This window comes from Antechinus flavipes, chromosome 3, assembly GCF_016432865.1.
Source record: "Antechinus flavipes isolate AdamAnt ecotype Samford, QLD, Australia chromosome 3, AdamAnt_v2, whole genome shotgun sequence".
In the NCBI taxonomy this organism is placed as follows: Eukaryota; Metazoa; Chordata; class Mammalia; order Dasyuromorphia; family Dasyuridae; genus Antechinus; species Antechinus flavipes.
This window is the reverse complement of record NC_067400.1, coordinates 624,570,249-624,687,066: the sequence shown is the minus strand read 5'-3', so window position 1 is coordinate 624,687,066 and position 116,818 is coordinate 624,570,249. Positions and strand designations below refer to the sequence as shown.

Genomic DNA, 116,818 nt, shown 5'->3' with positions numbered 1-116,818 from the left:
GAGCGAAGGCGCTCCGCAGCCTGCTACTGTTACTGTCATTGACGCAGCTGCGTTATTGTTACTCTACTACTATAATCTTCCTGATGCTAGCTGCTGTCATTATTAATGCTAGCTGCTATTATTACTATTATTGATGCTAGCTGCTGTCATTATTAATGCTAGCTGCTGTTATTACTATTATTGATGCTAGCTGCTGTCATTATTAATGCTAGCTGCTGTTATTACTATTATTGATGCTAGCTGCTGTCATTATTAATGCTAGCTGCTGTTATTACTATTCCTGATGCTAGCTGCTGTCATTATTAATGCTAGCTGCTGTTATTACTATTCCTGATGCTAGCTGCTGTCATTATTAATGCTAGCTGCTGTTATTACTATTCCTGATGCTAGCTGCTGTCATTATTAATGCTAGCTGCTGTTATTACTATTATTGATGCTAGCTGCTGTCATTATTAATGCTAGCTGCTATTATTATTACTACTCCTGATGCTAGCTGCTGTCATTATTAATGCTAGCTGCTATTATTACTATTATTGATGCTAGCTGCTGTCATTATTAATGCTAGCTGCTATTATTACTATTATTGATGCTAGCTGCTGTCATTATTAATGCTAGCTGCTGTTATTACTATTCCTGATGCTAGCTGCTGTCATTATTAATACTAGCTGCTATTATTACTATTACTGATGCTGCTATTATTACTATTCCTGATGCTAGCTGTTGTCATTATTAATGCTAGCTGCTATTATTACTATTCCTGATGCTAGCTGCTGTCATTATTAATGCTAGCTGCTATTATTACTATTCCTGATGCTAGCTGCTGTCATTATTAATGCTAGCTGCTATTATTACTATTATTGATGCTAGCTGCTGTCATTATTAATGCTAGCTGCTATTATTACTATTATTGATGCTAGCTGCTGTCATTATTAATGCTAGCTGCTGTTATTACTATTCCTGATGCTAGCTGCTGTCATTATTAATGCTAGCTGCTGTTATTACTATTCCTGATGCTAGCTGCTGTCATTATTAATGCTAGCTGCTATTATTACTATTATTGATGCTAGCTGCTGTCATTATTAATGCTAGCTGCTATTATTACTATTATTGATGCTAGCTGCTGTCATTATTAATGCTAGCTGCTATTATTACTATTATTGATGCTAGCTGCTGTCATTATTAATGCTAGCTGCTGTTATTACTATTCCTGATGCTAGCTGTTGTCATTATTAATGCTAGCTGCTGTTATTACTATTCCTGATGCTAGCTGCTGTCATTATTAATGCTAGCTGCTGTTATTACTATTCCTGATGCTAGCTGCTGTCATTATTAATGCTAGCTGCTGTTATTACTATTCCTGATTCTAGCTGTTGTCATTATTAATGCTAGCTGCTATTATTACTATTATTGATGTTAGCTGCTGTCATTATTAATGCTAGCTGCTGTTATTATTACTATTCCTGATGCTAGCTGTTGTCATTATTAATGCTAGCTGCTATTATTTCTATTCCTGATGCTAGCTGCTGTCATTATTAATGCTAGCTGCTATTATTATTACTATTACTGATGCTAGCTGCTGTAATTATTAATACTAGCTGCTATTATTACTATTACTGATGCTGCTATTATTACTATTCCTGATGCTAGCTGTTGTAATTATTAATGCTAGCTGCTATTATTATTACTATTCCTGATGCTAGCTGCTGTCATTATTAATACTAGCTGCTATTATTATTACTATTACTGATGCTAGCTGCTGTCATTATTAATACTAGCTGCTATTATTACTATTCCTGATGCTACCTGCTGTAATTATTAATACTAGCTGCTATTATTATTACTATTACTGATGCTAGCTGCTGTAATTATTAATACTAGCTGCTATTATTACTATTCCTGATGCTACCTGCTGTAATTATTAATGCTAGCTGCTATTATTATTACTATTACTGATGCTAGCTGCTGTAATTATTAATACTAGCTGCTATTATTACTATTACTGATGCTGCTATTATTACTATTCCTGATGCTAGCTGTTGTAATTATTAATGCTAGCTGCTATTATTACTATTCCTGATGCTAGCTGCTGTAATTATTAATACTAGCTGCTATTATTACTATTCCTGATGCTGCTATTATTACTATTCCTGATGCTAGCTGCTATTATTATTGCTATTACTGATGCTGCTATTATTACTATTCCTGATGCTAGCTGCTGTAATCAATGTTGCTTGTTGCCTGCATTCGCACCTAAACTCTCCCGCTGGCTTGCTAGCCTCAGTTTCCTCATCTGCAAACTGAGGAGCGTGAAGGCGGGGCCTCTGAGGGGCCCTCCGGCTCCCCACCCAGAGTCCCTTGGGAGGAGCAGGCCCCAGGGAGCCCAGCAGCCGCCCGATCCTGCTTTCAGGCCGTTTGGCTAGTGGGGTGGCTCCCCATGCCGGCCCTCTGGGCCTTTTCGGGTCTGGGGGCCATCTCAGTCCAGCCCCTCGTGTTCCAAGAAAGGGAAATGCAGCGTGGAGACGGACCCAGGTCCACGAGTCCTGCGCCCCGCGGCGCACTGTCCTATTCCGCCAGACCGCGGGGCTGGTCAGTCCCCCTCCGCCCCCCCCCCCCCCCGTGGGCCCCGATCCTGCGTGGCAGGTGCCAGTCTCCCCTCCCCCTCCGCACCCCGGTCCCCCGGGGACGCAGGCAGGCGCCACCTGCCAGCAGCCAGAAACCCAACACCCCTCCCCACTCCCCCTTCCCCAGCGCAGCCGGCTGGATGGGGGGAGGGGAGCCCGGGTGGGGTTGGGGACTTTTTGTTGGGGCGGAGGGGCCAGGCACAGGGAGTGAGTTGTCGGCGGCATTGCAGTCAGGTTGCATCAGCCCTAGCTCCGAAGTGGGGAGGGGAGTGGGGGGATTCTCTAGGGGCCCCGGTTCACCTGGCAACAACGGCTGATTGGCTGGGTCCTACGGCAAGCAGAGGAGCACCCTAGGGAGAATACCTGAGCACAAAGAGGGGGAGGGGCCCTAGGCTCAGCAGCCCGGTCAGTTCAGGGGCCCAGCGTCCGCCCTGCTGCTCCAGACCCCCTCCCCACTGCACCCCCTGGGCCACCCCAAGTCCGCTGTGTCCGGCTTCCGACCATCGAGTCTCGGGGCTCCGGGAGCTCAGGCCCTTTCGGACATGGGGTGGGGGTGGTTCCCGAGCCAAGGCCAAGGTCAGTGGGGGAAAGGAACGTTCGTGGGCGGGAGAGCCAGGCACGCTGCAGCCCCGTGGCCTCCCTGCCCTGGCCCCCTCCAAGCCCAGCCCCCCACTTGGCTTAAACTCGAGGGAAGGGAGCCTTGCTCCAGCCCCTGGTTTTAGAGAAGGACCTTCGGCCTCGGGCCCACCTTTCCCTACAGGGGCTGGCAACATTTGCTAACCAGGGGGCTTTCTGCAAGCCTTTGCTCCTTTTGAGCCAGCAGTGAAAGGAGGACACAGTCCCCGACAGTCTGGGAAACGGAGGCCCAGGCAGATTGGGAACAAGAGCCGGCTAGCCCCGGCCGGGCCCTGGGCTCTACTTCCAGCCACCCCCTGCCCCACACCATCCGGGATGGCTCTGGAGTCTCCCCAGGACCCTCAGCGGCCAAAGCATTCCCTCAATACCGCGAGCCTGCCCTCCGGCCTCCACATAAATGTTCCTCTCTCTGCCAGAGATGGGTCCTCTTAGCATCTCTCACTATTCTAGGTGGAAGGAAGGAAGGAAGAGAGGGAGGGAGGGAGGAAGGGAAGGAAGGAAGGAAGGGAAGGGAGGGAAGGAGGAAGGAAAGGAAGGAAGGGAAGGAAGGAAAGAAGGAAGGAAGGGAAGGAGGGAAGGAAGGAAGGAAGGAAGGAAAGAAGGAAGGAAGGAAGGAGGGAAGGAGGGAGGGAAGGAAAGAAAGAAGGAAGGAAGGAAGGAGGGAAGGAGGGAGGGAGGGAGGAGGGAAGGAAGGAAGGAAGGGAAGGAGGGAAGGAGGAAGGGAAGGAAGGAAGGAAGGAAGGAAGGGAAGGAGGGAAGGAAGGAAGGAAGGAAGGAAAGAAGGAAGGAAGGAAGGAGGGAAGGAGGGAGGGAAGGAAGGGAGGGAGGGAAGGAAAGAAAGAAGGAAGGAGGGAAGGAGGGAAGGAGGGAGGAAGGGAAGGAAGGAAGGGAAGAAAGGAAGGGAAGGAGGAAGGGAAGGGAGGATGGATGGATGGATTTCATAGGTAACATTATCAAGCACTTACAAGGCCCCTGCTCTCCAGAAGGGCGCTCTCAGTTTCCATGCCTGAGATGCCTCCTGTGTACCCTTCCTCCCACTGGCAAGTTTTTCCAGAACCCCCATTTGGGGGAAGGGGCCTCCCCCCTCCCTTGGTGGCTGTCTTCCCAGTTAGTTGAGCTCCCTGAGTACAGGGACTGTCTCTATGTGGCTCCTCAGAGCTCACACTTAGCACGGGGGAGGTGGGGAGCCGGGAACACACTTTGCAGCTGTAATGGCGGGGGTGGAGGGGCTGCTGAGGCGACACTTGGCAGTGCCCACACGTGCCCCCCCCCTCCTGCCCAGACCCGGGGAAGGCCTCCGTCAGGCGATTTCCCCTTTCACGGAGGAGCCTGGGCAAAAGGAACCAAGGCTCTCAGCCTGGAACGGCATCAGTGTGGCTGTCTGCTTCCCCCCTCTGGGCCCCCCTACAGCTCCCCCAGCGGCCCCAGGGGCCCAGATCAGGTGGCAAGCCTGGGGCCACTACCGTGGATACAGGGCAGGGGGGGAAGCAGGTCTCTGAGCGGGCCTGCCCCTGGGGAGGCTGGGGCTTGAGGCCTTCTGGGTCACAAAGGACATGGAGACAACGCCAGCTTCTGGCCAGGCGCCCTCCCTGGAGCCCCCATGCCCAGGCTGGTCCCCGGAAGGACCGAGGTCCCTCCGGCCGCAGACCCTGAGAATGGCGTTTTAAAGGACGTGCATTCCCAAGTCAGTGATAATTGGGGTCGTTAGAAGGCAGTGGACCAGGAAGTCTGGATTCAAATCTGCCCTTAGGCTCTTGTTATGTGAACCTGAATAATTCACTTCGCCCTTTTTGCCTCAGTTTCCTCGTCTGTAATGAGCTGGAGAGGGGACCTGCAAACCCCACCCGGGGTCCCAGAGCATCAGTGATTCAGCAAGTGTTCCAGCAGGCCCGGTGCTGAGAGCCCTGCCCCCCAAGGAGCTCCCCGTCTGATGGGGGAGGCGCAGGCAAACCATTAGAAGGTGGGGGGTAATCTCAGGGGGAGGCGCTAGAAGGGAGGAGAGGGTGATGGGCACAAAGGCTCTCTGTGAAACGGCTGGAAAGGGCGGGAGGGAGGGTCTTCTAGGCCGGGGGTCAGCCAGGACCCTTCTCCCACCCCCACACCCCCCACCCCCCACCCCCCACCCCCGCAGGCCCCAGCAGGTGCAAGCGCACTCGGTACCAGGGTAACTGATCTCCAAGCATCGCGTCTCCATAGCGACCGTCTCCCCAGCTCCAGCTCCACCCCTCCCGCTGGCCCCCAGAGGCTGCCTCAAAGCTTTTGTTGATTTGAGGCAGAAGCGCCCGCACTTCCCAGCCTCGACCCTGCCCCCCCCAAACGCTTTGCTCGCTCCCGGGGAGGGCCCGCCCCCCAAAGTCAGCCTTCCGCGGAGGCCCCGTCTGCCTGCTCCGGAGCAGGGCAAGATGTTGAGGTGTGCGCCTCCCCTCCATCCCCCCTCCCCCCCTGACGACGTTAGGGCCCCCAGGCCGGCATCCGGGCCGGCGGAAGAATCGCAAACTCAGTGGCCCCGGTTCCGAGCTGTGACAGCCCAGAGACCCCGCCGCAGGAGGATGCGTTTGTGGCCCGCGCTCCCGGTCCCTGACAGGCTCACTTGGGGGCTCAGCGGGGGGGGGGGGGGGGGGGGGCCTGCGCAGGGAGGCTCGGGGCCGCCTCAGGGACTTTGCGGGCGCTGACCCCACCAGCCAGATCTGGTGCCCTCCCGGAGGGGGGGGGGGACTTAGGAGAGAGTCCCTGAGCTCCCCGGAAGCTAGGGGAACAACCGGCCGCTTTTAACTGCATCTCTCCCAAGGTCAGGCGGCCTTCGGGTTAAAGCTACCTCCCCCGAGGCCCCTGCGCCAGCCTAGATCTGCCTTTACTGGGCGGGCCCAGCCCCGAGGCGTTAATGGCTCCGGAGGAGGCAGCCCCTGAATAAGCCCTGCAGAGGCGTCCATCAAAAGGGAGGGCATCCCCCCTCAAGAGGCACGAGCCGGGCAAAGGCATGGGGGATGGCCACTATCATCATCCAGTTTGGGAGCACTGAGTTAAGGGAGTAACGCAAAGGGAGCCGGACAGGTGGTGAAGGGCTTTAAATGCCGAGAAGCAGCAGGGAGCCACTGAGGACTCTTGAGAAGGGGAGTGACAACATTTTCTGGTTTTTCTCTCTCCCACGGTTTTTCCCTTTTGTTCTGATTTTTCTCTCCCAACATAATTCACAAAACAAAGTTTGTTGAAAGCTGAAAGAGAGGAGGGGAATGATAGCTTGTGCTTGGAACTCTGGGCTCCCTGCCCCTCCTCCTCCCTGCCTGCCCCTTCCTGGGAAGTATCTACCGGACCCTGGTCCTCCTGGTCACTCAGCCGGCTTCCCTTCATCCTCTCACCAGCTTGGCCCATCGGGGAGATTCCCGCACCCCCCAGCTGCTCTGCTGCTTCTAAGTTGCCGCCTGGATGTTTTCTGAGGCCGGGCAAGGCCTTCATGTATTAGAACCCTCCCAGGGCTCATGCCGGTGCCCCCTGTCCTTTCCCTTTCTCCAGGGCTCTAAGCTCCCTTTCTAGAGGGTCTGGCTTCCGTGTCCCAGGGTTCTCCGGGGCTGGTGTCCAGCCGGGCCTGAGATGGGCTGGCCACGAGAAGCCACACTCCAGGGGACGGCAGGAGAAGAGTTCGGAGCCTCCCACGGGAGGGGAAGGGTGAGAGGGGAAGGCCTCGCCTCTCCAGGGGCCCAGGTGTGACCAGCCAAGTGATCCCAGGTGAGCCCCCGACTCTTCCCCCTGATCAGGAGAAGCCCTAACAAGGGGCCAGGGGTCCATCCGTCCTCCGTGGGGAGAGAAGAGCGATCCCCAGGTGGAAGGATGGAGCAGAGCTCCTTCGATTAGGCCCCCTTACAGATACGCTGGCTTGTCTGACCTCCCAGCAGCACTATAGACTGGGCATTCTTATTCCCATTTTACAGATCAGGAAACTGAGGCTCAATGAGATCCGGTGACAGGGGACTGTGCCCTGGGTTCGAATACTGCCCCAGACATTTGCTGTGGGACACTGGGCACACTGAAAAACCTCTGAGCCTCAGGTTTGCAGCATCTGCCTCAGCCTGGAAAAATCAGATGGAATGAGCCCCTGAAAGCGCTTTGTAAACAAGCCCTGAGATGGCACGTAAATGCCGACTCTCGTTCTTACCTACTCTGTCCGAACAAGAGGTGGGGCAGAATTCGAACCCGCGTCCCTCTGCTGTGCTGATGATGGTTTTCAGGGAAGCAGAATGCCCCAAAGGGCCTGGCGATGTGCCGGGCCCCAGGGACGGGACCCCGGAGTCCCCCCCACCCAGTCAGGCTGTCATTTCCTTCCGGAGCTGTTCCCAGAAGGACCCTTCTTTCCAGCCCTCACCTCCAGCCTCCAGTGCCTCTGGCCGGGGCCTGAAACCGCCCTCTCACTTAGCCACCGCCATTTTTCTAAAGTTCCAGCGCCTCCCCCCCTCCCCTTGCCCTCCTCCGGGCGCACTAGCGGCCCCCGGGACCACTAGAGCTCCTCACCGGCTGCCCTTCCTCCATTTCCAGCCCCTGCAGGCCAATCCGGCTCCGGCTGCTCAAACACTGCTGTGCTCTGCCCACCGGGAGCTCCCGCTTCTCCCGTTGGCTCCCCTGCTGGTCCTCCCCCCCACCCCTCCATCCCCCTCCATCCCCTCTGCTTATACCTCCCGCTGCGATATTCACTCATTGTCTCCCTCCTTAGACTGTAACTCCCTGAAGCGGGGTCTGTTTTGGCCTCTCTCTGCATCCCTGAGGCTTTGTACACAGCAGGCATTTAATAAATGCCCGTCACTGACTAAGGACCACCCAGGGGCAGGGGACTCCCATTTGTAGAATCTGAAATCCACAAGGGTTGGCAGGCATGTAACCCCCCCCACGCCATCCCTGGGGGGCACAGAGCAATAGGGACACAAGGGGACTGTTACTTACTAAAAACCAAGGTGGGATCCCACCTCAGAGCTCGCCTGGAGGCTCGGGTTCAAGTCTGGCCTCTGGGGTTGCAGGAGAGTCCACAGGCTGTGGCCCAGATGGGCCCTGAGCTCATGTCAAAGGAGAAGCAGCTGAAGACATCAGGGGTGGCCGGCCTGGAGAAGAGAAGGCCGGGGGAAGGGAGGGCAGGGCCACCTGGGAGGGAGGGAACAGACCGAGGAGGGAAGGGGCCCACGGAGGCTGCCAGTGAGGAGAGGCTTCCCAAGTCCCAGCGGGGAATGGGCTGCCTTGGGGGCACCGGGCTCCTTCCCGGAGGCCTTCGGCCGCAGAGAGCAGGAAGGATTCCCCTCCGGCCGCCTCCCCCACCCTTGGGCGGGCAGCCCGGTACAATGGACAGAGAGCCGGGTCTGGCGAGGAGACGCGGCTCCTGCCCAGACGCTGCCTCCCTCCGGGACCACTTTCTTCCCTTTCTTGCCTCGGTTTCCTCCTGTGGAAAATGTGGTCAGTCAAGCCCCCGGCTCAGCCATGGGTGCTGTTAGTGAATGATCGGGCATTTGTCGGCAGAGAACTTGGCAGAAGCCGGGCCGAGGGTCGGTGTGAGCTACAGCTTTACTCTGGGCCCCACCCCCACCCCCCCTCGGCCACGGCGCCGCTCTGGGCCTCCGGCCGCTAACGCCAAGGCCTCCCAGGGCCGGGACTGGCCAGTCCTGTGGCTTTGCTGCTGGCTGTTCAGTGAAGCCGCAGTGCGTCCTCGCCCCGTGAACGATCCCGCGAGGAGTTAGGGGCAGCACCAGCGGGGGAGCGGGGCAGCACGAGGTGGGTAGGGGGGCAGCAGAGCCGGGCAGCAGCCTGGGGGCAGCGCCCCGCCCCCGCTCCAGAAGGGCCGCTGGGCCACTTCTCAGCCTTCTCGGGTTGGGTTGAGTGGACACCGTGAGGGGCCTCTTAGGGCTATTGTGGGGGTCAGCTGAGATAATGGGGGTCCCGGCAGACTTACTCTGCCACGCTTGGAGCCAGTCAGTTCCAAGCAAACCTGGCAGTCCCGAGGCTGGCTCCTTGGCAGTCTGGCTCTGGCTGGAGACCAGCAGGAAGCCAGGCTTTGGGGAGACCCCGGCCCACCTCCTTCCTGGCCACCAATCCATGGCCAGGCAGCCCCTCCCCCCACCCTCAGTCCCTTCGCTGCCCCCCCCCCCCACATACACATTAGGATCCTTGGGCCCTTGGTTAGTGTGGGTCTGGGAGCAGAAGAACAGAGCAGGAAGACTGATGGGAACTACTAGCTGGGGGACACTGGGTGATGAATTTCCTGTCCCAGCCCCAGGGTGGGGCTGAGCTCCCCGAGGCGAGCAGCCCCTTCCTTCCACCCATCCCGGGACTCGGGCTGACCAGGAGCCCAGACCCCTCTCTGTGTGGTGACACTCCCCCCCCAAAGCGGTGTTCTGGGCCGGCTTCCGGCTCTGGCCAAGGGAGGCGGCATCTCCCAGCTCCGGATGCTGTGTCCTCCTGGGCCTTCTCTCTGGCTCCGGCCTGTCCCCCCACCTTCCTCAGTCCACAGATTACTCAGCCCCCAGTCTACAGACCACACTCTTCCCAGGTAACCCGCACTTTCCCCGGGGAACCTGCACTTTCCCAGAAGCACACGTCAGCAGCCTCTCGGCCTCTCTGGCCACCAGCTGTGTCCCCTTCTCCATTAACTGTCCTCCTTTCACTTCCTCTGCCTAACCCAGAGGAGCCCTCCACGGCCTGTCAAGTAGCAGGAGCTCACAGCTCCGGGACGTGGAGATGAGTACTTTCTTTGTTTTCTTTTTTCCATAGTATTTCACCCCCCCAAAAAAAAAAATACATGAAAAGACAGTTTCCAACATTTCTTTTTGTAAAACTTGGTCTTCCAAATTTTTCTCCCTCCCTTACCTCCCCCTTCCCCCAGAAAGGAAGTAACCTGATTAAATAGTTAAATATCTGCAATTCTCCTCAATATATTTCCGCATTTGTCATGTTGTACAAGTGAAATCAGAGCGAAAGGTACAGGCCATGAGAAAGAAAGAAAAAGAAACAAAAACAGCAACGAAGAGGTGCAAAAACTATGCTTCCATCCGCACCCCCCCCCCCCCCCACGTAGTTCCCTCTCTGGTGCCGATGGCCCTCTCCATCACGTCTATTGGGACTGGCCTGGACCATCTCATTACTGAAAAGAGTCCCGTCCCCCAGAACTGATCACGTAAAATCTTGTGGCCGTGTCCGACGATCTCCGGCTCTGCTCACGTCCCTCGGCTTCGGTTCCTGTCAGTCTCTCTGAAATCCTCCCGCTGGCCATTTCTTACAGAACAATAATACTCCATCACATTCATAGACCAGAACTTATTCCGCCATTCTCCTGCTCGTGGCAGCCCCTCAGTTTCCACTTCCTTGCCCTCAGTTTCCAATTTGCTTTGTCTATATGACAGTTTGTTGTCCCCCCTGTCAGTTTGTAGGTCTTTCAAGGTCCTTTCCCTCTTTTTGTATCTCCAGGGCTTGGCACAAGCCTTGGCACACAGTAGGTGCTTAATAAATGTTTACTGAGTGAGTGACTCATTTAACCTCTAAACCATAGGAGTGAGTCCTTTGAGGTTACCCTGTGGACAGGAAGCAAGATTGGGGAACTGAGCGGGAATTCCTTCCTCGTGATGGAAACTAGAGAGCTGCTCCAGGGCGGGGACTTCCTTGCCTTTTACTTAGCAGTCTCTGGCACGAGGAAGGAACTCAGTGCTCTCTGACTGACTTCTAGAAAGCAATCTTTGGGTTCCTTTTGGATTTGGAACCTTTTGGGTTTGGATTTGGATGGAGCAGGAGCACTGTGTATGAGCCTGCCCCCCCCCCTTCCCCGGCAGGCTGGCAGGTCCCGGCGGGGACACTTTCCTTGTTGGATGGAGGGGGCAGTGAGCCCATCAGGAGAAGCTACAAATTCAGTCCTTCTCAGGCTCTAGGCTTGGCACATCGTCTTTCCTCCATGATCCCCCGTTAAACATTGCCCCTCCGCGGGCTTCACCAGCAAGTGTTGGGGAAGGGTCCCCCCCTCCATGGGCCTGAGGAGCCAGGCTGGGATGATGGAGCTCCTGAGCTTGCTGGCCAGACCCAAGCTGAGTCCCGAGCCTGACCCCAAACCACAGCCTGTCCCCATTCTCTGGGACCCACCAATCCCGACCCCCAGCCCTAGCTAGGAGCCTGACCCAAAGAGTAGTCATCAAAGGATCCTATCAAATTGGAGGGGGAGGGGAGGGCTCCAGCGAGAGCCCCGAGATCTTTCTTGGCCCTGTGCTGTTTTATAGTTTTGCCCCTCATTTGCATCAAGACATAGTTGGGAAGTTGAGCAGATTTACAAATGGCACAAAGCCGGGATCCTAGAGGTGGATCTAAAAAGATCCTGATATATTCCGATGGAAGTGGATCTCTTGCATAAAGAGAGCTAACTCAGTTTCAATTGATCAAAGATGGACAGAAGCAGCTACACCCAAAGAAAGAACACTGGGAAATGAGTGTGAAATGTTTGCATTTTTGTTTTTTTCCCCCGGTTATTTCTACCTTCTGAATCCCATTCTCCCTGTGCAACAAGAGAACTGTTCGGTTCTGCACATGTATATTGTATCTAGGATATACTGTAACCTATTTAACATATAAAGGACTGCTTGCCATCTGGGGGAGGGGGTGGAGGGAGGGAGGGGAAAAATCGGAACAGAAGTGAATGCAAGGGATAATGCTGTAAAAAATGACCCCGGCATGGGCTCTGTCAATAAAACATTATTAAAAATAATAAAAAAAAAAGATCCTGAGAAGATGGGAGGGATCCATTTTCTACTTTGGGAACTTTACAAATCAAACTGGGCGGTCATGATTACAGGCAGCCAGGAGACGGACGGCGAACCCCCAAACGGGGGGCCCCGGGCTTCACGGAAAGAACCCCCTCCTCCCCCCGCCCCCCGCCGGAGGGGACTTCAGGACCGCCGTCCCCCCAGGAATTCCCTCCCAGTCTGCTCCCCTGCCCAGCGCCGTCAGAACCTGGCCACCAGGTGGCCGCCGTTACTTTCCAGCCGTGGGGCCCGGGGGTGGTCCCGAGAGCGCAGCCACCCGTACCCTCGCGGGAGATCCCCCTCCCCTTCGGCCCCGACGGCGCCCCCTCCCCCTGCCCCGGCGCCGCGTCACGATGCCGCCGGGGCTCTGAGCTGCGCCGGGGCTCGGAAGCAAGAAAATGGAAAGTCACCGGGAGGAGGAGAATTCTGGGAATCTCCATCCCGCCGCAGGGAAGCCCCGGCTCTCCAGCCGCTTTCCCTGCGCTGTGAGCTCCCAGCCGCTGTTGGACTGGATGGTGCTGAGCACAGGCACAAGGAGACCCGGCAGCCCGGGTGGCCCCAGGGCTCAGCCGGTCTTGGGCAGACTTTCTGGGTGCGCTTTTTATTTTTTTTCCCTTTTCTCCCCGATCTCCCAGCGCTCAGGAGCCGTCTGGGGTCCCGGGGAGACGCGAGCGCCATCCTTCCCCCGACCTCTCCGCTGCTAGGCTCCGGACTCCTCCCGGAGGCAGCCGGCTCAGGGTTCTCCAAACCTAGGAGCACAAATCGCAGCCGCCTCCCACATGCCGTCCCGTGCAAATGCACCAAGGGACATTTCGCAGAGCTTATTGTTTGCTCAAAAATAAAAATTAAAAAAGCGCGGTCCCGTGTCAGAGCCATGGGGAAGGGATAGTTTTATATAAATATATATATTTGCTTTTAATAATAATATTATTATTAATTATATTAATTTTATAGTAATTAAATAATAATTAATTATTAATGATATTATGATTATTTCCACATTTGCCTCCTAATGAGTAAATGTTACACCAGTTCTTATTTTGCCTGACATTTAGCATAGATTCCATGTTGAAGAGTTAAACAATAAATGAAAAATAAAATCAAAAGCATGGTCCGACTAATGCATTGTGGGGAGAGTTGTGAAATGATCTTTTCAGAGCCGTTTGGAATCATGTCCAAAGGGCTATAAAAGTGGACATCCCCTTTGATCCAGCAGTGTCTCTACTAGGTCTGTATCCCCAAAAGATCGTAAAAGAAGGAAAAGGACTTCAAAAAACTTAATACGAACCGAAGAGACAACAGATAGAGATGGAGACAAAGCAAATGGGAAACTGAGGGAGTCCTTTTTGTAGTGGCGAGAAAGTGGAAACTGAGTGGATGCCCATGAGCTGGAGAATGGCCGAATAAGTCGTAGTATATGAATGTTATGGTGTTCGAATCCTAGTGTTAACTCAACGGAAGTGAGAGAAACAGTGCTTATGGGCTTGGGTTCCCACCTTTGGAGTTCCCACCTTTGGGAGAATTCACCCTTTAGAGCTCACACATTTCAGAGAGTTCACACATTAGAGTTCACAAGTTGGGGACGTTCACAAGTTGGGGAGATTCACAAGTCAGAAACCCACAATCCCCCTCTCTCAGAGGAGGAGTCCACCTTTGGGCTCACACCTTTAAGAGATCATATACAAGGAGCTCCTGGAGTCAGTGGAGAAGTGGAGAACCAAGATTCAGAGGGAGCTGGAGCCAACAAAAGAGCAAGAGCTCTTGGAACAAGGAGGGAGAGAGGCTTCTAAGAAAGCTAACCGGGCCTAAGGAAAGAGACAAGACGTGCAAGGAGAAAATAAATGTGTGGATTTTAACTCCTGGCTGCATTTGAGGTGATTTTTACTCTGAACTGAAACTAAGGTTGCCTCCAGAAAACCTCCCCGAGAAACCTGCTCCCAGAGAACGATAGAGAACATTACATTATGGAGTATTATTGTTCTATAAGAAGCGATCAGTGGGGGGATTTCAGAAAAGCCCGGGAAGATTTGTATGAACTGAGGCTGAGTAAAGTCCGCAAAACCAGGAGAATATTGTACGTAGTAACAAGATTATGTGACGGTTAACTGTGATGGACATAGGTCTTGTCGACAATGCAGTGATTCCCAGGCAGTTCCAACGGGAAAGTGCCAGACACATCCAGAGAGAGAGAACTATGGAGACTAGTGTGGATCAAAGCACAGTATTTTCACCTTGTTTGTTTGCTTGTTGTTGTTTTTTTTTTCCTTTCTTATATCTTTTTCATTTTGGTCTGATTTTTTTTTTGGGGGGGTGCAGCATAACACATATGAAAATATATTTAGAAGAATCACACATGTTTAGCCTAAAAAAAAAAAAAAACTGGTCCAACTTATAAAAATAGGGAGAATTTTATATTTTAAAAAATGCAATAACATAAAGCTAGCAAAAGAATGAAAAAAAAATAGAGGGAACACTGGGCTTCCACTTTCAGAGAAAGGATTTCAAAAACACAGCTGAACTCCCCAAACACGTGGCCCCCATCCTCCCTGCATGTAAAAAACCAAATTACTCTGGCCAGGAAAATTCATCCGGGTCTTTATAGTCCCTGCAGTCAGCCAAGGCACAGTGGAATTACACAACATAGCACCAAATACAGAAAAGGAGATATCATGTCATTTATTCAGAGAGAATCAATTCATTGACAGTTAAAGAGATAAAGGATTATTACTCCAAGCTCTCAGGAAAACCACATTCATCCACCACACACACATACCCTGTCTCTGTATCTCCCCTCAAAGCACAATATTAAATAAATTAAGTGACTCAGGTCTGGAATCAGGAAGACCTGAATTCAAATATGGCCTCGGATACGAGCTGTGTGATCCTAGGTAAGTCATTTAATCCAGTTTACCTCAGTTTCCTCTTCTGTAAAAATAAGCTGGAGAAAGAAGTGGCAAAGCACTTGAGTTTCTTTGCCCAGACAATGCCAAATGAGGTCACAAGAGCCAGCAGAAACACAACAAAAATAGCATTAGATCTAGAAATAACACAGGAAAGCATGACGGTGAAAAACCACCGACCCGGAAGGACTAACGAAATGAGGCAAAATTAACACGTTATCATAAAAATAGATGGCATGGAGGCGTGATGTCGATATAGAGGAAATATGCAAAACCAGAAAATCATCCTGAAACTAACTTAGAAGGCAATAATTATAACACGCGCCGCTCTACTGCACTGCAATAAATATAAAGATTGCCAGCATTTGAATGAAGCAAGATGATCTCCCAGAAGCTGCTCTGACTTATGGAGGGGGCAATAATGCGATCTGACCCAAAAGAGGAGATGAGAAAACACGAATCTTTGTCTTGTGGGGTCCCTGAGAAACAAGGCGGAGTGCCATCTTTCAGGGGGTCCCCACAGGGTCCAGGGCACTGGCTGGTGAGATGTGGCACGGCAGAAGCCACAAGCACCTTCACCAATTACCGTCCTTCATGTGTCGTGGCCACATTGGGGGAGCCCTTTTGCTAATTCAACTATTTATTAAGCACTTATGTGTGGGTTTTAAAAAAACTATTTATTAAGCACCTATCACGTGCTAATTAGACCATTTAGTAATAGTCTAGGATGGGCTCATTAAACCATTTATTTAGCACCTGCTGGTGCCAGGCAAAGTGCCCCCATGGGACTCAGCTGGCGCTTAATAAATGATTAGTGAATTTCCTTCGTGAATTCTGCTCATTAGACCTTCATATTTCCACACTGCGGAGACCAAGACAAGAGGTTCCAACATGGCCGCCCCCCTTCTCAGTGACCGCCTCAGCTTGCCATTGGGGGGCTACAGAAGCCGCTCTTGTGCATTCGGACCGGAGGCTTCTGGGGTCCTGACGCTAGGAAAGTCCTTCCCAGCCTGACCTTCCCTTCCTCCTCGCTGGCCCTGTTGAACCCACCTCCTCACTGCTCCCTGACCCCCTTCCTCTCCTGCCTTTGCATTGAGATATTAAACGACCCTTGGAAGGCCCTCCCTCCTGTCCATCCTTCAGAAGCCACGGCTTTCCTCCAGGCTCAGGGGCCCTTGCCCCTCGGCCCTCCTCCCGAGCTGCTGGGGCTGCCCTCACCGCATCAGTCCATGGAGGCCCCGGGAACTCACCCGGGAGGGAATTTCTTGCCCTATCGCCACCCCCTGCGGCTCGTACCCTAGCGAGGTAAAGAACGGGGCTCGGTCACGCAGCCGGGAAGGCTCAGAGTCCAGGTCTTCTCGTCCCCACCAGCGCCAGAACATCTGCCTCCAGGGTGTCAGCTTGGTCAAGTCCCTTAACCCCGGAGTCGAGTCTGGTCTTGGCTTCTCCAGGGTGGTGGCGAGCTCCACAGGGAAGCGGCCAAGCTGCATTTTTGTCTTTCCAGCCCCCGGGGCCTCCCCAGTCCCCTCAGTCACCTCGCAGGCTTGTCATGGAGAGCAGAGGAGATGTCTGCAGAGCGTTCCCCGGACCTGGCACGGAGTGGGCGCTTAGTAAACAGCTTCCTTCCCCGGCCAGCCTTGCGCCCAGCAGGCAGTTTAACAGACATCAGCTGAGTACAATGTGTTTGCTTCCCTCGAGTTTTATTGTTCACCAGATTTAGGAAAAGTGAAATGGGTGAAACGGGCAGAGTGTGTCTGGAAGTGAGGAAGCTTTCTGGGCCTGGACGCTGCGGGGAGGAGGGCCGCGGTGGGGGGACCCCGGAAAGGACGGCCCTCCCGGAACCCTTCCACCCCCGGGCTCGGATCCTGACGGGCTGGGCGCAGCTTTGTTGGTTAGATTTCTTCCGAACCCAAGTCACTGACTCTCCTCAACTGGCCACCAATGAGCCAAGTCCCAGTGGGCCGTTCTCGGGTCAACGGCCGTCCTCGCTTTCTCCCCCAGATTGATTGACTTTTGACCTATGAAGGAGGCCGTTTTCTGTCCCGGTAGCCACCTGGACTTAATACGGCCGGACTGAGAGTCCTCCCAGTCAAAGGCAGACCTACGAGAGACCTGGGCTTACAGCGGCCGAGGTCTCGCACCGCCTCCGGTGACCTTCCAGAACCCCGCGCGCTTCCAGCCCCGAGACTGCCCCTCCGGAAGCCGCAGCTCAGCTGTTGCGTGTCCCTCGGGAAGGGCTCCAACGTCACCGGACTTTTGGGGCCTCCCCAGGAGTCACTTCCTCTATCTCGCTCCCATTCCCCAGCACGCGCTCCCCTCCCCCGCGGGGAAGTCTCCCGGACAGAGCTTACTTGTGGCTTGGACCTGGGAGGCCCCGGATGTGGGGAACAGGCTCCCAGGTGAGCCCGGGGGCTCGGCACAGACACCCGGTTAGTGGGATGGGGCAGCCCGCGCTTCCCCCATCCCGGAAAAGGAATGCGCCGCAGACGCCCTCCCAGAGCCCGCCACAAAAGCAGACGTCGGCCAGCGTTAGGGAAAACTCACCGCCTTCCTCCGAGGTAAAGCCTTTGGGGGGGCGGGGCCTTCCGCCTGGCGAGGCGGCCCCCCACACCGGGAGGGCTGCTGCCGACTGGCAACGGGCCGGTTGCCCAAGAGATCCCTTAGGGACTCTAGTTTCTCAGGTTTGCACACAAAAAGAACCCGGAAGGCGGAGGTGGGTGGGAAAACAAAGAAAACTGCCTGAAATTCAAAAGGATGCGAGTTCTAATCCGACCTCTGACCCTCTCCGTGTCATTGTGGGCACTTCCCGCTTCAGAGCAGTTCCTGTGACTTCCGCGGTCCTTCTGCCGAGGTGAGGGGGGCTATCCCTGTACAGCGACACCAGAATCGGGGGCTGATGCTCCATCCTGTCAAAAGTCCCAACGTCAGAGGTTTTATTAAGCTGCCGAGAGTGAGATCCATCTGTAACAGTCTTTCCCGAGAAGAAGGGAGGTTAGCGATGAACAAAAAGGGGGAGACAAGTTCCCCAGTGGAACTCCCGATCCGCCAGGGGGAAGATGCCAGACTCCATGAGGTGGATTTCTTATAGGGGAAATAGCACCTGGGGGAGTTGGCGGCTAATTTGGTTTTCTGAGGAGATGCAGTAAGGTGCAGTTACTAGAGACCCCCACCTGGGGTGGGACTGGAATCAAAAGGCCTGCTTGGGGCCTTCCCTCTGCAAGAAATACTGGATCATCCTAGAGGGCGGTTCCAGGGAGGCCACTGTGGGGAGGGGCCACAGGTCGGACTGTGTGCGTCCCCATGAACATCCCCGGGGTCACACAGCCGGGAAGTGTTAAGGGGCTGAGGCCAGATTTGAACTCGGGTCCTGCTGACTTCAGGGCCGGGGCTCCGCCCCCTGCGCCACCGGGCTGCCCGCGGCTCCTGCTTCTCCTGAGCTGACTTAATTCTGCTCCGCTCCCAGAGCCCAGAACCTTCTCTGAGGAGGGAGGGCCCGGCAGCCTGGCAGCCAATTCTAAAGTTCTTCAGAGACCTCGGGAGTGTCCTGGTAGCTTCTCTGATCCCCTGGGGAGGCGGCCCCGGCTCAGCTCTCCGGAACCGCAAGCGCACGTCTGGCATCGCCCCCCGCGCCCGAGGGGGGCGCTCTCCGCAGTGGGGCCGGCGAATGATCTGATCCTGCAGAACGCGGGGGAAACCGCGAGTCTCAGGCGCAACTGGCCATTTCATCCAAGAGCGCGGACGAGGGGCCGGTCCCGGGGCCCCCGGGGCTACGCTCTCGGGGCCGCGAGGGAACTTCCCCGTCGTGGAAGGACCGCGAGCCAAACCCGGGGTGAGGGGGAGGGAGGGGGACGTGAGGGCGGGAACGCCCGGACCAGCTCGGAAGGGGCCCGGGCGGGGCTGCTCCCTGCGCGGCTTCCAGACTGCGGAGATCCGGGGCTTCTCTGCCGAAGCCGGGCTGCCCGGGAGCCCCCCACCCCCCCTTGCATCTCAGGCCCCCCCTGGGCTCTGCTTCTGGCCTGGGGCCTTTTCGGTTGGGGGGCAGGCGTCCTCCAGCCTCGGGAGCCGCCGCACAGTCCGGGGGGAGAAGCAGGCTGAGCCGCGGCCCGGCAGGGGCCTCCCCAAGAGGGCCGCGCTGCCCCCCATCTCCCCAGCTCAGCACCGCCCCCAGAGGCCTCCCCCCTAACAACCTCCCCGGCAACCCTTGAGAGCAAGAGGAAGCCTCCCCGGGCTCTGGAGGCCAGACCCTTCACCAGGCTGATTGCCCTCCTCTGGACCGACACTGCCCTCTTCCGCTTCCTTCCTCTTTCCCGCCTGTCTCTTCTATGTCTCTTTTCTCCTTTCTGCCTCTCTCCCTCCCTAATTTCCCCTCCCCCTCCCTGTCTCTTTCTTTCTGTGTCTCTCAGTCTCTGTCTCTCCTGTGTGTGTGTGCCCCCATCTGTCTCTGTTTCTCTCCCTGTCTGTCTTCTCAGTCTCTGTCTCTGTCTCTGTCTCTGTCTCTGTCTCTCTCCCTGTCTCTCTCCCTGTCTCTCTCTTCTCAGTCTCTGTCTCTCTTTCTGTGTGTCTCTGTCTCTCTGCATCTCTGTCTCTGGGTCTCTCATCTCTCTCAGTCTCTGTATCTCTTGGTCTGTCTCTGTGTACGTGTGTCTGTCTCTCTACAGTCTCTCATCTCTCTCAGTCTCTGTCAGTCTCTGTCTCTGTGGGTCTTTCTCTGACTTCACTTCCATCTGCACATCTGCGTGGGCGCCCTCCCCTCCCCCATCTCTTTGACGACCCCTCTGGGGGCTCGCCCCCCCTTCTGCCCCAGCTCTGTTCCCACAATCCCTTTGTTGTGTGGTCTCTCAGGCTCTCCCGGCCGCTGCTCCAGCAGCTTCTCCGCATCCCCCTCTCTCCGTTTGGGGGGCGGCTCCCTCTGCATCATAAGGAGAGTATGACATGGGATCATGGTTTCTGGGGAGGGGGGAGCGCCTGGACCAGTCTGTGTTCTCAGCCCCGCCCTTGTTCTCCCAGACAAAGATGCCTCGGGTTGGAGGGGCCCGAGCCCAAGCTGCAAGGCTGGCCCTGAGTCCCCGAGAGCCCGGGCTGTGCTGATGAGGCGCTGGGGGGGGGGGGAGCTTAAGGCCCAGCACCAGGTCAGCAGCTTCTCCCGGACTCCTCCCTGGAACCGAGGTGCCCTCGGGCTTCTGAGTCACCCCCTGAACCTGGGGGGCATTTTCAGGACTTTCCCGGCCTCCCCTGATCCTTGGAAGGAACCACGAAGGGCTTCCCTGCCCAGCCCTCCATCCATTTGTCCAATATCACTGTAAGACAGAGGCTCAGAAAGTCTGGAAAAACAGAGAGAAGGGGGGCACAGAGAGAAGGGGGGCACACAGAGAGAAAGGGGGCACAAAGAGAAGGGGGGCACAGAGAGAAAGGGGCACACAGAGAGGGGGGCGCACAGAGAAGGGGGCACACAGAAAGGGGCACACAAAGGGGCACAAAGAGAGAAAGAGGCACACAGAGAGAAGGGGCACACAGAGAGAAGGGGCACACAGAAGGGGGCACAAAGAGAAGGGGGGCACAGAGAGAAGGGGGGTGCACAGAGAAGGGGGTCACACAGAAAGGGGCACACAGAGAGAAGGGGCACAGAGAAGGGGGGCACACAGAGAGAAGGGGGACACAGAGAAGGGGGGCAGAGAGAAAGGGGCACACAGAGAGAAAGGGGGCACAGAGAAGGGGGGCACACAGAGAAAAGAAATTGGCGCTTGTCAATTTCAGAGTGTAAGTGATCACATAGGAAATTGAACAACCGGCTCTGGTGTGAGATGCCCCTCACCTCGTAACCCCCCCCCCTCCACCCAAGCTGCCTTTAGTCGCCCTTAAATAAGCACCACAGGCCGGGATCCTCCTTTCCCCACCGGTCTCCACACACTCCACGCCTTGTTCTTCCACCTCCATGGCTTTGCATTAGCTTCAGGTGCACTCAATTCTTTTTCACTTTAGAATCTCTAGTCTTTTTTTCGAACTCGGCTCCTGCCTTACATGAGACTTCTCCACATGACTTTCCTCAGAGAAATCAGCTGAATAAATCACCCCCATCAATCACAAGAGGCCCAGACAGCTTTTTCTTCTTTTTTTTCCCCTGAGGCAATTGGGGTTAAGTGACTTGTCCAAGGTCACACAGCTATGCTGTGTTAAATGTCTGAGGCCAGACTTGCACTCGGGTCCTCCTGACGTAAGGGCTGGTGCTCTATGCACCACACCAACTAACTGCCCCCCCTTTTATTTTCAAAACATGCATGGGTAATTTTCTTTTTTTTTTTTAATTATAGCTTTTTATTTACAAGATATACACATGGTAATTTTTCAACACTGACCCTTGCAAAAACTTCTGTTGCAACTTTTCCCCTCCTTCCCCCCACCCCCTCCCCCAGATGGCAGGTAGTCCCATACAGGTTAAATATGTTAAAGTATATCTTAAATACAACATATGTATACAGATTTATACAGTTGTCTTGTTGCACAAGAAAAATCGGATCAAGAAGGAAAAAAAAACCTGAGAAGGAAAACAAAACTGCAAACAAACAGAAAGAGTGGAAATGCTATGGTGTGATCCACACTCAGTTCCCACAATCCTCTCTCTGGGTGTAGCTGGTTCTCTCCGTCACAAGTGGAACTGATTTGGTTCATCTCATTGTTGAGGAGATTCACTTCCATCAGAAAACATCCTCAAACAATATCGTTGTTGAGGTATATAATGATCTCCTGGTTCTGCTCATTTCACTCAGCATCAGTTCCTGTCAGTCTCTCCAAGCCTCTCTGTATTCATCCTGCTGGTCGTTCCTTACAGAACAATAATATTCCATAACGTTCCTATACCACAATTTACCCAGCCATTCTCCAACTGATGGGCATCCATTCATTTTCTACTTTCTGGCCAGTACAAACAGGGCTGCCACAAATATTTCGGCACATACAGGCCCCTTTCCCTTCTTTAGTATCTCTTTGGGGTATAAGCCCAGTAGAAACACTGCTGGATCAAAGGGGATGCACAGTTGGATAACTTTTGGGGCATAATTCCAGATCGCTCTCCAGAATGGTTGGATCAGGTCACAATCCACCAACAATACATCAGTGCTTCAGTTTTCCCACATCCCCCAACATTCATCATTATTGTTTCCTGTCATCTTAGCCAATCTGACAGGTGTGTAGGGGTATCGGTTTGTCTTAATTTGCATTTCTCTGATCAATAGTGATTTGGAGCACCTTTGCAGATGACTAGAAATGGTTTCAATTTCTTCGTCTGAGAATTGTTGCACAGATAATTTTCAACATTCCCCTTTGCAAAACCCTGTGTTCCAAAGATTTTCCCTCCCCCACCCCCACTTTCCTGATATATGCACAAATATCATCCTGCACAAGAAAAATCAGATCAAAAAGGGGGAAAAATGAGAAAAAAAAACAGAATGCAAGCAAATAAAAAAAGGTGCAAATACTATGCTGCGATCCACACTCAGTTCCCACAATCCTCTCTGGCTGCAGATGGCTCTCTCCATCACACGAGGACCATCGGAACTGAAGGCCCAGACGTCTTGACTGAATCGGTCAGTAGGCGTGAATGAACCTTTTCTCAATCGGAAAGGATGATGGGGGCTTTGGGTCCCTGGATAGAGACGTGTTGTATTATGGCGGGCCAGTGAGCCTCCAGCCACTCCTCTTGGGCTAGCTGGTCCCGGGGGACAATCAGGGAGAGAGGGCCGAGGCTTCCACGCCACTGAGAAGGAATGGCACCTGCGGGGAGGAAAGCGAGGCAAGGTCTCCCGCTGCCGCCTTCACTGGCCACGCAAACGGCCCGGGAGAGTCAAAGGCAGGACTCGAGGCCCGCCGAGGGCGAGCACGGCTGAAGAAATGGCGGCAGCGCTGGGGGGAGGGGGCCCCAAATCGTGAGCCCACAGAGGTCAGAAGGCCCGGGGTCTGGCCGGCCCGGAAGCAGAGTCCTTGGGGCGGCCGCCGCCGAAGCGTGGGGCACCAGGGCAGAGTCAGGAGCCACCCGGACCTCCCGGGCAAAGGCGCCCGCGGGACCCGCCGAGGGGATCCCTGGTCCAGAAAGCCGGCCGAAGCCGTTGGCTCTGGTGGATTCTGGGGGAAGGATGGTCTTACCTAATAATAGAATTGCTTTCCTCATTCGACTTCTCTAGAACCGAGCCTGCTTACATGATTAACCACAAGGGCCCCGCTCTGGTCTCAGGAAAGTCCCCATCAGGCCCTGCTTCTCAGACAGCGGCAGCCAGGGCGGGGGTCCTCACACTTGTGGCCGTGGGCGTCAGCGGCCCCAGAAAGAAGCCAGGCTGGAGAACCGTCTCCTCTGGGCTCCTGGAGCCGCTTCAGTGGCCTGAACGTTGCCCCAAATGAACAAGGGATATTTTTAGTTCCTAGTCCGCCGTCCTTAGGTAGCTCAGGACTTTGAATCGGAAAGCTCCGAGTTCAAATCCAGCCTGAGATACTTAGTAGCTGTGTGACCACAGCAACTCACGGCACCTCAGACTGCCTCAGTTTCCCCATCAGTAAAATAGGGATCACAATAGCTGCCTCCCGGGATTGTTGTGAGGATCAAATGAGGCGATATTTGTAAACTGTGTAGCACGCAGTGCCAGGCCCCTGCCGGTGCTCAATAAATGCTCGCTCCTTCCTTCAACACTTCCGACCCACTGACCCTGGATAAATCTCCTCCCCTCGGTTTCCTAAAATGTAAAATGGAGATAACAGCCCCTCCTCTCAGGATTATTGCCAGGATTCAGTGAGATAAGATCTGTGTAGTGCTTCCTAAACCTTTGGGAAGAAGTGATGTAACTATATAAAATATAAACACTATCATCACTCTTCCCACAGTTCAAGTCAACAGGCATTAAGTGCCTACTATGTGCCAGGGATGCCACGTAATGCTGAGGGTGCAAAGAAAGGTCAAACTCCACCGATGGGTGGAAAGCGCATTAGTAGGCAAGGCTGGAGCTGGCGGGGAGACCTCCTGGCCGAGAGACCCACTAACAAAGCTTCGGGCTCCCCGACGCCTCGTCCAAACGAAGCTTCATCTCCTTCCCAGGCTGAGCAACGGTCCCGAGGTCCTGCCGAGGTCCTGGCCCTGGCTGCCCTTGCCTGACTCCCGAGGGGCTGGGAGGGCCTCCCTCTGGCAGGGGCGGCGGAGATGGGCGCCCGTCTGGGCCCGGGAGGGAGAAGCTTCGGCCGGAGCCTCTGGCTCCCCTCGTCCCTCCCCTCGTGGCTGAATTTCGAGGCCCTTCGGCATTCTGACCGACCCCGGGAACTCCCCCTGCCTCGGTTGCCAGACCCGGAGCCCAGAGAGCGCTCTCACCCGCCAGAGGTCAGCGGCGAGGGCGGAGAGCGGTGGGAGCCCCCGGGCCGAGGCGGCCGGAGAGCTGAGATTCGGGAAGCTCCTCGGGCCGGGTCACGCTGACCGCTGGGATGCGGCCCCCTCCGAGCCCGGGGCTCCGCCCCGTCTTGTGCCTCCACGGCGGCCTCCGTCCCCGGCAGACCCTCGGGAGGCCGGCCCGGGGCTTCAGAGCCAGCTCTGGGGATCCGGTCCGGCTGCGGGTCACGTGCCCACCGGAGGTGCCTCCCGTACCCACAATGCCGCTCTCCGGGGCGCTCCAGGCCGGCCCCCGCCATTCGCCGTTAGCCGAGGTCGCTCCCTGTTCCAAACCCACCTCTCGGCCACAAGGAAGGCTCCAAATGCTTCGCCCAAAGAGAAATACGCAGTTCTGGGCGAACCGCGGCCACGAGCACGTCAAGCCCGTGGCTCTGCCTGCTCGCTCCCGCCCTCGGCTCGGCCACGTCCTCCTCCGGCCCTCCTCCCCCACCTGCCCACGCCATGGTCGTCACACGTTCTGGTCAGGAGAGAACCTGAGCCCCGACCGGCCCCGGCCGTTCTTTCTGCGCCTGCGTCGGAGGGATCCTCCCTCCCTTTTCCACTAAGCAACGTCAAGCCCATCAGACCATGGCTTGCAGCCTCCGTTCCCCTTCCTCTTTTAAAAGCTCAAGGTAGGGGCAGCGAGGTAGCCCAGCGGGTAGAGCGCCAGCCCTGAAGTCAGAAGGACCCGAGTTCAAATCCAGCCTCGGACACGACACACTTCCTGGCTGTGTGACCCTGGACAAGTCACTTAACCCCCCCTGCCTCAGCAATAAATAAAGATAGGAGGTGTTTGCCCTTCCCTGGAACCGTGCTACAACCTCCGTTTTCCAAGCTTCAGAGATCACTGACAGGGTCGGTCAGTTCTTTCAGGACTCAGAGTCGGAGAGGATTTGATCCCAGCGACTTAAAGTCACCGACGTCAGCAAGACAGTCCCTCCCCTCGCCGTCCCGACTCTCCGCTCCCTGCCCCTCATCCCCATGGTATTTTCCCGAAGACCAAGGAACGGAGGCCCCGAGTTGAGCCTGGTGGCCTTCTCTCCTTCGCATCATTATCCCATCCGCCCTGGGCAGAAGCTCTTTTCCCCTTTCCTTTTTTCCCCTGGAGGCAATTGGGGTTAAGTGACTTGCCCAGGGTCACACAGCCAGGAAGTGTTAAGTGAGTTATTGCTCATCAGTGAAGGCGGACTGGGAAAGGTGTGGAGGAGGCCCGAGGGAACTGGGGGGAGGGGAGGGGAATGGACAAATCAAGAACCCGGAGGGTGTAAGGGATGGAGGCCGACCGAGGGATGGGGGGGGGGGGTAAGGGGTGAAGACGCTGAGAAATCCATGGAGAGACAACGATGGGATCGGAGAAAGGGCAGAGATGGAGACAGAGAACCCGGGAGAGACAGAGGGAACCCCGGAGAGACAGAGAACCCCGGGGAGACAGAGGGAACCCCGGGGAGACAGAGAGAACCCCAGAGAGACAGAGAGAACGAGATGGAGAAAGGAAGCAATGAAGAGAATAAAAATATAGGGAGGAGGGAGGGAGGGAGGAAGAGGAATAGAGGAGAGGGGAGGGAGGATAGAAGAGCGGGGAAGGAGAGGGGAGAGAAGGAAAGAGGGAAGGAGGGAAGGGGAGGGAGAGGGGGGGCAGACAGGAGAAAGGGGGGGACACGAGACACGGGCAGACAGGAGCCGATTCCGAGCGCGAGGGGCTGCTCTCGGCCCGGTTTCCAGGCGAGGGATGGGATCCCAGACCCCGTGTTGCGCCCTGACCGACAGCCCAGCGCTGGGCCAGGAGCTGGGGCCGCGGCTGCTGCTGTTATCCCCGGGCAGCCCCCCTCCCCCTCCCCCGCTAATCCAGCTCCCCAGAAAAGTTAGGAACCAGAACTGCTCCTGCGCTCCCTCCGGTCCGGGACAAATGGGGGAGGCGGGGACGGAGCGGGGACGGACGGGGGCCCTGGAGGCGAGGCGGGGGAGCCCCGGACGCGCCCCAGCCCCCGCGTCTGCAGACCCCGGGAAGCCACCGGGGGCCGCTGAGCAGCCCCTCCTCTCCCGCCCCGCCCCCCGCCCATCCTCAGCCCCGCGGCCCGCCCCGGCCGGCAGTCCCCGAACTGGGGGAGAAGTTTCGCTTTCCTGCCCAGGGGACCGGACTTCCCAAAGAGCGTCAGGGCTGGGGAGGGGCCAGCGCCCGCCCCGCGGGGACAAAAGCAAAGGGGGACAGGAGGCTCAGCAGTAGGGAGGCTGGTGGCGGCAGGTGCGAGAGCAGGGGCCGGGGGAGGGACCCCAAGCCATGGCAGGGGCGGGGATGCAGAGCTGGGAAAGGAGATGGGCAGGGGGCCGGAGAGTGGCCGGGGCTGGGCTTCGGGGGGCCGGAGAGTGGCCGGGGCTGGGCTTCGGGGGGCCGGAGAGTGGCCGGGGCTGGGCTTCGGGGGGCCGGAGAGTGGCCGGGGCTGCGCTTCGGGGGGCCGGAGAGTGGCCGGGGCTGGGCTTCGGGGGGCCGGAGAGTGGCCGGGGCTGGGCTTCGGGGGGCCGGAGAGTGGCCGGGGCTGCGCTTCGGGGGGCCGGAGAGTGGCCGGGGCTGGGCTTCGGGGGGCCGGAGAGTGGCCGGGACTGGGCTTCGGGGGGCAGGAGAGTGGCCGGGGCTGGGCTTCGGGGGGCAGGGGCAGGGGGCCAGAAGGATGGACAAGGAAAGCACTTGGAGACTGGGACTGGGGCAGGTGTCCAGTAGGATTAACATGAACTCTGGACGTGGAGGCGCAGGCAGCGCTGGGGGCGGCCCCCGCTGGGCTCACGGCGGCTTCTCTCCTCAGCCCCCAGGTCGTCCCTTCCCGCTCGGAGTCATGCGCTGGTGGGGTAAGTATGGGGGCGGGGCCGGGAGGCAGGGCTGTCCCTGCCAGGGCGGGGGGCTTCAGGAGGCTCCTGGCTCCTCCCCGCCCAGGTCTGCTCCTCCTCCTGCACGGGGCCGGGGCCGGCGAGGCCGATCCCGGGGACGACCCCTTCCTGAGGTGCTTCCAGGACCCGGACCGCGAGGAGCTGCTGGCCATCGTCAGCCGGGGGCTCAACCGGACGGCGCGGCCCCAGCGGGTGGCGGTGGTGGGGGCCGGCGTGGCCGGGCTGGTGGCCGCCAGGGTGCTGGAGGACGCCGGACACCAGGTGGGGCTCCCGGCGTCCTGGGCTGCCCAGGGATGGAGCCCCTCGAGGGAAACCCCGAGGCCCTTTGGGCTCCAAACTCCCCCTTCACTTGCGGGGGGGAGGGGGAGCGTGCAGACGTCTGGAGCCCGGCCCAAGGCATTCCCCGAAGCTGTGGGAAATTCCCGCTCTGACCCCAACTGGCCGCCAACATCTGTCCCAAAACCAGCCCCCCCTCCCAGCCGGGGGTGTCCATTCACCCTGTCTCTGACAGGGGGTGCTCCCCGGGGTCCGGCTGCCCTCTCCCAGAAGGGGGTGCTCCCTGGGGTCTGGTCACCTCGCGCCCCACCCCCCAGCTGGGAGGGAAGGCTGGGGCGGAGGCAACTCCTCCCTGGGCCCAATCCCCGAGTGCACCTTCCGCTGGACCACGGTCCCGAATACTGCCCCCCCAAGTATCAGGGCCCGGACAGGGCTGGGGGGCGTGGCACTGACAGCGTCCTCTCCCAGGTGACTCTGCTGGAGGCCAGCGACAGGATCGGGGGCCGGATCCTGACGTACAGGGATGAGCGGACGGGCTGGCTGGGAGAGCTGGGGGCCATGAGGATACCATCCAGCCACACGTACGGGGCAGCTCGGGCTCCCACCCGCCTTCGGGCCTGGGCGGGGCCCCTCACACCTCCTTGGGCTGGGCGGGCGCCCCTCCCCCCCCCGGCTGTCTGAGCGCCCCTCACCCCCCCTTCCCCCCTCCACCGGGCTGTCTGAGCGCCCCTCACCCCCCCTTCCCCCCTCCACCGGGCTGTCTGAGCGCCCCTCACACCCCCCTGGGCTGGAGGGCGCCCCTCCCCCCAGCTGTCTGAGCGCCCCTCACCCCTCGCTGTCCGTGCGCCCCTTTCTCCCTGCTGTCAGGACACCCCGCCCCCCTCACGGCGCAGTGCTCCCTCCCGCAGGCTCCTCCTGAAGCTCTGCGCCCTCCTGGGCCTCCCCCTGGTCCCCTTCGTTCAGTACGACATGAACGCCTGGACGGAGGCCAACGGGGTAAAGCTGCGGAACTTCGTGGTGGAGGCTGCGCCGGAGCAGCTGGGCTACCGCCTGCGGGCCTCCGAGCGAGGCCGCTCCCCGGAGGCCATTTACCAGCTGGCCCTGGACAAGGTGCGCCAGCCCCTCCCCCGTCTGACGGAAGCTCGGATCACCGCCCCTACAGGCCCGGGCAGCCGCGCGCTCGGGGCAGGGGGCTGGGCAAAAGAGGGTCCCGAGCTCCCCAAGGGCAGGCCAGGACTGGGGGCTCCCAGGGGAGGGGCGCTGGGCGCTTGGATGGCCTTGAGCGAACCCCTCTCCTCGGAGGACCTGGGGACCCCTGGATCCGATTTCGGCTCCGGGCCGTCGGGGAGGGATGGGGAGGGATGGGGGACCCGGGGGCTGCCGGCTGGGGCCCCATCCCGGGTTGTCGCTCCCCGTAGGCCCTGGATGATCTCAAGCGCCTGGGCTGCGCAGGGGCGCTAAAGAAATTCGAGAACATCACCCTCCTGGTGAGAGAGGGGCCGCATCTCCCTCCGTCCTGGGGGGGACACAGAAGGTCGGGGAAAGGGGACCCCAGAGGCAGAGGGGAGGATTCCGAGCCCCAGGATCTGGGGGGGAGGGGGAAATGCCAGGCCAGCCCTGCCCCTCACTTGTCCAAAGTGATTATGACAGAGGGGCACAACCCCCACCTGAACTGCAGAGACAAGGGGGAGGAGGAGGAGGGGCAAAGGCAGCCACAGAAAGCCCAGAAGGAGCTGGGGGAGGGCATTTTAAGGAGATGGTGGAAGCCCACCCAAGCTCCACAAAGCCAAGTACCCTTAGCAGAGAAAGGTCAGCGAGGGGACGCTCCGACCACTGGACAGCCCTGAGGTCAAAGCCTGACCGTGAGGATCCCTCCCCCACCCCCCCCCAGTTCCCTGGGCTGGGCTGGACCGGCTTGAGGGCGGGGGCCCAATGGCCGAGCCCCCAGACCCTGCCCTACAAAGGGAGGCCCTGGAAACAGCGTGGGGGCCGAGGGGGCGTGCAGGCCTGAGGCCCCACTCTGCCCCCAGAACTACCTCCTGGGAGAAGGGAACCTGAGCACGGAGGCCGCCCAGCTCCTGGGAGACGTGATGGCCGAGGACGGCTTCTTCTCCCTCAGCTTCGCCGAGGCCTTACGGGCCCACAGCTACCTCAACGACGGGCTCAGGTGCGAATCGGGAAGGAGGGGGACTGGGGGGGGGGACGCTCGAGCCCCGGGCCCACCGGCCTCCGCGTGTGCCCCCCAGGTACTGGCGCCTCCGCGACGGCTGGGACCAGCTGCCCCGTGCCCTGCTGCTCTCCCTGAGCGGCCCCGTCCTGCTCCAGGCGCCCGTGGTCCGAGTGACCCAGAACCGGAAAGGAGCCACCGTCCACTACCGTGACCCCCAGCAGCCCTCGCGCCTGCTGTCCCTGACTGCTGACCGCGTGCTGCTGGCCACCACTAGCACGGCCCTGAGCCACGTCGATTTCCAGCCGCCCTTGCGGCCCCCCCTTCGCCGGGCACTGCGTAACGTCCACTACGTCCCGGCTACCAAGGTCTTCCTCAGCTTCCGGAGACCCTTCTGGGAGGACGAGGGCATCCTGGGGGGGCACTCGAACACTGACCGCCCGGTCCGCGCCCTCTACTACCCACAGGGCCCCGGGGGAGAGGCCGGCGGCCTCCTCCTCGCATCCTACACGTGGTCGGACGCCACGGCCGCCTTTGCGGGCCTGGGGGAGGAGGAGATCCTGCGCCTGGCGCTGGAGGACGTCGTGGGCCTCCACGGCGAGAAGGTGCGGGAGCTCTGGGACGGCCGCGGGGCCGTGAAGCGCTGGGGGGAGGATCGCTACAGCCAGGGTGGCTTCGTGATGCAGCCCCCGCAGCCCAGAGACGCCGCGCAGGGGACGCCCTGGCACTGGGACTGGACCCAGCCCGAGGGCCGCGTGCACTTTGCGGGGGAGTACACGGCCCTCCCCCACGGCTGGGTGGAGACAGCCATCAAGTCAGGGCTGCGGGCAGCCCTGAGGATACACAAGGGGGCCTAGGAACCCAGGGAGGCCCCACTGCATCTAGAGGGAGGCCCAGGAACCTCTGCCAGGCCCACGGCCGGGAGCCCCTGCTTCCGTTCCGGCCTGGGTCGTGCAGTCCGGCCTCCGCTCTGGCCAGGACCACGCAGTCCGGCCTCTTCTCCGGCCAGGGCCACGCAGTCCGGCCTCCGCTCTGGCCAGGACCACGCAGTCCGGCCTCCGCTCCGGCCAGGACCACGCAGTCCGGCCTCTGTTCCGGCCGGGACCACGCAGTCCGGCCTCTGTTCTGGCCAGGACCACGCAGTCCGGCCTCTTCTCCGGCCAGGGCCACGCAGTCCGGCCTCTGTTCTGGCCAGGACCACGCAGTCCGGCCTCTTCTCCGGCCAGGGCCACGCAGTCCGGCCTCTGTTCTGGCCAGGACCACGCAGTCCGGCCTCCGCTCCGGGCGGGGCCACGGGCCGGGAGTCCCTGCCCTCCTCGTGCCCCTGCTTTGCCAGGACCTAGGAAGGTCCCGGGCTCAGCTGCCCACGGGCCTGAGGCAGGAGGGACCCAAAGTCAATAAAGCCTCTGTGGAAAGTCTCCTGCTGCCGTTCCTTGTGTCCCCTCGGCCCCTCCCGCAGACTCTCCTCAGCCCCAGCGCCCCCAAACAGCCAGGCAGACAACGGGCATCAAAGTGACCCTGTTTAATGGGCAGAGAGGAGGCGCGCTCCCAGCCGCACCGGGTCGCCCCAGGGTGGGGGTCTGAGAAGAAGGGGCAGAGCTTTGGTGGTGGGCATGAGGGGGGGAGGGGTAAAGTGCGTGTGCTGGTGTGTGAGGGGGAGGGGGTGGGACCCTCAGGGCTCCGGCCCCGAGTCCTCAGGCAGGATCTCCAGGCTGCTGTCGGGCTGGGGAGTGGGCGAGGGCCCCCCGGAGACGGAGGACGGGGCCTCGGGGGCCGGCGAGGGTGACAGGGGCAGCGGGGAGCCTGAGGGGGAGGGGCTGCCGGGGCCGGAAGCTGGGGCCCGGCTCAGGCCCAGGATCTCCTGCACGTTGGGGGGCAGCTCCTGCGGGGAGAGGCCAGAGTGAGGGCGGGGGTGGTGGTGAGGGGGGAGCGCGGTCTCGGGGCGGGGGCGGGGCGGGGTCTCACCGGACAGGCCGTCAGCTGCAGGTACAAGGCCTGGGCGCGGGTCAGGACGTCCTCCACGCTCAGCTTCATGGTCAGCTCGTTAATGTGCTGCGGGGAGAGCGTGTGGCGCGGCCTCAGCGGGGCGGACGCCCCCGAGGCTGCGAGGGGGGAGGGGGCTGGGAGAACTCACCTTGAGGATCTCGTTGGAGCCAAAGCCGGAGAGCATGAGGGCGTCCCTCTCCATGTCGAGGATGGCGCAGGCCACCAGCAAGTGCAGGTTGGGGCCCGGGAGCCCGGTCCAGAGCACCTGCTCGGGGACAGGGCGGCTCAGCGGGGCCCCGACTCCCCGGGCCCTTCCCTCCCCCGCGCCGGCCCCCGCTCACCTCCCACAGACGGAGGACGTCGGGGAAGGGGAATTCGCGCTTGAACCAGATGAGCAGCCAGCGGAAACAGAAGCAGAGGGAGCCCGAGTCCTGGGAGTCTGTTGGGGGAGGGGACGAGGGCGCTTGAGCTTGGGGTCCGGCTCCCCCCGGAGCGTTTCTCTCGGGGCGGCCCGGGAGGGTCCCCCGACCACCCAGGGCGGCGGCCGACAGCTGTGGCCGAGGGAAGGGCCGCGGGAGCGCGCGGGAACGGCAAGGGGGCAAAGCGGGGGCGCCGGGGGATAGTGCTCCATCCGGGGAGCCCGGCCGGCCGCGCTCCAGCCCAGGACCCGGGCCCCGAACAAACTGTTACCCAGGAAGTCGCAGAGGGGGGGGTCCAGCACCCGCAGCAGCAGCAGGAGCTGCCCGAGCTGGCGCTTCATTGTCTCCTGGCTCTCCTCGAAGTTCCCGTGCTGGAGGCGAGGAGGAGCGTGTGAGGGCCCCGAGGCCGCGACATGGGCCGCCATGCCCCCCCCCCCAGGGCCCGGGAAGCCCCCCCCTCACCACGAGCTCCATGAAGCCGCAGAAGCACCAGAAGGCGTCCACCTCGTTCTGCGTGACGTAGAGGATGGGGGACAGGAGATCGCTCATGCCCTGCACGTAACCTGGGGCGGACGGGAGGCCGGAGGTCAGCCCCGCCAGCGCCGTGGCCGAAGCCCGGCGGCCGCCTGCCCGGCCCACGCCTACCCAGATCGAAGTGGTACATGCAGTAGGTGAGGAGGATGTCGTTGAGCAGACCCAGGCCCGGGTTCCCCGGCCCCTCGTAGAACTTGTTGCTGCGGTCGGTGCGGCTCACGTCGCGCTCTGCGGGAAGGGGGAGGGTCAGGCCCTGGCCCCGGTCCCCCCCCAATCCCAGCCTCAACTTCCCTCCCCCCGAATCCTGGTCCCGGGTCCCAACCCCCCAATCCCAGCCCGGCCCCCAGCCCGGCCCCGGCCCGCACTGACCGATGAGGCTGCGGTAGCCATGGAGGAGCGAGTTCCTTCTCTCCTGCTCGGGGCTCACCGACTTCCACTGCAGCTTCATCCGGAAATACTCGTCCCTGAATCCGGGGGGGAGGGAAGGGGGTCAGCCTCAGACCCGCAGCAGGACCGGCCCGACCCCTCGCCGGCAGCCCCACCAGGCCCAGGCCCGGAGCAGCGTGGGGGGGATGGGGGGGACGACCCTCACTCACGTTTTCCTCCGCACGTGGATCTTGTGCTCCTCGGCCGAGCCCTCCCAGCTCAGGTAACCCAGGAGAAACTTCCAGGCCTCTCTCCTCAAGGAGGGGCACAGGCCCTGAGGAGACAGAGCGGTCACCCCCAGGCCCCTCCCCACCCCCCCTCCCCCGGGTTACCCCGCCCCACTCACCCCAGAGAAGATCTGAGCCTTCAGCTCCCCGACGTCTCGAAGGCGCCCGTCTGGGCCCACGTGTCTGGCCCACGTTTCCTCCGTCACGGGCTGACCCCGGGACACCACGGGCCGGGGCCCCAGCTCCACCTGCGCCGACCCCACGGGGGGGAGAGAGGGGGATTAGCAGCCGTGCCCCCCCAGCTCCCCTCCAAGACCACGGTCCGTGCTGCGACCTTCGCCCTCCGAGCACTCACGCAGGAGATGACCTCGAAGCCGGGCTCCGGCTCCTCGTCCTCAGAGACCTCGGGACGGCTCGGGGGGGGCCCGTCGGGGGGAGGCTGAAGGGCTCCCCGGAAAAAATTGGTCACTCGTGAGAAACCTCCAAAGGTGGCTGCGTAAGGGTCCTGGAGGAAACGCTGAGGGGAGGACGAAAGCACGAGGTTCCGGGGTGGCTCCCGCAACAGCCCCCCTTCCTGGGCTCTCCCCACCCCCACTCCCACACCCCTCCCCCAGCCCACTCACAGACACCACATTGGAACTGTCATCATCAAAGAGCTGCAGGTGATGGAAGGAGTTGGAGAGCGCGGAGGAGTCGTGGGGGAAGACGAGGTAGAGGCGGGAGTCCTGGGGGGAGCTGGGAGGCAGAGGGAGAGCAGAGAGGGTGAGGGGAGGGGCAGCAGGGAGGGGAGGGGGCAGAGAGGGGGAGGGAAGGGAGGGGGAGGGGGCAGAGAGGGGGAGGGAAGGGAGGGGGAGGGGGCAGAGAGGGGGAGGGAGAGCAGAGAGGGGGAGGGGGAGGGGAGGGGCAGGGAGACGGGGGAGGGGCAGCCAACCACACTGACCTGGCCAGCAGCAGGTAGCGGCTGAGGACGCGCAGCAGGGCCCGGGTGCCCCCGCGGTGGAAGTGCAGGGCCGGCAAGGAGCCGCCCGCCTGGGTCACCAGCACCAGGTAGGCCCAGCCCAGGCCCGGCTTGGAACGCCGGATGGACTTCAGCTCGCCCAGGCTCACCGAGAAGGCCCAGGGACCCCGGGTGCTGCTGGATCCTGTGGCTGGAGGGGGAGCAAGAGGCTGCAGGACTCGGGGCACACAGAGGGGTGTCCCCAGGCTCCCCGGGCACAGGTGGCTCTCACCCCGGTCTCCTCCGTACCTATGCTTGGCCAGCTTCCGCTCACACGGTGGCCCCTTTCTTCACTGCCCAGACTGAGGCTACCCCCTCCCCCCACCTTCCTCTCCTCCGCTCCCAGCCTGAAGCACCTCTCCTAGGGTCCCCACCCCACCTGGGGGTCTCTCCAGCTTCCTTTCCACCCCCTCCCCTCGGCCCCATCCACCTGGAGTTTGGGCCTCTGGCCCTCATCCTGGCTGTCCCGCTCTCTGGGTCTTGCTGAGTGGGACCCACGGCCGTACCTGAGGCAGACTCGGGGGGCCGGGGCCGCGAGCGCACGGTGCTGATCACAGCCCAGTCGGGCTCATAGCCAGGGTCAAAGGTCGGCTCTTCCTCTGAGGGGCAGGGGTCCCCGCCACCAGGCTCCTGGGGTAAAAACGAAACAGTGGGACCCGGGCTCCTGCGCCTGCCCCGGCGTTTCTGGGCCGAGGGGGTCTGACCCTACAATGTTTGACAGGTGGGGGGGGGGGGGAACCTGGAAGCCAAAGCATGCACTGGTCACCGAGCGCCCCTCCTGAGGCCGGATCTGCCCAGGCCGAGCCCCCCAAGGGCGACTGCCTGGCCTGAGTTGGCACATGGCAAGGGCGTGGGGTCCTAAACATGAGACCCAAATGTGCCGTGAAACACAAGGGACCTAAGTCCACAGAGAAACCCCAAAACGGGCCCTGGGGAAACGGGAGATCTGAATGCAGGGGACTATGTGGATTCTGGGCATGAGAACCCCCAATTTCTGTCCCGAGACAGAAAGAGCTAAGTCTACAAGGGAGCCCTAACCGCCGGGAAAGTGGAGATCGCGTCCGTCCCGGGCTGGGGGACCCCAACGCGTGCTCTGGAGTGGGAAGGACTCAGGCTCGGGGATGACCTTAAAGGCACCTCAGAGACGGGAGGAGCTGAGAGCGGAAGCCCTGGGACTCGGCCTGGGATGACAGGACCTAAGCCCGCCCCAGGAAACGTGGGGGCAATACACATCGTGGGCAAGGGGGAGGGGCCCACCTTCCTGGAGAAGACCACGTGGGAGGAGTCTCCGGCCTCTTCCACGGGGGCCCAGTGCAGGATGACGTCGTTGTCCTGGAGCGGTGGAAGGACAAGAAGAGACCAAGGATCGGGTCGCCCCCGTCCCGCCCAGAGCCCACCCCCATGACCGAAGCCACGCCCACCTCCTGGGACTCACTTTCTCGAGCAGGCGCAGCACGCCGGCGATGAGGGAGCCCGGGTCCTGGTGCCGCCCCCTGGCGCTCGTGTGCAGGAACACCCCGCCCTTCTCGAACACTACCTACGGGCGGAGGTGGAGCTCAGGACTCTAGCGTCGGGGCACAGAAACCGGGATGGGTGGGGCGGAGGGAGGGAGGGGGAAAGGCGAGCACCCGGGGACCAGAGGCCCGCATGCGCACAGCCAGGGGCGAGGAAGCGGTTCCGCCAGAAAGTGGTACCTGAGTGGAAGCGCATGCGCCCAAAAAAACAGAGAAGTGGACGCACTTTACCCAGGTTTCGGGCCCGAGGGAATCGCATGAGCTAAGAGATCGGGAGCCAGGAAAGTAGTGAGAAAGGGTCAGAGAAGGGCAGGATCCAGATTCCGAAAGGAGGAAGGGAAGGGTTAGGCCGAAGGCCGCTTAGGTTCTCCGTCAACACTTACCCGGTAGCCAGCCTCCTCCATAGTTGCAGCTGGGGCCGAGGCCACTCCCCGAGCTCGCGCCACCTCCGAAGATAAACTCTAACGTCACATCCGGCGAGGAGGACCTCCCCTCCAGCGGAGTAAAATGGCCCGCTTCTTTCCCTCATCCACCAGTGGATCAAACCAATAATCGAGGAGGAAGAGGAGGAGAGGGACCCAGACGCTCTGCGCAGACGCTATGGAGGGCGGGGCCGGGAGTGGGCTGGGCGCTGGCGCGTCACGTGGGCTCCCAGAAAGAAGTAAACAAAGTGGAGTTGCCAAGCTTTTTCTCTGTGCGTGCCCCGCCTTTTCCACCCCGATTTTTAGGGCTGTCGTAGCCGTGCTGCCGTCGTTCTAGGAAGCGAGCTGAGCTGCGCTGCGCTGCGCTGTGAGGGCCATGTTAGTGCGGGGCACACCACTTCCATGCCAGGAAGCGGGGGGAGAAAGGGAAACAGCGGTAGTCACCCAGAGAAAGGCAGCGGCCGCGGCGTTGCGGGTCCCCAGAGCGAGAACGTGATTGTACCCGACCGTGCTCGCGGGCCTAGGGCGGAGCGGTCGTCCTCAGCGAGAATGTCTGTGACGGAAACGCCATGGATATCGGGCAGGGGCGGGGCGTGAAGCCGGGGGCCGCCATGATGGTTGAGGGCAAGCCGGGTGGGAACCTCCTTGCAGAACGAGGGTAGAATGCAGAGCGTCATCGGAGAGGCTGGCGCCGGGCGGAAGTGACGCCGAAGCCGCCATGCCTTGTGAGGGCGTCAGGCCCGCCATGCTGGCCGCAGGCACGTGAGCAGCGGCGGCGCGGACTCCTGGGGAGGAACGAAGGCTGGAGGGGAGGGAGGCAGGGAGACGGGAGCCCGGCCGAGGTAAGCGAGCGGAGGGTGCAGACAGCCTCGCGAGGGGGGGTGGGGCCTAGATCCCGCGCTCGCCCCAGAACCTCCCCAGAGCCAAGCCTGTACTCTGTACCAGGATAATAGTGGGGGGGTTGGGGGTCCGGCTAATGGGGTTCCCCCCTCCCACGCAAGGGCGGAACTTCCGGCTTAGCCTTTTCTCCTCCCAAAGGCTGCGGTCGACATTAGCCTTTCTCCGCCCCGGGAGGCGGGACATCCCTTTTGCTTCTTTAGGAGTCGGGGGGAGAATGATTGGCTCTTTCCTCTCCAGACCTGGTTGGGCTGCCCGTGTTACCTCGGGACTCCCTGCTCCGCCTACAAAAGGGCTGGACTTCCTGTTTTCCCACGTGTAGGGCGGAGCTGAACAACTGCTCCATGGCCAAACTGGGGGAGCTTGTGGCAGGTGCGCAGGGGGTCCTCTCTTAGGGGAACCCCGGATGCAGTTGCAGAGTCTATCGCTTTTCCCCTCTTCCCGGATTACCTCTCTGCCCCCAAAGTGCTGCCCTCAGGCATGCGATGACAACGGCCCTAGAGCTTCTAGCCTCGTACCGCTGCCCCCGTGGCTGCCTCGCCCGGGGACTTGTCGGCGCCTCGCTAGTGACAGGGTAACAGCCCCGCCAGGGGCCCCTCTGGGCCTTCGGAGCCTTTTCTGTTAGAGCTCATTGGACCCAACGGCCCCTCCGGGCTTTAACAGTCCCCTTGCTTCTTTGTTAAGGTGTTTGTATGTCGAGGGAGGTTCCCAAGTGCCAGACCGGCCCCCACGGGTTCTATTCTGGTCACCCCTTATCTTCCCCCAGGGCGTGGATGGCATCCGGGCGCCCCGAGGAGCTATGGGAAGCCGTGGTGGGGGCAGCCGAGCGGTTTCGGGCACACACGGGTACGGAGCTGGTACTGCTGACAGCTGCACCCCCGCCCCCACCGCGGCCCGGCCCCTGTGCCTACGCCGCCCATGGCCGGGGTGCCTTGGCCGAAGCTGCCCGACGCTGCTTACACGACATAGCTCAAGCTCATCGGGCGGCCGCGGCCAGGCCCCCGGCGCCACCACCGCCTGCCCCAGAGCCCCGGCCCCCTAGCCCAAGGAGCTCGCCCCATCCTCGGAAGCCCGAAGACAAGAAGGATGAGGACAGGGAAGACGGCAACGAGGAGGAGGAGACGGAGACTGAGACGTCGGGGAGCAGGCTGGGCCTGGGAGATAATGGAGGTGAGGGAAATTCCCCCCTCTCCCTCCCCCCCCCAGGCTGGCGGCTTGCCTTCAGCCCCAGGGGACAGACGGGACTTGGACTTAGAGGCCCGGGGAGCAATGGGGAAGGGGAGCCAGGGGCAGCCCACTCAATCCTATTCCTCCCCACCCCCAGGCCTGTTCGTCATGGATGAAGACACTGCCCACGAAGACCTGCCCCCCTTCTGTGAGTCCGACCCCGAGAGCACCGACGACGGCAGCCTGAGCGAGGAGGCGCCCGCCGGGCCCCTGCCCTGCGTCAGCCAGGCCCCCCAGCAGTATGCCAAGTCCCTGCCCGTGTCTGTGCCCGTCTGGGGCTTCAAAGATAAGAGAAACGAGACCAGGTCCTCGGACGAGGAAAACGGGCCGGTGAGCGGGGGCAGGGCCGGCGGGGGAGGGGCCCAGGCTGCCGGCGGGGAGGCGGGGGCTGGGATGAGGAATGAGGCTGCTGGCCTTGTATTGTGGGGGGGGAGGGGGAAGTGGGGAATGAACTGATGGTTCAGGGTGGGGGGAAGGGAGGGAAATTAGGCTGCCGGCCGGGGGTGGGGGTGGGAGTGGGAGTGGCGGTCCGCGGGGATAGGCCGGGCGCCGAGCTGACCAGCTGCCCCTTGCCCGCAGCCTTCTTCCCCGGACTTGGAGCGCATCGCGGCCAGCATGCAGGCGCTGGTCCTGCGCGAGGCCGAAGGCTCCCAGGTGTTCGGAGACCTGCCCCGGCCCCGCCTCAACACCAGCGACTTTCAGAAGCTGAAGCGGAAATACTGAGGGGAGGGGGGCTGCCAGCGCCGCCCCTCCCCCTCTACCCTTCTTTCCTCCCTCTTCCCCACACCTCGACCTTGCGCCGGGCGGGCTCTGCCCTTTGGCACCGCCCCCGGTACGCCCAGGTCTGGCCAATCCTGGATCCGTTCGCTGCCCCTCCCTCCCGGAATCCGTTTTTTTCTGGCTCTTCTCCCTGTGTTGGGGAGGCTAATGGAAGCATCCAATCAGCTCCCGGAATTTCCTCAATTCCGCTCCTCGACAGGCCCTGGCCAATCCCAGGCTCCCTTCTTGGAGCATTCTTTTAGGAGAGAGGGTGTGGGGGCATCCAATCAGCTCCTCGCTTGGCCTAGGTGTTTTCCTGGGCCAATCGCAGCCTTAGATCTTTCGGTCCTTCCTCTTCCTTTTGGGAGGATCCAATCAACGCCTGAACTGCCGGTGGCTCCTCTTTACGGGGGAAAAAAGACCGTACTACGGGGAAGCCCCTACTTAACACTACAGCCTCCCTGTCCCGGTCCCGCCACCTCAGGGATGGCCCGATTGCATATCCGATGACGCTACCCACTCCCCCATTGGCCTGTTCCTGGGAAGGGTTTAGCTGTTCAGCCACCCCCTCGCTCGGGGGCTTGCTAAGCCTTCATTCCTACACGTGCCTTAAAGGGCACCGCCCGCCCGTATGAGGGTGGGAACGGGCAGGGGGAACGCCTGCGAATAAAGAGTTTGACGTTAACAGTAGCCTTGACTCTTGGGGAAAGGGCTGGTTGGGGGGAAGGGACCAGGAGTGGGTGCGGCCTCACTCGCCAAAGGAAAGGGGGGGCGGGTCGAATTGAAACGAGCCTCTTCCGGGCCGCTCTGGCTGGGCAGGCGGGACTTCCGGCAGTGGTTCCGGCGCCGGTATAACTCGGGGGAAGTGGGTATGGCTACGCCGGAGCCCACCCTGTGGCTGCACAGCCCGCCTGGAGGGCCGCCCCCCATCCCTTTGCCCCCCGCGGGCCGCAGTCTCGTGTTGGGTCGGGGTCCACTGACTCGTGTCACCGATCGGAAGTGCTCGCGCAACCAAGGTGGGAAGGGCGGGGATGGGGGTGGGGCGTGGCCCAGGCACCACGCGGGCGGGACCTTATCTTCCCCTCCCCACCACAGTGGAAGTGTGCGTGGACCCCACGTCTGAAGTCGTGATGGTGACGCAGGTAACGGCGTCGGAGGGTAGAGGGACGGATCACTGGGTCTCCCCCTGGCAGGTTGGCAGCAGTGGGGGGCGGGTCCTGCCTTCGGAATCCTCAGCCCCCCCCAGCAAAATGGGGGTGGGGCCTGACCATCGGGAGCCCCTCCCATCAGTGGAGGGCGGGCCTGACTTTAAGGGACCCCCTCTGCACCCAGCGGGGCACGAACCCCTCCACTGCGGGGAGCACCAGGCTGAGCCCCGGCTCCCAGGCCCAGCTGGCTGTCGGGGAGACGCTGCTGCTGGTGAATGGTCAGCACCCGCTGACCCTGCTCAGGACCTCGGAGCCCCCCCAGCCCAGCCCGCCCCAGGAAACCCCATCAGAGCCCCGCAAGAAGCGGCCCCGAGGCCCCGAAGGCTGGCAGAAGCTCGGACCCTTGCTAGTGTTCACGGCCCCAGGGGTCCGGGCCCGAGAGAAGGTGAGCCCCTGCCCCACGGGTCTCGGGGACCCTCTGTCCGCGCCCCAGCACGTCTGACCCGAGGTGCCCGTGCCCTCCAGGTGGCCGCCTTCGATCTGGACGGGACCCTCATCACCACCCGCTCGGGCAAGGTCTTCCCCACCAGCCCCGAGGACTGGAGGTAGGACAGCTGGGTCTGGGGGGCCCGGGCAGGGGGGAGCCTCCCCGGGGCATTTCCTCCCTTTTCTTTCCACCAGGATCCTGTTCCCGGGGATCCCAAAGCGGCTTCAGGAGCTGGAGGCTGATGGTTACAAGGTACCCGGTGGGAGGCGTGGGGGGGCCTGGGGGCCGGGCCGGGGCCCTGGCGACGACCCCCGCTCGCCTTCCTCTGCAGCTTGTCGTCTTCACCAACCAAATGGGCATCGGGCGAGGGCGGCTCCAGCCCCAGGTGTTCCAGAGCAAGATGGAGACCGTCCTGGAGGCCCTGGGGGCCCCTTTCCAGGTGGGTGTCAGGCAGAGGGGCCGGGGGCGGCCGGGGCCTCCACACCAGCCCACGCGCCTCTCTTCCCCCCCAGGTGCTGGTGGCCACGGGCTCGGGCGTTTACCGGAAGCCGGCGACGGGCATGTGGGAGCACATGTGCCAGCAGGTGCCCGGGGCTGCCTGTGGGGCCGGAGGGTGGAGCGGGCCGGCCCCATCACGGGGGTCCTGGCCCCTTGCCACCGCCCCCAGCCTCTTCCTGCTCTCTCTCTCTCAGGCCAACGAGGGGGTCCCCGTCTCCGTGGCTGACAGCTTCTACGTGGGAGGTAAGGTCGGGAGCCCTGGGGGGCACGCCGGGCGCGAGGCAGGGCCGGGCACTGACGCCGCTTCCTTTTCAGACGCCGCCGGCCGGCCGGCCAACTGGGCTCCGGGCCGCAAGAAGGACTTCTCTTGTGGGGACCGGCTGGTAAGGCTTGCTGCCCCTGCCCCCGCCTCCGGCTGGGGGGGCCTGCGCACTGACCTCCCTGTCCCCCTCAGTTTGCTCTGAACCTCGGCCTGCGGTTCTTGACTCCGGAAGAGTTTTTCTTGGACTGGACCCCGTCCCGCTTCACCCTCCCAGACTTTGACCCGGTGAGGTTTGGGGGGGCTCTGGGTGGGAGATGGCCCGCCTCTTGGGGGCCCGGCCTCATCCCTCCCCCCGATTTCCCGCAGAGAAGTCTGAGCCCCACGGGGCCGCTGTGCCTGCCCCCCGCTGGGCCTCTCGTGGGCCCCGGCCCCGAGATCGTCGTCGCCGTCGGTTTCCCCGCAGGTGAGGCGGCCTTTGACTCCTGTCCCCCCCGCCCCCTTCCCCAGACGCGCCCCCCTGACTTCTCCGCCCATCCCCCCCACAGCCGGGAAGTCCACGTTTCTCCAGGAACACCTGGTGGCGGCAGGCTACGTCTACGCAAACCGGGTACGTGGGGGGCCGGGCGCGCGCCAGCCGCCAAGTGGGCGTGGCCCCGGCTCAGGCCTCTCCCTGCTTCCCTAGGACACGCTGGGCTCTTGGCAGAAATGCGTGGCCGTGTGCACCGAGGCCCTCAAGGCCGGGGGCCGCGCCGTGGTGGACAACACCAACCCCGACCCCGCCAGCCGGGCCAGGTAGCGAGGGGGGGTAAGGAGTTGGGGGGCAGAAGGGGGGGCGCAGGAGCCCTCACCCCCCACCGTCCTGCCAGGTATATCTCGTGTGCCAAGGAGGCCGGGGTCCCCTGCAGATGCTTCCACTTCTCGGCTTCGCTGGACCTGGCCCGACACAACAACCGGGTGAGGAGGGGCGGGGACCTGCGGGCGGGACCCCGGCCTCCCCCCCGACCTGACCTCGTGACCCTGTGACTTCTCCCCCCAGTTCCGAGAGATGACGGGGTCCCCGCACCCGGCAGTGTCGGACATGGTCATGTTCAGCTACAGGTGAGTGGGGGCCGAGGGGGCCGCGGGGAAGCCTCGGCGCCCCCTGACCCCAAACCTCCCCTGCAGGAAGCAGTTCGTGGCGCCCTCCCTGGCCGAGGGCTTCTCGCAGATTCTGGAGATCCCCTTCCGCCCCCGCTTCTCCGACCCCCAGCACGAGGCCCTCTACCGCCAGTTCTCCGAGGGCTGAGGCCCCGCCCCCGCCCCCTCCCCAATAAAAGCTATTTTCACGGCACCTCCCGACTGCTGCCCCTCCCCCCGCGGGACGTCTCCCAGAGAGCAGGCCGACACGCGGTCCGAGTGCGCCCGGCCCGAGGCCGGGGGAAGGAAGCTTTATTGGGGCGGGGGGCAACGTCAGATGAGATCCATCAGGATGTCCTCCTCCATGACGCTGGGGGGCTGCAGCCCGGGCTGAGGCACCGGACCCCTGGGGCCTCCGCTCAGGAGCATCTGACCTGAACAGAGGAGGACGGGCACGTCAGCCTCCAGCTCCCCTGGGCCGGCTTCTCCCGCCCCAGACCCGACTCCCAGCAAGCTCGGCTTCCCACCTGGCAGAGGGGCCCGTGGGGGCAGCTGTCCGGGCCAAGGCTGAGCAGGGGGGGCGTGCAACAAGGGAGGGCCCAAGGGGGGCTGGCCCAAGCCCTGGTGTGGGGGCGGCAGCAGGGTCGGAGCTCCTGGAGGCTGCAGGTGGTGGAGGGAGGCCTGCGGCGGCCCCCCGGCCTGGGGAGACAGAGGAGGCCCTGAGTGCTCCCCGGGACCACTGCCCTGCGCTCGGGGCCTCCCCCTGCCCCACTGGGCCCTCCCTGCCCCTCTAGCGTCCCTCACTGGTGGCGGGGGAGGAGACGGGAGGCCCCGAGAGCTTCCCCGGACCACTGCCCTGGGCCCAGACCCCCCCAATCCCCCCCTTTCCCCTCTAGTGCCCCCTCACTGGTGGCGGGGGCGGCGGGTTCAGCAGGAGGCTCCGCAGCTGGGGGTTGGCACCAGGGTTCTGGGGCCGCAGGAGAGACCCGGGAGGGGGGGCCCCGGGAGGGGGTGCTCCGGGCGGGGGCCCCCCTGGGGGGGGCTGGGCAGGGCCTGGGGGCGGCTGAGGCTGTCCACCTGTCCCGGTCACCCCGACTCCTACCCCGCCGGGGGGTTGCGGCTGCGGCTGGCGGAGCTGGAGCTGCAGGGGGATGGAAGAAAGGTGAGGGGGGGCAAGTGGAGCCCCATTCCACACTGGAAAGGGGGACCCAGAGTCACCCCCACCCTGACTTCAGCCTCACCAGGCTTTGGGGGGGCCGCTGCTGCTCCTCCAGAAGGGGGCCCAGTCCAGGGGGGGCTTGGGGTCCCCCCATCTGTGGGGAGAAGAAAAAGCATCAGTAGCCCGGCCTCCCAGCGAGCCCCCCCCACAGGCCGAGCCCCGACGCGCCCCCGGCCCCCCACGCTCACCCCCCGCGGCTGCGGCGGCGGCTGCTGCTGCTGCAACTGCTCCAGCTTCTGCTGCTGCACCTGCTTGTGGTTGGTGATGACCTGGCGGATGCCGTTGACGAAGCCGCTCTGGTCGTTGGGGATCAGCCCCATGAAGATCTTCTTCTTGGACGAGTACAGGAGCATGAGGACGCGCACCTCGCAGGGCGCCGTGTGGTGGAAGTGCACGCAGCCGGCCTGGGGGGGCGGGGGGCTCAGTGACCCTGCCCCCACTGGGTCCGGGGAGGGGTCACAGGCACCCCCACTGCGCCCGGGGGGGTCACAGGTACCCCCCCTGCACCCAAGGGGTCACAGGCACCCCCACTGCGCCTGGGGGGGGTCACAGGCACCCCCACTGCGCCTGGGGGGGGGTCACAGGCACCCCCACTTCGCCCGGGGAGGGGTCACAGGCACCCCCACTGCGCCTGGGGGGGGGTCACAGGCACCCCCACTGCACCCAAGGGGGGTCACAGGTACCCCCCCTGCACCCAAGGGGTCACAGGTACCCCCACTGTGCCGGGGGAGGGTCACAGGCACCCCCACTGCGTCCAGGGGGGTCACAGGCACCCCAACTGTGCCGGGGGAGGGTCACAGGCACCCCCACTGCGCCCTGGGAGTCCCACCCCAGCCGGCCTACTCACAAAGCCGTTGCCCATGATCCGGTAAAGGCCTTTGAGAGACTCCAGGTCCTTGTTGGTGAAATGGAACTGCACCATCCTCGAGTTCCGGAAGAGGGGGCCCAGTGTGGTCTGTGGGGAAAGGACAGGGCCAGGCCCGATGGGGGCTGGTGGGGATGGGGGGGGGGGGGGGGCACCAAGGGGGCGGGGCCGGCCCGAGACTCACCAGCAGCTGCTGCGGGATCAGCTGCATGATCAGCTTCTGCGGCCACTGCTCGGTCTTCCTGCAAGAGCAGCACACGGAGAACCTCGGCGCCCCCATCTGGGAGCCAGCGTCTCCGGGCTCGGGGCCAGGCTCTCCTTAAACAAACCCGGACACAGGCTCGGCCGAGGCCCCCCCGACCCCCCCCCCCCCCACTCACAGGTTCTCTCCCTGGTTAACGTAGACCTGGCACGGCAGGGACCGAGTCAGCTTCGTGTTGGCGTCCACCGAGGCCGGTTTGGGCTTCTGGGAGGGGGAGGGGGCGTCACCGGGGCCCCCTCGCCCGCCGCGCCCCCACCGCTCCCCCGCCCTCGCCCGCGCCCCCTACCTCCTGCCACTCGAGCACGCCGCTCCAGGCCAGCACCTTGTTGGTGACCGACTGCTGCCCCGCCCCCAGGGGCGGCCCCCCCAGCTGCGCGGGGTTGGGGCCGCTCACCCCCGGGGCAGCCACGCCGCCGGCCTGTGCGCAGGAGAGAGAGAGACTGAGGGGGGAGGGGAGGCCCCCGCGGGGAGAGGTCGAGGAGGGGGCCCAACAGGACGCCACGCGGTGCTGGGGGGGGGTCCCACTTACCATGGAGGGCCCTCCCGGCTGGGCAGGAGGGGCCAACCCGGGCCCAGGGGCAACCGCTGCCCCCAGGCTGGACTGCGAGGCCGGAGGCAGCTTGGGAGCCCCAGGGGGCCCGGGAGGGAGCGCGGCGGCCGGGGCCTGGCTGAAGGGGGGCCCCACTCCGGGCGCTGCCGCCTGCAGAGGGTTGATGGGGGAGACTGCCGGGAGAGGAGACGAGCTGCAGAAGCTGGGGCCGAAGGTCCCCCGGCCCCCGCCCCTGCCCACGGAGCCCCCCGCGACACTCACAGCGGGGGCCCAGCCCGGCCTTCTGGTTCTTGGCGGCCTCCACGGCGTTTTGAGCAGCCACCTGGGCAGCGCTGAGGTTGCTGGGCACCTGGAAGGGGGATCAAACAGCCCTGGGGGCGGCCGCCAGCCCCGGGCTCCCCCTTCCTCCAGACCCCCGTTTCCCAGGGGACCAGAGGCCAGCGCGAGGCAGGATGAGACGAGAAGACCGTACCTGGTAAGGCTGGGACACGGGAGGCAGTGGCTGGGGGGGGGCTGCAGAGAGGGAGGCCCCGGGGGGTGGCGCCGGAGGCAGCGGGGTGGGCTGCTTGGGCTGCAGCGGGCCTGGGCCAGAGCCTCCGCCGACTGGGAGGGGCCCGGCGGCCACGGGAGAAAGCGGAGAAAGACAGAGGCCAGAAGGGCCAAGACGCGGGTCAGGGCCGCGGGCGGGAAGCCGGGTGAGGGGCCCAGCACTGGGTGCTCCGTCCGGCCCCGAGCCAGCCATCGTCCTGGCCCCGAACTCCCCCCTGAGCCCAAGCTGAGCCACCACTGAGCCCTGCCCCGCCCCCCCAAGCCCCCAGCCCCTCATCCTGCGTCCCTGGTCAGCAAGGCCCCCCCCCCCCCCCCCCCCGGGCCTCGGCCCTCACCGGGCAGCACGAGGCCTCGCACCAGCACCATGTGCCGCGGGTCCTGGCTCACGTCGGCCGGCTGCGTCTCCAGCATCGCGGGGGGCGCGGCCTTCTCAAACAGGAGCCGCAGGGCCGGCAGCTTCCGGGGGGACACGATGGAGAAGTGGATGCCGCGCTGTGGGGCGGAGGAGGCCTTCAGCCGGGGTCCGGGAGCCCCGGGGTCGCCCCCGCCCCCGGTGGGCCCGAGGCTGACCTCCCCGATCTTCTGCACGAGGCTCTCGGTGGTGTAGCCCGAGTAGGTGGTGCTCTCCACGGCCGGCAGCAGGTACGGGGGCGAGTTGCAGATGAGGAGGCAGACCCGGTGGGTCTGGCCGCTGAGGGGGGGAAGCGGTTCAGCCGGGGACCGCTGGGAGCCAGGCCCCCCTCAGCCCCCGCAGCCCAACTCACATCTGCTCCCGCATCTTCTTGAAGTCATCGAAGAGCTGCAGGGCCGTGCTCAGCCCCTCCGCGATGAGGCTGCAGCTCTCGCCGCCCCCTCCCATGAATCTGCGGCCGAAGAGGAGCCAGAATGGGCGGCCCAGCCTCCAACACCCCCCCCCCCCCCCGCCCCCGGGCCCGGCCTGGCACTCACTGGATGCCGTCCAGCCACGTGACAAACTCGTAGGCGCTGCTGGTGGGCGCGTGGCACTGGACGTAGGACTCGGGGGCGCAATCCACGGTGTTAAAAACCACCAGGCTGTACTGGGTGCCCCCGTACTGTGGAGAGGCAGGCAGGCAGCAGGTGCCCCGCTAGCCTCCCCGGGGCAGGCTCCCCAAGCCCTGCCCCCCCCCCCAGGGAGGCTGCCCCAAGCCCTGCTCCCCCCTCCCCCCCCAGGGAGGCTGCCCCAAGCCCTGCTCCTCCCCCTCCCCCCCCAGGCTGCCCCAAGCCCTGCCCCCCCCCCAGGGAGGCTGCCCCAAGCCCTGCTCCCCCCTCCCCCCCCAGGCTACCTCACTCCCACCTTGGCCCCACCAAGAAAAGGGGGATGGAGGATGGGGAGAGAGGGGAGTGAGGACAAGAACTCTTGTCCTGTCGGGCCTCCAATCCCAACAAACCCTTCCCGGGCCCCACCCCGAGTTCTCCCTCCCCTCCCCCGCTAGGGTCCCTTTCTCACGTCTCCTCCAAAATCGGTCTCTGCCGGGGGGCCCCCATTGAAGTACCTGGGGAGCAAAAAGAGAAATAAGCAGAGCCGGGGCTGCAGGAGGGAGGGATCGGGGTCAAGGGTCAGGGGTCCCTGGCACGCGGGGAGGAGGGGGCCAGGTGCCCGGGCGGGGTCGCGCACGCACGCGCGCACGCACTCGATGGCCGGCAGCAAGTAGTGCTTCCGCAGCCCCTCGAAGTAGGGTCCCAGGTTGGCCGTGCCCTCGATGACGAAGACCACGTCGGCCACAAGGCCTCCGGCGCGGGCCGGACCCTCGGCCCCGGGCACCATCCCGAGCCCCGCTCGGCTGCCTCCGCCGCCGCCGCCTCGTTCCCCGCCTCCGGTAGCCGCGGCCGCCCTCACCGCACCCTCGACGAGGCGGCGCCGCTCATGGCGCGCCGCTGATGACGCAGGCGTGGCGGCCATGTTGGTGCGGGGCGGGCTAAGCGGAGGCTGGGCCCAAGGAGCCAATGGCTGGGAGGTACGGCCGCTCACGCAGGCGGTTGCTGGGTGACAGCATAACTCTCCGGTCGCCATGTTTGAGCGGGGCGGGTACTCGCTAAAGAAGACCGCCCCGGTGGCGGTCGCTTAGCAATGCCTCGTCTCGCGATGCTTCCAAAACTAGCGACAGTCTCTCCGAGGAAGATGGTCGGTTGCTTGGCTACGCCCCCTCCCCCCCCCCCCGACGGGGGCGGGCGGGGAAACGTTCTCCGAAGCGAGCAAGACTTGGCGGTTGCTAAGCAACAGCCCGCCTCAGGTTCTCCTGGCCGAGAAGAGTTGCTAGGCAACCCCATCCTCAACCTCCCGGGGCTGAAGACAACGGCTTGGAAATTTCCTCCTCTACTGAGCGCCAGGGGGCTCCCTCCTCCGCGGGCGTCCGCATGGTCTCGCCCCTCCTCCATCCAGGCTGCCCCCCTTCGCCCAGTGGGCCGAGAATGGCGGTGTCAGCCCGAAGCTCCTGACCCCACCCAGATGGAGAGAAAATGACAACGGGGGCGAGGAAGGTCGGGGAGGGGGTCAAGGATTTTGCCGGCGTGGGAACCCAGCAGGATGATAGCCCCTTCACTATGGTTTTTGTGATGGTTTGTCCTCCGTTCTCCAAGGGGGCCGTGGCATTTGAGTGAGTTGGGTTTGGGGTGGGGGAGCTATGCGAGGTCCCCTGCCTCCCTTCCCGCTCCGGAGCCATTTGTATCCAATGGGCGAGTCCACCTCTCACTCTGCCTTTCTTTACATGACTTATTCTTGCATCATCACCTCCATCCCTTGACCCTGCTAGGCCATCTTGCCTCCTCTAGCCACTCCCATTTTCTCCCCTTGATGAACCAGTTCAAGTCTACACTGTCCTCTCCAATGCTTTGCCTTTCATATCACCAATTATACCCAGACAAGTTTCAGCCTTGGCTCTCCCACCCTTGGTGATAATTTGCCTGCCCCAGGAAGGTCATTCACCATGAGCTCCCTCTTCTCCCTTCTCACCTCCTCTCACGCAGGAGCCTTCTTCCACTCTCTCTTCCCCCGCCATAGTCTCAAATGATGATGTGGCCTTTTCCATAGCAAGGCTAACCCTTCTTCTTTTCCAACTAACCTCATTCCAACCCATTTCCTCCAACATATTGTCCTTTCTGTTTCTATTTTCCGTGATTTTTCATCTCCGTTGGCTCGTTTCCTACTGCCTATAAACATTGTCATGTCTCTCCTCTCCCGATCACTTGTTTCATCCCTGCTGATTCTCATCCATCATTTTTTTCTGCCCTTTGTAGCTCACCTTCCTGACAAGGCTGTCTACACTGGGCGCCTCCACTTCCTCTCCTCTCTTCTTAACCCCTTGTGGTTAGACTTATTCCCCTGGGCTGCTCTCTTCAAAGTTACTAGTGATCTCTTAGCTACCAAATCCAATGGCCTTTCTCCTCCCCCATTCTCTTTAACTTCTGCAGTTTTTGACACTGGGTCGACTCTCCAGGTTTTCAAGACTCCGTTCCATTTTGGTTCCCTTACCCTTTGACCCCTCCTTCTCTGTCCCTTTTGTTGGCTCCTCCTCCTGATCACACCCTCTATCCATAGATGTTCCTTGGGATTCTGTCTTTTCCTCTTCCTCTATGTTACTGCCCTTACTGATTATCATCAGTTCCCATTCTCAAATCTGACTTTTCTGCCCCAATATCTGCCTCTAATCTCCCATCTCCAGTTGCTCTTCAGATATATAGAACTGGGAGATGTGGTAGATATTTGAAATTCAATATGTCCAAAGTTCCCTTTAAACCCTGCCCCCTCCTCGTGGAATTAGGGCAGCCCAGTGTGAGCCACTCATTCCATTGAGTGACAGTTCTGGAGCTAGCTCGATTTTTTATTCAAATATAGATCTAGTTCATTGTCTGCCTTGTGAGAAAACTTGATTCAACTGTGGGAATTGGGAGAAAAGCTTCTTATATTGTTTAAACCTAGCTCTTCATGGCCTAAAAATTGGATCACCGCTCCCTATCGCTTCGAGACTCTTAACCGAGGACCTAGGTTATGCTGACCAGAAACCCAGTGATCCAAAGCTGGATCTCTAGCACCCCGTGGGTGGCCCCATAATTGTAATATTCTTCTCTGAAATGTTGGGGTTTTCTTGGGGTTTCTGGAGGCAGCCTCGGTTTCAGTTCAGTAATCACCCCAAATGCAGCCAGGTGTTAAAGTCCAAATCTTTTATTGTCTCTTTCCAAGTCTTGTCTCCTGCCTGCGGCCTGGTTAGCTTTCTTAGAGGCCTTCTGTCGTCTTGGTTCTGAGAGCTTGAGCTCCCTCCTGCCTTCTCTGGCTTCTGAATCTCCCCGACTCCCAAGGGTTTGTGCTTTAGCCTCCAGCCACAACAAAGGTAGAAGATGGAATGAATCTGCCTCAGCTTCTGAGAGCTTCTAGTGCAATTGTCCTTCTGGCCCTGAGAGCTTATGTGCCCCACACTGAGTACACACCAATCATTACATCACCAGAAACCATTATTTGTTGTAGGATTAAATCGATGCTAAACTAGATTTAACCATTGTCTCCTCAAATCCACTTAGTGCCTTGTTTCAAATTCTGGCCCATGACATCTCCTTGGAGGATTAAATCAATCATACTGAACCAGGCTAAATTACATAACTATGGCTATCAACTCCACTGATTTAGCTCCTCAAGCCTAACACTCGATCTGTCAGTTACTGTTCCCATGTTCTCTCGAGTGTGTGCAGACATTTGGGGGAGGGGGGACCCCGTTTTCTGATGGGAAGGAATTTCACCTGTTCGATCTCCCCCTCCCAAGGTTTTCTCTTCAGGGGCCACTGGGATTAAATGACTGGCACGGGGTTGCACGGCTAGTAAGGGTGAAGTGTGTGAGGTCAGGTTTGAAATCAGGTTCTCCTGACTCTAAGTCCGGTGCTTTACTCACTGCCACATGGAGGGGTCTTTCCTCCAATTAGAAATCAGATTATTTAATTGTGGCCTAGTCAATGGCGTCATTGTAATTGCTTGGTCCGATTTGATGAATTGTTTCCAATGCTAAACCTCTGTCTCCCCGTTTGAGGGCCCAGGGCCAAAGCCGAGCAGGTGGGGTCCAGACTGGTGGGAAATCGCGAATAAATAAACGGGAAGGGAACCTCGAACCTTTGTTCCTCAAGTCATTCTACCGTTCCACCTGTACCACTTGCTAATTACTGTAGAGGGCGCACAAGTCCCGGGCTCTCTGGCTCCCACTCCCAGGCTCTGGCCAAGGCTTGTGGATTTCTCTCTTGGCAGCTTCTCAGATCACTCGGCCCCAGCTCCCATCACTGCCCCTGCCCCTTCCCCAGCTCCCATCACTGCCCCTGCCCCTTCCCCAGCTCCCATCACTGCCCCTGCCCCTTCCCCAGCTCCCATCACTGCCCCTGCCCCTTCCCCAGCTCCCATCACTGCCCCTGCCCCTTCCCCAGTTCCCATCACTGCCCCTGCCCCTCCCCAGCTCCCATCACTCTGCCCCTGCCCCTTCCCCAGCTCCCATCACTCTGCCCCAGGCCCATCCCATCACTCTGCCCCTGCCCCTTCCCCAGTTCCCATCACTGCCCCTGCCCCTTCCCCAGCTCCCATCACTGCCCCTGCCCCTCCCCAGCTCCCATCACTCTGCCCCTGCCCCTACCCCAGCTCCCATCACTCTGCCCCAGGCCCATCCCATCACTCTGCCCCTGCCCCTTCCCCAGCTCCCATCACTGCCCCTGCCCCTTCCCCAGCTCCCATCACTGCCCCTGCCCCTTCCCCAGCTCCCATCACTGCCCCTGCCCCTCCCCAGCTCCCATCACTGCCCCTGCCCCTTCCCCAGCTCCCATCACTCTGCCCCAGGCTCGTCCCATCACTCTGCCCCTGCCCCTTCCCCAGCTCCCATCACTGCCCCTGCCCCTTCCCCAGCTCCCATCACTGCCCCTGCCCCTTCCCCAGCTCCCATCACTCTGCCCCTGCCCCTCCCCAGCTCCCATCACTGCCCCTGCCCCTTCCCCAGCTCCCATCACTGCCCCTGTCCAGCTCCCCTTCACCTCACCCCTTCTCTAGGGCAGCAGCTGCTGAGGGGTCACAGCTGCCCCCAGTGTCTCCCTTGCCAATCCGTTCTCCATTCAGCCAGAAAAGTGGCTCCCCCAGAGCTCACCCCCCCAACTGACACCGGCGACTTCCTGTTGTCTCTCTTCGTAGACCCTTGGTAGCCCAGCCTCTCCCCCCCTTACCCAGCTTCTTACCTTTCACCGCCCAACACACCCTCTTCAATAAAGTGCCCCAGCCTCCTGGCTGTTCCATCCCCGGCCCGGGGTCCTCTCCGACTGGCCCCGTTCCTCCTTCCTCTGCTCTGACCGCTGAGCTCCCTGGCTCCCAACAACATCTCTCCTTTTCCTGGACACCCTCCCCAGCTCCTCTGAAGTTCAGGGCCTTCCCTCTGTTGGTCCCTTCCCATTTAGCCAGGATGTAGCTTGCTTTGAACACATTATTTGCATTGTCCCCCCCATCCCCTGCCCCCCAAACTCCTTAAGTGTAGAATTGTCTTTTGCCTTTTATTTTTGGATTCCCGGCACTCAGCACAGTACCTGCCACATAGTAGGTGCTTATTAATTTAAATAGTTTATGGGGGAAACTTTGGAGTATTCCTAGGTGTTGGAGAAGAAATCAGTAGATAGAGACTGAACATTAGAGAAGGGTTGGTACTGAAGGCAATCTGCTGGGGGAAATGTGACTAGAGGAGGGGGTGGAAACAAGCATTAATTTACCACCTACTGTATGCCAGGCACTGTGCTAAGCACTTTTCAAATATAATCTCTTTTGACCTTCACAAAAACTTGGGAAGGAAGGTGATATTTTCACATACCAGTTGAAGAAATTAAGGGGCAGAAGTTAAGTGACTTGCCTAAGATCACACAGGAAGTACTTGAGGCTGGACTCCCTGACTCCTGAGCCAGTATTTTTGCCTCTGCACACCCAGAGGAATAAGAAAATTTCTCGAGGAAGGGGCTCTACAAAGCAGAGGGAGGAGAAGGTCCACTTGGGGGGATGTACTCCTGCCCAAGGCTTCCCTGAACCCAGGAGCCTCTACTCCAGCAAGAGAGAAACCAGGGGAATTATTCCATTCTGATAAATGGGTCCCCGCCAGGAGCCAGCGTCCATACCCTGGTACCACTCTGGCCCTGGGAAAACAATGTAATGTGACCTGAGGCTGGAGAAACCCTCTCCCACAGGGTCTGTGGGTCTGCCCTCCGCTCACATTAGGTTCCTGGGATTGTTGGCCAAGAGAAAAGAGAGATTCCCTGCGAGGGCCGTGGGCAGCGGAGCATTCAGGGGAGGGGCCCCCAGAGCTCCGAACCCCCACTTTCGGATTTCAGGGGCAGGGAGCAGAGATTCGTTGGGGTTGAGGGGGGAGGTGCTGTGAAACAGGCGGGTCTCAAACCCAGTACCGGGGGCCTGGCGCCACTCCCAGGCCAGCTCAGCTTCCAAGAAAGGGAGCCCACAGAGGCTCCGGGCTTCAAGCTCACCCCAGAACGGGAGGCTCTTGTCCGCAAAGGCCTCGGCCCTGGGAAATCAGGAAGTAGTTTAGGCTTGATTTCCTCCCTGGACGTCCCCTTAAAGGGGCAGCGTGACCATCAAACCTGCAAGCGCCCCCTAAGGACGCTGGGACTTTCCCGGAGCAGGGGCGCGGGGGCGGGTGACTCAAAGGTTGGAGTCTGGCCAGGCCGGCCCCGTAACGGGAATCCGAGGCCGGTTTAACGTTAGGAAAACTAGAAGCTTAAGCACCTCGACGCGGGTCACGGCAGGACATGGACAGATGCAGAAAAGATTTGTGACAGCGCGGCCCCCGTCTCTGTTCTTAAGATGGGGAAACGGGGCGGGGGGGGGGGGAGGGGGGGAGATTTTTTCAGTGAAAACAGGGACTGAGGGCACGGAGCACGCCCGGCTTCATCTGCCAGACCCGGTCCCGTCCCTAACTGCGCAGTGAATGGGCTAGATGGGCGCCGGTGACGTCACCAGCACGCCGAAAATCTGGGTGGTTGCTAAGCAACCCCGTTATCCGGGCCCATCTTTGAATCAGCACCGGGATCGGAGACGAAGAGGTCAGAGCTTAGCGACTAGGCGTTAAGGAGGCAAGGAGCGCCCCGGAAGCACGGGACACTCGGGAAGGAAGCTCAGCTCCCCCCTGGTCCGGGCGGCGTGACGCTCAGCTCCGCCAATCCCGACCGCCGCCATCTTTGTTAGGGGTGAGAGCATTTCCGACCCGGAGACGGAAACGAAGCCGCCTGCGAAATGAAGACGGCACCATCACACCGAAACCACTGACCGGCCCGTCGCCATCTTTGATAGGGGCGCGCACATTCGCGGCGGGCAAAAGTGAAGAGTGACCCAATTGCCGCCATTTTTGATGGGGCCGCGTGCACTTCCGGCCACGGAAACGGGACAGCTCTCCGGAGCGAAATAGATCATCAGCAGCGCATCCCTACGCGACTCCTCGATCACCCCTCGGGGTTGACATGGCAGAAGACGGCACTTCGGGGGCCGTGCACTTACTCTGCCTCGCCTCCTCCAGCGGAGTCCCCCTATTCTGCAGGAGCAGCCGCGGGGGCGCCCCCTCCCGGCAGCAGGTGAAGCCGCTGACGGAAGCAGGAAGGGGTGGGGGAGAGGGAGAGAACTACCGCTCCCGAAAGCGCCCGCGCGTTCGGGACCTGGGCCGCTGGGCTCTGGCGCAGGGCTCGCCGGGAGCTGTAGTTCTCGCCGGTCCCTGGCTGCCGTCCTGACCTGGAACCCCATTCCAGCTGCCCTTCTCCGTTATCGGCTCCCTCAATGGCGTGCACATGTTCGGACAGAACCTGGACGTGACGCTGCGCTCCGCGCGCACCGAGGACACGGCCGTGGTGTGGAAGACTTTCCACGACAGGTGAGCCGGGGGGATGGGGGCGCCGCGCCCAGGGCCCGCCCTGCGTGCCTCAGTGTCCCGGTTTGTGATGAGCACGCCCCTGACGCCCGGCCGTCCCCCTTACAGCGTCACCCTCATCGTGCTGTCCTCGGAGCCGGGATGCTCGGAGCTCAGGCTGGAGCGGCTGCTGGAGCTGGTGTTCGGGGCCATGGTGAGAGGCTGCCGGCCGGGTGCGGACCCCTGCCCTCCCACTCCCCACCCCGTCCAGGTCCCCACAATGTCTGTCTCTAGGTCCTGCTGGTCGGCCTCGAAGAGTTGACCAGAATCCGCAACGTGGAGAGACTGAAGAAGGAGCTGAGAGTAAGCGGGGGGCGGAGTCGCGGGCGGGGCCTCAGGGGCGGGGCCGGCACCCGAGTCCCGACCTGGTCTTTCTCCCCAGGCCACCTATGGCCTCATCGACAGCCTCCTGGGGGACGCGGAGCTGGCCGGGGACCTGACCCAGTGCGTGGACTGCATCGCCCCGGAGGATGGGCCGCTGCTGCAGGTCACCCAAGCTGCTGCCCAAGGAGCAAGGAGAGGGGGGGTTTGCGGGGGCATAAAAGGGGGCAGCCAGAGCAGACAGACCCCAACTCAACCCAAGCAAGACCCCTACTGAGCCCAGAGCAGACTCCTCCACTCAACAACTGAGTCAGAAGAGCCCCAACTGAGCCCCCAGCAGAAGGGCCCCCGCTGAGCCCCAAGCAGGACCCCCAGTAGGCCCAAAGTAAATGTTGCCCCTTCCCCCTCCTCACTGAGCCCCCCGCAGCCCCTAGCAGACAGCCCCAATGAGGCCAGCCTTTCTTCCCTCAGGAGGCCCTGGCGGGCTTTGCTGAGGAGGTGGGCAGCGTCTTTGCCAGCCTGGTGGTGGGTGGCCGGGTGGTGGTGGGCACGGAGGGCTGGTGGCGCCTCGGGTCTCCGGAGGCGGTGCTGCTGCCCTGGCTGGTGGGCACCCTGCCGGCCCAGGCTGCCCGCGACTACCCCGTCTACCTGCCCCACGGGAGTCCCACGGTGAGTGAGGGGCAGGGTGGGCCCGGGGAGGGCGGGGGGTGTTTCCGTGCCCACTGCCCCTAAGCTGCCCCTCTGCCAGGTGCCCCACCGCCTCCTGACGCTGATGCTGCTGCCCGGCCTGGAGCTGTGTGTGCTGTGTGGGCCTCAGCCGTCTCTCAGCCAGCTGGAGCCTCAGGTGAGCCGAGCCCCCAGTCAGCCAGGGGCCCCTGGGCAGAGCGGGATGCAGGCCCTGACCCCTGCCTCAAGCCCTCCCCCCCATCCATCCCAGGTCCTGGAACGCTGGTGGCAGCCCATGCTGGAGCCGCTGAGGGCCTGCCTGGCCCTCGCACCCAGGGCGATCCCGGCAGGCTTCTCCCTGCACCCCGACATTCTAGGGTAAGTGAGGGGAGCCGGGACCCGGAAGGCTTCAGGGTGCACCCAGGAACATAACAGGATCTCCCCCCCAGGCTCCTTTTCCTGCACCTGGAGCAAAAACGTGCCTTCTTCACGGTGGATCTTGGCGGAGAGGAAGGTGCGCCAGGGTGGGGGGTCCGGCACAGCATGGGACGTGGGTCCAGGGAGCGGGACAGGGGGGAAGCTTCAAGGGCATCTCTTTTTCTCCTCCCCAGGTCCTTCCCCCAGGACCCGCCGGCGCCTCCTCCGCTCCTTCTATGCTCTGGTCACTGCCACCCACTTCCCCCCAGGTCAGCAGGGCTCAAGGCTTCCCAAGGGGCGCGGAGTGGGGAGCCCCAAGTCCCTAGCTCGTGTTTCCCTTTTCTCCTCAGAGGCGGGGTCATCAGAGGAAAAGGCCGAAGAGCAGGGGTGCCCCCCAGGGATTCCCCGGGCCTGCTACATGGTGTCCGGGGCGGCTGCCAAGGGGCCGGAGGGCCGGGAGGACCCCGGGGCTGGGCTCAGGCTGGTGGCGATCCAGACGGGGCCCCGCCGCCTCCTGCTGCTGGTGAGCCCCCAGAGCCCAACGCATGCCTTGCGGGGCCTGGCCACTCGGACCCTGCACGCTCTCACCCCCTTCCTCTAGGACCCCAATAAAGCGCCCGGCCCTGCACTGCACCAGCGTCTCATCTTTTATTCGCTCACATTAATACACGGTGGTCTAGGGGCAGGGCAGGGGAGGGGATGGCCCGAGCCCCTTCCCCTCTGTGCTTCAGGGAGGGGGACCCCGACACTGTAAACAGCAGCAGCTCAAAAAATAGATACAAAAGGGCAAAGGGGACGGCCCCGGCCAGGGCACCCTCGGCCCGGAGTTCTGGAGCCCCTGGCTCTGACCCCGGGAGCCAAGCCCCTCAGCACACGGCCCCCCCTCATCCTCCAGGACCCGGGGTACACGGGGTCTGAGATCAGAACTGCTCGGCCAGCAGCTCACACAGGTGCCGAGACACGCTCTCCTTGCTGGTCCGGAGCGTCAGGCGGTACATCTGGGGCCAGAGAAGATGAGGAGCCAGGGTCAGGTTGGGGAGGGGTGGAGAAGGGGCCCACTGGGAGGCGGTGGGGGAGGGCGAGCCGGCCGGCGGCCTTCTCTCACCTGGGCCTGGGCGTTCGGCTCCAGCCGGAGCAGGCAGCCCACCTGCAGGGCCTTGGTCTGCACGATCCCGGCACCCACGTAGTTCTCCGGGTTTGGGTCCACGTTGTCCAGCAGGGCCGAGCCAAAGCCGAGGAGCTAGAGCGCAAGGGACACTGATTGTCAAGAGCTCCTTGACCTCCCACCCCACCCCCTCCTGACCCCGGGATTCTACTCCCTCACCTTGGCCTTGGTCACCTCGGAATCCATGGGGTGATTGGCTTGGAAGATTTTCTGGGCCTCCTGTTGGGGGCTGGACATGAAAGGAAAGACAGGCCAGACTGAGCTCCCAAGGGAGGGCACCCCCACCGCCCAGCCCTCCCCCTCCCCCAGGCCCCCAGCCGCCCCTCACAGGCTTAGCTGCTTCCAACGCTGAAAGAAGTCCTGGGCGGCCATCTCGGTGGGCTGGAAGAACTTGTTGATGGTCACGGGGAGCTTGAGGGTGAGGGCCTGTGGAGCCCCCCCATACCTAGGCAGGAGGAAGGCAAGGGAGGCCCTGGGCTCCGTATCCTGTGAGTCTCCATACCCGGCCCAGCGCCGCCCCCACGGCTCTCCTGCCACCCTCCTACACCCTCCCCCTGCCCCCCGGCCCCTCACCTGAAGCGCACGGTGAGCAGGGGCGGGGTGACAAAGTCCCTGAGGCACTCGATGTTGAGGACCTGCTGCACTTGGGCACCTCCATCCACCTGGCCTGGCACCCGCTTGGTCTGCACCACCAGCTGTGCATCCAGCCGGTCAAGGAAAGGAACAGGGGCAGGGAGCGGGCAGCTAGAGAGTGAGAAGATGGCCATGGGGGGAGGGGAGACCCTGGACAGGGGGCGGGGGGAGGAAAGAGCCTGGACTGAGTAGGATATGAGTCTGGAGGTCCCCAGGATGAGTGACAGTGGGACAGAAGCTCTGGAACTGCACTGAGGTCTTGTTTCCATAGAAGAGATACATACGGCCTGGGGGGAGGGGAAGAAGGCCTTAGCCTGGCTCTGAGGGGCCGCCCGCCACTCTTCCCCCCCATCCCAGCCCATAGTTACTTGTGCCAGCCTGCCCCGGCTTCCCCCCCCTGCCACTGCCCGGCCCATCACTGCCCCCCCCACTCCCAGCCCCACACACCCAGGTTCTGCCGGAACTCAGACTTGACTCCGATCTGCAGCAAGGCGTTCTCAAAGAGGACCCCGTTGTTCTTGCACACGAACCTGCGCGGGGGGGGCCCGAAAGTCAGGCCCAGCCCCGCTACCCCGGCCTCCCCACCCCCCACCCCGAGCCCGGCTCACTTGTTCAGAAGCTCGTCAGCCTCCGGGATGGGGACGCCGGGGTCCTCGGAGGCTGGGCTGCACGAAGAGGGAGGAGCTGAGGTGGGCGGGGCAGGAGGAGCCCGAAACCAAGCGCGGGGGGCTCCCCCCATTCGGGCTCCCCGACACCCAGCCTTCCCCCCCAACACTCCCCCCCCCCCTCCGGCAGTGCCCGGCCCCGCCCCCCCAGCCCTTCCCGGGGCGCCCGCCCCCTCCCCTTACTCAGCAGCTGGAGCCCGGTCGGCCAATAGGGCCCCAGGACTCTCAGGGGCCGGGGGCTCCAGCTGGCTGGGCCATCCAATCCCAGGACAGACACGGGAGAAGGGCAGGGCAGGCAGCCAATCCCCGGGAGGCAGCGAGGCAGAGAGAGAGCAGGCTGAGCGCGGGCCGAAGTCCCCCGAGGGAAGGACAGAGGGAGCCGCGGGGGGCCTAGGACTCAGACAACAGAGAGGGCCCGGGAGGGGCTCCGCGGGAGGCCCCCGGGGGGGCCGGGCTGGAAGGGGGGCGGCCCCGGTACCTGAGGAAGGCTTCCTCGGGGCCGGGCCCCAGGCTGGGCGCTCCCCCTAGGGGGCCGTCGGAGAACACGTCCACCAGGAGGCTGCCGGCGCTGGGGGGGGCCGGGGGGGCCGCCGGGGGAGGGGCCGCCCGCAGCCCCAGGAGGTCAGTGGAGGGCGAGGGCGTAGACTGCAAAGAGAGGGTGCCCATGTAGCCCGGCCTGGGGGCAGCCCCCCCAATCCCCCCTGCCCGGCCCGCGCCTACCCCGGCACTGGGGGCCGGCTCCACGCCCCCGTTCACGTCACCCCCGGGCCCGGGCTCCCGGCGCCCATCCTCCAGGGCTCCGGCCGCCCCCGGGCCCTTCTTCCTCTTGAGCTTGGCCAGGATGGAAGACTCCCGCTCTGGGAAAGGAGGCATCTCTTCCAGCACTGTGGCCTGGGGGGTAAAAAAGGGGGGCATCAGGCCCGGCGCCACGCCAGGCTCCAGGGGCCACCCCACGGCCGGGCAGCCACCCTCGGCCCAGCAGCGCCCCCAGCCCGGGGTCAGGGAGCCCCCCTGACCAGGACGTCGGTGCTGGCGATGGAGCTGAGGGTGAGGTACTCCACGGCGCGCTGCTGCAGCTCCACGTCGGCGTTGCGCAGCTGGGAGCCCGCCCGCAGCACGGCCTGGATGGTGGCCTTGGTCTCGGGGAACAGGTTGATGAACTTGATGTAGGTGGAGAGCAGCAGCGCCCGCGTGGCCACGCTGCACAGGTGGAACTTGGAGTGCAGCAGGGAGAACTGCACCGGGGGGCTGCGGGCACAGGGAGAGGCCGCTGGGCACTGCCGGCCCCCTGCCCCGCGCCCCCAGCCCCGTCCCCCACGGCCCGGCGGCCTCACCTGGAGCGCGGGTCCCCGGCAATCAGGTTCCCGAACTCCCCGAGGATGTAGCCCCCAACCTTCACCATGTTCTCGTGACAGGCGGGCGCCTGCAGGGCCTGAGGAAGGAAAGGGCCCGCGGGTGACTCGTGGGGGCGACTGCAGGGGCAGGGAAGGGGGGCTGCAGGACGGGGTGGGGGCCGACCTCGAAGACGGTCTTGGCCGCGTAGCCCTGCACGTCGTCCCGGTTGGTGACGATCTGGAGCACGCGGTACCACACCTCCTCGCTCACGTAGTCGCCCGCGATGCGGATCAGGTTGAGGATGGTGTCCACGTACCAGCTGTAATCGACGGCGTACTTCTCGGCCAAGATGGCCACCTTCAGCACCTGGCGAGGAGGAGGCAGGGAGCCCGTGGCTGAGGCCGCCCCCAGGCCGGGCCCGGCCCCCACGGTCCCCGTCGGGCAGGGGGCCAGCTCACAATCTCCTCCCGGATGGCGTAGTCGGCCGTCTCCAGGTAGCGCAACATCTCCGACACGATCTGCTTGGCGTTGCTCCGGTCACACATGGCGTAGAGGAGGTCGGCCGCCCGCTGCCTCACGCTGACATCCCGCTCCGTCTGGACCACATTGGGAGATGGGGGGAGTGGTGAGCACAGGCCATGGCAGGGGGCCGGGATGGGCGGGGGCCAGAGCGGGCAGGGGCCGGGCGGCCAAGGCCGGTACCTTAAGGGCGTTGATGACCGTGTCGATGTGGGTCTTGACGGCCTCGTGGGAGAACTCGGAGCTGGCCAGCGTGCACATGCTCTCCAGGGCCAGGTACCGCAGGTTGGTCTCGCGGTGCTGGAGGAACTGGCCCAGCTGGTTGCAGGCCCGGACCAGGAGGTTGGGCTCACTGGGGGCCAGGGACAGAGTCTGTGGGAACGGTTCGTGGCAGCCAGGCCCGCCCCCTCCCCCACCCCGCCAGAGCAGCCCCCCGACCTGTCGTAGTGGATGATGAGGCTGATGGTCTCGAAGAGGACGGCGTTCTTGGCGTTGGAATGCTGAACTTTCTTGGACTTGGGGGGCTCCTGCGCCTTGTTCAGGACCGTTTCCAGACACTCCACCAGCCGCCCCTTCACTGCGGCGTCCTCTGGGGCCCGTGGGGGACAGGGAAGGGTCAAGGGTCCACCCCTGGCCCATCCTTCCCCAAGCATGATCTCGAGTCTGCTCAACCCAACGAGCCCCCCGAAGGAGGTAAGGGAGGCCCCGGGCCCGGCCCCAGCCTCTTCCGGAGGCCCTTAACGTGGGGCCGACGGAGCCCGGCCAGAAGATGGAGGTCGGGCTGGGCTAGAACCTTCGGGAGCTTTCGGGGAACAGGCCCTACCTGGGGGCGCGTAGCACTGCAGCAAACGGAGCAGCTTCACGGACAGCCACGGGGCAGGGACGAAGTAGTAGGTGTAGTCCTGGAGGTCCGTGGAGGCCGAGGAGACGATCTGGGGGTACGGGGGGACAGAGGTGAGACGGTGGAGGGGACGAGGGGGAGAGTGGGGTAAAGAGGAGAGAAGAGGGGAGGGGGGAGGGACGGAGACAGGGAGGAGGAAGCAAAAGAGGAGGAGAGAGGGGGTGCCCGGGGAGGGGGGCTGCGCCTCCAGCTTTTCTGGGCTCCTCCCTTGACCCAGGGTTCAAATACTCACTTGAATGCTGCTGTTTTTCAGAACCAAACTCTTGCTGGGCCCACTGAGGCAAGGCCTCTGGGGAGCTGTCAGTGCCCCCCAAGACCAGTCCCTAGGACCACAGCAGGGAGGTTTGGCGCCAGACTGTGCTTCACCCGCCCCTTCCCCCAACAGGGGGATCAGCTGCACCCCAAGAATCCAAGGGTGCGTGGTGGGGCACGGAGTGAGCCGGCCCCTCTGTCTGCAGGGGGTCGGCCCCTGACTTCGGGCTGGCCCGGAGCCTCCCCCAAAGCCTCCCCAATGACCAGGTGCTTGTGAAAGAGGAGAGGCAGCGGAAACAGCATCAGGAGGAAGGGGGCAGGCGGGGAGACAGAGGGAGAAGCAGTCAGAGAGAAGGGGCCCCCGCCCGGCCCCCCACTCACCCGGCTCAGCCGCGACACCGCCAGCGAGACACAAGTCTTGAAGTCATCCGGGTTCTTTTTGCAGAGGCAGGTGATGAGGCTGACGGCGGCAGTGACCACGCCCTGGGACGGAGAAGCGGGGCAGGGGCTCAGCCCGGTCCCCGGCCCCCCCGCCCCCCCCCGGCAGCAGCGCGGGCACCTCACCATGTGCTGGTCGTTGAGGAGGTGCACCACGCGGGCCGTCCAGTCGCTCATGGGCACGAGGTCGGGCGAGGCCTTGTACAGGCGCAGCAGGCACAGGGCGGCGCTCTGTTTGACGCTGTCCATGCTGTCCCTGGAGGGGCCAGGACTCGGGGGTCGCCCGGCTCTCCCCCCTCCCCCACCCCCAGCCGGGCATCCCGCCCTCCCGCCCTTGCCCGCCCCCTCACCCTGCCACCAGGATGCGGGGGATGTCGGCGGCGAAGGCCTCGCCCATCTCACGGCTGCCCACGTTGGCGATGCAGTGCAGGGCCAGGCACATGAACGTGGGGTTGCGGCTGGTCAGGTCGTTCTTGACCCCGTTGTTGATGAGGCGGATCAGCTCCGACGTGGAGTTCACCAGCACCGAGATGAACAGGTAGCCCTGCCCGTGGGAGCCCAGAGCCTCGGTGAGCCCCCAGCCCCCCATTACCCCCCCAGTCCAGAGCCTTGGTGAGCCCCCAGCCCCCCATTACCCCCCCATCCCAGAGCCTCGGTGAGCCCCCAGCCCCCCATTACCCCCCCAGCCCAGGGCCTCAGTGAGCCCCCAGCGCCCCTGTCCCCCAGCCCCCCACTCACAATCTGCTTCTCCGTGTACTTGTTGGAACTGAGCAGGTTCACGGCCTCCATGTGGCCGAAGTCGATGTCATGGCCCAGCAGGAAGATGAAGAGCAGCTTGCAGACGTACTTCTTCTTGCTGTACCCATCCAGGGCCTTGTCCCCTGGGAGGAGGGGATGGAGCACACATGGATGGGAGCCCCCAGAAGAGGGAGCCCCCGGGCCCCCCCCCCGGCCCTCTCGGCCCCTCCTGCTCACCTTTGAACTTGGACCGGATGTTGGCCAGCTCCTTGTTGATCCTCTTAATCTCTGCCTCCTTGCTCTTACCTTGGGGGGTGGGGGGAAGATCCAGGCCTGAAAACCTCCCCTCCCCCGGGACCTCCCTGCAGCCCCTGGCTCTGGAGCATGCTTCGGGTCCCTGACTGACCAGAGGAGAAAACCGCGGCCTGGGGTCAAGGAGGCCTCAGATGCCCCAGCTCTGGGTGCCCGCGGCCCGCCTCGGTTTCCTCCTCTGTACCGGGGGGACGAGCCCTCCCGCAGCTGCCACGAGGACCCCCGACGTCCCACCAGAGAAGTGCCGGATCCGTGTCGGCCACAGCTCGGGGTTTTCTCAGCAAAGGCCAGGGAGGTTTCAGGCAGAGGGGTCACCCCCCCCCCACCCAAGAGGCTTGCCACCCAGCAGGGGCTCTCCAAAGGCTCCTCCCCACCCCGGGCACCGCACACTGGCTCCTCTCTCGGCCTTCATCTAGGCGAGGTTGGCCCCCCAGGCTGCCAGCCCCCATTGCCAATGTCCTGTATGAGCACAGAGCCACAAGGAGTGCCCTCCCAGCACAGGTGCCCTCCCAGCATGGGGTGCCCTCCCTGGCACAGGTGCCCTCCCTGGCACAGGTGCCCTCCCAGCACAGGGTGCCCTCCCTGGCACAGGTGCCCTCCCAGCACAGGGTGCCCTCCCTGCACAGGTGCCCTCCCAGCACGGGTGCCCTCCCTGCCGCAGGTGCCCTCCCTGGCACAGGTGCCCTCCCTGCCACGGGTGCCCTCCCTGCCACGGGTGCCCTCCCAGCACGGGTGCCCTCCCAGCACGGGTGCCCTCCCAGCACAGGTGCCCTCCCAGCACGGGTGCCCTCCCCAGCGCCCCATGCCATGACCCTCTGCTTGCCCTCACTAGCCCTCCCCGCTTTCCTTCGCCCCTCCCCCTGCCGGACCCCTCCAGGAGCCCTAGGCCTCAGGCCTTACTAGAAGTCCCTGAGTTGCCTCAGGGACAGTGGGGGCGCCCACAGCGCCCAGCACAAGGCTGAAGCTCCACCGTCCGAACGGGCACTCGGCCCCGCCCCCGCCCCCTCCAACCCCCTGCTCCCTTCTGACCCTGGCGGCCCCAGCCCGGGGTTAGGTGCGGCCTTCAAGGCCCTGCCCGGCCGGGCCATCCCCCCAAGCCCCTGACTCCCGGACTGGCAGCTCCCTGAGGATGCCTCCTCCCCGCTCCCACCCCACCCCGGCAGAGGCTCTGGGTTCCGATCCCGCCTCGGCCCCCGGAGGGAGGAGCCAAGTCCTCACTTCCCTGTCTGAGGGGTGGCCCCGATTTGGGGGAGGAATCCTAATCCGATGAGGGCCGGGGAGAGGGGCAGACAGGAGCAGAAGGCACTAGGGAGCCTCAGCAGCTTCGGGAGTGACCAGCGTGGCCTCGCCCCTGCCCCGCCCCCCTGCCCCGCCCCTGCCCTCCCCTCCCCCGCCCCTGCCCCACTCACAGTTGCGGATGTCCGAGATGAACACGGCCAGGCCCCGCATGCCGTCACCCTTGGACACTGCCGGCATGATGGCGGCGGGGGCTCCCGGACTCCGGGGCCGAGTCGGGAGTGCTGAGGGCGGGGGCGGAGCCGGAGCCGGGGCCGGGGCCGGGACCACCCGACGCTCCTCTCCTCAGCGCTGAGGGAGAAAGGGAGGGACCGCGGCAGGCAGGCGGGCGGGCCGCGTCGACGCCCCCTCATTGGGCCCCCGCCCCCGCGTCTCTCATCGCCTACTGGTCATTACCGCGATCGCCCCGCCTTTGCCCTCTTCCTATTGGTCCAAGCTCGCGTCCCGTAGAGCCGCCTCCGCCCCACCTGCCTCCCATTGGCCAAACTCGTTCTCTGTTTCCGCCCGGAGGACTAGGTCGGGGAAGCAGGGACGTAGGGGGAAGAAGAGGGGAGGGGCGTTGCCTGGGAGACGGGTGGAGTTCATCTCCGCGCAAAAATCCCGCCCTGGCTCTCCGACTCTTATTCTGATTGGAGGATCCTGATAAACTTCCGCCATGGTCGGCGAATCGTATAGACTAAATGGGAGTTGGGGGAGGGGAATAAAAGTCCAGACTAATCGTGACGCAAGCCTCCCCTCCAACACACACCAATGGGAATTGGTGAAACCGGGAGGCGTTGGCTGTTGGCCAACAGGCGGAGCGAGCTGGGATAGGTGGAATAAGGCCTGCAATTCCCTGCTGCAGAAAAGGACCTGGGGTAGGGGGAGGATGGAGGAGGGCATTGGTGAGGAGTCTGACGATGTTCCCCGTTATTGACCGTGAACCCGGCCGCCCTGGGCTCAGGAAATAATGGACGTTCTGAATTCAGGGGAAGTGTTTCCTCCGTGAATCCGTGAACTTCTACGGAGCTACTAGGAAGATGGACTGGGAGAGTCCATTCTGAAATCTAGGGGAGGATGGGTCTTAAGGCTGGAAGAGTCCATTCCGAAATGTAGGGAGAGATTCCCCCTCCCCACCAAGAGTCCTGGCTCTGCCCAATCCACTTCAAGATTGAAGGAGGCTGGGAGAATCCATTCTGGAGTAAAGGAGAGGATGTGCCTCCCCCACCACATGAGTCATTGCACTGTTCCGTCCATAGGTTCTAGGAGACTGGAAGAGTCCATTCGTGGGTCCTTGCCTGGCAAGAGTCCTTGAACTGCTCCATCAATAAATTCTGGGAAAGCCTATTCTGAATTTTTTGGGGGAAAGTCTGTTCCATGAGGAATTTCTAGTCTATTCTTAATTCTGGGGGGAGAGCTTCCTGATTTGGGCCCGGGTTCTAGAGAGTTCTTCGTGTAGGGACTGTGTCATCCTAGGTGAAGCCCACCTCTCGCTCCCCACGGAGCTCCCAGGCGAACAGGAGTAAGACCTCCAAACCAGCGTCTGTTAGGAGCGCGGGAGCAGGCGAGGTGCCCTCCTCTCCGAATGTAGCCCCCGCAGCTAAGCCCCGCCCAGGTCTCAGTCCACTCTCCCCTCCCCGGCCTGAGGTGGGTGCTGGTGTCCCTCGTTCTGGAAGGGACCCAGATGACATCACCGCATTAGAGCTGAGTTAAGGTGTGTCGGGCTGCGGCTTTTCAGACCCGCAGGAGCTCAAATGGTCCCCAGGCCGGACTCATAGTCCACGTGGACGGCCGGACTAAGCGCCTCTCGCTTTTCTTCCGAGCTACTTTTCATCCCGCTTTGCTGGCGGAGCCCTTCTCGGAGGAGGGCACCCCCTGCTGGGCGGTCCTGCGGTGAGACCCGCGGAGGCGTGGGGCGGCTCACCGGAGTTAGGGGAAAGATTCCATTAGAGAGAAAGGGAACCCTCAGAGCGGGCTCAGTCCTGACAAGGACTCGGCAAAGATCTTCTCTATGGGAAACAAGCCTTGGAGTTTCTCAGGGAATGCAGCAGGAACTCAGAGGGAGGCTCCCAGAGCAGGTTGGCTAATGAGGTCTCAAAGGGGGGTTAAAGATGCTCAGGGAATAGGCGGGACACCGACGCCGAGTTCCGCCCTCCATCACGCGGCACCAACAGCAGCCGCCGGGAAACGGGGGCATCCGATAGTGGCCATTTGGCCTTCTTCCTGGCAGGGAAAGAGATTAGGTCCGCGTGGGCTCTGCGAGTCACCCGTCGGGCAAGTCAGGAAACGGCTGGCAGGGATCTGTCTGGTGCCGAGTGAGCAGGACCGGGGCAGCCGCTGGCACAAGGAGGTTATGCAGAAAAACCGTCCTGAGAGCTTCTGAAACTGTGCCCAACGCGCTGAGAAACGAGGCAAAGGACTGGAGAGGAAACGGCCCGCCCCCCAGTGCCAGAGAAGGGACGGCGGGAACGGCTTCAGGCACCGTCAGCAGAGGGATTTGTTTTGCTGGCCTAGGTCCCTCCTTCCTCTTCTGGTGGTTGTTCAGTTGAGGAAGGGCAGATGGCAGATGTGTGTAAAAATAATTTTTAAAGGGCAGAAACTATCTTCTATTTTCTGTGATCCCAGCCCCCAAATCCATCAGCCTGGGATTCCCGCCATGGCCGGGGACGATGTGGAAGCTTGCATCAGAGGCGGCCAAAATGAGCGTGGGCCGGAGAGGAGAGTTCGAGTCTTCGGACCTGGGGGCATTGCAGTCGCTTCGGGTTTCCAGCGGCGCTGTCCCCAGCCTCCTGCGGAAGAGCTTTCCGGAGATCTCCCCTCGGGAGAGAGCTAGGACTCTAATGGTCCCACTGAGTTGTCTCCCAGGGGAGAGATCCTACCTCTATGGCGGCTCCTGGGGATGCTCTCGGGGTTTTGTTTGGGGGGGGTCTTTGTTACTTGCTACGGGATTCACTGCCCCGACCTCCTGCTTCCCTTCTTGGCTGGAACTGGTCTCCTTCGGGGAGGGGGGAGGGAGAAGAGGTCTCCCGCATCTGCCCTCCTGGGGCCGCCGACCACCCCCGGGTCCCAGGGGCAGCAGCCCTGGCCCCTCGTTCTCTGCCTTTGTGGCCCAGGGCACCGCGTGGCATACTGCGAGCGCCCAATTGCATGGGGTCAGAGCAGCGGCAGCTGAAGGTGGCCCGGACGACTCGGATCGCAGACCCCCGTCCTTGTAGGCTTCCTCTCCAGGCCGGAGGCCGTCTAGGACAGAGCTCCTAAACCCCGGCTCCAAGGATTTGCGTTTTTTCATATTTTTATAACTGCGTCTCAATAGAATTGGTTTCCTTTGTAAGCTTATGTATTTCATTTTATTCATTTACAAATATCACCTGAGCAGGGGTCCATAGGATCCCCCGTGGGCACAGATTCCATGGCACAGGGTTAAACACGAGGCCCTCCGCCTGTCACCCTTCCGAGCCTCCCTCCTCACCCCTTCCTTCCGGAGACTCTGACCGCCGGCCTCCGCTCTGGCCCCCGCGGTGGGGATGCCCCCCCATCTCCCCCATTTAGCTTGTTCAGACATGTTTCTTTGCCGCCGGCTCCGCGGCCCGGGAAGGGCCTGGAATGGTCGGCCATTTCCTCCCCAGCCCAGAGGGCACAAGTGTCGGAGGGCAGATTGGGCTCGGGCTGGGGCGCTCTGCCGCAAGGCGCTGCCTTCTCCCGGGAGCTCCCCGAGAGCGGAGGCCGGCCCTTTGTCTCTCCCTGTGCCCCGTGACGGCCGAGGGAGACGCCCGACGAGGGCCGCTACCCAAAGTTGGGGTCTTCGCTAGGGGTAGATTTGTCTGGGGAAGAGTCCCAGACAAAAGGGCGGGACACAGCAGACACGGTAATGTGTGAAATCAGGTAAAACACAGAAATAGGAAAAATGGGTAAATGTGAGTGGGAGAGCATGTGAAAACCAAGCTCCTCATCACCCAGGAGGGAGGCAGCAGCCCCTGAGGTGGGGGTGAGCCCTCAGCCGGCAGGCTCAGCCCTGGAAGGGACTCGGACCCCAAAAGGAGGAGAAGCGGGGTGGGGCGTCAGGGGAGAGACCCCATGGCGTGGGGGAAGGGGAAGGACCCCCAGCCCGCCGCGGCTGCAGCAGCCATGGGATGGCCCTCAGGGACATGACTGGGGTTTCTGTCCGAGCATGGCAAGGGGAGGCTGCTCAGGCTGGGGGGGCCCTCAGGGGTTTGACTGGACATCTCCCCAAAGGGGGGACCACGGAGCTTGACTGACCTCTGCCAGGGCCTTCTGCCCGCCTCAGGGGTGGAGTTTCTCACTTCTTCCGTTTCTCGCTGCCCAACGCGGCCACCATTCCGGACCTCACCATTTCCCCACTCGCTTAATGGGCTGAATCTTTTGAAAACAGGGTTGGGGGTCTAGCAGACTGAAATTTTAGGGACCAAATCCCGGGACCCAAGTGGCGTCCAGAACTGAGAGTAAAACACAGGCTCTGTGGGGCTGGAGTGAGAGAGATGAACTGCCGCCCGAGCTGGCACAGGGTGCCCGCTCCCTGCGGGGCACGGGAGCAGAGACTAGCACAGGGTCAGCAAGCACCCACTGCGGGCCCACTCGCACCTGGGAGGGGCTTGGCTGGGGTCCATTCACCCCAACAGTTTCCCTCCGGCCAGATGGGGCCCAAGGTCCTTGGGGCAGGGGTGACTATCTTCTGAAAGTCCTTCCTGCTGGAACGACGAGCAGTTGGAGGGCGGGCCGGGAGGTGCCCCCGAGTCGGATCCCCGAAGCTGGCCCGTCCTGCGGCTGGCGCTGGCACCGAGGTGAATGAGGGCTCTATGGGATCAACCAGTGAAAAGTCGCCGGGTGCCGGGGCACGTGCCAAGGGCTCAGAGCCTTTTGCATCCGCAAATCTATTGCCTATGGCTTGGTCTGAATATAATAAATAAGTTCTTTATCAGGAGCCACGCTAGTGCCCCAGACACACGGGGCAAACACGTCCCCCATTAGCTTAAACAGAATTGGCTTTTTGCATGGACGTAACAAAAACTCTACATTTCTTTAAAAAAAAAAAAAACTGCATTAAAATGCTCTGATTTCACACTGCATGAGAATAGCGGCTGCCTCTCACTAATGGTTGCTCAATAGCTAAATGTGCTTCCATTCTGAAAGATTTAGAGACAAACATTTCTAGTAAGATATAGCTCTAGTATCGATAGGGTCCAAGCTTCGAGGGGAAACATAGTGATAATCCCGAGGTCCCCTGACCTTAGAGTGCTATTGTTCCAATAATCTGTCTGTCGCGGATCCTAAAGGCTCCTGGCCTTGGGAACATAATAATACAGTTATAGATTGCTTCCCCTAGACTTTAGAAAGGCTGTTGTTCCAATAATCTGTCTGTCGCTGATCCTAAAGGCTCCTGGCCTTGGGAGAACTATAATGCAGTCCTAGAAGCTTTCCTGAGCCAGATCACAATCTGTTGGTCAGTGATAAAGGGTTTCTGAGATGACGTGGAGCTGTATACCAGACCACTCTCCAGTTCTACCTCTGGGCCATAAAATTAGCAGATCAGTGACATGAAGAACCGGGTCTCTCTGTCTTTTCCTATAATTCCATTCTCCCTCTTGCTCCTGGCTCTTTGCTAAATCCTTGTGGAACTCAGCCCACTTCAGCTGGCCTTACAATTACTTTGTCCCTTGACTTGGAGGTGGGTTCAAGCCTGCAGATTCTTCTGAGACACCTCGAGACACCGGCTGTGACCCCAACCTCTTGGGGTCTCCTTTGGAACCTCAGTAGTAACGGGCAGATGCTTAAGCCGACTGCTCATCTGCCCAAGGATGGAAAAGAGTCATTTACCTGATGACCGCACATTTTCAAATAGAAACAGGAAGGTTTTATACTTGAATTCTGCTCATGGCTTTTAAGCTGATCTGAATATAGAAACGTGCTGTAAGAGAAAAAAAGCAGGCAGAGGACAAAGCCAACTTAGCTGTTTGACTTCAGCTCTGGAAACCACAAACGAACTCCACTCCCTTGCCAGACTCAGAAATAGGTGGGAATCATTCCTATAGAAAGGAACGTAGTTTGCAGATTGTTAAAAGGGGCTGACCTCAAGTGGAGCTCCAAAAGCCGTCCTTCAAACCCCTTTTTACTCAGATGAACAAACCTCCACCTTCTGAGGTTCTGGGAGGGCGAGCTTTCCGATTTATCGGTCCTCATCCACACCTGGATGCAGACTCGAGAAGTAATATTATCTACGGTTCCAAAACATTTTCTCTCAAATAGCCAAATCCCACAAAAGAGGCTCAGGTCAGTCCAAGGAGCAGCCATGCCCAGTAGAGAAGGGCGGACTTCGACTTCATTTATAATTATGCCAATTGATCTAAAAGAAAACTATGAAACATTTTTCAATCCTGAATTTCAGATTATAACCAAAAATCCTTAAAAAATATTTTTGAAATCATAGCCAAATTGTCACCTTTATTTTCTTTCTTGTATGGAAATTTCATCTTCCAGGCCAAGGTCATTTCCTAGGGCTGATGACCTTGGAACAAGAATGGTTCGGTTTGGGTCTTTTTCCCCTTCACTTCCCCCAAAACAGTGAAGGGGAAAAAAGGGCTAAATGATATGTTTTTACTGCATCCTTCCTCCCTAGATATAGTAGGAACCAGTTTTAGGTTTTAGAAATATGACGCTTCTAGAATTCAGAACTTAGTTATCTAGATGATAACTGAATAATTTTGAATGAAAAATTCACAAAACAAAATTCATGTCCAGCAGGGCAGATGCTTAAGCCGACTGCTCATCTGCCCAAGGATGGAAAAGAGTCATTTACCTGATGACCGCACATTTTCAAATAGAAACAGGAAGGTTTTTTTTTTTTAATTTTTATTTAATAATTACTTTATATTGACACTCGTTTCTGTTCCGATTTTTTTTTCCCCTCCCTCCCTCCACCCCCTCCCCTAGATGGCAAGCAGTCCTTTATATGTTGGATATGTTGCAGTATATCCTAGATACAATATATGTTTGCAGAACCGAACAGTTCTCTTGTTGCATAGGGAGAATTGGATTCAGAAGGTATAAATAACCCGGGAAGAAAAACAAAAATGCAGATAGTTCACATTCGTTTCCCAGTGTTCTTTCTTTGGGTGTAGCTGCTTTTGTCCGTCATTTATCAATTGAAACTCAGGTCTCTTTGTCAAAGAAATCCACTTCCATCAAAATATGTCCTCATACAATATCGTTGTCGAAGTGTATAATGATCTCCTGGTTCTGCTCATTTCACTTAGCATCAGTTCATGTAAGTCTCGCCAGTCCTCTCTGTATTCATCCTGCTGGTCATTTCTTACAGAACAATAATATTCCATTACATTCATATACCACAATTTACCCAGCCATTCTCCAATGGATGGGCATCCATTCATTTTCCAGTTTCTAGCCACTACAAACAGGGCTGCTACAAACATTTTGGCACATACAGGTCCCTTTCCTTCTTTAGTATTTCTTTGGGATATAAGCCCAATAGAAACACTGCTGGATCAAAGGGTATGCACAATTTGATAATTTTTTGGGCATAATTCCAGATTGCTCTCCAGAATGGTTGGATTCGTTCACAACTCCACCAACAATGCATCAGTGTCCCAGTTTTCCTGCATCCCCTCCAACATTCATCATTATTTTTTCCTGTCATCTTAGCCAATCTGACAGGTGTGTAGTGGTATCTCAGAGTTGTCTTAATTTGCATTTCTCTGATCAATAATGATTTGGAAACAGGAAGGTTTTATACTTGAATTCTGCTCATGGCTTTTAAGCTGATCTGAATATAGAAACGTGCTGTAAGAGAAAAAAAGCAGGCAGAGGACAAAGCCAACTTAGCTGTTTGACTTCAGCTATGGAAACCACAAACGAACTCCACTCCCTTGCCAGACTCAGAAATAGGTGGGAATCATTCCTATAGAAAGGAACGTAGTTTGCAGATTGTTAAAAGGGGCTGACCTCAAGTGGAGCTCCAAAAGCCGTCCTTCAAACCCCTTTTTACTCAGATGAACAAACCTCCACCTTCTGAGGTTCTGGGAGGGCGAGCTTTCCGATTTATCGGTCCTCATCCACACCTGGATGCAGACTCGAGAAGTAATATTATCTACGGTTCCAAAACATTTTCTCTCAAATAGCCAAATCCCACAAAAGAGGCTCAGGTCAGTCCAAGGAGCAGCCATGCCCAGTAGAGAAGGGCGGACTTCGACTTCATTTATAATTATGCCAATTGATCTAAAAGAAAACTATGAAACATTTTTCAATCCTGAATTTCAGATTATAACCAAAAATCCTTAAAAAATATTTTTGAAATCATAGCCAAATTGTCACCTTTATTTTCTTTCTTGTATGGAAATTTCATCTTCCAGGCCAAGGTCATTTCCTAGGGCTGATGACCTTGGAACAAGAATGGTTCGGTTTGGGTCTTTTTCCCCTTCACTTCCCCCAAAACAGTGAAGGGGGAAAAAAGGGCTAAATGATATGTTTTTACTGCATCCTTCCTCCCTAGATATAGTAGGAACCAGTTTTAGGTTTTAGAAATATGACGCTTCTAGAATTCAGAACTTAGTTATCTAGATGATAACTGAATAATTTTGAATGAAAAATTCACAAAACAAAATTCATGTCCAGCAGGGCCGGCAGAATTTTAAAATACAGCTCATAAAATTTTTGCAAATTGTACAATATATAATTTAGAAAACAACCTAACACTTTAAACATATTTCATTTAATTAGGAGAATTATCCTAAAAATATATATATATCTTAATCTCTGTTACGAGATACAAACATATAACATCTTTGAGTAAGTTACCAGAAAACTTTGTTTTAATACCCAGTTTTTGCTTAAAATTAAATCAAATATAGACTTAAATTTTCAGTAATAATACTTCAATATTTGCATCCAAATTTCCAATATCTTATGGCCAGAAGAAACAAGTTCACAATTTTAGCACGCACCAGTTAATCGTGTTTTCTCATACAATTGTAATAAGTAAGAAATCGAGCACACAAAATTCACAACTTATCTTGAAATCTGAAGAGATGGTTTTAAGTTAACCTTTCCTCCTCCCATTCTGTGGAGAGCAAAAGAGAATAGCTCTAAAGTACAAAGTGAGTCGAGATAAGGTTTTTCACCTCATCCCTACCTTTCCTACACAGTAATTACTGTAATGCCGGAGAAACTGAGGCAGGAGAGAGATTAGAGAGTTTTTAATATTTTATTAATGGGAGAGTAAGATTGACTGGACAGGACTCTCGTCTCAGATTATCCAGTCAGACAGAGATAAGTATACTGGGACCAAGGAATCCATATTGGTCCCAGGGCTGGAGGACCCAAAGAATCCAGCGTCCAGCATACAGCTGCCAGACGCCATTCTCCAGCCATGAATGGAGGAACCCCAACTTCTTAAATACCTTTTTGGAGACAAAGAAGAGAAAGGGAGGGAAAGTTTGTATCAGGGAGGGGAAGCCATAAAACCTAAAAATTCCAGAGACAAAGAAGTAAAGATATCATGGGTTAATCTTGGAATATTCTAAAGGAATATTGTAAATCCATAAAAGAATCAGGAGATCTACTCTTTTATCTTGCTAATTTATAACCCGAGAGCGAATAATCCTTAGTTTTACTGGGTCAGAGACAGAACAGTTAAGGAAACTGAGACAGGGAAACTGAGTCAGGACAGTTAAAGAGAACTGTGGCATAACATTACCAGTTTTAGCTAGTTTTAAATTTTTCCACAAGCTTTCAGTTATAACCTAAATGTCAGTCCTATAATTCTTGAAGCAGCAATTACTTATCTTACTAAGTTTCATAGCAAATAACTCTCCCTTTTCAATATTTGGGGAGTGAAACCCCCCTAGAAAACCCAAACCACAGTCCTACACTCTGTTGGCCTCTCCCACTCCTATCCCATTCTCGGAGCCAACAGCCCTGGATTCAGCTTCCAAGAAAAGTGGGATCCACACCAGAAATGGCAAAACAACTTAATTCAGGGCATTCCCCAAATAAGTCTGATCAACAGACCCCAGTTTTGCTAAGTGATCACTGAGCCTTGAAAAAAAATACTGGATTTCCCCCAAAAAACTCCACTACATGGAGGAATGAGACTTAAAATTGGAGGGAGGACCTCCTTATATTTAAGTGAAGGAGAAAGCCAGCAGCTTTTGAAGTTCCACCTGTTTGCTGGGTTTCTGGTCACTCCTTGACTTAGTGTGTAATGCCGGAGAAACTGAGGCAGGAGAGAGATTAGAGAATTTTAATATTTTATTAATGGGAGAGTAAGATTGACTGGACAAGACTCTCATTTGGAATTATCCAGTTAGACAGAGATAAGTATACTGGGACCAAGGAATTCATGTTGATCCCAGGGCTGGAGGAGTCCAGCATACAACTGACAGCTGCCATACTCCAGCAATGAATGGAGGAACCCCAACTTCTTAAATACCTTTTTGGAGACAATGAAGAGAAAGGGAGGGAAAGTTTCTATCAGGGAGGGGAAGCCATAAAACCCTAAAAAATCCGAAGACAGGATGTTTGAATACGAAGAAGTAAAGATATCATGGGTTATCTTGGAATATTCTAAAGGGATATTGTAAATCCTTGAGGACACAAAACAGTCAGGAATCTACTCTCTCGTTTACCTTGCTAATTTATAACCTGAGGGCGAATAATCCTTAGTTTTCAGAGGGGGATTTACAACTAAAGAGATTGAGATAGAACAGTTAAGGAAACTGAGACAAGGGAAACTTGTACAGGGAAACTAAGTCAGGACAGTTAAAGAGAACTGTGGCATAACAAGTGGAAGAGCAGAAAAAAAAATTGGGGTGCACATTGCTTACCTTTTGTCAAGAAGAAGGCCAAAGATTTTGAGCATCCAACATGAAGTGTCTGAGGCAGACACTAGAAGATGGCAGCCGCCTAAAGTTGGGGTTCGGTCACGTGAAGAATTTGCAATGGGCGTTCTCTCTGGCTAAAGGTAGATTTATTTAGGGAAGAGATTACAGACAAAATGAAGGGGTACAACACACACCAGGAAGGGTAAATGTGAAATGGAGTGGGAGAGCATATGAAAGACAAGTTTCTCAGTGGAGCTCACCATTACCCAGTGGAAAGGGAGCACCCCATGAGGTTCAGGCTAAACCCTGAAAGGGACTCAGCCAAAGGAGGGCAATGAGTATGGCATGGCCATAAGTAGATTTTATAGGAAAAAATTAACCTCAGGAACATGACTGGGAGTTCTTTTTTTTTTTTTAATAATAGCCTTTTATTTTCAAAATACATGCAAAGAGTGTTCAGCATTCACCTTTGCAAAACCTTGAGTCCCAATTTTTTCTCCCTCCCTTCTCCCCACCCCCTCTATTAAACAGCAAGCAATCCAATATAGGTTAAACATGTGCAGTTCTTCTATACATATTTCCACATTTATCAGGTTGAACAAGAAATATCAGATCAAAAAGGAAAAAAAAATGAGAAAAAAGCGAGCAAACAGCAAAAAAAAAAAAAAAATGCAAATACTATGTTGTAATCCACTTTCATAACAGATATCTCACAGGACACAGCAAGGGGAGGCTGCTCAAGACCCTTACAGAGGGTGGCTCTCAGAGGTTTGATGTGGCCGGATTTCTGACTGGACGACCTCCCCAGAAGGTGGGACCATAGGGTACCCTCTCCCTACTTGCCTCAGGGATTGATTTTCTCCCTTCTCTGCCCAATATATCCACCATTCAGAACCTTATCACTCTGCACTTAGCCAAGTGCACATAGCAGGTGCATAATAAATGTTTATTGACTGACTCATTGTTCCGAAGGAAAAAATAGGAAGGAAGAGAACCTAGCAATATTAGTTCTCAAACTGCATTACATTACTGAAATCACTTTTTAAAAATGGTTGCTAATTGAGAAACCAAGAAGTATATCAACAGAACAGATAAGCTACCCACTATACAGATGCAAATAAGTGCAGTAATCTAGTGTTTGCTAGACCCAAAGATCTCAGCTGCTGGGGCAGGAACTTACTATTCAGCCAAAACCAATGGAAAAACTGGAAAGCAGTCTGACAGAAACTAGGTATACACCAATATCTTATCCTGTATGCGAACATAAACACCAAATGAGGAAATGATTTAGAAATGAAAGGAGACATCATACACAAAGCAGAACAAGGAAAAAATTACCTGTCATATCTATGAAGAGAGGAAGACTTCCCGATCAAGCAAGAGATAGAAAGGATCACAGAAGGCAAAAGAGATCATTCTGATTACATAAAGAGTTCATGTACAAATAAAGCCGATGCAGCTAAAATTAAAAGTAAAATAGAAACATAAGGGGAGATCTTTGCAATAAGTTTCTCAATAAAGATCTCATTTCTAAGTTATATAGAAAATTGATTCTAATTTATAAGAATAAGAATCCTTCCCCAAGGGCAAATAATCAAAAGACATGAACAACTATCTATAACCATGTGGGAAAAGGCTCTAAATCACTAATGATTAGAGAAGGGCAAATTAAAACAATCCCGAGATGCCACCAGATATCTATCAGATTGCCTAAGATCACAAAAAAGGGAAAATAACAAATACTGGCAGAGCTACGGAAATTTAAGCACATCAATGCTCTCTTGGCGGAGTTGGGAACTGGTCCAACTCACTCTAGAAAGCAATTTGGAACTTCTTTCAGAAAATTACCAAACTGGGCACATCTAGCAATATTATCACTGTGATATCTATTCCCCAGAGATTAAAAGGCATAGGAAAAGGATCCATAAGTACGAAAATATTTGTAGCAGCTCTTTTTGTGGTGGCAAAGAATTGGAAAATGAAGGGCTGCCGATCAATTTGGGGGATGGCTGAACAAGTTTGTGATTTTGATGGAATACTATTGTGTTGTAAAAAATGATTAAGGGGAAGGGTTTTAGAGAAACCTGGCAAGTCTTGCTATGAACTGATGCAGCGGGAAGTAAGAAGAACCAAAAGAACAATTTCTACAATAACAATAGTCTAAAGACCAGCGGCTTTGAAAGACATGGGAACTCCAGTTAACAAATTGACCGACTATAATTCCAGAGGACTCCTAATAGAAGATATTGTCCACCTTCTGATTGAGGTCGGTAGGCTCGGAGTGCAGAATGAGGCATTTTTTTTTTTTTTATATAGCCAAAGCAGAAATTTGTTTTCCTTAACTATACATGTTTATAATGAGATTTTTTGTTTATTCGTTTTCTTGCTTTCTTAATTGTGGGGGGGGGGGGGGGGGAGAGGTAAGGTGGAAAGAAAAGTGAGAGAGTTAGTCTAAAATTAAATTTAAAAAAAATTTTTAAAGAAACTCTTAGAGAATGACCTCAATTTTTTTCAATGAAATATGAAGGAAGATTCTCAGCTAAGATGGAGGGAATTCATGAGAAATTTAAGGAAGAATGAAAAAGTTTGGGGAAAGGGCTATGGGAGTAGGATTAAGTAATGGATTAAGAAGATGCAAAGGATTGCTTTGATGTAGTGAAGACCCAGTTGAAATCCCATAACCAATTTATAATGGACCCAGGGGTCACAGTTCCATGATTTTCTTCAGTTTCATTCAGTACAGAAATAGAAGTTTTAAAGGCATCAGATGGTGAGTAATCTACGTCTGAGGCAAGATCACTGATAAGCTAAAAGGGCAAGGGATCCAAGAGAAGAGTTGAGCTATCTCACCCGGGGTTCACCAAGATGGGGAGAAAAGGAAAGGGGAGCCAGTGTATGAGATGGCAATCTGGTAAAGAAGTAAGGGATTGCAGATGTGGTGCAGGATAATCAGTTGTCAGGAAAAGGGAGAGGTAGAATGAAAATGCATGATGACTGGATAAGAGAATCTCCAAGTCCTAAACACAGAAGTAGGGCATTTGTGGATGAAGGCAAGATCAGAAGTTTGGATGAGATGAGGTGGAGGTCATAGAAAATGAGCAAGTTGGGGAAGTGGAAGTTCCCTAGTATAAGGGCAAGAATTAGGGAAGAGAAAAAGGCACTGAGTTGTTGAGGAAGGAACAAAAGTGTCTTGGAGTTCAAAAACAACCATCAGAATCTTAATTGGGTGACAAATACTGTTTAATTGACCCTCAAAGGAGGAGAGCTGGAGGCAGGAGGAGATCCTGGAAGGGACCTGGTGGGGAATAGGAGAATTCCAGCTCATCCACCGTGACTGAATGGGTGAATGAATGCACCCAGCTTTGGAAAGGGGGGCCAGGGAAACTACGGCACCAGGAGGAAGTCAGGTTCCAGGAAGTACAAGATGAAAAAAGTGAGCAAGAAAAAGGTGAATGAAAGGTGTTAGTCTGTGGAACAGATTTCCAAGAGCACAGGGGAAGGAGCAGATCTTGAGCTGGATGTGCAGGGTGAAAGGGGTCTATGTGAGGGGGGCAGAAGAAGGAAAAGACAGAGAGTGTAATTTAAACAAGGTCTGCTGGGGATTCAGAATCACTGAGATGATGAGGGTGCTCCAGGGAGGAGGAGTTACATTCATATGAGTGGCCATCATCTCCCAGGGTGGGATTTCACCCCAGGAAGGTAAGCCTGAAGATCGGTAGTCCTTCCTTTCCCGACCTGAGGACAGAGCTAAGGCCATGGGGGTCACGATGCCCTATGCCCTAAATCAAACCCAGTGACTAACAGACTCACCCCACCTCTTCCTCCCAAACCCATCCATGATTAATCGTAAGCTACTTAGTGTAAGCCACGGCAAGTCCCGACCCGACTTCCCCACTTCCTCTTCTCCATCACTCCGTCTCTCCCAAGTCCCACTACAGCCCCTCTCACCGGGCCCTCCAGAACTTCTGTTCTACAGTTAACAGTTACCTTCATTTCAGATCTTTTTTTGTGCTCTTTCCATCTATTCAGACTCACAAAGGTCTGGTCCTTCCCACATGGCTGGTTCCTTAGCCCTTTTCTCAAGCACACTGGCTATACTTTTTCTCATAGCCCACAACATGTCAGTCCTAGAGAAGTTCTCCCCTTCTCCAGGTGTCACTTTGCGAGACTCTCGGCTTCATAACTCATCAGCCTTTCTTCCTTTGGGATGGATTACCATTTAATCCAGTGGATTATCTCCAGTTTAACCCGTTTAGAGCTTGTTTATAACATAATTATTTGCATGTTGTGCTCCCATGAGCTCCTTGAGACCAGCTTGTGCTTTGTGTTTCTCTCTGTACTCCTGGCTGGCCAAAGTTCGCCAGCTTACCAATGATCACTACTCTCTGTCTCCTCCGTGTCAAAATGCTCATTTCAACATTCGTTTTTTCAGATTTTGAGTTCCAAATTTTTCTCCTTCCCTGTCCCCTTCCCAAGACAGCAAGTGAATCTGGTATGGGTGAACATTGTGAACGATCATATTAAAGATTTTTCCACCCTATGTCTCTCTTCTATTGTGTTTGGGATAGAATGCTATTGTGTTATAAAAAATGATTAAGGGGAAGAGTTTTAGAGAAACCTGGGGAGACTCGGTATGTTCTGCTGCAGAGGGAGGCAAGAAGAACCACAATCCCCCAAACTGTGATACTGAAAGTATCACAGTCCTTCCGATCTGCCATGTTTGTAAGCACAGCATCAGCATCTTACCTTTTCTACCCGCATCACATCTAGCATCTGTCCCCTTCTTTAAAACCCCTGCTTCAGTTTGGAAGTCCTGCAATCAATGGGTCCTTCAACCGACTTTAGGTTCCTCCTCATTCCAACTCATTCACCATATCGCTGCCCAAGTCATTTTCCTTGACTTCAGGTCTACGTTGTTATTCACTGAGTCCCCAGCAACTCCCCATTGCATCTAGAAAGCGACAGCTACTTCCTTAGCTTTCAAAGCCATTCCCAACCCAGTGTTCTGCAGGTATCTTACTTCTGCCCAGTTCTTTTGCACAGCCTTGCCCGTTAGAGAGTAAGCCCCCCGAGAACGCTTCTTGCCGTTGTTTGTATCCCCAGCTCTTAGCCCAGCACAGTGCGTTCTCGTAGTCAGCACTTCATAAGTGCTTGTTAAGTGAACAGCTGGCCCCATCTTTCCAGGCTTCCTGCCCACCCTACGATGCTCTGTCTCCCACCTCGATGCCTCTGTCCTGCATCCCCATCCATTCCTGGGATGGTTTTCCTCCCCACTTCCCTCTCACAGAATCCTTTACTTCCTCCAAGACTCACTTATTCACCTCCTTCCATAGGGTCCCTCTGATCCCAAAGCATTTTAGGCTTAGAGTTGGGAGGCTCCTAAATGCCCAATGCCTAGCACCTAGTGTGGGTGCTTCATCAGCGCTTGCTTCCTTCCTGACTCTGTGGTCCTCTCCTGCTTTTAGAAATATGAAGAACATGCAGAGTGAAATGAGCAGGACCAGGAGATCATTCTATACTTCAACAACAGTACTATATGATGATCGCTTCTGATGAACTGGCCCTCTTCAACAATGAGATGAAGTAAATCAGTTCCAATAGAGCAGCAATGAACTGAACCAGCTACGCTCAGCAAAAGAACTTTGGGAGATGACTATGAACCACTACAGAGAATTCCCAATCCCTCTATTTTTGCCGGCCTTCATTTTTGATTTCCTTCACAGGCTAATAGTACCATATTTCGGAGTCCAATTCTTTTTGTACAGCAAAATAATAGTTTGGATATGTATACTTATTTGTATTTAATTTATACTCTAATATATTTAACATGTATTGGGGAGAGGGTGGGGGGAGGGGAAAATTGGAACAAAAGGTTTGGCAATTGTCAATGCTGTAAAATTACCCATGCATATAACTTGTAAATAAAATTAAAAAAAAAAGAAATATGAAGAACATATTTTTAACTGACTGTAGTTTGTGATGCTGAGTGAAACAAGTAGAACCGGAAAGATGTCATACACAGCAATAGCAAGATTGTGGGATGGTCAGCTACAACAGACTTGGTTCCTCTCAGCGCTTCAGTGACCCAAGGCAAACGTTGGATGGAAATCACCACCTACATCCAGAGAGAGAACCATGGAGACTGATGTAAATCAACCCATGCTATGTCCAATTTTTTTCTTTTTCTTCTGGTTTTTTTTTTTTTTTTCTTTCTCTTGTGGTTTTTCCCTTTTGTTCTGAGTTTTCTCTCTCAACATGATTCATAGCGAAACCTAAAACTATGAATGTACACGTATAACAAAAATGTTTTTACATGTAACTGGGGAAATTTTTTTAAAGAAAAGAGCTTCTCAGTCAAAAAAAAAATTATAATTTAAAACCTTGGGGCCAATTTCAAAGAAAGATCTTATTGATCTTTCTTTAACTATCAATTCTGAAACAGTGTTCTGCTTTCCTTGGGAAGAATCATCCCAGGAAGGACTTTTCCCTGAAATAATTAGTTCGGTAATGAAACTAGCCTAGGGAGGCCTTGATTGGTAAATCTAGAAAGTGAGAAACCCACTTTCCCCATGCCCTGAAGGGATGATGATAATGATCCATTTAAAAATAAAAAGAAACTTCTTTATTTCAGTTAATAGGAAATATCTCTTTTCTTCACTTTGGACCAAATGGGAAGAAGAAATCTTGAGATATTATTCAAAGGACTGAATCGTTTCAGGAAAATGTTTCTCTAGGATGCAGGAGAAAGAAGTTGTGACTTTTGTTCTGTTTAATTATACCAGTTCTTAACTGAATTGTTACCTAAATTTTGGACCTTTTCCTCAGTCTTGACTGTGAAATATTTCTTGTTCGTGAATCCTATAAAGGGTGACATCAGAATGAATTGTGAGAAAGATGCCCAAGATCATGAAGGGACTTTTTTCAATTTGGACATTTCTCTAAGTAGAAAAATGCTTGAATTGAGAATGATCCCCAGTCAACAAACGATTTCTGTCAGGCTTGGCTGCTGAGTACATAATTTTTTTCTTCAAAATCACATCATATGTAACTACTTTAGGTGTATAGGCAATTTGGGGATATAGATTTAATGTATATAGTGGAAACTGAGTCCCCACAGAACTAGCTCTGTTGGCCTTTTACTTTGTTTTGATAAAATGGCCCCCTTGTTGGTGACTGAGGAAGAACTGTTGCTCCAGGGAACTTTGAAAGGGAGAGATCCAGGATCTGCTCTGCTCTTCTCCTCCCCTCTGTAAGACTAGCAGGAGTCTCTGAGCCTTTAAGTAGATGTAAAAATGACAAACTTGTGCCCTTGATGGTGAAACCTCAAAAGTAGCTTATTGGTCTGTCTTTTAACTCTCAGTTCTGAAACAATATTCTGTTAGCAAGCTCCCCTTGCTAAGATCTGCCCAAGAAGGACTCTTCTCTGCATTAATTAAAGCCTGAATTTTAGGTCACAGGGATATTAATCCTGTGCTTTTTTGGTTCTGAGGATGGAACGGTGACTCCAAGATGGACACGTTGTTTTCTAAACCCAAATCAGAGACTAGCAATCCTGAAAACTGCTCTTTCTAACCTTGGAGGTTACGTCCTGGGTGAACCTTAATTACAGAATCAGGGGGGAAGATTATCTTAATGGCTCATTTCTCGGAGAAGGAGTAAAAAATTCCTACCAAATGCTTGCCCTGAAGGTGAAAGAAGATTTTACCATGAGAACTCCCCAGATTGGGGTCCTACCCACCCCAAGAATGGTGCTCTAATATTGCTGCAGCAATCAGGTTACCCATTAGATTGGAAGCTTCTTGAGGGCAGGAACCTTTTTTTAGCCCCGTTATGAAATTCCCAGCACTTCGCAGAGTGCCTGGTATGCAGTAGGTGTTTAAGCAGTGTTTATTGATTGCTGGCTCAGATAGATCACCAGCTGGTAATTCATCCTCTCACTGGACTGTTAATCCAATGGCCTGCCATATTTCTATAAACTAAAGGAAAGCTTTTCTTGGACCCCACAAGCACTGGGGGCCAATGCCATGTCCAGCTCCATCTTCTTGCTTTTATTCAACCTGACAATCACAGAAGCCGGGATTTCAAACCTGGAAGCCAGGCGTCGGTGGCCATCTCCTATTCACCAAGTGGTCCTTTAGAGCTCCAGTGATGGGGAAGCGGCTCCCTCCAGAGGCATCTCCCATAGTGAGGAGGCTGCAAGCGAGCCCTTTACGACTCGTACTTATGGCTTCTAGAACTGGCTTCTGGGATCAGACAAACAAGCCATTTTCCGATTTCACAAGTCCTCCTGTGGGCCCTCAAGATCCTCCGTTCTCCTGGCTAAACATCCCCAGCTCTATCGTCACGAGGTCTCGATGTCCTCCCTAAAACATGGTATCCAGATCTGAACAGTGTCCACAGCTCTTTACATATCAACAAAAGAAATAAATATTTCTTTTTTTATTATTATTATAGCTTTTTATTTATGATATATGCATGGGTAATTTTTCAGCATTGACAATTGCAAAACCTTTTGTTCCAATTTTTCCCCTCCTTCCCTCTTCCCCCTCCCCCAGATGGCAGGTTGACCAATACATGTTAAATATATTAAAGTATATGTTAAATACAAAATAAGTATACATGTCCTAACGGTCATTTTGCTGTAAAAAAAGAGTCAGATTCTGAAATAGTGTCCAATTAGCCTGTGAAGGAAATCAAAAATGCAGGAGGACAAAAATAGAGGGATTGGGAATTCTACGTAGTGGTTCATAGTCATCTCCCAGAGTTCTTTCGCTGGGTGTAGCTGGTTCAGTTCATTACTCCTTTATTGGAACTGATTTGGTTCATCTCATTGTCGAAGAGCCACATCCATCAGAATTGATCATCATATAGTATTGTTGTTGAAGTATATAATGATCTCCTGGTCCTGCTCATTTCACTCAGCATCAGTTCCTGTAAGTCTCTCCAGGCCTTTCTGAAATCCTCCTGCTGGTCATTTCTTTCAGAACAATAATATTCCATAACATTCATACACCATAATTTATTCAGCCATTCTCCAATGGATGGGCATCCATTCATTTTCCAGCTTCTAGCCACTACAACCAGGGCTGCCACAAACATTTTGGCACATACAGGTCCCTTTCCCTTCTTTAGTATCTCTTTGGGGTATAAGCCCAGTAGAAACACTGCTGGATCAAAGGGGATGCACAGTTTGATCACTTTTTGAGCATAGTTCCAAACTGCTCTCCAGAATGGTTGGATCTGCTCACAATTCCACCAACAATGCATCGGTGTCCGAGTTTTCCCACATCCCCTCCAACATTGCGCATTCTCTTTTCCTGTCATTCTAGAAATAAATATTTCAAGTGAACAAACTGACTACAATGCTCTGAGTTTGTTCTGACAAATTCAATACAGTTTAATGAGTATTTATTCAGCTTGTATTACACATCAAGCATTGTGCTAAGTCCTGGGAATAGGAAGACAAAAAGAAATAATCTCAGTCATTAAGAGCTTAATTCTACCGTGTAGGCAGATAATAGCATCTGCAAAGTAATATTCTGGGGGAAGAGCACTAACGTCTAAGGGGCAGCAGGAAGAGTCCAGCTCCTTACATCTGCAGGGCACCCCTTTGACTCATGGGACCCCCGGAAAACTACTGTCACTTTAATATTACAGTTAATATTAACTCAAATTACATAATTGATGTATCCCCAGCTCTTAGCCCAGCAAACTCAAAACATAACTGATGAGCCCCCCAAATTATGTTCACTTTTACTAATCGGGTAAAGTTCACAATTAGTTCAAAGCAAAAACATTTAATGAAATAACATAGAAAGAAATGAGGGGGCAGCTAGGTGGCGCAGTGGATAGAGCACCTTCCCTGAAGTCAAGAGGACCTGAGTTCAAATGTGGTCTCAGACACTTAACACTTCCCAGCTGTGTGACCCTGGGCAAGTCACTTAATCCCAGTTGCCTCAGCAAAAAACAAAACAAAAAAAAAAAAGTAGTAGTAGACATTTCCCCCATTCATTAGGACATGCATTCCCACAAACACATGTAGGGAGAATGGACATCCCTCGCAATGCACTCACAAGGGCGGATACATAGGGAATGGATGTGGCCAAGGCGTGAACAATTAGGGTCATAACTATGGCCAAGGCCCCGAATAAAGCCCGAATGATGCTTTTGACTCTTCCAAGTCACTGATGTCTTCTCGTGAGATTATCACACAAGTCTTGTGCTTTTATTCAAAAAGAAATAGGAGAAATCTGTTCTCAGCTGCATGTGACTTTCTCTTGGTTCGTAATCTTAGCTATGAGCGATTTCTCTCCACAAGGATTAATCTTCCAGGATCCAGGCACTTTTGAATTACAAAACACGTAGGGATTGAATCTGTTTTTTATTAGATTATTTATCATGTGTTGTACTCCCACTTAGCTCCTTATGGGGACCACCTTTTTGTGGAGAACCAAATTCTGTAACAGCCGTGTGTTCTCAGGTCCCAAGGGCTGTTATCGCAGTTCCCTCTTTGGTCCCATAGGCAGACGAAAAGAATGACAAATAAAAGACCTTTTAGCCCTGCCAAGGCAAGACTCTACCTCAGTGCCTTCTCCTCGGGGCCTGTCTTTACTATGTACACCTGACTGATAACCAGACTCCCAGGCCACAATTCGCCCATGATTTAGCCTCTCTGAGCCTGGCTGGCTGACCTATCACACCGCTGACTGGCCCCGAGTTCTCTGTCCACTTAAAAGCCCCAGCTCTCAAACGGACGGCTGATGGCTGTTGTGAATCCCACGGGGCTCCCTAGGGCCGATGATGGAGGAAGAATGGATGAGCAAATGCATTTACTAAGCAGGCCCTGGATTCAGCAGGAGAAACCAAGCAAAAAAACCGACCTCATGGAGGAAGACAAACACCTGAGGGAGATGAAAAGTCCGAAGGGAGGTTAAGGCCGGTTGACTGGACCTCTTCAAAGAACAGGAACTCCAGGAAGAAGTTACCGTTGGGGGAGCAGCCGGGGCTTTGTGGAAGACCCTTCCTCAGTGAGTGGGTCGTGGCGGGGGGAGCAGGCTAGGAGACCCCTGGCAACGAGGAAACCTGAGATGAACCCAAGAGGGTCTTGGTCTTCCAGTCTAGAGGAATCAGAAACTAGGCAGGAACTGGTTTCCCTCATGGGGTTCCCCAATTTCCTTTGATTCAATGATTCAGAGAAAAGGTAAAGACATCTCTTCCCTCAAAACCTTTTTGTAAGTTCAGCTTGTCATAAGACATGTTGCTGGAAAAAATCTTCCTTGCCATATCCAAGGGTCCTGAAAGACAGCTAAAGGCATATATATATATATATAATAAATTAAGGGAAGCCAGGTGATGGCACAGCAGATGTGAAGTCAGAAAGACTCGTCTTCGTGGTTTCAGATGCACTAACTGCGAGATCCTGAGCAGGTCACGTCACCCTGTTTGCATCAGTTTCCTCATGTGTAAAACGAGTCAGAAAAGGAAAGGCAAACTGTGATGGTTTTGCCATCAGAAGACCTCCAATGGGGACGCTGAGAGTCGGACGTGACGGAAATGACTGAATGGCAACATGTGATCCAGTCACAGCACCATTGTGTGATTAGTTCTTCTCAGCTTATAATGGTCTAAGACATAAAGAAAAGTGCTATCCACTTCCGGGAGAGAGAGCTGGGGAGTGCCAACGCGGATCGAAGCGTTCCAGTTTTACTTTTTTGTTGTTTTTACTTCCTGGTGGTTTTTCCCTCTTGTTCTGATTCTTTCTCGACGTGACTAATGCAGAAATATGTTTTATATGATTGTACATAATTGTATAATCTTTATCAGATTGCTTGCTGTCTTGGGAAGGAGGGAGGAAAAAATTCAGAATTCAGCATCTTATAAAAGTGAATATTATATAATTGAAAAATAAAATACTAATTGCGCGGGAGAGGAAGCCGTAAACTATGTGATCCCTGCCTGCCGAGTTTCTGAATATGTGAATTCAAGGGGCAGCTAGGTGGAACAGTGGCTAGAGCACCAGCCCTGAAGTCAGGAGGACCTGAGTTCAAATCTGATCTCAGACATTTAATACTTCCTAACTGTGTGACCCAGGGCAAGTCACTCAACCCTAATTACCTCAGCAAAAAAAAAAAAAAGTTTAATATGTTTGTACTGTATAATCTATATCAGATTGCTTGCTGTCTCGGGAAGGAGGGAGGAAAAAATTCAGAATTCAGCATCTTATAAAATTGAATGTTGTATACTTGAAAAAATACTATTATGTGAGAGGGGAAACAAACTGTGTGATCCCTGCCTGCCGAGTTTCTGAATATGTGGATTCAAGAGAGCCCCCCGATGGGGTAGTGGCTCAGCAGCTCTTTATGCATAGATAGAAATATTGATATTTCACTATTTTGGATGAAATCTATTTCATCTCCTAAATTAATTTCAAACCCGGCCAATGGGTGCGAGTCCAAACCATTTAGGCTTAGAGTGGGGGATGAAGTCTAAAAATTGGAAGGGAGTGTGCCCTTAGGTTTCCAAAGAGCCTTTAGCCTTGAGGTGAGCCTGGCAAGTGCCAGAGAGAAACTGATAATGCCAGTGGGCTGATGGCTCAGGTAGATATTGCCGGCCTCGATGAATAATTAACGCGGTGACCTGCCATCAGGGCCCGGAGATGTTCTAGTCAAACTGACTTCCGTGGCAATCCATCTTCTGTGTCCGGCCCGTTCTAGGTCTCCCCCAGGCCTGGGACAGACCTGCTTTTCATCCCCACCTTTAGGGTCCTTATCCCCTTAGGTTCACTCAGCTACTAACTTGGAACCTTTCCTGATTCCCACAAGTGAATCTTCTTTCTCCCATCTCTCCATTGCCCTCGCCATTACCCAGCATGTCTTTATTTACGTAACAAGGTGCTATTATGATTCATTTGAAGTGGGGAGAGGGGGAAGGTAGGGAATCTGGGAGCCCTTAAAATCCATTTAGTTTAGTCCTCTCTGTTGTTAAATAATTCCTGTTTATAGATGAACGGGGATGAAAAGTTGTGAGTTCGGTCAGAGTCCCTCTAAGCCCAGAGACTTCCTAACGCCTCAGTTCGCAGTCATGTCTGGCCCTGGTTATCTCCCGGCCTCTGTGGTTGAAGCAAAATTCCCAGAAAACATCTGGATAATGCAGGAACAATTATATAATCTTTTCTGTAGCGAGACAGATGTTGGGAGCACAAGGCTGAGGGAAGAGTTCAAGGCTTCTTGGCTGGGATTTCCCACACGGGGCCCTCTCCAAGACATGGCGGAGCCAGTGATTGTCACCGAGGCACCCCGGCTCCATGGGGCCAGGCTGGCTCCATTTCTCAGATCCGGGCCTGGGAACTCCTTTCCCAATGCGTTTCTGAGAGCTCTGCCACGGCTTTGATCGTCTACAGAGGTGTACGGGCCCCGTTCACCCTCCGTCCAGACTGGTTCAGGCAGAAAGCATTCTTGCCTAAAATGGGAGTGATCTCAGCCATGTTACTTTCTCTGCACAGGAGGTGCTTCCTTAGACTGAAAGCAGTTGGCTTTTTACACATCCCTGGACCAAGCACTGAATCATGAATACAGGAGGCATTTAAATGATGTTTATTGAGTTGAATTCTATCATTTAATATCCTCCCCCCCACCCTTCACAGCCTGAAGTCCACGGGCTCTTCTGCTGTTGGTTTCTGGCACCCTCTGGGATGAGAAATCTGCACTCAGTTTCCCCAGAAAGGAGATAAAAAAGCCGTCCGTGACTGTGCTCAAGAACGGAAGCCCCGGAAGGTCCCCCACATCTGGAGAGGGGGGGGGCTGGCTTCTCCTCTCTGCACAGGGAGGGCTTCGTGTTAAGGCCCTTTGGACTCAGTATCGGGACACTTACCTCATCCCAACGGAACCGGTGAATTTCCCTCTGAGGATTCTAGGAACAAAGCCAGAAAAAGGCCGTTCCAAGTTCTAGGGGGAGGCGTTGGGGAAAGCCTTTCTGTGACCCTGATCCTCGTTCTCCCGCTTGGGAGAAATCAGGATTTCAGGCTCCGTTTAGAACTTGTTCTCTGTTTCCAGCTTCTTAAAGCTACTTACCCTGTGAATGTGAATAAATCGTCCCCTTCCCCCAAGTTCAGCAGGCTGGATCGTGGGAGTTTCAGGCCATTTTGCCCTTCTGATTCCCACGAAGTTCTTTGTGAATTATAAATGGACGGGATGTCTCCCCTCCTAGACCCCATGAGATGGTTCATGGGGCTGTCCTGGAAATGTCACTGGGGAGCTCCCCTTCTGGGGGGCAGAGGCGGGGGAAAGGACTCCCCATTCCATTCCTCCAGAGGTTCTGGTTTGAGCCCTGGGAGAGTCCACTGTAGTTCTAGGACAGGAGGAGGGGCTGGATTCATAGATTCTAGAGTCCTCCCACCCCCAGGAGGGTATCTCTAGGTGGTTGGGTCCTTTGTGAGGCAGGCTGGCGGAGGCTGGGGTCAGGGGTCAGAGTGGGTGGTGGGTCTCGGTGGACCCCCCACCCCCCTCCCCGGCACCTGGGCCGGGCCCCGCCCCCACCACTCACATCATGGCGAGTGTGGTGGTTAAGACGATCTGGCAATCCAAGGAGATCCATGAAGCCGGAGACCCCCCGGCAGGGGCTGAGAACCGGACTCCATTGGGGCCTGAGGTCCCTGGGGCTGGATCTGGCCCAGGAAAGGGGATCACGAAGAAAAAGAAGGCTGTGTCTTTCCATGGGTGGGTGGGGGCCTGGGGCTTGCCGGCCAGGGGGAGAAGGGGGAGCCGGGGAGTCCCTGGGGCAGTTGCTGCCGCCTCCAGGTTGGAGCCCTGGAGCTTTCTGGGAGGCTGGGGGTAGGGGGGAGAGGGAGAGCTCAGGCCCCCAAGGGTGATGGGAAAACTGGCTTGTCTGGAGGGTCCGGGGGTTGGGAGAGGGGGAAGGGTGGCCAGGGGAACTGAGCAGCTCCCTCCTCCAGGGTGGAGCCCCGGATGTCCCACGAGCCCATGCAGTGGTGCCTGAACCTGAAGCGCTCCTCAGCCTGTACCAATGTCTCCCTCCTCAACCTGGCAGCCGTGGAGCCTCCTGACTCTTCCAGGATTGAATCCACCGCCGAAGAGCTGCCAGCTCTGCCCGCCTCCGGAACGCCATCCCCCCCGGCCCTGAGCCTGCCATCCTCGGCTCCCACCTGGGCCCCCGACGACCCCGACATCGCCGACCTGCTGGTAAGGCCGGCGCCCCCCTCGCCTCGGCTCGGCTGCCAGGGCCCCCGCCTCCCTCCCAGACTGCTTTCCGGGCCTGCTTCTTGTTTAGACCCAAGGCTCCGGGCCTGGGCTTGAGCGACCGTGACCCACCGAGGCTCTTGTAGGGCCCGGGGCTCGTCTTTGGGGTCTCCAGAACAAAGGGGGATTCTAGGCCGGGGTCCTGCCAGCCAGGGCGGGCTTGGGGAAGGTGGGCCGCCCGGGGGCCGTTTCTAGGCTGTGGAACAGAGGCTCAAGCCTCTGCAAAGGGCTTTCAAACCCACTTCTGAGGAGCCCCAGGCTTCCACACCCCCTCCCTCCCTGGTCCAGAATCAGAAGGGCAAAATGGAAGCTAACCCATCCCCCCACCCCCATTTGTGGAGACTCAGAAACAGGGAGACCCAGAAGGTGGGAGACAAAGGGACTGGAAGTGAGCAGGAAAGGGGGCGTTGCCTTCTGGGGGTTAGGCCCGTTGAACTCGCGGCCCTAAGGGCCCAATTTCAAGCTCCCATCTTGAACCTCAGCGAGCCACCAACTAATCACCACCAAACATTAATTAAGCACCCGTTGTGTGCCAAGTGCAGGGGGCCGGCAGACAAAGGGGAAGGGAGAAGTTTATACCAAGGGTAAATAGCACCTCATTCGACCCCAGTACAACCCTGGGAAGTGGGGGCTGTGAGGGTCTCATTTTACAGTTGAAGAAACTGAGGTAGGCAAAGATTAAGGGATTTGCTCAGGGTCACCCACCTGCACGCAGGGCTCCCTGACTCCTGGCCTAGGAGGGCCCGGTCTGCTGAGCCACCAGCTGCCAAAGGCCAGTTAGGAAGCAACCAGGCCACTCCCTGGGCCATCGGGAAAGGGCGGACGGGGAAGAGAGAGGCTGACCTCAGTCTGTGGGGGGGGGATGTGCAGAGGTCATCAAGAGGATCCCAGGAACAGGGGACGGGCCCTACAGAGGCCCGGGAGTGGGGGGCACCGCCCCGGCCCAATGTGGCTGACAAAGGGAGGTGCCCTAGCCTGATCCCAGGAGAGCCTGCGTCTGAGGCTCGGGCTCTGGAGCCACTGGCAGCCACTGAGCAGCTCAGTGAGGGGGCTCTGGGAAACCCAGTGGGGCAGCTGTAGCTGCGTGTCCGGCAAGCCCCAGCCCCCCGCTGCCCTCAGCTCTGCCTTTGGACGGGTCAGGAGTGGGAGCCCCGGCTGGCTACACCTGGGGCGTAGGGCTGGCAGGGCAGGAAGCCCTTGGGCCGCTGAGCGCCGCATCCATGAATCTCCAAAAAGATCGCTCCCCTTCCCCGCCACTGGCCGGCTCCAGGGCTGGGAACACGAGCAGCTAAATCCGGGGCGCTGTCCCCCGCCCCCTCCATTTCCTACAGAACGGGGTGAACAGCGGCTTGCTGCGAGCCAAGGACTCCATCACCAGCCTCAAGGAGAAAACCACTCGGGTCAATCAGCACGTGCAGTCGCTTCAGGTCCCAGCAGCCGCTGCCTGGAACAGCCCCCTCCCCTTCCCAGGGTCCCCCCGGGCCCCGCCCCGCGTGAATCCTGGAGGGAGGGGAGGGGGACCCCTGCCGGCCCCAGGAAATGCCAGTGTCTCTCGGTCCAGAGCCTGCGCGGGCCCCCAGCCCCCCACCCCTCCTGCCGGCCCCCAACTCTTGTCCCGCCCTGGGCCTCTCCTCCCGCAGAGCGAGTGCTCCGTGCTGAGCGAGAACCTGGAGCGGAGGAGGCAGGAGGCGGAGGAGCTGGAGGGCTACTGCAGCCAGCTCAAGGTGAGCGGGGCTCCTCGGGGCGGGGCGGCGGGGCCTCGGGGAGGGGGGCGGGGCCTGGGGGCGGGGCCTCCGCGGTGGGGAGCGGGCCGTAGCCAGAGGCCGCGCCTGGAGTGGGCGCGGTTAGGAAAGGAGTAGCCGAGCTGCAGGCGGGTCCAGGGGAGGCCCGTGGGTGTGGTCATGGCGTTAGAGCCGGGCTGGGGGCTAGCCCGCGGCTGGGCCCCAGGGGAGCCCCTGCACCCCGGGGGAGGGCTTCCTCCCCTAGCCCCCACCCCCAGCCCCAGCTGTCCGGTCCCAGGAGAATTGCCGGAAGGTGACCCGCTCAGTGGAAGACGCTGAGATAAAGACAAACGTCCTGAAGCAGAACTCGGCCCTGCTGGAGGTGAGGGACACCTGGGTCCCGGGGCGGGCGCTGGGCCCGGCCAGAGAGTCCAGAGCCTCCAAGGCTGGTGGGCGGGAAGTCAGGCCGGCAGAAGCACCTCCCAATGAGCTGGCCTTGGTCATCTGGCGCCCTAAGCCCACGGACACCCGCCCATCTCCCAGGGGCAGCGAGAGGGATGGGGCCAGGCTCCCAGCAGGGCTCCCCTCTCACCTCCCCAGGAGAAACTCCGGTTCCTCCAGCAGCAGCTGCAGGATGAGCCCCCCAGAAGGCAGGAGGCTGAGCAGTTGGAACTGGAGCAGCAGATGGAGACCGGACTGTCCCGTCACTCGATGGTCTCCTCCTGCCCCACTTCGAGCCCCGAAGAGATCCTGGCCCAGGCCGAACCCGAGTCCCAGCTCCAGCCCGAGCCCCAGCTGCACCCAGACCCGGAGCTGGAGCCTGGGGCCGTGCTCGTCTCCGGGCCCACGTCCATGCTCCTGATGGGCAGCCCCACGGAGGCCCCCGGACCCCGAGTCACAGCCGTCCCCGGAGATGGGTCCGAGGCCCAGAGCGAGGGCCAGGGCCAGGGCCGCACAGGAGACAGCGGAGAGCTGGAGCTTCAGAAGGTCACCGCCGGCCTGGAGGAGCTCAGGTGACCCCAGGCCTGCCAGGCCGGAGTGGGGGGGGGGGGGAGGGGACGCTGGGCCCTATGTAGGGACAGAGGGGCGGAGCTCTTTGGGCCGGCTGGGCGGGAAGGTAACCGAGACTCTGTAGGTGGGGGGAACCAGTCTTGGAGCTGAGACTAGGATTTCGAGTCATTTTAGGATGTAGAGGGTGGGACTACCCAGGGAGCACAGGACACGCCTTCTCAAACGGAGTGGGCGGGGCCACTTGGGCGGGGGAGGAGCCATACTGGGGCACGCCTTTTCTGACGGGATGTGGCCAACTGGGAGCTCATATTCCCAGAACCGTTTTGGAAGGGATTGCTCTGGGAAGTGGTTAGGGGTGAGAGGGAGGAGCCATAGTGGGACACGCCCTTTCACGAGGGGGCGTGGCCAACCTGGAAAGCGGGAGGTGATTCGAGGCAGTGAAGTGGAGAGGACGGAAAGGACCTTCCAGCCTGGCTGAGGGGAGCGGAGGGGAAGGGGTCAGGATGGGGAGGAGGGGCAATTCGTGAGGCTTTGGGGTCCTGCTCCTGGAGCAGGCAGACCCCGAGCGCCGGGCACTGTTCCCCGTGCAGGAGAGAGGTGTCCTCGCTGACTGCGCGCTGGTATCAGGAGGAGGGCGCCGTGCAAGAGGCACTTCGCTTGCTCGGAGGCCTCGGGGGGCGGCTGGACGGCTTCCTGGGCCAGTGGGAGCGGGCCCAGAGGGAGCAGGCCCAGACTGCGCGGGGCCTCCAGGAGCTGCGGGGCCGGGCGGACGAGCTCTGCACCATGTGAGGCCCCTCCCCGGGTGCCCCGCTCTCCTACCCCGGAGCCCCAATCCTCATCCTCCGCACCCCCCAATCCTCATCCCCCCCAGCCCCAATCCTCATCCTCGCGAGTAGGCCGGGAGGGCTGATCCGCGGTCCACTCGGACCACAGGGGCCAAGCCCCAACCCTGTAGCTTCCGAGAGGGTGGGGCCATTCGGGAGCCGAAAGGGCTGTAGAAGGATGGAAGGCAGGACCCGGCCGGTCCCGAGCTGGCTCCCAGCCGAGCGGCCCTAATTGGGTTCCCAGCGGGGACGCGGCCGCTGAGCCTTCCCCATCTGCCCTGCCCCCAGGGTGGAGCGCTCGGCGGTGTCCGTGGCTTCACTGCGCGGGGAGCTGGAGGGCCTGGGTCCGGTGAAGCCCGTGCTGGAGGAGTTAGGTCGACAGCTGGGCAGCGCCCGTCGCGGCTCCGAGCTCTCCATGACCTTGGACCGGCCGGGCTCCTGCACTCGCTGCGGCAGGTAAAGCCGCGGGGGCTCCCGGGTTGGCAGGGGCCGCACCTGGGCCCGAGCTGGGTGTGTGACCTGGAGAGGCGGGTCCTCGGGGATAGATGGGGGGAGGGGAAGCTCCTGGGTGGGGGTGGGGAGGGCCGGAGTCTGAGCCCACCGCCCCCAGCCAGGGGCAGCAGCTGTCGTCCGAGTCCCTGCAGCAGCTCCTGGAGCGGGCCCTGACGCCCCTGGTGGACGAAGTGAAGCAGCGCGGCCTGGCACCGGCGTGCCCCAGCTGCCAGCGCCTTCACAAGAAGATCCTGGTACGCAGGAGTCTGGAAGTGCTGGGAGGGCGGGGGTCAGGGGAGTGGGAGTGGGCAGCAGGAAGACCCCAGCCCTCCATCCTGTCACTGCAGGAATTAGAGCGCCAGGCACTAGCAAAGCACGTGCGGGCTGAGGCTCTGAGCTCCACTCTGAGGCTGGCTCAAGATGAGGCCCTCAGGGCCAAGAACCTCCTGCTGACAGACAAGATGAAGCCTGAGTGAGGGTCCTGACCCCTGACCCCACCTCACAATCCCACCCGACCCCAATGTGTCCTGAAACCACTGCCTCTTAGGATTGTGCTCTTGTCCACCTATCTCCTGGTCCTAGTGTGATCCCTGAAAGGAGGAAGACCTGTGACCCCTGACCCTCTAGAGCTCCCTCTAACCCCTGACCTCATGAGCTCCTCCTGACCCCAACCTCAGAGCCTATGATGGATCGCTAATGGTCCCAGGCCCAGTATCTAAGCACTCTCTCTCTCCTCCTCCCTCCCTCTCCTCTTCCCCCTCCTCTGGCAGGGAGAAAGTGGCTGCTTTGGACTACCTGCATCTGAAGATGTGTTCCCTCCATGACCAGCTCAGCAGCCTCCCACTAGAGGGATCAGCCACGAGCCTGGGGGGAGGGAGCAGCGGAGGAGCCCCTCCAAAACGTGGGGGGCCTGCGCCTGAGCAATAAAACCTCAACCCCAGCTCTGCCTCCGCTCTCCTCTCTACAACAATAGGAAGGCATTGCTCCAAGACCTCAGGAAGAGCCCCCAGGGACCTCCGTTCTATCGCAGCCACGAGCAAAAGGTCGGGGCCCAGGGGAGCTTCAGATGAGCCGGGGATGTGGCCAAGGGTGGGACTGGGCCGAAGTCTGTTCTGTGGATGGGCTGAGGAGGGACTTCAGGGAATAAGAGTGAAAGATAAGGAAATGTAGAAAAAAATGAGAGGGATGACAGGGACGTAGCCACAATCTCCTATTGCCCACAATGTGTCAGGAACACTCCAGCAAGTTAGATTCTTACCCAAGACAAACAAAAAAGGAGGTGGTTTTGTTCAATCCAGTCACTTTACAAATTGGGAGACTGAGGGTGGGATTAACGAGTTCCAGAGGAGGTCGTCTGCTATGGGCAAGAATGGGCTCTTTGGGTGGCCCTCAAAGATGAGAACTCTGAGATTCTCCCAGAAATTGGGCTTGAATTATGTGGAATAGAGTTGAGGCCTGGGTTGGTTGAATTTGACTTTGGATAAACATTGAGACGATAGTAAAATTGGGATGAAATCTTGTCCGACGGGATAGTTTGGGCAAAACTCGGTCCAGCTGTGTTTATGGCTGAGGCTAGGACTCTAAAGGGGTGGATGATGTCAGAGATGGACGGGAAGTTGCCTCGCGGTATTTTTCTTTAAGCCTCTTCTGGATTCCCGGGTCTTGTAGAGGCTGGAATTAGGATCCACCTCAATCTGCCACCATTAAGTACCAAAAATACTTTTTCCATGGGCATCTATGATGCAAGTCTACCGATACACTAGAGAAGTGAAGGCTAACCTTCGCCACAGAGATTTCCATCACCTAGGGCTTTTTCCTGAAGAATACAGCTTCCGCTGTTCCCGTGAATTTGTCCAACGTCGTGTCTATCTAGGATAGAGGGTGCGAGGGAAAACGTGGGGTCCAGTACAGAATGGGAGGTGGAGAGCAGGGAGGATTGCCTTTAGAAAGTTGCTCTTCATCATCCCTGACTTCCATTGGTATCAAGAATCTGTCTTTAATAGCGTTCTACCCACATCGTCGTATGGCAGTGAATTATGAAATGAACCAGTCTCTGAATTAAAAATGATTATAAAAATGATTAATGATTATTGCCGGATGAGTATGGGAAGCCTGAAAGATGTAACCCATGAGTGACTTCAGGGAACAAGTATGAAGGATAAATCTAGGCTAGGAAGAAAATTCACAACAGGTGGATAGCCACAATGTCCTTCAGGGATCAGGAAAAATCCTGCAAGTTAGATTCAATACCCCAAGGCGAACATGGGCAAGAATCACAAAGGGGGCTACCGATCATCAAAGAGAGTTTCCAAATTAAGCATTGAATTAGGGAAAAAAACATCCACTAATCACCCACTAATGGAGGGGGCTGCCAACATGGAAGAACATGGGCAAGGATCACAAAGGGGGCTACCGATCATCAGAGAGATTCCAAATTAAGCACTGAGTTAGGAAAAAAACATCCACTAATCACCCGCTAATGGAGGGGGCTGCCCACATGGAAGAACATGGGCAAGGATCACAAAGGGGGCTACGGATCATCAAAGAGAGTCTCCAAATTAAGCACTGAGTTAGGAACAAAACATCTTAGCAAAATCATCCACTAATGGAGGGGGCTGCCTTGAGAGGGCATGGGGTTTCCCTTCTTGGAGGTCTTCAGACTAAGGCGGGATCATCACTTTAGAACTAAGGATTGGCCCATAGGGCACTCCGGAAATTTGTGATGTAATGATGCACGAGACTAGCCTGGACACTATTGAACAGAAATCCTTGAAAACTGTATTAAATTCAAGGCACTTTGGGGGTATTTAAAACCCCGATTCCCAAGGCCTCTTTGGAACCAAGTCTCTAACAACCAGACAAAACTAGGAGACAAGCTGAAAGCCAAAGGGAATCAAGCTGTGGCAGAGCAAATAAGGGAAATCTCCCCTATAATACATGCACCCTTCAGTGGGTCAGCAAATCTCCTTTGGGCAAGAGGAAACAGGAGGAAACAGAGGTCACTGGGGTATCCAGTACTTGCATCCCATCCGGTCTCTGTCTTTTGCCCCTGGCCGTTACCTACCAGTCGGGTGCTAGCATCCACTGAGCCTCCGTCTCCCTTTTGAACTAGTAGCCTTTAGTGTCCATTGTAGAGCTCTACTATGCTGCCATCTGCTGGTTATCTGCTGAACAACTGTCTCCTGATGATTTTGCTCGATTAGGACATTTTGGGGGGTGGTCTATTCATTGAAAGCTTCCAGGCAGCCTCTTCTCTGCAGGAAACAGTCCTAGCTTTGTGCACCTGGAGGTACCCATGTCTTCCCTTTCACTTCAGTAACCCCGTTTCTTTCCAGGCGAAAAAATGTCTCTCAATTCCCTTCATGCCCCTAGCCTGGAAAGTGCCAGGAGCATGCAAATACCCTTGAGTTCTTCTTGGATAAAGCCGGAGGAGGGAGCTCGCGCTGGAGACTTTCTCCTGGAACAAAGCCGCAGCTCTCCTCGTACCCTACTAAAAAAGCACAGTCCAGGCAGCTCACACCCAATGCCCAGGTACAGGCTGAGGTAGAAGGACAACAATAAAATACATCAATTAGTGTCGTTCCAGTGGCAGAGCCCAAGGTACCATTAATGCAGGCACTCACATAGCAGCTACTCCTGCCAGGCTCATTGTCTTGCCTTCTGCTACTTCTAGCAAAGCCGTTTTTTTTTTTAAATATTTTATTTTATTTTATAATAACTTTATATTGACAGAATCCATGCCAGGGTAATTTTTTACAGCATTATCCCTTGCACTCGCTTCTGTTCCGATTTTTCCCCTCCCTCCCTCCACCCCCTCCCCTAGATGGCAAGCAGTCCTATATATGTTAAATATGTTAGCAAAGCCGTTTCACTCTGTCATAATTAATGTTTTATTTTGTTTTGTATTTCTTTTCTGGTTTTTTTTTCTTACTCTGTTTTGTTCAAATAAAATAAACTTAAAAATAATTAACCAATGAGAGACTGGTTCATTCTATATCTAAGACTCTGATGTAGAACCTTCAATAAGCATTTTATCTGTAGTTGTAGTCCCTGGAGGTAAAAAGGCAAATGAAATATCCTGGGTCTTTAGGGAGCTGAGATTCAATTTTTTTTTTGATTAAGGTTCTTTATTTTCAAAACATATGCATGGATAAATGTTTCAACACTGAACCTTGCAAAACGTTGTGTTCCAAATTTCCCCCCTTTCCCCCACCCCCTCTCCTAGATGGCAAGTAATCCAATATATATTAAATGTGGGCAGTTCTTCTATGCATATTTATACAATTATCTTGCTGCACAAGAAAAATCAAATCAAACTGGAAAAAATGAGAAAAAATAAAATGCAAGTAAATAATAACAAAAAGAGTGAGAATGCGATGTTGTGATCCACATTCAGTTCCCACAGTCCTTTCTCCGAGTGCAGATGGCTCTCTCCATCACAAGGTCATTGGAACTGGCCTGAATCATGAGCTGAGATTCTGTTATGTAAAACATATGCACTTGCAAGATGGTGAACTGCTTGGAAATGGGGACTCTCTTTTGCCTTTCTTTGTATCCCTAATGTTTAGCACAGTGCCTGGCGTCTAGTAGGAGCTCGGTAAATATTTCTTGATCTGAAATATGAGACCCTAGAGCTGATGACAGCTAGCACAAGGAAATCTCTAGCATTTCTTTAATCTCTTCAGAAATTGCCATTACTTGGGGATTAGTGGGAGGGACTCTTAGCCCAGGGTAAGGGTCAATCCAGGATTGAGAGTTTTATCACAAGAAAGGACACAACGGCCACCAAAGCCGGTGAGGAAGAGGTTAGCTGCATGACATCTAAACCGAGCTTAGCATAATATCTGACACACAGTAGGAACTTAATAAATGTTTATTACGGGAGGGAGGGAAGGAGGGAAGAGCCTTGGGGAGCTGGAGAGAGACCAGTAGTCATGAACTGCTGAGACTAAAACCAGTGATGTCTTCCTTCAAACTCCATCAACCCCAAGACACTAAAGATATGTTCTGGACCTTTATCCCTATTTCTTAAATCTTTCTCTACTAGCCTGTTTATATCCCTTTAATGTTAATTTAACACTTTCCACACAAATAAGGTTTAATCTAAACAACTGGAAGAATATCAACTGTTCATGGGTAGGCTGAGCTAATATAATAAAAATGACAATTCTACCTAAACTAATCTACTTATTTAGTGCCATGCCAATTGAACTTTACAGAGCCAGAAAAAAAATAACAAAATTTATCCAGAAGAACAAAAGTTCAAGAATTTCGAGGGAATTAATGAAAAATGCAAATGAAGGCGGCCCAGGTGTGCCAGACCTGAAACTATAGGAGCAGTCATTAAACCAGTTGGTACTGGCTATCATCAATGGAATAAGTTAGGTTCACAGGACAAAATAGTCAATGACTGTTGGAATCCTTATAAAGTGTTGATAGAGACAATAATTATCTAATTTAGCATGGTTCTGTATGATTGATCTGATCTTACAAGGGGATGTTATGGTCCAGAAGAAACAAGGTACTAAGTGAAACTGATAGAAACAAGGCTTGTGTTCACACCTTTAGAGAGCTCATATAAGCAAGAAGTATTTAAGTACTCATTGGAGTTCACACTTTTGGGAGATTCACAAGTCAGTATTCAGTATGAGATTCACAAGCCAGAAACCCATATTCCCACTCTCGGATCCCACAATCCCACTCTCTCGGAGGAGGAGTCAACCTTTGGGAGAGCATATCTAGAGAAGCTCTTAGAGCTTCAAGTCAGTTACTTCGAAACATTGCCAGGGGTCGGAGAGGAACACTGGAAGGAAGCCCACAAGCCCGCTCTCAGAGGTGGAGTCAGATGCCATTCACCTCGGTGCTGGATGGAGACTGAAGAAAGCAGAGGCAAAGGACAACTGCAAGAGCTCTTGGAACCAAGCAGAAAGATAGGTCTCTAAGAAAAACTAACCGGGCTATTTTGGAAGGAGAAAATAAACATTTGCATTTTAATCACCTGCTGCGTTTTGAAGTGATTATTGCTTTCAACTAAAACAAGGCTGCCTCCAGAAAACCTCCCCGAGAAACCTGCTCCCGGAGAGAACCATCTCATATTATAAAAAAGAAGAGAACACCACAAGTTACTATAGTAATCTGGTGTTTGATAAATCCAAAGATTCCAGCTTCTGGGAAAAGAAATCACTATTTGACAAAAATTGATGGGAAATTTATAAAATAATATGGCAGAAATGAGGCACTGACCAACACCTAACACTACATACCAACATAAAGTCAAATGGGTTCATGATTTAGACATACAAGGTGATATGATAAGCAAATTAGGGGAAGAAGGGATAGTCTACCTCATATCTATGGAGAAGAAAGGATTTATGGCCAAAGAAGAACTAGAGAACATTATGAAATTCAAAATGGATAATTTTGATTATATTAAATTTAAGTTTTTGTTCAAACAAAATCAATGCGGACAAGATTAGAAGGGAAACAAAAAACTGGGGGAAAATATTTACATCCAAAGGTTCTGATCAAGGTCTCAATTCTGAAATATATAAAGAACTGACCCAAATTTATAAAAATACAAGCCATTCTCCAATTGATAAATGGTCAAAGGAGATGAACAGACAATTTTCAGATGAAGAAACTGAAACCATTTCTAGTCATATGAAAGGGAGCTCTAACTCACTATTAATCAGGGAAATGAAAATTAAGACAACTCTGAGATACCACTACATATCTGTCAGCTTGGCTAAGATGACAGGAAAAAATAATGATGAATGTTGGAGGGGATGCGGGAAAACTGGGACACTGATGCATTGTGGGTGAAACTGTGAACATATCCAACCATTCTGGAGAGCAATCTGGAATTATGCCCAAAAAGTTATCAAACTGTGCATACCCTTTGACCCAGCAGTATTTCTCCTGGGCTTATACCCCAAAGAGATACTAAAGAAGGGAAAGGGGCCTGTATGAGCCAAAATGTTTGTGGCAGCCCTCTTTGCAGTGGCCAGAAACTGGAAACTGAATGGATGCCCATCCATTGGAGAATGGCTTAATGAGTTATGGGATATGAATGTTGTGGGATATTATTGTTCTGTAAGAAACGACCAGCAGGATGATTTCAGAGAGGCCTGGAGAGATTTACAGGAACTGATGCTGAGTGAAATGAGCAGAACCAGGGGATCACAGTACACAGCAACAACAAGATTATGTGATGATCAATTCTGATGGACGTGTCTCTTTTCAACAATGAGATGATTCAGACCAGTTCCAATGGTCTTGTGATGAAGAGAATCTTCTTCACCCAGAGAGAAGACTGTGGGGACTGAGTGTGGATCACAACATAGTATTTTCACCTCTTTTGTTGTTGTTTGCTTGCTTTTTTTCTTTCTCATTTTTTCCCCTTTTTGATCAAATTTTTCTTGAGCAGCAAGATAACTGTAAAAATATATATAGAACTGCACATATTTAGCATATATTGAATTACTTGCTGCCTAAAGAAGCTAGTAGGAGAAAGGAGGGAGAAAAATTTGCAACACAAAGTTTTGCAAGGTTGAATATTGAAAACTGTTATTGCATGTATTTTGAAAATAAAAAGCTATTATTAAAAATGATAAAGTTAGTTTTAAGACAAATTTAAGTTAAAGTACATTGTCCTTTATTGTGCATCCTTGCACAAATGTAGCAAAGAGAAACAACAGAGAAGAGTTCCAAGGAGAGAGAAATTTTTTTACATTTAATTTTAATGTTCCAACTACACATAAACATAAATTTGTAACATTCATTACAATTTTTTTGAATAGAAAATTCTCTCTGTCTCTCATTATTGAGAAAGCAAGCAAACTGATATAGATTATAAATGTGCAATCATGCAAAACATTTCCTTATTAGCCATGTTGCAAAAGAAACTGCAGACCAAAAAAACAAAAAAAAAATAAGAATAATAAAGTTTAAAAAAAAAAAAGAAGAAGAAGAAGGCTGCTTCAATCTATATTAAAATTCCATTCGTTCTTTCTCTGGAAGTGAATAGCAATTTTTATCACAAATCCAAGAAAATAAATTTTATAACTGCTCTATATATTTTGCAGAGAAATTCTCTGGCTAGGAGTTCAAGTCTGAGAGAATCATTGATCCTTTCCTACAACTTCCCGAGGCATCGAGCCTCATGCTGTCCCTGGTGGTTCTCTTTTTCTTAGAGCAATTTATTTCTGGGCAAATGACAATTTTTGTTTAAAGGAAGCTATAAAATGTTGGCAGGCATGGATTAGAGGGCCTTCGCCCTCCTTTCTTCTCCCTGTTTTCCTGAAATGGGGTTGAGAGGGAAACTACTCCTCCAGAGAAGAGGAAGCTTGGTTATATTAGGGAAGTGGAAGTACCGCTCCTACAAGGGAGTGAAAAGAGACATCCTCAGATGACCTCACTCATCAACTTAAGATAAAGCCCACAAGACCTGTATTCTCCAAATAGATAGAGGGATTTCCAAGGGGAAGGGGCAAAGTACAATGGACAGTGTGAAAACAAAGAACGGGGTTCACATCATGGAAGGATGGGGGAAGGAGATAGAGACACCCACCAGAAGGAAGAATGGATATGACGAATGGGAGCCTGAAATGATGATCAGGGAAGGGAGCCAGAAATTAGAAGTACAGGAGGACTGAGCGGACCACAGAATGTCAGGTCCTTCACAATAGCAAAGGGAATGGAATCTTAAAACTAGAGGGGTTTCGTGTGAAATTATTAAATAATCAAATATTTCATCTCTGCTCTGCAGGTTCATGACCAAATCTGGGATGTCCCTTTCTTGTTCATGACCATTTTTGGTGGATTATAACCCGACAAGAAATCTGTGTGTGTGTGTGTGTGTGTGTGTGTGTTGGGGGGGGGCACATACGTGTATTATTATACAATAATACATGGCCTGGCAGCTCACCACTGTGACCCCCTGCTCTGTACTAGCTGACCACCCAAAGCATTCTGGAAATCTCCTTGGTAAGCACACGCCCTCCAATCTCAACCCAGATCGAGGTCCAAGTTCTGGCAGCATCACAAATGTCACAGCACTAAACAGCTCTCCATGGGGTTCATTTCCTTCTGTTTTTGTCTGTCTCCCTCTTCTTCCCTCTCCCTCCCTTGCCACTCTTTTCCTTACTCCCTTCATTCTCTCTATCTCTGTGTATGTGTGTATGTGTCTGTGTCTGTCTTTGTCTCTGTCTGTCTCTGTCTCCCTCTGTCTCTGTTTCTCTCTGTCTCTGTCTCTCTCTGTGTCTCTGTCTCTTTGTTTCTGTCTCTGTCTCTCTGTGTGTGTGTCTCTCTCTCTGTCTCTGTCTCTCTCTGTGTCTCTGTTTCTGTCTCTGTCTCTGTCTCTGTCTCTCTGTCTCTGTCTCTGTCTCTCTCTCCCTTCCCCTCCTCTTCCTTGACCTGGTCCCATCCCAACAATCCCTTCCTTATCCTTTCCTCCCTCCCTTTCCCATTGTTCTCTTGTTTCTATCTGAATTTAGAAGATTTTTATGGCTTTCCAGCTATGAGCCCCTTTATCCTGTTCCCACTAATCTAGGTAGCTTCCATACCTCCCCTTACTCTATTTCCTCACACCCTTATTTCTTTTTGCATTCAGAAGCCATTTATCCCCCTGTAGATATACATGTTGCTCTCGCTTTCATCCTGATGTGAAGTTTCCCTTAAAAATCTCTTCCTTATCCTCCCCCCTCCCTGTGCCCTCAGCCTCTTCCTTTCTTCCTGAATCTAGAAGACTTATCGAGCTTTCTAGCTATACTTGTGGTTCCCTCTTTAACCCGTTCCTGATGGGAGTAGGATCCCGGAACTGCCAGCCCTCCTCCCCCATTTAATTCCTCTGTGTCCGTTCTTCTCCTCGCCCTCCTCTGTATAAAATAATGACTCTTTTTACTTTTTCCCACACGGTTTTGCTTTTTAGGATCAGGTCTACTCAACTCTACCCCGATCTTTCTTTCAAACTACCCAATTAATAATGACAATCTTAGAGGATAGAGTTTACATTTCCACATATAGAACATCAACAGTTTATCCTTAAGTCCCTTGTAATTAGGTTTTTGATGTTTACCTTATAGTTTTCTTGGATCTTTCATGTCAAATTTTCTTTTAAGTTCAGGTCTTTTTGCAGCAAAATCCTGAAAATCTGGCAATTTATTGTATGTTCTTTTTCTCATTCGAGATACTTTAACCCAGCATGCCTCTGTTTCTTCATCTGTAAAATGACCTGGAGAAGGACATTGTGCCAGAATTTTGCAGAGCACTAAGGACACAAATTGAGGCAAAGAAAAAACCAAAAAAAGTTGAGTTTTCTTGACCCCAGACTCTGCCCTCTGGGCCACTTGGCTGCCCTGGTTTGGGTGGCTCAGTGTCAGACTCGGAATTCACTTGGACTGACTCTCATCTTATTAAGCTCAGCCCAGTGCCCTGGCCCCAACTTTCAGACACCTCTCCGCTCCCCGTGTTTCCCATCTGCCCGGCTCGTGTCACCTCCAATTCTGATGGGAAGGCCATCGTTGCCTCTACCCGAGCTTTGGCCCCAAACCCAACTCTCTCCAGGAATATTAAAGCCATTAAAGTACCAGCAACACCTGGAAGCTAGTTATCCAACCACAAGGATGAAACTGGGCTGAGGAGACGCAAACGGAGGCTGGAACAGGGTTGACAAAGTCCTGGGAAATGGTGTGATGTTGGGAGAGGAGGATCTCAGAGTCCGGAGACTGCCAGCGGTCTGTTCAGTGGGAGGCATCGAAGGTGGGATTGGGGTGTTCCAGTACCTGTAGGGGCAGAGCCGTGCTGCCCTACTGTGCCAACCGTGAGGGGGTACAACCCAGAGAGAATGCTGGGACACCGGAAAAAGAGAGCCAGGCTCCTTGGTCAGTAATAGGTTGTGTTGTGACTTATTAGGTTAATGAGGGAGTTTATTTGCAAGAGGGCAGTCATCCTGGGCAGCAGCAGGAGAAAGAAACCTTATGGATCCTCACACCAGCCGGGGATTATAAAGGCACAGACCCAAGTACCAGGGATGGCCCAGATCACGTGCCAGTTTTCCCATGGTTAAACCTCTCTTTAAAGTCACAGGTTCTGGCTGCCATCGACAGTCTAAATGGGAACTGGATTTTTCCCATTTGTCCTGCTTGATAACAGAGGCCGTTCTGAGCTATATTTGTCTTTGTTTCATTCTTTTTTCAAATAATGAACATTTTCTCTTATCACTCTCACTCCTCCACATTAAATAATATATTTATTTTTGCTGAGGCATTTGGGGTTAAGTGACTTGGCCAGGGTCACATAGCCAGGAAGTGTTAAGTGCCTGATACCAGATTTGAACTCAGGTCCTCCTGACTTCAGGTCTGGTGCTCTATCCATTGGGCCACTTAGCTGCCCCTACATTTAGCAATTTAAAAAGATACCCCTAAACAAATCACTCACTGCTTGTCTCATAGCCTGACAAAATAAATTCAAATAGCCCACGGCAAAATGTCATGTCTCTGCATCTCAAGGACATCACCTCCCTGGCAGCAGGTAAGCGATGCATTAATATTCTGGATTGGTCAGGGTTCTGAAGTCTTGCTGAGTTGCTTTTCTAGGTAATGTTGTTATCACTGCATAATTGTTCTAGTTCTGCTCACTTTGCTCTGCATCAGTTTATAAAGATGCTCCCAATTTCTTCTAAAATGATTCCTCTTATGGCACAATTATATTCCCTTGAATGCATGAGGGTTGAGGGGCTAGAAAAGGTGCCCTAAAATTGCCTGCTTACGCAACCCTAGTCTATTGACCATGGCAGGCAGAGATCATCCTATCTGGAGATCAAAACACAAAAAAATGGATAAAAATTTCTGCAAAGGTGGCTCTACTTTGCCTCAACACAATGGAATGAGTGGACACTTACGGGCAAGACAAAATCTAATAGAACTGAAAAACAAATTGCTCTCATTGCGAAAGAACTCAACAGATGTTACATCCAAAGAGCAGCCCTGAGTCAAACAAGGCTGGCAGATGAAGGCTAGCTTACTGAAGTAGGAACTGGGCACACGGTTTTCTGGAGTAGCTGCAGTGAAGTGGAGTGCTGTGAAGCTGGTGTAGGTTTTGCAATTAAAACAAATCTAGTAAACAAGTTCACAAGTTTGAAAGGAGTGAATAATAAGCTCATGATAATGCAAGGTTTCCCTTGCAAGAAAAATCACCATCTTCCATCATGACGAACCCTGATGAAGTCAAATAATAATTTTATCCACACCAGCAGAACCTTATTATGTCTCATGTGCCCCCAAACAACAAACTTATAATTTTAGTGTTTTTTTTGAACAGTATTTTATTTTTTAATAACTTTTTATTGACAGAACCCATGCCAGGGTAATTTTTTACAGCATTATCCCTTGCACTCACTTCTGTTCCAATTTTTCCCCTCCTTCCCTCCACCTCCTCCCCCAGATGGCAAACAATCCTATACATATAACTGTAGTTTTAGAGTAGGTACCAGACATGGCCGGGAGTCCTTGGGAGGAATGGTGTTGGAAACAGCAGCAGCAACAATGGTCACTTACTATTGAAGACTCATGCAGCTCAAGACCTTCTCATCACCAGTACTGTCTTCCTTGTATCTAAATGCAATAAAACTTCTTGCGACACTGGCATTTAATGGACTATATGATTGAAAGAAGAAGAGACAGACAGGAGGTGAGCATGAGCAAGAAAATGTGAGGCGCAGAGTGCTGGACTGACCATAGACTTATCATCTCCAAGCCGAAATTCAGCAAAGCTGAAGATTCAGCAAAAATGAAGGCTCTAAGGCATGATGATCATTAGAAAACTTAACATCAAAAGATTAAAGTGCTTCTGCATAGATATCCACTTTGTTGCTACCTTGGACAAAAAGCTAAGCAAACACACAGTTGGCAACTGTGGAGCGGAAAAAGAGTGGGCAGCTTTTCAGATTTACTCATCTGGGTCAGAACACATGCAAACATCAAAGCTGGCTTGCTGAAAATGATGGGGAAATTCAGAAGCTGCTAAATTAAAAAAATGAGAACTCTACAGGGTGTACCCGCAGGGTAATTCATCCATCTCTAAGAAGGCAATATTTAACTTCATCAAAAGTAAAGTGCAAGGGGTAGCTAGACGGCACAGTGGAGGACCTGAGTTCAAATTTGGCCTCAGATACTTAACATTTCTTAGCTGTGTGACCTGGGAAAGTCATTTAATCCCAGTTGCCTCAGCAAAAAAGAAAAAAAGTAAAGTACAAGTGAAGCTTAAGAGAGATACAGGATTCTTGGATTAGTAAGGAGTCAGATGACATTCAGTTTTACAATGATAGTAATACTCCAAAGTACTTTTTTGATCCCATGAAAGCTATTTATGAGCCAATGGTGTATGGTGCATCTCAACTACTCAATGCTGATGGAGCCACATTGATTAGTGATAAGGACATGATCTTAGAGAAATGGGTTGAACTCTTCTGTGAAAGAGTAATCAATGCTGAACCCACCAATTGCTCTTCATTGCTCTCAGGTGGATGTCAATCACTCTCTAGCCAAACTTCCAGTTGAAAAAGAAGTTGTGAATGCCATTAGATTCTTCTGGGGTGGCAAAGAACCTTATGCTAATCCTATTCCAGCTGAGATTTACAGGGCAAAAGGGTCTACTGCTTATATAAAAGCTAGCTGATGATGAATGAAATGAGCAGAACCAGGAGATCATTGTACATGGCAACAGCAAGATTATTCAATGATCAATTCTGATGGACGTGGCTCTTTCCAACAATGATATGATTCAGAGCAGTTCTGATAGACCTGTGATGAAGAGCCATGTGCACCTAGAAAGAGGCTGTGGGAACTGAGTGTGGATCACAATGTATTATTTTCACTCTCTTAGTTGTTTTTCCTTGCATTTTGTTTTCTTTCTCTTTTTTTTTTTCCTCTTTCAATCTGATTTTTCTTGCGCAGTATGATCTTTGTGGAAATATTTATAAAAGAATTGCATACACATGGTTAACATATATTGGATCACTTGCCTATTGGGGAAAGGGGTGGGGAAAGGGGAGGGAAAAAAATTAGAACACAGGTTTTGTAGGGGTGAATTTTGAAAATTATCCATGTATATATTTTAAAAATTAAAAGCTAAAATTAAAAAAAGAAAGAAAACTGAATTCTTGTTACTTGAAAAAATGTAAAATAAAATAAAGGTTACATAAAAAAAAATTTAGTTGAAATCTTCCAGATTATGTACAAGAGGAGATTATACCCCAGGAATTCAAGGATGCCTTCATTTGCATTCAAGGATTGCCATAAAGGCAAAGGAAATAGATTGTCCTGTGACAGTTACAGGAGGAAGGGGATGGTTTTTGATCTTAGTAATTGTCGGCAAGATTCTTGCCATCATCTGGAAGAAGGTCATCTATTCTAGAGCCAGTGTGGCTTCAGAAAGGGCCAAGAAATAGTTGACATGGTGTTTGCTGCTCAACAACTCCAGGAGAAATGCCAAGAGCAGAATAGAAGTCTGTACATGAGGTTTGTCATTGTGACAAAGGCCTTTGTCAATCATGAGAGTTTGTGAAAGTCATGCAAAATATGGGTGCCTGGAGAAATCCATCAGTATTGTATGTCACAGCCAGTATTTTTGATAAAGTCCTTATTTTTAAAATATGTAAAGAGCTGTGTCAAATTTATAAGAATTTAGAGGTATTTATATTATATTTATAAGAATCCCCAATTGTTAAAAGATACGAACACAATTTTCAGACAAAGAAATTAAAGCTTTCTATAGTCATATGAAAAAATGTTCTCTATCACTATTGATTAAAAAATCCAAATTAAAACAACTCTGATGTACCACCTCACACCTCTCAGGTTGGCTAAGATGACAGAAAAAGATTAAAAAAACATTGTTGGTAGAGTTGTGAAGTGATCCAACCATTTTGAAGAGCAATTTTGGAACTAAGCCCAAAAGGCTAGAAAACTGTGCATACCTTTGATCCAGCAGTGCCATTACTGGGTCTATATCCCAAGGAAATAGCCAAAAATATTTGTAGCAGCTCTTTTATTATTATTATTATTATTATAGCTTTTTATTTACAAGACATATGCATTTTTCAGTATTGACAATTGCAAAACCTTCTGTTCCAACTTTTCCCCTCCTTCCCCCCACCCCCTCCCCCAGATGGCAGATAGTCCCATACATGTCAAATATTTTATCGTATATGTTAAATCCAATATATATATATATACGTGTCCATACAGTTATTTTGCTGCACAAGAAGAATTGGACTTTGAAATAAGATAAAATTAACCTGAGAAGGAAATCAAAAATGCAGGCAGACAAGGGTAGAGGGATTAGGAATTCTATGTAGTGGTTCACATTCATTTCCCAGAGTTCTTTTGCTGGGTGTAGCTGGTTCTTTTCATTATTGAACAAATGGAACTGATTTGGTTCATCTCATTGCTGGAGAGGGCCATGTTCATCAGAATTGATGATCATATAGTACTGTTGTTGAAGTGTATAATGATCTCCTGGTCCTGCTCATTTCACTCAGCAACAGTTCATGTATATGAAAGTATGGATGGAATATTACATAATAATAACATATTATATGTATTATATTATAATTATTACATATAGTATTAATTATATAACTAGAATTATGTGATATATTATATTTTATAAAAAAATGATGAACAAACTGATTTTAGAAAGGCCTGGAAAGATTTACAAACCAATGCAGAGCAAAACTAGCAGAAGCAGGAATATATTGTACATAGTAACAGCAAGATTGTGTGACAATCAACTGTAAAAGATTTGGGTCTTCTCAGTGGTTCTATGATCCAAGGAAATCCCAATAAATTTTGGGTGGAAAATGCCATCTTCATCCAAAGAATTAAGGAGACTAAATGTAAATCAACACATGCTATGTTCACTTTTTTTTCCTTTTTCTTCTGTTCTTTTTAAGTTTTTTTCTTATGATTTTCCTTTTTGTTCTGATTTTTAAAATTTTTTTCTTATGTTTTTCCTTTTTGTTCTGATTTTTCTTTCCCAACATAATTCATAAGGAATTGTGTAAAATATATATATATATACATGTATAATCAGGAAAAAACTGTTTCTATGTGTAACTGGAGAAAATAAAAATTAAAAAGAATAAAAATAAAAACATTAATTATTTAATATTTCTTTTTTAAAAGTTTCATGACAGCACACTAGCTTGAGTTAACGACCACTGGACAAAGTTCTAACACTTTACCAGTCACCAAGTGGATCTGGGAGCTTATTTTTATGCTTCTTAGCGTGATGTTTTCCGTGATGTTGTTGGACACATTCAACAAGGTTAAAAATGGCATTAATGTCAGCTGCTGCACTGGTAGTCAATTTTCTAACTTGGAGAGATTATCAGCCAAAGACTAAGCTGGAGGGAGAGTTGATATGTGACCTTTTGTTTGCAGATGATTGTGCATTTTGCAGTCTCTGAGGCTGAAATGCAACAGAGTATGCTGAATAAATGCTCAGAATATGTGCTAATTTTGGCCTGACTATTAATGTCAAGAAAGCCGTTTCTCCACTGGCCAGCACCACACCATGCATAAACGGAAACTAGTTACAGCAAATGGAGAAACTCTAAAGACTGTGAATAAGTTCCCTTACTTGGGCAGTATACTTTTCAGGGATGTCCACACTGATCATGAGACTGACACACGTGTTGCCAGAACTAGCTCAGTGCTTGGGAAGCTCCGAAGGGAAGTGGGGAAAAGAAGAGGTATTAGACTGAAGGCCACAGAGCCATTGTGCTGCCCTCATTGTATTTCTGTGAAAGTTGGACAGTCTACCAGCGCCATGTCAGGAAACTGAATGGCTTCCATTCCAACGGTCTTGGGAAGATTCTGAATCGGGATAAAATACAATGAGGTCCTTTCTCTCTCTCTTTTATTTTTTAATTTTAATTTTCTTTATATGTGGATTATTTATATTGAAGCCTTTTATTTTCAAAAACATATGCAACAATAATTGTTCACCACAGACCTTTGCAAAACTTTGTGTTCTAATTCCTCCCTCCCCTCTACCCCCTCTCCTAGATGGTAAGTAATCCAATATATGTTAAACATGGCAAAATATATGTAAATCCAACATAGGCGTATGTATTTATAGAATTATCTCGCTGCACAAGAAGAATCAGATCAAAAAGGAAAAAAAAGAGAAAGAAAAGAAAATGCGAGCAAACAACAACAAAAGGAGTGAGAATGCTCTGTTGTGGTGCACACTCAGTCCCCAGCCTCCCTCTGGGTGTAGACGGCTCTCTCCATCACCAGACCATTGGAACTGGCCGGAATCATCTCACTGTTGGAAAGAGCCCTGTCTGTCAGAACTGATCATCGTGTAGTCTCGCCATGGACAGTGATCTCCTGGTTCTGCTCCTTTCCCTCAGCATCAGTTCCTGTGAGTCCATGAGGTCCTTTCTCAAACTAAACTGCCAAGCCTTCAGAGGCTGCAGAGGATGCGGCCGAAGGCCTGGCCAGGCTGTCTGAATGCCACGTGAGCGTTGGCCCTAAAAGACCAATTTCGGCTCTCTGGGAGCTCTCGCAAAGCAGGCGCCCGCACGCAGGTCAGAAGCAGGCCCATCCCGAGAACAGCTGCGAGACACGAGAGTCCCTGGACTGTCCAGCATGGTCCAGACACGTCTCAGAAAGTGCTGCGCTCTATGAGAGAAGCAGAATTGCCTGAGCTTAACAAAAAAAGTGAGAGATCCACCCAAAGGTTTAGAGAGACTGTTTGTCTGTGACCTGTGGTGCTCCGTCCCGGGCTCATCACGCTCTGACCAGCCACAGCTGGATGCTGACCCAGTGGTGCCATTCGGACGGGTGAGTAACCCTCGGTCTACCCAGAGGCCTTGACGTGATTTCAAGTTCTCCCGTGCGCATCAAAAGCAGAGATCACTCCTTTGCAGACTTTTAAAAAAACTGGAACATTCATTCCTCTCCAACCTTGGGTCTCCTCTGGCTGTCGATGACCTCCCAAATATTCCCTGACAGGGGCCATTTGTCTCAGGACTCAAGGAAAAAGCCCATCAGGACCACGGGGGCTCGGATTCATCAAGGGGAGCCCAGCAGCTTCTTAGAATCCCTTTAGTCATCCCTGTTGGCTATTTAGGAGCTGACATCTTTGGAGGGAAAGTCATTCTCCTTGGCAAGGAAAACAGCAGAAAAAGGGAAGCAAGCAGTTTTGTTACTCCTAAAGTGACTCCTTGTGCTTTTGTTTTACAGAGCAGGAAAGTGAGGCAATAGGGATTAGGTGACCTGCCTGGGGTCACATAGCTAGTGAGTGCCTGAACCTGCTTGGAATTCTGGTTCCCGCACATGTGCAAAAATGTCAGTGGCCGCCCTTTCTGTGGCGGTGAGGAGCAGAAACTGGGCCGAGGCCCATCAGTGGGGAGCGGCTGAGTAAGTTAGGGTACATGAACGTTATGGAGTATTATTGTTCTGTAAGGAAGGACCAGCAGGATGGATACAGAGAGGACTGGTGAGACTTATGGGAACTGATGCTGAGTGAAATGAGCAGGACCAGGAGATCATTATATACCTCAACAATGATACTGTTTGAGGATGTATTCTGATGGAAGTGGATCTCTTCGATAAAGAGAGCTAATTCAGTTTCAATGGATCAAGGATGGACAGAAGCAGCTACACCCAAAGAAAGGACACTGGGAGATGAATATAAACTGCTTGCAGTTTTGTTTTTCTTCCCGGGTTATTTCTACGTTCTGAATCCAATTCTCCCTGTGCAACAAGAGAACTGTTCGGTTCTGCACACGTATATTGTATCTAGGGTATACTGTAACCTATTCAACATGTAAAGGACGGCTTGCCATTTAGGGGAGGGGGTGGAGGGAGGGAGGGGAAAAATCGGAACAGAAGTGAGTGCAAGGGATAATGCTGTAAAAAATTGCCCTGGCATGGGTTCTGTCAATAAAAAGTTATTTAAAAAAAAGAAAAGAAAAGACCCACAGGATGATTTCAGAGAGGCCTGGAGAGACTTACAGGAACTGATGCTGAGTGGAATGAGCAGGGCCAGGAGATCATTATACACTTCAACAATACTATATGATGATCAATTCTGATGGACATGGCCACCTCCAGCAATGAGATGAACCAAATCAGTTCCAATGGAGCAGTAATGAATTGAACCAGCTACACCCAGCGAAGGAGCTCTGGGAGATGACTATGAACCGTTACATAGAATTCCCAATCCCTCTATTTTTGTCCGCCTGCATTTTTGATTTCTTTCACAGGCTAATTGGACACTATCTCAGAGTCCAATTCTTTTTGTACAGCAAAATAACTGTTTGGACATGTATAATTATATTGTATTTAATTTATACTTTAGTATATTTAACATGTATTGGTCAACCTGTCATCTGGGGGAGGGGGTGGGGGGAAGGAGGGAAAAAGTTGGAACAAAAGGATTTGCAACTGTCAGTGCTGAAAAATTACCCATGCATATAACTTATAAATAAAAAGCTATAATTAAAAAAAAAGAAAAAAGAAAATGAGAAAGAAAACAAAATGCAAGCAAACAACAGAGTGAGAATGCTATGTTGTGTTCCACATTCAGTTCCCATAGGCTTCTTTCTCTGTGTGTAGATGGCTCTCTTCATCACTGCACAAATGGAACTGGTTTGAATCATCTCATTGTTGAAGAGAGCCACATACATCAGAATTGAGCATCGTATATTCTTGTTGCCGTGTACAATGATTTGGTTCTGTTCATTTCACTCAGCATCAGTTCCTGTAAGTCTCCCCAGGTCTCTCTGAAACCATCCTGTTAATTGTTTCTTACAGAACAATAATATTCCATAATATTCATATACCACAATTTACTCAGCCATTCTCCCATTGATGGGCATCCATTCAATTTCCAGTTTCTGGCCACTACAAACAGGGCTGCCACAAACATTTTGGCACATACAGGTCCCTTTCCCTCCTTTAGTATCTCTTTGGGATATAAGCCCAGTAGAGACACTGCTGGATCAAAGGGGATGCACAGTTTGATCACTTTTTGAGCATAGTTCCAAATTGCTCTCCAGAATGATTGGATCTGCTCACAACTCCACCAACAATGTATCAGTGTCCCAGTTTTCCCACATCCCCTCCAACATTCATCGTTACCTATTTCTGTCATCTTTGGCTTGCTCTTTTAGAGAGGACACACAGAAAAATAGCATGTACATTAGTTAAATATCTTTGATTAATTGCTTGAAGAGAGACATTCTCCCTGATAAAGCTGTCAAGAACTAGAATAGTTTGTTGATTATTTTAACTAGTATGGGAATGATTGATTGTTTGACTCAATTAACCTCCCCCCCCACACACACACACCCTTTCCTTTCATTTTCATTTGCTATACTTTTCTTTTAAAAATCGATATTGGTTAGTGAGCTCTCTGTTCATACACATTAAACTCTGGATTCACAACTTGTTTTTGCCATTCCCCAACCCATGAGCATCTGCTATATTTCCATTTCTTTGCTACCAAAAAAATAATGATATTATAACTGTTTATTATACACAGTACCTTTCTTTTGATTCTTGACCTTGTTGGGTTACTTGCCTAGACAGGGAATCTCTGAGACAAAGTATATAGGCATATTAACCATTTTCGTAACTTAATTTTAAGTTCATTTCTAGAAACATTGAACAAATTTACAGATCCACCAAAAATGCAATAATATGGCCATTCTATTCTAAAATCCTCACCTCAGACTGATTTTGTGAATTTGCCATGGACATGAAACAAAACCTCAAAGTTGGCTTCATTTTCATTTCTTCGTTATTTCTAGTGTTTGGATGGGCATTTATTTTCATGGGTATGGGTGGGAAATAAACGATATATTTCCTTTAAATGTGCACTTAGAAAAAAAATTAAGATCAATCTTTATTGAATATTCATTCAAAATGTCATTTTCATCAAACCAAAGAAAGGAAACTCAACTAAAGTCATTTCATTTGAATTAACTAAATTTTACTTTAGAAATGGGATGCAAATTGTAAAGGGCCAGAACTTTGGAAAAGTATACCTGAAACAAGGATACTTACAACAAGGTGTTAACTTAGTGGGATTGATGAGATGAAAGTTCTCTAGTATACATATATCTAGTATGATATAATGATATAATAATTCTAGTTTCATATAATGATATAATCACACTAGTATGATATAATATAACCACTCCGGTGTGACATAAGGATATGACCGCTCTGGTGTGATATAATGGTATGACCGCTCCGGTGTGATATAGTGATATGACCGCTCCGGTGTGATATAATGGTATGACCGCTCCGGTGTGATATAGTGATATGACCGCCCCGGTGTGATATAATGATATGACTGCTCCGGTGTGATGTAATGATATGACCGCTCCGGTGTGATATAGTGATATGACCGCCCCGGTGTGATATAGTGATATGACCACCCCGGTGTGATATAGTGATATGACCACTCCGGTGTGATGTAATGATATGACCACCCCAGTGTGATATAATGGTATGACCGCCCCGGTGTGATGTATGATATGACCGCTCGGTGTGATGTAATGATATGACCGCCCCAGTGTGATATAGTGATATGACCGCTCCGGTGTGATGTAATGATATGACCACCCCAGTGTGATATAATGGTATGACCGCCCCGGTGTGATGTAATGATATGACCGCTCCGGTGTGATGTAATGATATGACCGCTCCGGTGCGATATAGTGATATGACCGCCCCGTGTGATGTAATGATATGACCGCCCCGGTGTGATGTAATGATATGACCGCTCCGGTGTGATATAGTGATATGACCGCCCCAGTGTGATGTAATGATATGACCGCCCCAGTGTGATGTAATGATATGACCGCTCCGGTGTGATATAGTGATATGACCGCCCCATGTGATGTAATGATATGACCGCTCCGGTGTGATGTAATGATATGACCGCCCCATGTGATGTAATGATATGACCGCCCCGGTATGATGTAATGATATGACCGCTCCGGTGTGATGTAATGATATGACCGCTCCGGTGTGATATAATGATATGACTGCTCCGGTGTGATGTAATGATATGACCGCCCCAGTGTGATATA

The 116,818-nt window shown here is 55.1% G+C and overlaps 8 protein-coding genes across 15 annotated transcripts; 5 read left to right on the top strand and 3 right to left on the bottom strand.

Annotated features, from left to right (window-relative positions):
- The first annotated feature begins 26,424 nt into the window (after positions 1–26,424).
- Positions 26,425–31,045, top strand: IL4I1 (interleukin 4 induced 1). Of its 2 annotated transcripts, XM_051989841.1 has the most exons (8): positions 26,428–26,546; positions 27,103–27,145; positions 27,231–27,445; positions 27,929–28,041; positions 28,369–28,570; positions 28,879–28,947; positions 29,491–29,627; positions 29,707–31,045. In XM_051989841.1, exons 2-8 carry the CDS (start codon positions 27,133–27,135, stop codon positions 30,482–30,484), a joined length of 1,527 nt encoding a protein of 508 aa, XP_051845801.1. In that variant the 5' UTR covers positions 26,428–26,546; positions 27,103–27,132; the 3' UTR covers positions 30,485–31,045. The 2 variants fall into 2 exon arrangements, with proteins under 2 accessions (XP_051845800.1, XP_051845801.1); XM_051989840.1 differs by having other exon boundaries at positions 26,425–27,145.
- Positions 31,046–31,134: 89 nt separating this feature from the next.
- Positions 31,135–36,710, bottom strand: TBC1D17 (TBC1 domain family member 17). The gene is made up of 17 exons (XM_051989838.1): positions 36,114–36,710; positions 35,652–35,753; positions 35,474–35,548; positions 34,723–34,846; positions 34,160–34,367; positions 33,843–33,954; positions 33,575–33,736; positions 33,339–33,467; positions 33,163–33,266; positions 32,936–33,030; positions 32,678–32,794; positions 32,495–32,595; positions 32,304–32,403; positions 31,955–32,052; positions 31,762–31,878; positions 31,593–31,679; positions 31,135–31,509 (listed from the first exon to the last, which is right to left on the bottom strand). Exons 1-17 carry the CDS (start codon positions 36,132–36,134, stop codon positions 31,300–31,302), a joined length of 1,962 nt encoding a protein of 653 aa, XP_051845798.1. The 5' UTR covers positions 36,135–36,710; the 3' UTR covers positions 31,135–31,299.
- Positions 36,711–36,883: 173 nt separating this feature from the next.
- On the top strand, positions 36,884–39,720 carry AKT1S1 (AKT1 substrate 1). 3 transcript variants are annotated; one of them, XM_051989843.1, is made up of 4 exons: positions 36,884–36,994; positions 37,816–38,219; positions 38,374–38,606; positions 38,856–39,720. In XM_051989843.1, exons 2-4 carry the CDS (start codon positions 37,823–37,825, stop codon positions 38,997–38,999), a joined length of 774 nt encoding a protein of 257 aa, XP_051845803.1. In that variant the 5' UTR covers positions 36,884–36,994; positions 37,816–37,822; the 3' UTR covers positions 39,000–39,720. The 3 variants fall into 3 exon arrangements, with proteins under 3 accessions (XP_051845803.1, XP_051845804.1, XP_051845805.1); XM_051989845.1 differs by lacking the exon at positions 36,884–36,994 and adding an exon at positions 37,295–37,421; XM_051989844.1 differs by lacking the exon at positions 36,884–36,994 and having other exon boundaries at positions 37,294–38,219.
- A 151-nt stretch (positions 39,721–39,871) lies between these two features.
- On the top strand, positions 39,872–42,760 carry PNKP (polynucleotide kinase 3'-phosphatase). Its single transcript, XM_051989842.1, has 16 exons — positions 39,872–40,051; positions 40,131–40,177; positions 40,368–40,628; positions 40,709–40,788; positions 40,865–40,922; positions 41,002–41,109; positions 41,183–41,254; positions 41,363–41,411; positions 41,484–41,551; positions 41,623–41,715; positions 41,797–41,893; positions 41,976–42,037; positions 42,113–42,222; positions 42,297–42,384; positions 42,467–42,528; positions 42,595–42,760. The coding sequence occupies exons 1-16, from the start codon at positions 39,907–39,909 to the stop codon at positions 42,713–42,715; spliced, it is 1,521 nt and encodes a 506-aa protein (XP_051845802.1). The 5' UTR covers positions 39,872–39,906; the 3' UTR covers positions 42,716–42,760.
- Positions 42,761–42,820: 60 nt separating this feature from the next.
- On the bottom strand, positions 42,821–47,853 carry MED25 (mediator complex subunit 25). 2 transcript variants are annotated; one of them, XM_051989837.1, is made up of 18 exons: positions 47,644–47,853; positions 47,460–47,505; positions 46,940–47,064; positions 46,756–46,854; positions 46,562–46,682; positions 46,327–46,483; positions 45,915–46,045; positions 45,704–45,791; positions 45,422–45,615; positions 45,179–45,310; positions 45,011–45,096; positions 44,815–44,872; positions 44,613–44,720; positions 43,954–44,169; positions 43,788–43,859; positions 43,649–43,687; positions 43,074–43,245; positions 42,821–42,980 (listed from the first exon to the last, which is right to left on the bottom strand). In XM_051989837.1, the coding sequence occupies exons 1-18, from the start codon at positions 47,775–47,777 to the stop codon at positions 42,880–42,882; spliced, it is 2,079 nt and encodes a 692-aa protein (XP_051845797.1). In that variant the 5' UTR covers positions 47,778–47,853; the 3' UTR covers positions 42,821–42,879. The 2 variants fall into 2 exon arrangements, with proteins under 2 accessions (XP_051845797.1, XP_051845796.1); XM_051989836.1 differs by having other exon boundaries at positions 43,454–43,687; positions 47,644–47,848.
- A 5,988-nt stretch (positions 47,854–53,841) lies between these two features.
- On the top strand, positions 53,842–56,949 carry FUZ (fuzzy planar cell polarity protein). 2 transcript variants are annotated; one of them, XM_051989835.1, is made up of 11 exons: positions 53,842–54,583; positions 54,755–54,876; positions 54,982–55,066; positions 55,147–55,215; positions 55,295–55,399; positions 55,705–55,902; positions 55,982–56,077; positions 56,171–56,277; positions 56,335–56,413; positions 56,511–56,585; positions 56,667–56,949. In XM_051989835.1, exons 1-11 carry the CDS (start codon positions 54,473–54,475, stop codon positions 56,841–56,843), a joined length of 1,224 nt encoding a protein of 407 aa, XP_051845795.1. In that variant the 5' UTR covers positions 53,842–54,472; the 3' UTR covers positions 56,844–56,949. The 2 variants fall into 2 exon arrangements, with proteins under 2 accessions (XP_051845795.1, XP_051845794.1); XM_051989834.1 differs by having other exon boundaries at positions 53,848–54,583; positions 56,349–56,413.
- Positions 56,941–64,898, bottom strand: AP2A1 (adaptor related protein complex 2 subunit alpha 1). 2 transcript variants are annotated; one of them, XM_051989832.1, is made up of 24 exons: positions 64,684–64,898; positions 63,200–63,268; positions 62,963–63,105; positions 62,575–62,768; positions 62,351–62,480; positions 62,168–62,269; positions 61,457–61,565; positions 61,072–61,222; positions 60,817–60,985; positions 60,573–60,710; positions 60,298–60,480; positions 60,114–60,211; positions 59,796–60,027; positions 59,500–59,670; positions 59,258–59,424; positions 58,963–59,028; positions 58,723–58,779; positions 58,562–58,644; positions 58,313–58,401; positions 58,055–58,179; positions 57,810–57,926; positions 57,641–57,710; positions 57,422–57,556; positions 56,941–57,314 (listed from the first exon to the last, which is right to left on the bottom strand). In XM_051989832.1, the coding sequence occupies exons 1-24, from the start codon at positions 64,748–64,750 to the stop codon at positions 57,237–57,239; spliced, it is 2,943 nt and encodes a 980-aa protein (XP_051845792.1). In that variant the 5' UTR covers positions 64,751–64,898; the 3' UTR covers positions 56,941–57,236. The 2 variants fall into 2 exon arrangements, with proteins under 2 accessions (XP_051845792.1, XP_051845793.1); XM_051989833.1 differs by lacking the exon at positions 58,963–59,028.
- A 24,152-nt stretch (positions 64,899–89,050) lies between these two features.
- On the top strand, positions 89,051–95,641 carry TSKS (testis specific serine kinase substrate). 2 transcript variants are annotated; one of them, XM_051989831.1, is made up of 11 exons: positions 89,051–90,113; positions 90,350–90,596; positions 91,985–92,080; positions 92,294–92,377; positions 92,673–92,756; positions 92,999–93,387; positions 93,976–94,170; positions 94,498–94,665; positions 94,820–94,955; positions 95,049–95,173; positions 95,472–95,641. In XM_051989831.1, exons 1-11 carry the CDS (start codon positions 89,944–89,946, stop codon positions 95,626–95,628), a joined length of 1,851 nt encoding a protein of 616 aa, XP_051845791.1. In that variant the 5' UTR covers positions 89,051–89,943; the 3' UTR covers positions 95,629–95,641. The 2 variants fall into 2 exon arrangements, with proteins under 2 accessions (XP_051845791.1, XP_051845790.1); XM_051989830.1 differs by having other exon boundaries at positions 89,052–90,113; positions 92,975–93,387.
- Positions 95,642–116,818: the final 21,177 nt, after the last annotated feature.

What these genes read in the sequence shown, in the direction of transcription:
- IL4I1 (XM_051989840.1), top strand. Translation starts at nt 26,971, where the DNA reads ATGGACAAGGAAAGCACTTGGAGACTGGGACTGGGGCAGGTGTCCAGT. An exon ending in CGGAGTCATGCGCTGGTGGG is followed by an intron (nt 27,146 to 27,230) that starts GTAAGTATGGGG and finishes CTCCCCGCCCAG; the next exon opens with GTCTGCTCCTCCTCCTGCAC. An exon ending in ACCAGCTGGCCCTGGACAAG is followed by an intron (nt 28,571 to 28,878) that starts GTGCGCCAGCCC and finishes CGCTCCCCGTAG; the next exon opens with GCCCTGGATGATCTCAAGCG.
- TBC1D17 (XM_051989838.1), bottom strand. Translation starts at nt 36,134, where the DNA reads ATGGAGGAGGCTGGCTACCGG. An exon ending in ACGTGGTCTTCTCCAGGAAG is followed by an intron (nt 34,847 to 35,473) that starts GTGGGCCCCTCC and finishes TTTTTACCCCAG; the next exon opens with GAGCCTGGTGGCGGGGACCC. An exon ending in GCGGCTTCATGGAGCTCGTG is followed by an intron (nt 32,404 to 32,494) that starts GTGAGGGGGGGG and finishes CCTCGCCTCCAG; the next exon opens with CACGGGAACTTCGAGGAGAG.
- AKT1S1 (XM_051989844.1), top strand. Translation starts at nt 37,742, where the DNA reads ATGTCGAGGGAGGTTCCCAAGTGCCAGACCGGCCCCCACGGGTTCTAT. An exon ending in GGGCCTGGGAGATAATGGAG is followed by an intron (nt 38,220 to 38,373) that starts GTGAGGGAAATT and finishes CCCCACCCCCAG; the next exon opens with GCCTGTTCGTCATGGATGAA. An exon ending in CGGACGAGGAAAACGGGCCG is followed by an intron (nt 38,607 to 38,855) that starts GTGAGCGGGGGC and finishes CCTTGCCCGCAG; the next exon opens with CCTTCTTCCCCGGACTTGGA.
- PNKP (XM_051989842.1), top strand. Translation starts at nt 39,907, where the DNA reads ATGGCTACGCCGGAGCCCACCCTGTGGCTGCACAGCCCGCCTGGAGGG. An exon ending in GGGTCCGGGCCCGAGAGAAG is followed by an intron (nt 40,629 to 40,708) that starts GTGAGCCCCTGC and finishes CGTGCCCTCCAG; the next exon opens with GTGGCCGCCTTCGATCTGGA. An exon ending in ATGGTCATGTTCAGCTACAG is followed by an intron (nt 42,529 to 42,594) that starts GTGAGTGGGGGC and finishes CCTCCCCTGCAG; the next exon opens with GAAGCAGTTCGTGGCGCCCT.
- MED25 (XM_051989836.1), bottom strand. Translation starts at nt 47,777, where the DNA reads ATGGTGCCCGGGGCCGAGGGTCCGGCCCGCGCCGGAGGCCTTGTGGCC. An exon ending in TCGTGCAGAAGATCGGGGAG is followed by an intron (nt 46,484 to 46,561) that starts GTCAGCCTCGGG and finishes TCCGCCCCACAG; the next exon opens with CGCGGCATCCACTTCTCCAT. An exon ending in GCGTGCTCGAGTGGCAGGAG is followed by an intron (nt 45,097 to 45,178) that starts GTAGGGGGCGCG and finishes TCCCCCTCCCAG; the next exon opens with AAGCCCAAACCGGCCTCGGT.
- FUZ (XM_051989834.1), top strand. Translation starts at nt 54,473, where the DNA reads ATGGCAGAAGACGGCACTTCGGGGGCCGTGCACTTACTCTGCCTCGCC. An exon ending in TGGAAGACTTTCCACGACAG is followed by an intron (nt 54,877 to 54,981) that starts GTGAGCCGGGGG and finishes TCCCCCTTACAG; the next exon opens with CGTCACCCTCATCGTGCTGT. An exon ending in AGGATGGGCCGCTGCTGCAG is followed by an intron (nt 55,400 to 55,704) that starts GTCACCCAAGCT and finishes TTCTTCCCTCAG; the next exon opens with GAGGCCCTGGCGGGCTTTGC.
- AP2A1 (XM_051989832.1), bottom strand. Translation starts at nt 64,750, where the DNA reads ATGCCGGCAGTGTCCAAGGGTGACGGCATGCGGGGCCTGGCCGTGTTC. An exon ending in TCCTCAACGACCAGCACATG is followed by an intron (nt 62,270 to 62,350) that starts GTGAGGTGCCCG and finishes TCTCCGTCCCAG; the next exon opens with GGCGTGGTCACTGCCGCCGT. An exon ending in CGTTGGAAGCAGCTAAGCCT is followed by an intron (nt 57,711 to 57,809) that starts GTGAGGGGCGGC and finishes TTTCATGTCCAG; the next exon opens with CCCCCAACAGGAGGCCCAGA.
- TSKS (XM_051989830.1), top strand. Translation starts at nt 89,944, where the DNA reads ATGGCGAGTGTGGTGGTTAAGACGATCTGGCAATCCAAGGAGATCCAT. An exon ending in CCGACATCGCCGACCTGCTG is followed by an intron (nt 90,597 to 91,984) that starts GTAAGGCCGGCG and finishes CATTTCCTACAG; the next exon opens with AACGGGGTGAACAGCGGCTT. An exon ending in GCCTTCACAAGAAGATCCTG is followed by an intron (nt 94,956 to 95,048) that starts GTACGCAGGAGT and finishes CTGTCACTGCAG; the next exon opens with GAATTAGAGCGCCAGGCACT.